Here is a 144,179-nt window from a genome sequence, read left to right as displayed (position 1 = left end):
CTTTCTTTATTTTACTTATCCCCATCAAAAGCTAAACAGAATCACTGGGTGCCCTTAACAATCATAGCATTTAATATTTGTTAGCCAATTAGAATTGTGATATATTCTATAGCTTTTTTTCTAAGCCAGGAACTGAATAATAGCATCATGCTTCACTGGTAGTGAAGTGAGCTGAGCCTTTACATTAGGAGAAAATCAGAATGGTATGACTGCAGTTCATTACTGAAATAGGTAACTGATGAACTGAAAAGACAAAGGGCATTGTTAAATGAAATGTCATTATTAGAGGTGCTCATGTTTAACAAATGTACTGTAAGTTAATTCAGTAGTGTTTTCTATATAAAGTTCTTCACTGAATGTTCGCCACTCATTTTTACTGTCTCTGCATACCTAAAGTCTCCTTAAACATGTTTTAAAGGAAACAATGTCAACTCCCAATCATGGGAACTAATTAAACCTACATCACAACCACCTTCTGAGCTCAGGTGCTTGTGTCACTGTCACTGAAGACCCCAATCAGAAACAATTGTGTTTCTGTTCCTAGATTTACAGGAGATCTGCTAGGATGTAAATAAGGCCCCCCCAAAAAGCACAGTCATTTTGGAAAAGACGAGAAACATGTTTTCAGCTTAAAGAGAAACAAAAGCAATGAAACCCCTTTGGCATCTGTGCAAAACTGTTTGCTTGGCTCTGGAGGTGATAAAAATAATTTATGAAGGTCTACATTTTTAGCAAGAGGAAATGACCTCAGCTTTTGGCCATCTGATGCAGTTAGCAAAGCCTCTCTCTACTACTTTTATGGATTTCCTTGGGCTGCATATTCTGTGACCTGTATTTCAGATTTATTGGCAGATACATAAGCCACATTAAGTGATATAAAATGCAGTGAATGCATCAAACAACTCAGCAGGGACCAACTGACAGCAGGCAAGAGGCAGCCTCTTTGAAGAAGTCACTCCGAATCGGATACCTGTTTATGCGTCTGTCCAACCAGGCTCTGAATTTTTGTTTGAAATAAAGACATTATTTCCAAACTAAAAGAGTCTCCAGCCAAACACATAATATATTGGGTGGCAGAAAGAGGGTGCATGGCCAACTTTTAAAATCTCAGCAAACTCTCAGGATTTAGAGTGTGAACACTCCAGTTATTTGCATTTGGAGGGTGAGCATGACTTCTCAGCAAGAAGCCCCCCTCACCCCCTGCCCACCATATATGGTGTTTGGTTCTGAGCCAAACAATAGAATGGCATTTTGATGCGGGAGATGTAGAATGACTGATAATGTCTTTTGGTAACTACAGACTGCCCTGATTAAGAGTAGAAATGGATCTGGAAGGAAATGGGTATCAAATAGGGCTGTACACCAAGCAGTTGAAACACAGCTGGAAGACTTTTTGTAAAACCTCTACTCCCATCTCTGATGCACTAAAAGGCAGGGGCCCAATGTGGCAAAGTGGAAAGAGGACCAGAGCGGCAGTCAGGAGGCCTGATTTGCTGGCTGGGCTCCCTGGGAATCATCTTGGGTAAACATACCCTCTCTCTGGAGCTCATGAGGGACTCCTAGCATCCCTTCTGAAGCAGCATCCCTTGATTCTTGAAACAATGCAGTCCAAATGATGAATGTAGGAGAATTGAGATCACAGGAGGTGGGGGACACCTCCACCAGCAGTGAATTACTTGGGAAAACTCAGGCCCTGGCATGTGGGAAGTTTCGTGGGAACTTCTGAGGCACCTTCTTGTGATTGTTACACTTTGCTGTTAAGCAGTCCCTCATAAAGACAGCCTTGTGGAACTCAGATAACTTCTTCTAAAACACCTCCCAGGTGAATTCACCCTATGCTGGCCCCTCCATTCTCTAAAACAGACCGCTCTTCATACCACTTAATACTGCCCATGTGAGCAAGTAAGTAGAATGATGGCAGGCTAGGATTCTCAAGTCAGATAGCCCAAGTTTAAGGCTTTGACTTTGGGCAAGTCTCCTGACCTCTCTGAGCTCCACTTTCTTCTTAAAACAGGGGTAACAATAAAACTGATTGTTTAATAAGTTCTTGTGATGATGAAATGAGGTCCAATTTGTACAACATTGAGCACAAAGCACAGCAGAGTAAAGTCCTCAATTAGTATTAGGCACTATTATTATTGACATTATTATTATTCTCTTTCATGCCTTTTCTTAACAGGAGAGCAATATCATTTGTGTTCCCTGCAGTGTTGGGTTCCCATTATGTTTTCAACAAAAAAGTATTGATGGATAGAATCCTGTTTAAAGGTGGACAAAGGACATAAAGCATAACAGCAGTAGAATAAGAAGTATCTGCATTCCTGTTGCTTGAAGAGCAGTTCTAATGATGGCCTCGATTATTAAACACTCAACTCATGCCAGATAATTTACGATATTTCCAACCACTACTCTGAGAGATGTAGTATTATCCTTGTTTCACAGAAACAAAAATTGAAGTTCAGAAAAGGTAAGCTGTATGAAGCAGGGATACATCATGGAAATGAAAGAATGGAATTCAAGCCCAGGTCAGTCAGAGGCCAATGTCCATTTCTATCATATACCCTCTTTCACCACAAAATGCTGTCCAGTCAGACACTCAACTTCTAAGGGTGCCACAGAGCTGCTGTGTGGTGTGAAGGAATTAGAGATGAGGTCACCATAGGAGCCCTCAATGCTGAGTCACAAAGCAAAACATGTGGCAGGCAGTGGTGAAAGCTAAAAGTTAAGAGTCAGCCTTCAAAATGCACAGTATGGGGGGAAAAATGCAGAGCACAGTTGTGTGGGGCTCACACCATACCAATTATCATCACCAAGGTTCTCTTTGAACCCTAACAATGATGACTTAAAGACAAAAGGGGATAAATAAGATGGCATTGAATATGGATATTAAATAATAGTAATATGATGTCTCATACTTAGAAATGGGGCTTCCCAGGTGGCTCAGTGGTAAAAAAAAAAAAAAAAAAAAAACCTGTCTGCCAATGCAGGTGGAGAAGGCAATGGCACCCCACTCCAGTACTCTTGCCTGGAAAATCCCATGGACAGAGGAGACTGGTGCGCTGCAGTCCATGGGGTCGCTAGGGGTCGGACACGACTGAACGGCTTCACTTTCGCTTTCCACTTTCATGCATTGGAGAAGGAAATGGCAACCCACTCCAGTGTTCTTGCCTGGAGAATCCCAGGGACGGGGGAGCCTGGTGGGCTGCTGTCTATGGGGTCGCACAGAGTCGGACACAACTGATGTGACTTAGCAGCGGCAGCAGCAGCCAATGCAGGAGATGTGGGTTTGATCCCTGGGTCAGGAAGATCCCCTGGAGGAAGAAATGGCAACGCACTGCAGTATTCTTGTCTGGAAAACCACATGGACAGAGGAGCCTGGCGGGTTACATTCCATGAGGCTGCAAAGAGTCAGACACAACTTGGCAACTGAGCACACACGCACATACTTGGAAATAACAGTCATGCGTTATACTCACAAAGCTCCTCTAAAGTGTTGACTGGCACTAAACTAAAGGTATTAAGGTGGGGGGATTTACATGGGCAAAGTTGGGACATGGCCTGAAGAAAAAAGAGAGGTTGGGAGAAGCAGGCAAGACCATCCATAAAATTCCAATGCAGGTGTCAGTGCAGGTTGTGGCTTGGACTGGAATCAGTGGAGAAAAATGCGATCCATGCAGGATATATTGGGGACCATATTTACAGAAAGGACGCAGTATCAGGAATATCTCTGTCTGATTGAAAGTACCTGGTCTTTCCAGGCAACTGTTTCCAGATCTGAATGTTGCCTACCCTTTAGAAATGTTTCATCCTAGACCTGAGTTATCCCCATCATTTACCCAACTGCCAAGTAGAAATGCTTGGGATGAGAAAACAGGCAGCATAGGAATCCATTTGCCTTGGGTACCCTTCCTTAAAGGGCTTTGCAACAAAGGAGTCCAGAGCTCTGCTGGCAAATTTAATGAGAGCCAAGAACCATCTTAAATAATTCAAAGCTAAAATTAGACATTCACCTGAAAAATTCAGGTAACCGAAACGAAAATAAGGGGGACTTTTGTTTATTTAAATTATGAGGATAATTGCCTCAATTCTCCAATTCCCCTCACTCGGTTAGACTTGGCTTGAGTATACCAGTATCCATGGTGACTCATCTAATAAGTAAACTGCATTAGCTCTGCTACTAGCAGAGAGGAAAGGAAAAAAGGTCTTGAAATCTATCTTTTGTGGCTTCCTTCCAGAGCAAGGGATTTCATTATATCCCGAAGACATGAGGCAGTTCAAAGAGATTTGAAATATGGAATGAGAAGAGGAGGAGGAGAAGTTTGGGCTTATACACTTGCTTTTTTAGTTTTGCTTTTATATATGAGAAGCAGACACTAGAAACAGAGACTCTAGGAGGAGGCTTTATTCTTCTGGTCCAGGATTTTATTTTTGGTTGTTCTATGGTTGGTATCTTTCCAGAGAGTTCTCACACACAAGGAAGCTTTCATGTTTACCCTTATGTACATAATTTCAAATACGGATGACAGGGATCCTTTAAAAAAATGCACATATATGATTTTATATTCTATGCCTGGCATGAAACTTGATGGAACAAACACATAACTGTACCTGTTTAATAAAGCCAGACAGTGTGGAAAGATAATAGAAATCATTCCAGAAGAGACACTGCCATATCTTTCCAACAGGAGAACAATAACTTGCTTTGCCTCCGTCTACTTTTGAAAACCATTTTATGATTACAAGCGTGTAAGCTATTCCAATAATTACTATAAATAATTAATCATTTCCTTTACAATCACTTATTAATTAGCTGTCATAACACTGTTATGAATTAGGAGGAAGACAAGGATTCAATATCTCGTTATTAACACCTAATTAAAATATGCATTGTTTTCCATATATTGTTTATAGCTTTGCTTCCTCATGCTTGATCACAGAATTTCTTCTATTTGCTTAGCGACATCGCCACCTGTTGTTGGGAAGTGGAAAATATCCTTTTCTGGTTTTTTGTTTTGTTGTTGTTCTTTTTCACAGAAACAATAGCTTAATTCTTCCTTACCTCTCTGCTTTTATTTGGAATTGAAAAAGTTTGATCCACAGTGTTCTCTTCCTGAAATATTTTTCTAGACTTTACTTGTCTTGCCACTGACTGCAGTATTCTGACTTATTTAAATAGTATCATCTCACTGGTAAAGTAAGTGAACACATTAAATTACAGTGGAATAGTCAAACTAAGCAGACACAGGTTAAGTAAAAGAGAAGGAATTAGCTAGTTAACTAATTGGCTTACATAGTCGTTATTCAAGGAAATTTATTATTGATACATCAGATCACCTACGGATTTACTCTATACTAACTCATCTTTATAACAAAAGCCCACATTCCCTGATTGCTGAGTGCCCATCACTGTTCGTTCTTGCAACAACCCAATGATAGAGACACTGTTAATGTGCTCATTTTGCAAATAAGGAAGCTGAGACACTGGGAGGTAAGAGGAATTTGCTGATGAAGTGTCAGCTACATAATTTGCAGTTCCAGTGCAAAATGAAAATATGGGGTTTCTTGCTCCAAAAGCAGGGGAAAGGTGTCACTAAAGGTACTAAATATAAAGTTTTTTCCTTTCATCCCTGTCTCTCTCTCTCTCTCAACTTATGGTCTTTGTATTTGCTGTTTAATGTCATTTTAAGCAAAGAAAAATTTAATTTTAAGTTATCAGTATGAACTTTGCCATTCATTTTCATATTGTGCAATGCCAGTTTTAAATGTAAATATTTAACTCATATGCAAAATAACAAAAATTATACAAGTCATTATTTCGCCAGCTATACCTGTAGCATGTATTCTGCTCTTAACAGAGCACTAGAAAGCCTGCACAGGACTAACTCAACTGTTTTTACTTCACTTGATATGTGCATTCTACCAGTACTCTCCACCTGTGGCTTGCTGATGCGTAAGGAAAGACCGAAAGGTAAAGGGATTATAATTCTTTTTCCCTCTATGACATTATTAGTGTAAATGGTTGGCTGCTGCTGCTGCTGCTGAGTCGCTTCAGTCGTGTCCGACTCTGTGTGACCCCATAGACAGCAGCCCACCAGGCTCCACCGTCCCTGGGATTCTCCAGGCAAGAACACTGGAGTGGGTTGCCATTTCCTTCTCCAATGCATGAAAGGGAAAAGCGAAAGTGAAGGCACTCAGTCGTGTCCAACTCTTCACGACCCCCTGGACTGCAGCCTACCAGGCCCCTCCGTCCATGGGATTTTCCAGGCGAGAGTACTGGAGTGGGGTGCCATTGCCTTCTCCAGAGAAATAAGAGAGAATGTAGTCAGGTTCCCTGTCATCCACGTTTCTTAGAATGTCACTACCTTCCTTGCATTTTCACAGCAAGTTCTGGTTCAAAGGGAAAGTCTGGCACAGACACAACACACTTCCCTTGTCACAGTCGAAGTCTCTCTGAGTTCCCACGTGTGGCGGGTCCACCAGAAGCCTGTGCTCACTAGGCACCATGAGTTTTAAAAGGGGATGAGCTGGCAGGGAACAGCAGACACCCACACGCTCTCATCTACTCTACCCACATGCACACTCCATGTCTGATCTGACTTCACTCACAACACATAAGGTCAAAGCTAAAACTATCAAGAATTCCAAGAGATTCTGACCTAAGACAAATTAAGATGCACATTTGAGAATCATCATGTAGGCATTGTCACTAAAACCATGATGAATGTGCAGGGTAAAGAGGTCTCTTGGAATTCTTGATAGTTTATCTGACAGCAGAGCCTTAAACCAAGGGTGAGGCTCCCTGTCTGTGGGGTCCTATGAGACTGCATGGGTCACACACCCACAAAGTAGTCACCGAGATGACGGACACATGAAGAATCCCGGCAATCTGAATCCAGAGTCCGTGCTCTTAATCACCATGCTCTGCTGCCCCTCAGTTGGTGCTCAGAGCACCGCCACAAGATTCTATTTTATGTCCATTATTCATAGAATTAAAATAAAAATGATGGTAGCTAGAGTGCCTTAGAGATCCAACCTCCTCGTTGTAAAGACAAGGGATAAAACCTCTAAAAAGCCAGGATAACAGCCCTGGTGTCCTGAATCCAGACCTCAAAATGAATGTAGTATCTCTTCCTCCCACCACATCACGACTTCCCCAGCCCACCCTTCCCTTGGGAACCCTTCTTCCCTAGGCCATACCCAGCCACTCAGTCTCTGTACCAGGCCCAGAGAGGGCACACAGGCAGGTCTGCAAAGCCATGTGCTTCACAAGGACCACATTCCAGCCATAGGGAAACAGACACCTGCTTTTTCCTCTAAGATTTGAGACACAAGGACCTTGAAATGATGGAGCATCCAGGTGCCAAACTGTCACTATGTAGAGAGGGACTGTGGGACTCTGAGGTGGACATGGAGGAGAGGAGAGCTGAGAGACACAGAGAGAGAGAAACCCCCGTGTAAGTACAGCCTTGAGCATCTGAGTTGTCTCCAGTTACATCCATGAGCCAATAAATTCCCCCTTTTATTCTTAAGCAAGTTTGAACCAGATTTCTGCCTCTTGCAGCAAGGAGTCCTGCCCTAAGACAAATTAAGATGCAGATTTGAGAATCATCATGTAGGCATTGTCATTGAAACCATGATGAGCGTTCAGGGTAAACAGGTCCAAAGGCAAAGCTCTAAGGAAGTTCATGTGAGGACAGAGCTTAGGAAAAGAAGCCAGTAAAGGAGACTGGAGGAGCGATCAGGGAGTTTTCAAGAGACTCATCACAGGAGAGAATGTCCACCAGACAGGAGTGAAAATCACATGTGGACAAGGCCAGGAAAGACAATTTAATCAAGATGGAGCTTGAAGAGTGTAGGGACCCAGCAATCAGGACAGTGGAGACACCCACCAGGAGTTCCTTGGATGGTAGGAAAGAAAGCCAGTGGGCTGGGGATTAAAGAGTTTATGTAAAAACTTTGTGTTGAAAACAGTAGGTTGGATCCATGTATTGCTCACGTTTTACTTCATCCTGAGACACGACTAAAATGGGAAAGGAAAAAAAAAGCTTAACCTGCAAAAACAATGAGCACAAAAGAGACCACAGTGGATGAAATTTGATGACTGCCAGTGAAAAATATGATGACATTTTGGGAAGTGGGAAAACAGACAGAGAACTGGTGTCTGGTTTCACAGAAGACAGGAAGAGAGACCCCCTCCAAGCCCACTTGGGTTAATGTTGGGAAGTGATTTACCACCAAGAACCATGAAATCTGCAAGACCTAGGCAGCTTGGAGAGCAGGAGCAAGGCTCCACGCTGACAACAGGAAGATTGTTTGAAGCCTCTATGAGAGCAATTTGACATGTCCCCAGTCTCCCCTGTCTTTTACAGTTGGGTCCCTGATCCCCTGATTCCCTGATTCCCATAAGAAACCAGAGAATTAATGTCTGGAAACACTGAAACCCTGGAACCAAGGATCATGGATGAGGTTCTGTGCCACCATCTGAGGGATTAGGGTGGCTCATGGCTCAAACCCCAGCTTGTCTCCTGTCTTTTACCAGGACACCAGTAGTTAGGGGTATATGCCCCAACCAAGACATTGAAAGAACTCTCCAGAAACAATGCAGAGTACAACACTGGTAGTTTGTACTGTGGCACTTTAGCTAAGTAGGAACAACACTCAGGAGAACCCATTGCCTGTGTGGTTCTGCATTAGGGTGACAAAAGAGGAGTCAGTGTGAAGTCTGGAAAAAAGAAAAGGGAAACAGCCCCTGTTATGCTCACCACTTTAGCCCCACACACTTTAGCCTCACCCTGCTGCTGCAGGGCAGTTCCTCCAGCCCCACGGATCTCCTCTGGCTTCTCCCAATTCAGGCTCATGCATGTACACAGCTCTGCGGTGGGAGGCTCCAACCTCTTTGACAGGTCGTATGCATCACTGACGTTGAGGTGGCCAGAGCCCCCATTGCAGCCACCCCGCCCCCTTTCCCATCTTACAGAGGAAGTTAGGGAGAGGAGGGAAGGAGTCCTTGAGTCAAAGCTGCCTGGAAGAGTCCTGAGGACCTCTCCTGCACTCAGTCACTGGAGCGGGGTAGCGTGGGCCTGAGGTCAGTGCAGTGATGGATCAGAGCCTCTGGCAAACTGCACTCACTGCAGTAGGGGATCCAGGAGGTGTGTTCTCAAGGGCGCCACAAAGGTGCCCTCAGCCAGTAGGGCAGGGGGGAGACCTATGGTTTTCCTTCTTCCCGCACTCTGTATTGGTTTTCTAGGTCTGCCATAACAAAGAATTGGGTTGGATAAAAAGTCCTTTTGGGTTTTTCCATAACACTGTATGGAAAAAAAAAAAAACAGAAGGAACATCTTGGCCAACCCAATACAACAAGCTAGGTGCCTTAAAACAACAGAAATTCATCATCTCACAGCTCTGGAGGCTCCAAGTCCAGATCAAGGTGTCAGCAGGGCCATGCTTCCTTTGAGACCTGCAGGGGAACCCGTTCTTGTCTCTTCCTGGCTTCCAGCAGCTTGCTGGCCATCTGTGCCATTTCCTGCAGTGCAGTTGCATAGCTGTATATGATTGGATTTGAGAATTTGTCTTAGCATTAGCTTCACTTCTTTACGTTCCAGGTTTTAATGCTGTATCCATAAAAGGAGAGAACTGCGTTGCCTTTTTAAAAGGATTAACACCAACAACAACAACAAAAAAACATTCCATTTTTCAGTAGAAAGTCTGGGTTCCTTCTCTTTGCCAAGCACAATCCTAAGCCCAAGGACATTCCAGGCACTTGCTCTATAGCTTCATGAAGTTTACCGTATAGAAGGGATGAGAGTCAACACTATTTTTTTTTTTCAAGATTTACTTATATATTTATTTTTGGCTGTGGTGGGGTTTTTGTGGCTGCACTCAGGCTTTCTCTGGTTGAGGCAAGCAGGGCTCCTCTTCATTGTCATGTGTGGACTTCTCATTGCAGCGGCTTTCTCTGGTTGCAGAGCACAGGCTCTACATGCTCAAGCTTTAGTAGTTGCTTTTCACAGGCTCTAGGGTGCTGGCTCAGTAGCTGGGGCCCATGGACTTAGTTGCTCCACGGCATGTGGGATCTTCCTAGACCAGGGATCAAAATGGTGTCCCTTGCATTGCAAGGTGGATTCTTAACCACTGGACCACCAGGGAAGCCCTGAGCTGCTGCTGCTGCTAAGTTCCTTCAGTTGTGTCCGACTCTGTGTGACCCCATAGACAGCAGCCCACCAGGCTCCCCCATCCCTGGGATTCTCCAGGCAAGAACACTGGGGTGGGTTGCCATTTCCTTCTCCAATGCATGAAAGTGAAAATGAAAGTGAAGTTGCTCAGTCGTGTCCAACTCTAAGCGACCCCATGGACTGCAGCCTACCAGGCTTCTCCGTCCATGGGATTTTCCAGGCGAGAGTACTGGAGTGGGGTGCCAGTGCCTTCTCCAGAAGCCCTGAGAGTCAACAATATTTAGAATAAATAAACTGTGGTTCATTCATACAGTGAAATGCTACAGCAGTAAAATAAAATGCTGTTACACACATCAATCTGGGTGCCTCTCACAGCCACAGTGGAGAGCATCTGTAAGAAGTTCAAGAATAGGAAAACTAGCCTATGATGATAAAAGCTAAAATAGAAAATCATTTATGGAAGAAGAGAGCCCTGCCTTCTGGGATATTAGAAATGTTTTGTGCTTAACCTGGGTAGTGGCACTTTGGATTTAGAGACATGCAAAGATTTTTTAAGATTGGCCACTTCACTGGGCGTATGTTATACCACAATACAATGTTAAAAAAACAACCCCATACATAGGGTGTGTGTGCCTAGTCGCTCAGTCATGTCTGACTCTTTGTGACCCCACGGACTGTAGTCCACCAGGCTCCTCTGTCCATGGGGATTCTCCAGGCAAGAATACTGGAGTAGGTTGCCATGCCCTCCTCCAGGGGATCTTCTCCACCCAGGGATCGAACCCAGGTCTCCCACATTGGATTCTATACCATCTGAGCCACCAGGGAAGCTAATCATTTGTAATAAGTTCTACCAAGAAGGGATTTCCCTGGTGGTCCAGTCGTTAAGAATCCCCTCCCAAAGCAAGGGATATGGGTGTGATCCCTGTTCGGGGAACTAAGATCATAGTTGCGGGGCAACTAAGCCTGCTAGCCTTGATTAGAGAGAAGTCTGCACACCACAACTAAAGATCTCACATGCCACAACTAAGACCCAATGCAGCCATAAATAAATAAATTTTTTTTTTTAAAGTGCTGCCAAGCCTCCAAGAGGACCTGATCTGATCTGGGGCATGACTTCCCCAAGGAAGTCAGAAATAGAAAAGACAGGTTCAAAGAGATGAGCCTGCAGGAGGTACTGAGGAGAGAAGAGCTTGACTTCTGGAAGATGGGAAAGAGCACCAGAAAGGTTGGAGCAACAAGAGGGAGCAGTGTGAGGTGAGTGTGAAGAGGCAGGCAGCCACTTTCAGTCTGTTGTTAAGGTGTTGCGCTCAGCTCTGGGACCTGTAGAAAGTGAAAGTATTTCTCAGTCATGTCCAACTCTTTGCTACCCTATAGACTGTAACCCACCAAGCTCCTCTGTCCATGAGATTCTCCAGGCAAGAATACTGGAGTGGGTTGCCATTCCCTTCTCCAGGGGATCTTCCCAACCCAGGGATCGAACCCAGGTCTCCTGCATTGCAGGCAGATTCTTTACCATCTGAGCCACTAGGGACCTGTGGAGGGGTCTTCAGAGAGCCACATTATAGATTCTTTAGAAATCAGTGGGTGTTCAATGTACTTTTCCTACAGACTGAGCTGACAACTGAGGGTTTCTGTAGCAACACTTTATTGTCCAATTTGCATTTAGGGGATCCCCTGATTTAATACAGACACTCTCATTTAATATAACTTCTCTCCCACTTTTCCTGCCCATTCTGTGCAAGACAACAGTGCTGTTGAGTCAAAGACTGACACGAGTATAGGATCGTACATGCACGCCTCTCCCAGATACAACATCTGGGACATACAAACCCAGACCAGCCTGCATGACAGCCAGCACAGTCCTCAAGTGCACCATTGCCCAGCCAGGCTTCCATGGAAACACCAGTGCTCCAAGAGGCATCAGTCAGTCTCTATAGTCTAACACACCTGTGAAACAGACAAAACACACAGTTTTTCTATTGTAGGGCTTCCCCCGGTGTTTCCTGTGTGAACATGATTTTGACTTTCTAAGGGTGGGTGGGTGAGAAACAATATGCAACATTTCTAAACTTATCTGAACCATGGAGCCCTTATGTGGAGTAAATAAGGTTGGCAAGTCAAGGTATTATTCAATGGAACACGCTCTAAGAAACGGTGATGTGAAGTCTGACAGCATAGTGTTTCAGTCCCTTTCACTAATTAAGATTCATGACATTACAGCAAGCAATAGCCTCCCCATCTCAATTTATTTTTAGAATAAATACAAATAAATGATAGAAAACTAAAGTTGTTATTTTATTTTTGTCTTTCATCAAGTTCTAATCCTTCCTTCACCATCATCTGGTCATCTTCTGTATTTGTTCACTGGATGCTCATTCATCTAATTGGCTGTAGATTATTCTCCTCCTTGGTAATTTTAAGTACCTAAAAAACTTCCACCAATTCCTCATATTGTTTGAAAGAAAGTTTGTTGATCTTTAACCCTTTTTAGAAATTATCATAAAGCTAACTGGACTCAGATCCCCATCCTCTTAATGATGAAACATAAAATAGTGTTTTTCATATCTCAAGTCCCAAATTGTGTTACCTGTTGTAGACAATTTTCATGAAACAGACTGAAAAAAAAATCTAGAAAGGTTAATTCTGCTATAGCAGACACATTCAGAATTTTTAGTATTCAGCCTAAGCTTTGCATTTTCTTTGCAATTTTCAAAATGCAGAGCCTCACGCTCTCTTTCAAAGGCTCTGGTATTATCCAGAAGCAATTACGAAGAAAAACGAAATTACCTTTCGTCATTCTATCTACTCTGGGCCTTGGAAATGCAGACTGACAATGAACTGACAATTATATGCAATCCACTTTCAGTTAATTTCACCATAAATTGAGCCTGAGGACTGCTGACAAATAAAATATATTATTCTTCTGAAAACATTCTCTTTGGGGCTCCAGATCTTCAATCTATTTCATTAGTGGTCACGATCAAACTAAGTTGAAAATTGATTTATGCAATAGTTATCCTTCTGCAATAATTAATTAGGAAAATAATACTTTGGTGGAGCTTTGAAAAGGAGCAGTTTCTAAGGCTCTTTGATAAAATAGAAAACTTTTAAAATAATTATGAGGCAATGTTCCTAAGGGAGTAGATATGCATTGCCCTTGCCTATTTCCACAAGTCACTAGACTTAAATCACAGTCAGAGATAGCTCCTTGAATTTCAATTCAGTTCATCTAACAATTTTTTGGTATGTGCTATGTGCCAGGCACTATATGCTAAGTCTTGGAGTATCACAGAAATGGAACATCCTCAATAAGTGTACATAGGCAGGTAGCCATGCATAGTATTAACTGTCATGATAAATGTTGTAATAGACATAATAGCAAAGTGTTTGGCAGTCATAGAAGCTCCAGGGATTAATTCTGCTTGAATCATTGAGGAAAGCTTCATGGGAGAAAGTGGCATTGGAACAAGTTCTAGAACAATGGGTACATTTTTTTAAGGAGTACATTTTTAATTGGCTGAGATGAAGGGCTGGAGAGAATGTGAGTAGTTCAATTTCAGGCAGAGGGAACAGTACAAACAATTGCAAAGAATGAGGATGATTCCCAGTAGGTTTTGAGAAGAGGTGAGAAATCTAGGGTGACTGTGTGTGGTAAGAGGAGGACATGCTGGGATGAGACTGTGTAGAAGAAACAAAGTCCACAGACTATTTCTAATAAATGAGCTTTTAAATGAGGCGGCCACATTGTTCAAATGATAAATCTGGTGGCTGTGTCATAGGATGAAAGAGTACTGAAAGGTAATTGTTCTACTGAGAGGTGATAAAAAAAACTGTTGAAGAAAATAAAGATGTAAGAAGGAGCAGAATTTAGGAATCATTTAATTCATCCCTTTAGAAGTCAAGGCATAGTGAGGTCTGAGGTTGGAAGGATCTTGGGGGCGTTGAAGTCATGGAGGTTGTGAGCCAAAGATGGTGAGGGAAAAGAATGAATTCAATGCTAAAGTCTTAAAGGAGGGAGGGAATATCATGGAAGATGATAGAGAAGGATGATATATCTTCACTATTTGACCCATTTATTCGTTTAAAAATCTTGCCATTGAAAACCTACTCGACTGGGCATTGGGAATACAAGCACCAACAAAACATATTAAGACAGCAGCTTTGATCAAATGGGGGACTTATTTTCTTCAGGCAGAGGAAGGTTTCAAGGTTAGTTAACAGAAATTTAACTGAGCATATTTTTGCACCCAACAGGTTCTACTAGAAAGGAATCAAGGAAAAATGGACATCACAGTTGAGTAGCAAGTACACTTTGCATGCTTATGTTTATTTTTATTGCCCTGATTGATTAACATCTTACTGGGGTACAGATTCTATTAGGTTAAAATAATTTTTCTTTAGAATTTTGAACATGTTGCTCCATTGTGATTTTAGCTTCCAGTGTTACTCTTGTGAAATCATGACATTCTAATTCTCATTTCTCTGTAATCTGGTCTTTCCTTCTGCAAAATCTTGGCATCTTTGCTTCATAGATAGTGTTCTCAAATGTCATTATACTGGGCTTTGATGTGGATCACTTTTCCATTCATTATGCCTGGCATTTGGAGGATCTTTCCAATCTTTTATTATTTCTTTGAAAATTCCATCCTCTATTGTCTTCTATTCCAATGTCTGCCCTCCTGGACATTTCCTTCTCTCTATCTTCCATCTCTTCTATTGAATTTTTTGCTGTTGTTCAGTAGTTCAATCGTGTCCGACTCTTTGTGACCCCATGGACTGCAGCACACCAGGCTTCCCTGTCCTTTACTATTTCCCAGAGCTTGCTCAAACTCATGTCCATTGAGTTGGTGATGCCATGCAACTATCTCATCCTCTGTCATCCCCATCTCCTCCTGCCTTCAATCTTTCCCAGCATCAGGGTCTTTTCAAATAAGTCAGTCCTTCCAATCAAGTGGCCAAAGGAATGGAGCTTCAGCTTCAGCATCAGTCCTTCCAATGAATATTCAGGACTGATTTCCTTTAGGATTGACTGGTTTGATCTCCTTGCAGTCCAAGGGACTCTCAAGAGTCTTCATCAATACCACAGTTCAAAAGTATCAATTCTTTGGTGCTCAGTCTTCTTTATAGTTTGACTCTCACATCCATACATGACTACCAGAAACACCATAGCTTTGACTATATGGACCTGTTAAATAAGGATAGCTCAGTGAGAAAATTTAGTGGAGAAAAGAGGCTGAATAATTCAGCCAGAAGGTGAGAGAAAGAACAACATGGGGAGACCAAGTTTTGGTGAACAAGGCCCGCACTTTATTTTCCAAAGTAGTTTTTATACCTTAAGTTATGCATAGAGGATAATGGGGGAAGGGGTAGAGTCATGCAGTAAGCCAGGCTTTCTTCCTGCAAACTTATCATATGCAAAAGTTTAGGTGATTTGCATCATCTTCTGGCCCGGAGGCCTGTTAACATTTTAAGACCCTTTCATCAGAAAACTTACTTTTTTCTAAAGGTGATTAGTCAGGTGTCACCCTCCAAAAGCATTAGGTAAAGTTGCATTCCTACAGAGCAAAGGTGTGGTGGGCTATAACAAGAAAAAGAATTAACTCAAGGATCCAAGGTTGCAAACATTAAAGCTACTACTTACACCAATTATATTAATCAATACACTGCCAGGGACACAGTAGGTAAGGAATATGGAGACTTAGCAGCAAACATTGACCCAACAAGTGAAAAACCCTTCCCCAATACAATTTCTAATGAATCTTTTAACTGCTCAAAGGAATCTGTAGTTAGACAGTTTAGAACATCTCATGCCTCTCACAGTTGGGAGGCTCTGAACAATCACATGTGGCCGGAAAAACCTATTCAGGCAGGCTAGAGGACTTCCAAAGGAGTTTGTAGGTTGAAACACTATCACACCCAGGAACTTTATTAACTGGAGCTGTAAGTTAATTCTTTTTTCAGAGAGAGGTAGTGGGGGACAGCCCCTGTAAAGTCAGAGGTGTGGGTGAGAGCACAAAGCAGAAAATAGGCAGACTCTGGTTTTGGGGGTACATGCTCGAGAATTTCCAGGGGGACTCCTGAGGCTCGATCCCGCCTTTACGTATGCTGAGCCTCCTTACTCATGACCTTTGCCACGGGCGGAGTTCCTCACGCTGGCTCCCAGTAACCAAGGAGCAAGCATCTTTTAATTTCATGGGTGTAATACTTTGGCCACCTCATGTGAAGAGTTGACTCATTGGAAAAGACTTTGATGCTGGGAGGGATTGGGGGCAGGAGGAGAAGGGGACGACAGAAGATGAGATGGCTGGATGGCATCACAGACTCGATGGACATGAGTTTGAGTGAACTCCGGGAGTTGGTGACGGACAGGGAGGCCTGGCGTGCTGTGATTCATGGGGTCGCAAAGAGTCGGACATGACTGAGCGACTGAACTGAACTGAACTGAGTCACCATCTGCAGTGATTCCAAGAAAATAAATTCTGTCACTGTTTCCATTGTTTCCCCATCTATTGCCATGAAGTGATGGGACCAGATGCCATGATCTTTATTTTTTGAATGTTGAGTTTTAAGCCAGCTTTTTCACTCTTCTCTTTCACTTCCATCAAGCTCTTTAGTTCTTCTTCATTTTCTGCCATAAGGGTGGTGTCATCTGCATATCTGAGATTATTAATGTTTTTCCTGGCAATCTTGATTCCAGCTTGTGCTTCATCCAGCCTGACATATTGCATGATGTACTGGGCACAGAAGTTAAATAAGCAGAGTGACAGTATACAGCTGTGATGTACTCCTTTCCCAATTTTGAAACAGTCCATTGTTCCATGTCTGGTTCTAACTGTTGCTTCTTGACCTGTACACAGATTTCTCAGGAGGCAGGTAAGGTGGTCTGGTAGTCCCATCTCTTTAAGAACTTTCCACAGTTTGTTGTGATCCATACAGTCAAAGGTTTTAGTGTAGTCGGTGAAGCAGTAGATGTTTTTCTGGAACTCTCTTGCTTTTTCAATGATCCAACAGATGTTGGCAATTTGATCTCTGGTTCCTCTGCTTTTTCTAAATCCATCTTGAACATCTGCAAGTTCTCAGTTCACATACTGTTGAAGCCTAGCTTGGAGAACTTTGAGCTTTATTTTGCTAGCGTGTGAGATGAGTGCAACTGGCAGTAGTTTGAACATTCTTTGGCATTGCCTTTCTTTGGAATTGAAGTGAAAACTGACCTTTTCCAGTCCTGTGGCCACTGCTGAGTTTTCCAGATTTGCTGACATATTGAATACAGTACTTTCACAGCATCATCTTTTAGGCTTTGAAATAACTCAGCTGGAATTCCATTACCTCTACTAGCTTTGTTGGTAGTGATGTTTCCTAAGGCCCACTCTGCTTTGCACTCTAGGATGTCTGGCTCTAGGTGAGTGATCACACTGTCATGGCTATCTGGGTCATTAAGATCTTTTTTGTATAGTTCTGCTGTATATTCTTGCCACCTCTTCTTAATACCTTTTGCTTCTGAATTTTTAGTCAGCTTTTTCTTAATTGCCGAGAACTTTTTCATATTTGAATTATTAATTATAATTAATAATGAACTATAATTATATAGTTACAGCATACAAGGTTGTTAAGTGAGGCTTTTAAAAATAAATTTGGAGTTGAAAACCCAGGTTTAAAACCCGGAATGTAATGTACGCCCATATTCCAAAGACAGATGCTAGACCATCATAGAAGACTCACTATGAGACAGTAAAACAAGTCTTGTTCTCTTAGTCTACCTCCCAACTCAAGTGCATATATGAAGAGAAAGTAAGAGAAAGAGGAGGGGAGGGAAGGGGAAAGGGAGGGAAGGAGAAATAGAGGTTGAGAGCATGGAAGAATGGAAAGAAGGAAGGAAGGAAGAGAGAAAGGAAGGAAAAAGGAAGGAAGAAAGGAAGGAGGGAAGGGAGAAAGGCTAAAGACTTTTCAGAGTGAGTCAAGATTTTTTTTAAAGAAATATATACATGGGAGTGGGAACGTGTGGATGGTTCTCCTCCCCCCACCCCCTCAGGCCCAGCAAGGAGACACTTCTCAACACATACTCAAGTCCCCTGGGATTGTCTGCCATGTGTGGAGACCAGCATCTTGGGCCCCAGCCAGCTTCTGCTAAGCTGCAGGCCCCTGTGGGCTTGATCTACCTATGCTGCCACTTAGGCAACTGGCAAAGTTTGGGGAGAGAGAGCTTTATGGGAGAACTAGATCCATGTCCTCTGGACTTAGGGGGTCAGCTGGGTGGGGGCAGAGAGGTTAGTGCCTTCTGGTCACATGAGACTGCCTGGTAATACTTGTGTAGGACAAATAAGAGAGTATAGTGGAAATGGTTTAAATTTTCATACAAGAGAGAAGGGAAGGAAGTGGAATGGATGAGTCCTGAGTTCCAGGAACTAAGTGGAAAACCAGGAAAGTAAGAGCTTGAAAGAACCCCACCACCACCACCACCACCTAATAGTTCTGCACAAGCAGATGGAAGAACAGGGGTAATATCATGAGACATCGGCAATATGGTGTTCCTCTCAATGAAGTGTGGGAAGAACAGAACAAGGTCAAAAGTCCCTTGAGATGGTAGGCAAAAAGTACTACCAGAAAGGATCAGCTTATGTAAATCCATGGCTGATTCATATCAATGTATGGCAAAAATCACTACAATATTGTAAAGTAATTAGCCTCCAACAAAAATAAATATATTTTATAAAATTAAAAAAAAAAGAAAACTAGTTCTATGTCAAGAAATAGTGATTGATAAAATTAAATTCTGATGCACATATTACATGTATTATGTATAAACATATGTGGTTACTAAAAATAAAGAAAAAATAATTTTATCTATGTATGGATACGTTTTGCTAAAAATGGCTAGAGAAAACCATGGATGGCATACCACATTTAAAAACATGTAACCTCAGATATGCAGATGACACCACCCTTATGGCAGAAAGTGAAGAGGAACTAAAAAGCCTCTTGGTGAAAGTGAAAGAGGAGAGTGAAAAAGTTGGCTTAAAGCCCAACATTCAGAAAACGAAGATCATGGCATCTGGTCCCGTCACTTCATGGGAAATAGATGGGGAAACAGTGGAAACAGTGTCAGACTTTACTTTGGGGGGCTCCAAAATCACTGCAGATGGTGATTGCAGCCACGAAATTAAAAGACGCTTACTCCTTGGAAGGAAAGTTATGACCAACCTAGATAGCATATTGAAAAGCAGAGACATTACTTTGTCAACAAAGGTCCGTCTAGTCAAGGCTATGGTTTTTCCTGTGGTCATGTATGGATGTGAGAGTTGGACTGTGAAGAAAGCTGAGTGCCAAAGAATTGATGCTTTTGAACTGTGGTGCTGGAGACGATTCTTGAGAGTCCCTTGGACTGCAAGGAGATCCAACCAGTCCATCCTAAAGGAGACCAGTCCTGGGTGTTTATTGGAATGACTGATGTTGAAGCTGAAACTCCAATACTTTGGCCACCTCATGCAAAGAGTTGACTCATTGGAAAAGACCCTGAAGCTGGGAGGGATTGGGGGCAGGAGGAGAAGGGGATGACAGACGATGAGATGGCTGGATGGCATCATGACTTGATGGACATGAGTCTCAGTGAACTCCGGGAGTTGGTGATGGACAGGGAGGCCTGGCGTGCTGTGATTCATGGGGTCGCAAAGAGTCAGACACAACTGAGCAACTGAACTGAACTGAACTGAAACATGCAAAATGTAGGAAGTTTGTCTAAAACATTTACCCAATAAATGCTGTATTTATCTCTGTGGAAAAAAAAAGAGAGGATCAGCTTGGGGCAACTGTCACACAAAGGCATCAGTGACAGGCAGGATCGCCCAATTAAATACAGTGTCCTTCTAATTTCGGCTTCCCTTAGGCATGACACTGGGAGGGGCAGAAGCATCAGTTAGTGGATGTGGGAATAAATAGGGTGCGAGTGATAAAAGAATAGTCCATGAACCCTCACTTTCATTTTGCAGAATTCTGGGTCAGATTCAAGCTAGGAAGGGGCAGAAGGTATGAATTGGACGAAAGACTGAAGGTGAGACTAGACTGAACTGTTTAATTACCCGAAAAGGAAATATTCTAACCTCCCAAAGTGCCCATAAGAGCGTATGCACAGATCTGATTCAGGTGCGGGGGAAAGGAACTCTAACAACAACTTAAAGAAGAGGGATAGGACGACACCCAGGTTGCTTCCTGCTTGCACCTTATTGAGTATAACTCATTTCATGACCTGGATATAATAGCATTTTTGTTTCCTCTTCCATTTTCTTCCATTCCCTTTGTCCTTGTGCAATCATACTCTTGCTATCATTTTATTTGGATTTCAGGGCAGAGAGAAGACGGGCACACATGTCTAGTCCCTTTTCCAACCACAAATCAATGCAACTGCATTTTTTTACTCCCAGAGCTTTTTCCAAGAATAAGCTAACCTATTGATATTTGAAATAAGAAATCAATAGATGATAGGATAGTCCCGAATTCCCATGTAAATATTGGTGTATTTCACTTACATAAGCTTACCTCTGAGAACAGTTTTAACTGTGGTCCACTTGAACTCTTCTGCAAGATCATTGACTGTCACATCTGCCACCTGGTGGCCATTCTGATGCACACATTATGCTAATAATACCACGCCTGGCCTACAGCTTCTCATGGTACACTTGTTCAAGGCAGGTTCGGGGTATGAAGATAAACAGAAAACACACATCCCCTGTCCTTCCTTGAGGAGCTGACAGTATAATAGGGAGACAAAAAATATGCATGCATTTTAGGGTGATTTGTAAGAGCTAAGGGACTAAGGTTCAATTCTGTATTTTTAACTTTTACTTTCTCAACTGGCTTTTCCCCTGCAATTTAATAAAAGATACTCATGTCTCTGCCATCTTTTAAAAAAATCCAAATAAACAAACTTTCCATCAATCATGTACTCCTTACCATCTTTTTTCTTTCCTTTGATTCATAAGTAAACTTCTCCAAAGAGGAGTCTATACCCTCTGTCCCCTCTTTCTTGCTGATAATTTAAAGTTTTTAATTTCATTTTCACATATATATAATATATATATTTAATTTATTTATTTTAATTGGAGGCTAATTACTTAACAATACTGTAGTGGTTTTTGCCGTACATTGACATGAATCAGTCATGGGTGTACATGTGTTCCCCATCCTGAACCCCCCCTCCCACCTCCTTCCCCATCCCATCCCACAGGGTCATCCCAGTGCACCAGCCCTGAGCACCCTGTCTCATAAATAATTAAAATATGCATAAAATAATAATAAAGTAATAATAATAAATAATAAATTTAAAAAATAATAAAGTTGCCAAGTTATCACCCATCTTTATCAAATATTGACATTATATCATACTTGTCTTAGATCTTCTTTCCCCAAGAAATAAAGCATTAGAGATTGAAAAGATGCTCTGTGGTCATGCTTCCCATTCTGTTCCTGATCCATCTCCTCCCTGCCCCCAGAGAGAATCACAATCATGAGCATAATTCCCATGCAGACTTCCATGCTTTAAGTTCATATTTATGTATCCATAAGCATTGAATGACTTCCCTGGTGGCTCAGACAGTAAAGCATCTGCTTACAAAGCTGGAGACCTGGGTTCGATCCCTGGGTTGGGAAGATCCTCTGCAGAAGGAAATGGCAACCCACTCCAGTACTCTTACCTGGAAAATCCCATGGATGGAGGAGCCTGGTAGGCTACAGTCCATGCGGTTGCAGAGTCGGACACGACTGAGTGACTTCACTTTCACTTTCAAACATTGAATAATATTATTTTGAATGGTTGTAAATTCAGAAAATCATTATGAAAGTTGCTTTCCTTAAAAATTCAACTTTGTATTTTTCATATTTATCCATAGTCAAACATATAACTCTAGTTCATTTTCACCACTGGATATTAAACCATAGCATGAAGATATCCCGAATTATATATATCCAGCCTTCATTTGATGAATATTTAGGTCACAGTCAGTATTTCTATCCCAAACAATGCTTGCCATAAACAATCACGTGTATATCTCCTTAATCACGTGTGTGGTTTTTGAAAAGAGGACCCTCTGTCCTGCCCTGTTCTGGAAAGTGAGGAAGAAACTTCCCAAGAGTTCTCTCTATTGAGGGTCTTTGCCAGCCCATCACATCCTCTGCTGGAGACAAGAAATGTCACTGCCCTAAGCAATGGATTTAGTCCTCTATCCACACAACCTGAGAATAGAAGTTACTTACCTGCCAAGTTGATGCCACTGTGTAATGAGTCTACTTCTGAGCATCCAGAACTACAATATTATTTCTTCTCTCTCTACTAATATAATTCTGATTTCTTTTTTTTCCTTACTTTTATTGCTACTAAGTAATGGTTCAAATAGGGTTTCCCTGGTGGCTCAGTTGCAAAGAATCTGCCTGCAATGCAGGAGCCACAGGAAACTCAGGTTCTATCCCTGGGTCGGGAAGATCCCCTGGAGGAAGTCATGACAACCCACTCCAGTATTCTTGCCTGGAGAATCCTGCGGCCAGAGAAGCCTGGCAGACTATGGTCCATACGGTCGCAAGAGTCAGACACAACTGAATCAACTTAGTATGTATCCATGCAATGCTTCAAATAGAAGCCTATTAGAATGACAATTTTTAGGATGGTATTTTATAATTTTAGATGATTTAAGTGCCAATCTTACAAATTAATGACTTCTATGTCATTCTGTTTGTAGGTGGAGCAGATTATTTTTGTTGTTTTAACAAATCCAACTAAACAATCCAGAAACATGGCTGCAATCTTTTGTCTTTTACAAGAAATGTAAAGGGTCTTAGGATAAAATTTCAGAAATATACAACATATTTGTGACTTTCACTTGTAAATTATTTCCATTTTATTTGATTTCAAGATAATGAAAGCATAATATATCTCTGCTACTGCTAAGTCACTTCAGTCGTGTCCGACTCTGTGCGACACCAGAGATGGTAGCCCACCAGGCTCCACAGTCCCTGGGATTCTCCAGGCAAGAGCACTGGAGTGGGTTGCCATTTCCTTCTCCAATGCATGAAAGTGAAAAGTGAAAGTGAAGTCGCTCAGTCATGTCTGACTCTTAGTGACCCCGTGGACTGCAGCCTACCAGGCTCCTCCATCCATGGGATTTTCCAGGCAAGAGTACTGCAGTAGGGTGCCATTGCCTTCTCCCAATATATCTCTGCTTATGACTATTTAAGAAGTCTCTCCTACTGACCCATAAAAACTCATTTTTTGGTCTCTCTTCTAAAGTAATTTTGGATTTTCTCTTTTAGCTTCACATGGAAACTTGACGGAACTGTCATTCCTTGGAAAATGTTATATAAATGCAGTTTATTTAGAAGTACATTTCCTGAGTCAGTTGTTTCCTCTCCTACCATTTCCAGATGGTGTAAGGGTTGGGTTTCAGCTGTTGGTGTTTACTGGAATTCCCATAACACGAATGGCTTTCCATAACATAAAATGGTAGGAGTTTTACATGAGTAATCAGAGTCCATCTCTGTAGAACAAGAGATAAAGTGACTCTACTGATAAGATGAACATGTTTATGAAATACTTTTTCTTCAAACCTTCTGATACCTGTCCTTGTGCTTAGGTGAAATCCAAACACCTTGGGCGTGGTCCACAAGGTACTGGGTAGGTGGGGAGGGGGGGCCCCTCCATCACTGCTCTCGGGGCTCCAACCCTTCAGGCTCATGCAGCTCCTCCCTTCTTTGCCCACACAGGTCCCTCAGCCCAGAGGCTTTCCCCTGCTATCCTCTTACCCCACCCAGGCTTCAGTGGATGTCACTGGAGTAATTCTCACTGACTTTCCACTTCAAACCATTCCTCCTGCTCCTCCTCTTCATTTCGCGTTTCCATCTACCATTGATGGCACTTATTTCACATACAGTCATTTTTTAAAAGACTTTATTGAATTTGTTACAATATTGTTTCTATTCTGTTTTGGGTTTCCAACTGGGAGGCATGTGGGATCTTAGCTCCATGACCGGGGATCAAACCCACACCCCCTGCATTGGAAGGCAAAGTCTTAACCACTGGACCGCCAGGGAAGTCCTATGATGAAGATCTTGTACTTTAAGTCTTAGTAGTGGAAGTATCTTGTCCAGGGATATTTTTTTCAGTTCTTGATACAGTCTGTCAAATTATTACTGATACTCTGCTTTCCAGGCCCCACACTCTAGATTCCACACTTCAGATCTTCACCTCCTAGTCAGCCACACCCCAGGCCCTGCTGATGAACCCTTACCAGCCAGCCTTGTAAGGCAGCAGGCAAGGTGAGGTGGGGTGGGGGTGGGGTGGGTAAGAGTGGGTCTGGAGGGGCAAACAGAGGTTTCCAGAACACCCTAGATGCTCCTTCTGCCTGGAATGCTCTTCCCTGAGTTCTTCCCATAGCACCTTCTTGAGACTGGAGTCTTCCCTCAAATGGCTCCCAAGAACACTATTCTGACTCCTTTATCTAGAAGATGTACATGCTGTTGGATCTAAAAGAGCCTCTGACTCCAAGGCATTATTCCCTATCACATTACACTGTTTCTTTTTCTTGAAGACCACTTACATCTATCCAATACTAACTTATTAATTTACATACTTAATTGCTGTCACTAATCATCTCATCTGGTTTGCTAACTGCAGTATATCCACCATCAGGAAATAGTCTCTGGCACAGAAAGAGTGGTTCTTGGATTGGCTGCTCACCAAAGTCACCTGTAAAGTTTTAAAAATTCACTTCCTCCTCCAAATAAGAAATGTATAATGTTAAATAATTGGAGAAGGAAATGGCAACCCACTCCAGTATTCTTGCCTGGAGAATCCTGTGGACAGAGGAGCCTGGTGGGCTGCTGTCTATGGGGTCTCACAGAGTCGGACACAATTGAAGCGACTTAGCAGCAGCAGCAGCAGCAATGTTAAATAATTTTATCAAGAAAAAGTTGGATATCATTTTCCACAGGAGATACAGAATATAACAGATGTTCTCAAGCATTTTTTCTTTGCTGTGTAGCTGGATCTTTGTCAAGTCCTTTCTAATGTTGCTAATAGAGTGTGGTTGTGAAAATGATGGAAATTGAAATTGTTGGAATTCTTTAATAAAAGTATAATGTTTGGAAAGATGCAGTAGAACTCATCCAAGTGTGTGTGTGTGTGTGTGTGTGTGTGTGTGTGTGACATGCTGGGTTGGGTCTGGAAGCAGATGGGGTTAGGTTTGCTTGTGCCTCTATTTTTGGTGCACAAAATAGAGTGCACTAATGGTGCACTGCTGGCCCCTCTATTTTTTACTATGGAAATATGACACACTTAATATAGGATGTGCGTTGTAAAATTTTACTGTGTGAGAACAGATCAGCATACAATTAAGAATTTTCAAGAAGAACTCACTTAAAGACTTTTAGCTTGCTTACGGATCTTAAATTTTATGTGCCACAGTAATCTAAAAAGAAACCTAACAATAACAATGTAGTCACTAATTACTATCATGTTGCCCAAGTACATATACCTGCATTGTTTTGTGTATAAACAATATATTCCAGGGGAAAAATTCAATACTCATGTTTCCTTCCAGATCAATTAAACCAGAATTTCTGGAGGTGGAACCCAAGGTATTGGTAACTTTTAAAACTCCCTTGGTGATTTTAAAGTGCAGCCAAGTTTGAGGGCCACCGATATAAAAGGAACTCGGAGATATTTGTTGGATTGACGGTTGGATGGATGAATGACAGAAGGATAAAAGAACACTGTGAATCAGAAATCTGAAGCTCTAGTTCCAGCACTGCCAATAACGCGCTATGTATCTTAAACTGTGTCACTCTACTTTTATAAACACCCGTAGCTGCCTTCCAAGTTCCTGCTTCAAGACTTCACAATTCCCCTTCTTGGTTACAGCAAGGGCCCTACAGTGGAAAAGCTGCAAGAAACACGAGGACAGCATGTTTGAGGCTTTATAAAAATGCACGCAGAATAAAGATGATCCTAACAGAAAGCTCTTTACCATGGCAACCTTTTACCTAGGAAAGGAAAGCATCTGCAAGGTTCTTGAGAATCTCACACTTAGAAGAACATCACACGTCTCTGTACTGGATGTGCAGAGGAGGGACAAACTGATCCCTAATCCCCAAATATCCTGGTGGGAAGTAAAATGTGTGTATGGGTACCCTAAGCCAGAAGAAGGGGAGAGATGCCTTTATCTTCCTCCCCACAAACCTCCTTCTGATATAGTCTGTTTGAGGCCTTCTCCAAGGTAAACATGAGCTACTCAAACTTTCCTGACTGCTGTCTTGGCTGACTTGCTGAATCTTTGAAAAAAGGGGTGGGGTGGGGGACACGCTGACTCTGCTACTGTTAGTCTACACAGAGGGTACAATGGTGCGGTTTCTTACTGGGAAAGATAGCTGCTAATACTTATTTACAGCATGATAAAGGCATTTACAACAGGGAACTCCTGTGTGGCCTACCTGATTCCTAGTATTCTTCAGGCCCTATTCCCCAGGCTGCTTTAAATACAGCTTTCTGCTGTGGGAGTTAGCGCTGTAAGTCCCTTGGTATCAGTACCTGCCTGGTCATTCAACAGTGGCTACAAATTATCCACCTTTAGTCCCCCTCATCCTATGCCATCTCAGGGAAGGACAGTTTTAAGACTACAAAAATAACTCACACGCTAGTAAAGTAATGCTCAAAATTCTCCAAGCCAGGCTTCAACAGTACATGAACCATGAACTTCCAGATGTTCAAGCTGGTTTTAGAAAAGGCGGAGGAACAAGAGATCAAATTGCCAACATCCGATGGATCATCGAAAAAGCAAAAGAGTTCCAGAAAAACATCTATTTCTGCTTTGTTGACTATGCCAAAGCCTTTGACTGTGGATCACAATAAACTGCGGAAAATTCTGAAAGAAATGGGAATACCAGACCACCTGACCTGCCTCTTGAGAAACCTGTACGCAGGTCAGGAAGCAACAGTTAGAACTGGACATGGAACAACAGACTGGTTCCAAATAGGAAAAGGAGTACGTCAAAGCTGTATATTGTCACCCTGCTTATTTAACTTATATACATCATGAGAAGTGCTGGGCTGGAGCAAGCACAAGCTGGAATCAAGATTGCCGGGAGAAATACCAATAACCTCAGATATGCAGATGACACTACCCTTATGACATAAAGCAAAGAACTAAACAGCTTCTTGATGAGAGTGAAAGAGGAGAGTGGAGTTGGCTTAAAGCTCAACATTCAGAAAACTAAGATCATGGCATCTGGTTCCATCACTTCATGGCAAATAGATGGGGAAACACTGGAAACACTAACAGATTTTATTTTGGGGGCTCCAAAATCACTGCAGATGGTGACTGCAGCCATGAAATTAAAAGACGCTTGCTCTTTGGAAGAAAAGTTATGACCAACCTGGACAGCATATTAAAAAGCAGAGACATTACTTTCCCAACAAATGTCCATCTAGTCAAGGCTGTGGTTTTTCCAGTGGTCATGTATGGATGTGAGAGTTGAACAATAAAGAAAGCTGAGCACCGAAGAATTGATGCTTTTGAACTGTGGTGTTGGAAAAGACTCTTGAGAGTCCCTTGGACTACAAGGAGATCCAACCTGTACATCCTAAAGCAAATGAGTCCTGTATATTCACTGGAAGGACTGATGCTGAGGCTGAAACTCCAATCTTTTGGCCACCTGATGCAAAGAACTGGCTCATTGGAAAGAAAACACCCTGATGCTGGGAAAGAGTGAAGATAGGTGGAGAAGGGGACGATAGAGGATGAGATGGTTGGATGGCACCACTGACTCAATGGACATGAGTTTGGGTAAACTCTGGGAGTTGGTGATGGGCAGGGAGGCCTGGCGTGCTGCAGTCCATGGGATCACAAGGAGTCGGACATGACTGAGCAACTGAACTGAACTTAAGAAGTTATGAAAGTGGGCACCTTAGACATTGTTTCCCTGGCTTCACAGTGGATAAGAGTAAAGTGCCACACAACACAGGCAAGACTGGTCTCATAACACCATAATTTGCATGTTCAAATTTCTCAACTTACTAAATATCGTTAGCAATATTTACTAAGTATATTTTAAAAGGAAATGATCGTTCATACGATGCTTCCAACCTCTTGGATACTCTCAGTTCAGTTCAGTCGCTCAGTCGTGTCCGACTCTTTGCGACCCCGTGAATTGCAGCACGCCAGTCCTCCCTGTCCATCACCAACTCCCGGAGTTCACTCAAACTCATGTCCATCAAGTTGGTGATGCCATCCAGCCATCTCATCCTCTGTCATCCCCTTCTCCTCCTGCCCCCAATCCCTCCCAGCATCAGAGTCTTTAACAATGAGTCAACTCTTCACATGAGGTGGCCAAAATATTGGAGTTTCAGCTTTAGCATCAGTCCTTCCAAAGAACACCCAGGGCTGATCTCCTTTAGAATGGACTGGTTGGATCTCCTTGCAGTCCAAGGGACTCTCAAGAATCTTCTCCAACACCACAGTTCAAAAGCATCAATTCTTCGGCGCTCAGCTTTCTTCACAGTTCAACTCTCACATCCATACATGACCATTGGAAAAACCATAGCCTTGACTAGAGGGACCTTTGTTGACAAAGTAATGTCTCTGCTTTTGAATATTACTCTGGTTCCGGAGAAGTCTCTCCTCTGTCAAGAAAAGGCCCAGGAGGAGTGCAAAAGGCGCAGGGAATTTCTTCAAGGCAAACATTAACTGACTACCTGCTTTTTAAGATGCTAGGGATGCAGAGAGGAACACACACGCACACACAACCTCTTTGAGTTCAAGGGACTCACAACCTCACACTCCTCACTCGGCCCCTCCCACCCAACACACTCACAGGGGAAACTTTTCTGCAGGAAAAGTTTCACACGTCACTTCTTCCTTCATTGCTTAAAGAAGAAAAAAATAATAATTTTAGAGCCAGTGCCCAAGGCTTGTGGCTAGGTACATAACTCCTTTATATAAATGCCATTCTCTGGGACCGACAAGGTGTGCTTCAGGTAAATGGTGTAATTAAAATGACATCATTACAGGAGTTGCATCCTCAGAGATGACTTTCCTCTCAGCAGAACGTGAAACGGAGGGTGGTTAGGGTGAGTGAACACGATGCACTCACTGGCTGGAAGGAAGGCAGCGAGCCTAACAATCCTTTTTTGGGGACTCGGTTCTCTGGTCTGTATATCAAGAAGTTTGCCCAAGTACGTGTAACTCAGGGGACACCCCGATTCTGAACTAGAACCAGCCCGGGTCTGAATAGCCAAGTTGATCATTGCTCAAGCCTTGATTCGGGAGCAACCGGGCTTCCTAAGTTCGGCTCACAGAGAGGACCAAACCCACTTGGGGCATCCGATGCCCGTGAGAAGCAGAGAGGGGAGGCAGGATGCAAACCTTCCCCAAGATTGAGGAATAATCCTTTTGTAAAGCACCTCGGATGAACATGCAGAGCCCCGGCGCGAAGCTACGCGGAACGTGGACCGCGTCAAGCGGCCAGGACTGCACCTCCTAGCCGGCGAGGGTAAGGGCCTCGCCCGGGGCTGCCCTCGCGCAGGCGCAGTCGGGCAGCGCTCCCGCCCCAGCGCGCATGCTCCGCCGAGCCACTGAGCTCAGGCTCCTGGCGGCGGCGGCGGCGGCGGCTGCGGAGGAAGTTTCCGCTCTGCACTCCACCCCGGTAGCAGCTTCGGAGCCGGGGACAGCTTCCTCCGGACGCTCCGCGGGCTTCGCTGCCGCCGCAGGGCGGTCCGACGGGATCATGGGGTTGTCAAAGGGGCCGGAAGGCCAGGGTCTCCCGGAGGTAAGGAACCCCTCCTCCCTCCCTGACACGTCCGGGTTTCCGAGCGAGGGCCGAGCCTGCGGGGTCGCAGGCACGGGGAGATCCAGCAGCGTTTAGGGCTCCCCGCCTCCTTTCTCAGGTATGTCCGCTTCCCCAACACCGGCCCTGTCCTCTGGGGGCCAAGCTAGTTCCCCAGTGTGGACATGGGCGGAGACTAACTTCAAACGGTGCTGGGTCTCCTGGGACGGAGGGAGCCTTCCCTGGCCAATACCTGCCCCGACGCTGCTCCAGGCGCCCAGGAGCCTGGGGTCCCACCTCTCTGGCACCCTCCGACAGTCTCTCCCCGACCCCCGGCTCCGCAAGGCTCGCCCGGAGGACCGAGGCTCCTGCGCCCAGTAGTCACGAGACGCGCGCTGGGACGCTCCGGGCTCGGGTTGTGCAAAGGGCGGTGACCTTGTGGCGCCTATCGCCGCCTCCCCGGGCCCACAGGGTCCTGGCGGCCGGCACCCGCCGCCGTAGTGTCGGGGGGGATTGCCTCCCTGCGTTTGTCCCCACGCCGGGCCAGGCTGGCTGGAGGAAGTTTGGGAGCAGGGCGCGCGCCAGGTCGTGTCCGGCCGGGTCAGCGCACCGCGGTGTCCGCGGTGGAGACGCGCTCTCCGTCCGTGCGGAGTGGCCGGGCGGAAACGTCGCTGCTTTTCCAGGAGGTAGAGAGGCTGCCTCTTCTTCCAGAGGTGTTTGTTATTAAGTACTCAGTCGATCCCGAGGGACGGGGTGATCAGCGGTTTCTGGATTTATACACATATTATCTGGGAGGAGAGGAAAAGTGCATTTCCTTTTGGCTGCAAATATTAGCTAGACGGTTTGCATCTGTGCTCTCTTCTAGTTGCTTTACTCAAAAGCTAGTCTAGTTTACTAGATTCTTGAAAGAAATGGAGTCCATGCCATGCTGCGCCTCTGTCCCCTTCCTAAGGTTCTGAAGCAGGTATTTGTCAGAAGGACTGATTCCTTGACATGGTGAGTGGTCCCTTCACACTTAACTGCCTGGGGCCAGTCTTGCTTCTTTGCCTTCCTCCCCAAATCCTTAGTTCTTAAATCCCACTAGTATCATTTATTGAGGGATCACTGTTCTGTGCATAAAAGCTGGAGATGTAGTGATTGCAGAACAGACTTAATCTGTCAGTGTTTGCTCCCAGAATGCAAATCCATTTCATCATCTTCAGAAAACCTAGCAAGGGTAATGTCAGAACCCTTCTGTTAGGTAACTCTTGACATGCGAGTTGCTTTGATGGACCAGGGTTTGTGAAGACTAGAATCTGTTCTGTGATTTGATTTTATATTTCTTTTTTGCCTTTTTAAATTCTAGGCTCTCATCAGGTTTTTTGCCTGGCACTTTGCTGTGGACTCTTTCTGATCTCCCAGGTTCTAACTTAAATCCCTTCAATTCTTTGCCCCAGTGTACCACCAGTAGGGTCTTTCTAGAAAAAAACAAACAAACAAACAACAACAACTTGCACCTCCTTTGTCCTTTGTTTAACCCTTCACTGTCAGGAGACTGTGTCTAATTTGTCGCTTTTCCAAGTTCCTGACAGTTAGGCAAACAGGATTCACTTAGTTCAAAGACTAGTATGTATGAATATGAATGGTATGTGTCATTAAGCTGTCACTAGTCTGGTTATTTCATTAAATTTAATTTTGTAAAAGCTTTTATGTATGTGAAGGAAAGAGAGATAGCTAGACATGGCCCTGCCTTCCAGCTTACATGAACTGTGGTCCAAGACAACTGACAGCTTAGTGCTCCTATTTTAAGAGCTTACAGCATTCCTTTTTATTCGAATTTTAGTTTTAAGAGTTGGATGTGTTACCCAGCCTGGTGATGTTTATGACTTCAAGCTAGAGTATTCTTTCATTCACTGCATATTAGCTAGTGACCCTTTTGCATTTTGTTTTAATGTTAACCTATGAAGTGGATTTGGTGTCTTATTAACATTCCCCATTCATTGTCTTGTGCAAGAAAATTACTTCACAAGGTACATTGCAGAAGTACACTTCTCCATTCTGGGGTGGGTGGAAGGGAAGTGTGGGCTGTACGCTCGCTAAGGTGTGGGCAGTGGGTGCCCATTAGGTACAAGGTGCGGCAGGGAGGACCCTCCCGGGTTGTCCTGATGTATTGTCCTCTTCTTAGAAGTGTCTTCATGATACGTGATTGAACAAATGAAGGATTCCTTTTTTTATATCCCAGGAGTTTTAAGAAAATACTTATATCATCCCATTTTCCTTTTCTATTCTATTTTTGTGAACCATAACTGTTCTTTATTTTCTCTTATTTGAATCTCTCGACTTGTAGATGGTTCTCAACCATCACAGACCTTTAGCAAGGAAGAGAAGGTGTGAATAATTAATATTTATTTTTGCATATCTGCTAGGAATTAGTGAATGCTAACCTTCAGAATCTTTGCTAGCCTGGACCAGCGTCATTCGAGAGGGAAGTGAAATGAGCAGTGTCACAAGGCTTTCGCCTCCATCACCGCCTGTTGCAGGAGATAAACAGTCTCTTTAATAATTCCATGTTCAACTGTGTGTTAACATGTGTGCTCCTTAGCCTGAAAGTTTATACTTTAAAATAAACTTGACTTTCCATTATCAGTGTCATGACTATGAAAACATGTTGTTAATAAATGACTGGCTTAGGTCATGGAGCTTATGTGATTGATGGTTAAGCATGTCATTCCATATTTAATAAGTGTGTTCTTGGAGCCTAATGCTGTTCAGAACAGAGAGATAAACATACGTGGCTAATAGATGGAATATATGCCACAACACCCCCCCTCCCCCACCCAACCAGCTAATAGTCTATTTGGAAAGACAGGCATGCCACTCAGATGAGGTTAGTAATTGTATGAATGACAGACTATAAATAAAATAGAAATGGAAAGGAATGACCATTTTAAGCTGCAGAGATGACATTGAATAGGACCTGGAGTTTGAAGGTGGTATCTGGGTGGTTGGAGAATATATCAGAAGAGCAGTGAAGGAATGAGAATGACCAGGGCTTGTTTAGGTTGGCCACAGCTGTGTCTGGATTGTTTTGGTGGGAGGTAAAGGATGGAGCTGAAAAGACAGTTTACAACCCAAGATCTGAATGCAAAACCAAGACATTTGGAACTTAGCTGGTAGACAATGAGTGACGCCTTAATGATGAGGGCCGGATGCTAAACCAAAGAGGGGTGATGAGAAAGCTGTGATTTAGGAAGGAATGAGCAGGATAGACTATTCGGGAAGAAAGATTGAGAGGCAGTTGCCATTGTCCTGGCATGACATGCAAATGAAAGATAGGACAAATGTGAGTTGCATAATTAAGGAAGATTTAGCAGGCACTGTTGGCTAAGGGAATAGTCAGAGGTGGATATGAGGCTATGAACCAGGGTATCTTGACATTGTTTTCTGTAGAGAGGCAGTTGTTTATTTTCTGCAATAATGGAAGACAGGAAAAGCACAGTTCGGTAAAGTGTATGGAGGCAAAAGTACTAGTCTATTTAGATGTATTGAACTTGGAGTTAACAGCCTGGAGTGAAGGTAGGATATAAATAAAGAATGTTTAAATCAAATCCCTATTTAAATGTATCAAGTAAATATTATTTTTAAGGCAGCCCTGTTACATGGTAGTAATCACCCTGTAATATGTCTGTGTTGAAAGCCTTCCTTGTATTTGCTGTAGAGATCAAAGTGCAGAGGGGGCCACATGATTGAATTCTTTGTTCTTGCCCCTCTTGTCAGTAACTTCTAGAACCAAGATGAGTGTAAAGTTCAAACAAAACAAACCACCTGTTCCATCTGAAAGGAGTTTATAATCCAGTTGAGAAGCTGCTATATAAGTCACCTGTTAGAGAACAGGGTGGTAAATGTGCCATAAGTCTTCCTTTCCCTGGATTCCTTCAGCAGCTGCTGAACAGTCGATACACCTGTGCATGTCTTCCCCCCCATCTATGATGATTAACAGCTTGTTGAGCGGGGGCCTTGTTCTGTGTGACTCGGGCAGCACTGTGTCCCCACGTTACTGCATGAACACAGTGATAATTGCCAATATCATATGCTCCCTGGCAGTGAGTCTGTGGTATCAGGGAATATACCTGGTGTTCCTTTATTCAAGGCAGCTTTTACCAGCCTTTTGCTTTCGTTTTAGGTAGAGACAAGAGAAGATGAAGAGCAGAATGTCAAGTTGACTGAAATTCTGGAGCTCTTGGTTGCAGCTGGGTATTTCAGGGCAAGAATTAAAGGCTTATCACCTTTTGACAAGGTAAGAGGAAATCTTTCTAACCATTAGGCTAGTCTTTGTCAGGATGTCATGGTTTACCGTGGCAGTAGGGTATTTTTTTGTTAGGATGGCATGGTTTACCATGGAAAGGAAGAAGAGATTGTATTTTTCTTTCTCTCTATCCATGTTGCATTTCTCCAGGATTCAGATTCATTATGGAAGTTTTTGTTTCCTATTAAAAGAAAATCATCATATATCAGTAAAATACACCTTCAAGTCATTTTGTGCACGAAGATTGAGAAATACAAATAAGCAAAATAAATAGTTTCTCCTTTCAAGGAGCTTAAAGTTTGGGTGGGAAAATAAAGCTTGTATAAAGTCATTTAAGTTAATAGGGAACTATCCCAAGTTGATAAAGCTGTTAAAGAGTCTGCCTACAATGCAGGAGACCTGGGAGATCCCTGGGTTGGAATATCCCCTGGAGAAGGGAATGGCTGCCCACTCCAGTATTCTGGCCTGGAGAATTCCATGGACTGTACAGTCCATGGGGTCACCAAGAGTTGGACACAACTGAGCAACTTTAACTTTCACTTTCATCCCAAGTTGGGATGCTCACAGATAGTTGCCAGGTATTCTCTGGGCTCTGAATGCTAGGTTTGGAGAAGGAAGAAGTTGCTATTGGATGAAGTCATTTAATTCGGCAGAACCTTGAACAGTTCTTACACATAAGGAATAGTAGTAGGGTTGAGAGCACAAGGATAAGAACAAAGACCTTGTACTCAAAGGGCCTGACTTCTGAAGAGCAGGGAAGAGAGACAGTAAACCAACGCACGTAGAATAAATGGCACAATTCATTAAGTGCCACAATGAACTAAGCACAGAAGTGAAGCATCCAGATCAACCAGGACATGCCAGGCAAGCTTCCTGGTAGAAGGAAGCATTGAGTTCCCTGGTGGGCCAAAGCCCTGTCTGCGTGTAACAGGTTCTTTTGTAATACGGATGTGTAGGTCTCAGCCTTTGAAATTCTGGTTTGTTAGGTGTGGGCTGGGGACTGGAATCTGTATTTTATTAAGCATCTTGCATGAGTCCACAGTATAGCCAGGGATAAGATTCATTGTTGATCTTTTTTAAGATCAAGCTGTGTCTATCAAGGTTTTGTTTCAAATGGATTTTTAGCTTTGGTCTCATTTGCATCTCAGAGAAGTCCCATGACAAAATAGAGTACAGATTCTCATCTTCTTTAGGTAGAAAAAAAATGGGATGTATGGAAATTAAGTAATAAGCCACAGAATGTGCCCCCTGCTACCCACATATCTGGTCCATAAAACTCGTAACACTTCTGCCGTCTTGCACTTGACTGTAACTGGATTGAGGCTTCTCTCAGCTGAGAGTTAATGTCTGTCCCCATTGGTATAAAGAGAATCTATGCATCATACATCCATTTAATCTTAGAAGGCAGCTTCTCAGTCTACTAGCCACATGTTTCAAGTGCTCAGTAACCATGTGTGGCTGGCAGCACCATACTAAACTGTGGATCCAGACTGTTCCTGTCCTGGCAGAAAGCTTTATTCAGCAGTGCTGTTTAGATGGGAGAAGGCAACGGCAACCCACTCCAGTACTCTTGCCTGGAAAATCCCATGGAAGGAGGAGCCTGGTGGGCTGCAGTCTATGGCGTCGCTAAAAGTTGGACACGACTGAGTGACTTCACTTTCACTTTTCACTTTCATGCATTGGAGAAGGAAATGGCAACTCACTCCAGTGTTCTTGCCTGGAGAGTCCCAGGGATGCGGGAGCCTGGTGGGCTGCCATCTCTGGAGTCGCACAGACTTGGACACAATTGAAGCAACTTAGCAGCAGCAGTAGCAGCAGCAGTTTAGATGAGTTGCAGTGGATGGAGCCAGGACACATATTGTCTCTCTCTGAGGATACACAATTTTGTATATAAGAACTGTTTCTATTTTATCTGCCTTACACTTCTTCCCGTCTTCCCAAACTAGGAAGAGAAAATAGGTATTTTTTTTATGTCTTACAGGTGGTGGGAGGAATGACCTGGTGCATCACCACTTGCAACTTTGATGTGGATGTTGATTTACTCTTTCAGGAGAACTCTACAATAGGTCAGAAAATGTAAGTTATTGGGCTTTCCATGGATGAGCCTGAACAGTGAGAAAGGAGCTAAATCTTGAGCATTTGCTGTGTGCCAAAGGTTGTGTCAGATACTTCACTCATGGACTAAAAGAAGCCAAGGTCACACAGCTAACACATGAGAGTCATCTAATATTATTATGATGTTAATAGGCTATTTCTGGTGTTTTTTGTTGATCAGAATTTCTGTTGATTGCTTGAATATCTCCTTCCAAAGGCATTGAATTTGGATGGAAGTTGGATAGTTGAAGGGAGGGGAATCTTTCCCGCCCTGTTGCCTCTGCATAAGGCAGAGCCTCACTTTGCCTGTGTCCTTGCCAAAGATACCCTGGAAGGGTGCCCTGGCTGATCTTCTGTAGCTTACCAGGGACTTGATGATTTCGTGAGATCATTGGGATCCCAGTTCTGCCCAGCCCTGCCAGTGGGCAGCTGTGTGACCTTGGGCAAGCCTTCCTTTATGTATAGAAAGAGGGTTTGTGATCTCAGATCTATAGGATTCTGTGATTTACTTACTCATTTTTCTGAAGCCTTGTCCTCCCCTAAATGGATTAAAGATGGTTTATGAGCATGCATGGGGGAGCAATAATAGTGGAAAAGTGAAGCAAAGCAAAATGGGTAAAAAAGGGAAGGAAAGGCAGAATTGAGGGTAAAGAACACAACTGTGAGGAGCCAGAAGGCCCTGTTTTCCTAAGGATGGGACACAGATTTGGCTGAAAAGAAGGAAAAAACATGAAAAGAAAAAAAATAAATTATCCAATTTATACCTTCCATATAGTAGAAGAAAAACTAGTCCCTGGGAATCACCAAAATCCTTAACACTAAGACCAAAAGGCATTCTTGGCTCCTTGTTAAGGAGTTCATGCTGTTTGACACAGTAATACTGCCATCAGTGCCCGGCCATGAATAGTGGGCGCTGCATCCTGACACCTGTGTGTGCGGGGTTCTGGCATCATGTCCAGCCACCCACAGAGGAAAGTTCATTTGCGGGAGTGCAGTGGAGTCCATGTGTGTGGCTCTGCTCCCGATGATCCAGTTCAACCCAGCAGGGGAGTGTATTCTTGTTCTTTTACTTTTATTAAGGTGTTACATACGTGAAGGTACAAGAAACATTCAGATACTACCAAAGGGAGCAAAACATGCAGCGGCTGTCTCTTCCCTTTCCCATTTTACACCCTAGTTTTATTCCCTGGAAAGAGTTATCTTTGACTGTCTAGGTTTTAGATTCTTCATTGTGGTCACTAATATGTCTCCACCTTTGTATACACTGTTTCAAGTCCAATGAGAGGAAGAAGTTGGCTCACCTGTACCACTCACTACATCCCCTTTGTCTTCCAACTTCCACTCTTTTAATTATTGTCTTTCTTTTCTATGATTGCTTGCATAATTTTGCTCTATTTAAGTTTCTATTTCTTGACCCATTAATATAGTTTCTCCTGTTTATAGTCTGTTCTATAGTACCAGTTAAGTTGTCCATGCTTTATCTACAGGTAAATTCTAAAAGTAAATCTATTAACAGTATTTGCAATAAGAACTAAGATTTGTGGGGTCAGAAAAAGAATGGTAATTTTCTGGACCATAATGGTGGTGTTTAAAGGAGAATATTTGAAGTATTACAGTCAAAAGCAATCTCTTTTCATTTATTCATTGACTCAGCAAATATTTATTGAACACTTACATTCATAATGTTCTGGATGCATTAATGAAAAATGTGCTATCCTCATGGAGCTTAGAGTCTATTGGAGGAGACAGACAAAAACTAATCTAATAAATAAGTACCGTGTGTGTAGACATATGTGCTATGAAAAAAACTAAACCCAGGAAAGGGTATGAGGAGAGACATAGGATGGCAGGCAGTTGTGGTTTAAGTTGGTGTAGGCTTCACTGAGAAAGTGATACTAGAGTTAAGACTTGAGGGATGAGGGTTCCAGGCAGAGGGAACTGCCAGTGTGAAGGCCCACGCAGAAGCTTGCCTAGAGTGTAGTGTGGTGGGGGTGGGGTTGTGGGGAGGGGGCAGCAGCAGACGGAAGTGCAGAGAGGTCATGGGACAGATCAGGTAGCACTTTGTAGGTCAGGTTTAGGACTTGGGGTTTACTCTGCATCAGGTGGGAAATCCATGGGGGTGGGGGCCGTTGAGCAGGGGAAGAACACAGTATGTTCTGTGTTTAAGAAGGACCCCTCATCTGAATACTGAATTAAAGGAGTGAAGGTGCAATCAGGGAGATTCTTTAGCATGTTACAGTAATCCTCCCCTGGGCAGTGGGCCGGTAGTGGTGGCATTCTGGGTCTGTTTGAAAGGTAGAACCAACAGGGTCTCGTGGCATATTTGATTTAGAGTGTGAGTAAGGGAGCGTGGAGGATGACTGTGAAGTATTTGGCCCAAGTGAGTGGAGGTGGTCGCTGCAAGTCATTGAGAATCAAGAACACTACATTTTGCTTCATGTTTACAAAGCTTTTCTTCCCCCTTGCGTTTCTGATTGCCTTTTTTTTCTTGTTGACAAAGAAGCATGTACTTTCACCTGTAGCTGAGATCAGCCATCTTCTTAATCAGTCTGTTGACTAACATGAATTCTCTGCCTTCTCGAGTACACTCTTGGTTGAAGCCTCTTTCTGTTCCAATTTGAGCTGATTGCCTCTTACACGTGTGGCACCTCTGATGTTCTGGGATTTCTTTTGCATTCTTTGTGAGCTAGGATTCTCAATCTGTATTTCTGAAATCTAAAAAACAGTAAAAATGTTGATGTTTTGTTTTTTTTCTTTGAAGTGTGGATATAAAACTTTAATTGGAAGCAAAACATGACCCGACTGACTTAAGATTATTTATGGTCTTTATTGATCCCACTTATGTGAATATTCATAAATTTTGCTACAGAAATACTCATTTCTTTGATGATAGGATTCTGCTGTGGATTTCAGTGGGTTTTACATAATACATAGTGCTGCTGCTGCTGCTGCTAAGTCGCTTCAGTCGTGTCCGACTCTGTGTGACCACATAGATGGCAGCCCACCAGGCTCCCCCGTCCCTGGGATTCTCCAGGCAAGAACACTGGAGTGGGTTGCCATTTCCTTCTCCAATAGTGAATAGTGAAAGTGAAATCGCTCAGTCGTGTCCGACTCTTCGTGACCCCATGGACGGCAGCCCACCAGGCTCCTCCGTCCATGGGATTTTCCAGGCAAGAGTACTGGAGAGGGTTGCCATTTCCTTCTCCAATGCATGAAAGTGAAAAGTGGAAGTGAAGTCGCTCAGTCGTGTCCGACTTCCAGTGACCCCATGGACTGCAGCCTACCAGGCTCCTCTGTCCGTGGGATTTTCCAGGCAAGAGTACTGGAGTGGGGTGCCATTGCCTTCTCCATATAATACATAGTATATACCCCTTAATCTACTAAGCTACAACATCTAAAGAATTGTGAGTTCTGAAGCACATCTGCCCCCACAGGGTTTGGTTAAGGAGTTGAGGGTGTATTAGTTTTCCTGATAAGTACTTGATGTGAAAGCCAAGCTGGGGACAGGGTTTACTTGTAAAGACCCAGCAGACTCCTAGCAGATTCATCAGGAAGTTGAGTCTTTATTATCTGTAGAAGTGCCATAGCCTCAGCACACTGAATTATCCAAAATCTTTTCTGTTTGGTTTTGGGATGTGTTCTGTGTTTGGGATCCTCCCACAAAGTTTCTGGTTTGGTACAGTTAGTTCAGTTCAGTCGCTCAGTCATGTCCAACTCTTTTTGACCCCATGGACTGCAGCATGCTAGGCCTCCCTGTTCATCAGCACCTCCCGGAGTTTGCTCAAACTCATGTCCATTAAGTCTGTGTTCTGTGTTTGGGGACCTCCCACAAAGTTTCTGGTTTGGTACAACTCAGACTAATATTGCCGTGTGCTTGCAGTGCCTGTGTGCATCCCAGCTGATGGGAGGGGGCAGCACCATCTCTAAAGTCCACACTTGCCTCACAGGGCATGCTTATCTTCCATTTGTGCTCCATTGGGGCACAGATGGGCCTCGTTTGTGGATGGGCCTCCACTGGGGCCTCATCCTCCTTCTTGATCCTTCTTTCATGTGGGTTCCCTGAACTTCCCCTCTGCATCCCCAGTTTGTCCTAAAATCCCATCACCACAGAGTGCTATGTTCCAAGGTCCATAAATAAGATTTTAGGCTTGTAACCGAGTTCATTTCTACAACACACATCAACACATGTTTATTATGCACCTATGTACAGAGCATGTGCACTTTATTATTTAACCTTCATAGCAACCTTTGACTAGGCAGGACAGGGATTATCCCTCATTTTATGATGGTAGTGTTGGACCAGAAGGACGACCAGGTGGCTCGCCAAAAGTACCACAGTGGGTGGTGGAGCTTGGAATTTAGACCCTGGTTTAACTCACTCTCTTTCAAACTGTTTGCAGTGGAGGAGGAAACAGTGCACTGAACACTTAGAAAACGAAAGGAACCAAACTTATCTCTGGTAATGAAAAGTGCGTGTGTTAAAAGCATAGACTGGGAAATCTGTCTGATGACCTCTGCAATTGTTATTTGCCCTGATTTTCAGAAAGTCAGAGGATCCACTTTGAGCTGCAGGGAAAAGCCAAATGGAGACTGGTAGGTTTCTGCAGGAAGTCTTCCTGACTTTTGCCCCACGCCGGCCTGTTTTCTCCCACATCCCCACCCCTTTGCATTAATAGTGCCTTCAGCTTCTTCTACACGCTGCTGACACTGCACACTTGGTAGTCATTCTGGGAGGCAGGTTTAACAGGGTTGTAAACCGCAAGATGACCCTGGGCATCCTTCCCTCAGGGCCTTTATGAACTGGGAGAGTGGGATGTTTCTGAGGTGTGGCCAGGGAGAACGTTGCCTGAAGGTGGAGGGTTGGCTGGATGGTGTTGGTGTCCCAGCCTCCGATTTTTAAGCTTCTGAATGGTATGGGCTATCAGTAACCCTCCCTGCATAGAGCCACAAATCTGTAGCCACTAGAGGGAGCTCACCTTCTGCCAAACTAAAACGTGACTTAGCTAGGTGGTCCCGGTGTGAGTGAATTCTTAGACCTGCCCAAGCAAGGACTGGAAGCCAGAGTGTGACCATCTTCACTTGCTAAGCTTGGAATCTGGGGAGCAGAGCCAATTAAGCACCCATTTCTTCCCCTCACAAATTTCAAAGAAATTAAGGAACAAGACATGGGAGTCTTATGGACATTAAATTAAAAAGTAAAACTTATCAGAGAGAGAGCTTTAGATAATGTTGCCAAATGAGTGTATCAGTCTTTTCTACCAAACTGTCCCATTCGGACCCCAGGAGGAGCTGGGCAACCACAGGCTTTCCTACTGGGACAGAGAAGATACTTGTGTCCTGAGGACAGGCTACTCAGAAAGGAGGACCCACAGGGGCTCTGGGAGTCAGATGACACTGCTTCCAGGCCTCAGACCTTTTGGATGAATCACACCCTGCTTCTGTTTGCAGTGAACATGTCCTCCCGCATCCTCCCTCCTGGAAGGTGGGTAGTCCTGCCTTCCGTGAGTGCGTGCAGTAAGGGAGCAGGCGTCTCCTCTTCACATGTTTTTCTCTTAACATATTGGACTTGATGTTATGATTATGACTGTTTCCACTCAGCAGTTTGAAGCTTGGTCCTGCCTTGTGAAGCTAAGATATAAATATGGTTGTGTGGTGTGTTCTCTGGGGAGCCTTCTCTGGGAGCCATTTGGCTTCTGTTCCAAGGTTACTTAGTTCCTGCCAAGAGCGAGGGCATGAAACTTGCTAAGGGAAACTTAAGTTAGATATTTTCTCTTATCCAGGCCTGAGTTAGGTGTTGGTCTTAATGGGTGTCTGTCTCCTGGAAAGGATTGTGGAACTGCAGAAAGACAAAAGTGTGCAAGATTTCTTTGCACAAGAGATACCTTTTCGGTAGATAGACCCAAAACTTGCTGTAATTGAAGCCTCTAGTAAGAACCTGCTGACCTTGTAACCATGGCCTTTATCTGTTAGAAAATAGTCTGATACTTGTAGATGAGGCCACTCTGGCTGAAATTTTTTAATATCTTAGATGAGGATATAACCTAAACTGTCCATGTAGGCTGAGCCAGGAGCCCCCATTTCTCCATATGGCCCCACAAGACCACAGCTTGGACTATTTCTCAGAGTTCCTAGGCTATGTACCATGGCTTTGTGGGTTAGCAAGCCCACTGAAAACCTCTGTTCTCTTTCCTCTTGAATCTGATCCGACGAAGATACAAGAAATAGAAACCAGATAATCGGAGATCAAATAGCAGCTGATCACAGATTTAAATCTGTGGTGAAACGAACTTGCACACACGTCCTTCTTTCACTCCTGCCATAAAACTGTCCCACCCGGGCCAGGGCTCAGCCAGGCATCCAGTGGGGGTGGGTACTCACCTCCTGACTGAAGTCAGATATGCTCTGGACTTCAGAGAGCCTGCCTTCTGCTCTCCTCCAGCCACTTCAGGGAGGACCAAGCAAGGTGGAGGAGAGAGATCATGTCCCTTGTGAGAAGCTGAAAACTCCTCTTCTCTGGAAAAAGAGTGGTTCCTCCAAATCTAGGATTAATTTTAGAGTATCAAAATTAAAGGCTATTGCTTATTTCAAAAATATTTCTTAACAGAATAGAAACTTCAATTTTTTTTTTCCACACAAGCCTGAGACCTCATGTTTTGTCTTAATATTCTGGGCACCTGGCACAAAGTTTGGTAATTAATTTGTTGCCTGGATGATTTTTCAACTTCCCTGGTGGCTGAGACAGTAAAGAATCCGTCTGCAATGCATGAGACCCAAATTCAGCCCCTGGGTTGGGAAGATCCCTTGGAAAAGTGAATGGCAACCCATTTATCTGGAGGATCCCATGGACAGAGGAGCCTTGTAGGCTGCAGTCCATGGGGTCACGAAAGAGTCAGACACAACTGAGCAACTAACCACACACGAATGATATTTAGAACATTTAAAAAAAAAGTTTAACCTAGTGGTTTCCAGACTTTTGGAAAAAGCAAGACAACAAAGTGAAATGTAGAACATGCAGCACTAATAATGTTTTATTTTACCGTGTAAGGATGTTTAAAAAAAATAACTACCACCATAACATCATGAAGAAACAAAATATTTTCTTATAAAAAGTAGGATGAACATGATCTTGGAATTAAGGGTGAATGCAATTTTCCTTATGTGGCCTTACATGCACACAGGTCTAAATTGTTCTTATTTTTCTGACTTTGCTGTCAGCCAGGAGACATGTGGTCCTGGTCTGGTGTTGAGAAGCCCTGGATCCCTCTGGAATGCAGCCCAGTGGGTAGCGATATCTTAAGAGCCACTTAAGGCGTTCTCACTCTTGGCTTGTTGTTTCCCTCCGAGCAGAGCTCTATCGGAAAAAATCGTCTCCGTCCTGCCAAGAATGAAATGTCCACACCAGCTGGAGCCCCACCAGATCCAGGGGATGGATTTTATTCACATATTTCCTGTTGTCCAGGTGAGAGTGGCTGAGGGGTTTCTTGTCCTCTGAACATCGGCATTCCTGTAATGGATCTGGATTTCGGGCTGTCCGGCCTAGATCCTGGATCTGATGGGCATGGCATGGATTTGGTGGCCACAGAACATGACTGCACTCCCTAATGTTGTCCTCAGAAGTTGCCAGTATTCAGTCTACCTTCATTCCACTCAGTCACCTGTTCTATCTTTGAATGTTTTCCACAAGTAGCTTTTCATTGCCCTTCTGGGAGGCCCCCATGCTCTGATTCCCTTCTGTCTCTCCAGCCTCAATTTATTCTTTGTTTTCTTTGTTCTTTATGTTCTAGCCCCCTGGCTTTCTTTCCAGTTTCCTCCCACATACTATACTTCTTTCCTGTCGTGGGCCTTTCTCTCAGCCTGGGAAGCTCTTCCCTTCTCTCCTTTCTTTCATCCTTCAGCTCTTAGTTCCAGGTCTCCTCAAGAAAGCTCCCTTGACCCCTAGATCTAGAGCAGGTTCTTTTGCTATATTCTCTTACACAGCATAGTCCCTACCTTCACAGGGATCTTCCTTACCACATTTGTGACCATGTGCATCAAAGTGTCTGGTTATTTATCTCTGTCTTTCATGGGTAGGTATCAGGGCTGTCCTGCTCAGTCCTGTGTCTCTGGCACCTCATGGAATGTCTGGCACTTTGTAGGCATTCAGTCCTTATTTGAGGACTGAATTTCTAATGAGACTTATCTCTAGCCCAGCTTTTTTCTGAGGCCCCGTAATGAAGTGGCTCATGCTGTACAGGTCCCTGTATTCTGTGATTTTTGTGCCTCAGCCTTTCCTCCGGGTACCACAGAGAGAGGAGGAGTAAAAGGACTCACTCTGTTGCCTGTTATATGGACAGCACTTAGCCTCAGGTCCTAATAGAGTTCCTTGAAGCATCTGTTGTAATCCCAGTCTTACATCTGAGAAAAGTGCGACTCATAGTGGATAATCAATTTGCTTAAGGTCAGAGAACTAGGGAGTGGAGAGGCAGATTCCTCTAAATTTTTCCTTGTTCTTAAGCCTGAACTTTTCCCCTCCACCACCGTGCAGCCACCCAGAGGAAAGCCACACCGCCCCTGCTAGAGAAGTTCACTGATTCTGTGAAGGTTATGTAGTGTAGCGGTTAAGAGCCTGGACTCTGGAGACCTTCTGGGTTCAAATCTGACTCTGCCACTTTCCAGCTGTCTGATCTTGGGCAGATGTCTTAACTTCTTACCTGTTAAGTGGAAGATAATAATAGCAGCTACCTGATAGAACAAAAGTTGAATAAGTTACTATGTGTAAAGCACATGGCTGAAGGGCTAGCGTGTTTCAGTCAGTGCTTTCTAAGTGTTACGTAGTTGTTTCTGTGGTAGTTACTGCTGCTGTGAATCTTCCCCTGAACTAGGCTTCAAATTAAAAATGAAATTTGTACATTTGAGGCTAACAGTTTAACTCAGGATTTGACGTGTATGTCCGTTAGAGGATGGTACCCCCATCCTTTTGTGAAAATAGGAAGTAGGGACCCTGTGGAAATTCTTACAGAAACCTCCAACACTATCATATTGTGAAGTTGTTGCCTTTTCCACCTCAACCTGGATCTCTTGTGACTAGACTTTACTCAGTCCTGTGCTAGAACTTGGAGGACCAAAATGATAGTCCAAATATGAGAAGAGTATGAAGGTGATTTTCTGCAGTTGGTTTGGGTATCCTGAGTCTCTGATGGTCTGTGTTCTGAATGGAATGCCTGAGGGTTTCCTGTCTGGATGTGAGAGCCTCAGCTAATGGTTACCAGCCTTCTTAATTTTGTGGACCTGCAAAATTTTAAAGCAAAAATGGAGGTTGATCTGTGGTTGCCACCTGTATTTTGGCAGGCAAGGACATTGTTAAAAGTAACAATTATTTTGCTTTTTCTATCATTTCTTGAAAGGCCATTTAACCCTCACTCTGAGAATAAAGAACAGTCTTTCCAACTGAATACATTTAGCACTGTGAGAAACTCACCACATGCCTGTGGTTTTGTTTCCTATTTTGTTGGACACAAGTGAGAGAACAATTGTAGACCAGTCGCTGGGACCCGCTGAACAGCTTTCTTGTGTGGGTCTGAGGTCCACCACCCTAGTTCTTGCCATTTAGCACAGCTATGGTGAGTTTGAATGCAGCGGGACAGTGGAAATGGCTTCCAGCTACTTAGTACCAGGTCACATATTTTTCTTCTACATGAGGCATGTGAATCCTGTGTAGATATTGTTCTTGAAGGCTAGGGCCCTGCGGCAGAGCTTGGCTATCCTAGAGGCTCCCTCCTCAGCTCTTCAGGTTGGGAACTCCGAAACAGAGCCATGGTGTTTCTAAGGGAATCCTGTGACTCAGTGGGCTTTGCCCTCCTCATCAGAGCATGTTCTCCAGGATCCAGCCAAGTAATAACTCAGTGTAGATCTAATTAACAGAGGCAGATTTGAAAAGGCAACAACTATGAAAGGCCAGAAAGTGGATCTCCAGGTGGGAAGGAAAGCAGAGTGAAATTGAGTTAAGCAGGAGTCAGCCTCCTGAGATATCCAGGGTCCATGCTGGGGTGTGGGTGAGAGGCTGGAGTAGCCCCAAATGTCATCTGATCCTCAGCCCCTGCACCCCTGGATTTTAGTCAGTGCCTGAGGTTACTGTCTGGGGTTGGGGTGGAGTGGAGTGATAGAAACAGATGGAGGATACTAGCAACAAAAGAGTACTCCTAGAGTTACTTCTGGCCACTGCTTTAAGTAGGGAAAACCACTAGACCATTCAGGTATGACCTAAATCAAATCCCTTATGATTATACAGTGGAAGTGACAAATAGATTTAAGGGAATTAGATCTGATAGATAGATTGCCTGATGAACTATGGACAGAGGTTCGTGACATTGTACAGAAGACAGGGATCAAGACCATCCGCATGGAAAAGAAATGCAAAAAAGCAAAATGGCTGTCTGGGGAGGCCTTACAAATAGCTGTGAAAAGAAGAGACGTGAAAAGCAAAGGAGAAAAGGAAAGATATAAGCATCTGAATGCAGAGTTGCAAAGAATAGCAAGAAGAGATAAGAAAGCCTTCCTCGGCGATCAGTGCAAAGAAATAGAGAAAAACAACAGAATGGGAAAGACTAGAGATCTCTTCAAGAAAATTAGAGATACCAAGGGAACATTTCATGCAAAGATGGGCTCGATAAAGACAGAAATCGTATGGACCTAACAGAAGCAGAAGTTATTAAGAAGAGGTGGCAAGAATACACAGAAGAACTGTACAAAAAAGATCTTCACGACCCAGATAATCATGATGGTGTGATCACTCACCTAGAGCCAGACATCCTGGAATGTGAAGTCAAGTGGGCCTTAGAAAGCATCACTACGAACAAAGCTAGTGGAGGTGATGGAATTCCAGTTGAGCTCTTTCAAATCCTGAAAGATGATGCTGTAAAAGTGCTGCACTCAATATGCCAGCAAATTTGGAAAACTCAGCAGTGGCCACAGGACTGGAAAAGGTCAGTTTTCATTTCAATCCCAAAGAAAGGCAATGCCAAAGAATGCTCAAACTACTGCACAGTTGCACTCATCTCACATGCTAGTAAAGTAATGCTCAAAATTCTCCAAGCCAGGCTTCAGCAATACGTGAACTGTGAACTTCCAGATGTTTAAGCTGGTTTTAGAAAAGGCAGAGGAACCAGAGATCAAATTGCCAACATCTGCTGGATCATGGAAAAAGCAAGAGTTCTAGAAAAACATCTGTTTCTGCTTTATTGACTATGCCAAAGCCTTTGACTGTGGATCACAATAAACTGTGGACAGTTCTGAAAGAGATGGGAATACCAGACCACCTGACCTGCCTCTTGAGAAACCTATATGCAGGTCAGGAAGCAACAGTTAGAACTGGACATGGAACAACAGACTGGTTCCAAATAGGAAAAGGAGTACTTCAAGGCTGTATATTGTCACCCTGCTTATTTAACTTATATGCAGAGTACATCATGAGAAACGCTGGACTGGAAGAAACACAAGCTGGAATCAAGATTGCTGGGAGAAATATCAATAACCTCAGATATGCAGATGACGCCATCCTTATGGCAGAAAGTGAAGAGGAACTAAAAAGCCTCTTGATGAAAGTGAAAGAGGAGAGTGAAAAAGTTGGCCTAAAGCTCAACATTCAGAAAACTAAGATCATGGCATCTGGTCTCATCACTTCATGGCAGATAGATGGGGAAACAGTAGAAACAGTGTCAGACTTTATTTCCTGGGGCTCCAAAATCACTGCACATGGTGATTGCAGCCATGAAATTAAAGATGCTTACTCCTTGGAAGGAAAGTTATGACCAACCTAGATAGCATATTGAAAAGCAGAGACATTACTTTGCCAACAAAGGTCTGTCTAAGGCTGTGGTTTTTCCAGTGCTCATGTATGGATGTGAGAGTTGGACTGTGAAGAAAGCTGAGGGCTGAAGAATTGATGCTTTTGAAGTGTGGTGTTGGAGAAGACTCTTGAGAGTCCCTTGGACTGCAAGGAGATCCAACCGGTCCATTCTAAAGGAGATCAGCCCTGGGTGTTCTTTGGAAGGACTGACGCTAAAGCTGAAACTCCAATACTTTGGCTACCTCATGTGAAGAGCTGACTCATTGGAAAAGACTTTGATGCTGGGCGGGATTGAGGGCAGGAGGAGAAGGGGACGACAGAGGATGAGGTGTCTGGATGGCATCACCGACTTGATGGACATGAGTTTGACTGAACTCCAGGAGTTGGTGATGGACAGAGAGGTCTGGTGTGCTGCAGTTCATGGGGTTGCCAAGTCAGACATGACTGAGTGACTGAACTGAACTGCTTTTGTGGGCAACTGCTTCCTGACATGTCCTCTACTTGAGTTGCCCGCCGTTCCTGAGCAGGAGCCCTATGCTGTGTGCAGCTGTGCCCTCTGAGGCAGCACAACAGCTGTATAGAAACTTCCCCTGAGATGTAGCTCCCTGAAGAGAGCATGGCATACCTCCAGAAAGGTCTTCAGTAATAATGGGAATGAGTGCAGAGTCAGGAGGAAAAGTAAAGGTTGTCTTTATACTTTGCATTCTCACGCTCAGAGTCCCTGGGCCTTCCCCAGGTTGTGGAGTGTGGGTGTGTGCAGGTAAATGTTTCAGCTCCCTGGAGCTATAAGTCAGCAGACATGAGGAGTGGCTCCTTACATATGTCAGCTCCGTAGATCTGGGAAACATTGCATGAAGCCCAGACGTGCTATGTCCTGGTGGTGGACCCTCTGGGTTGTGGCCAGCAACTGCTGGCTATGGATCATTGGACAGATTTATGTCGTCTCTCTGAGCTTCTAGTTCTGTAAAACGCGGTCAGTGCCCATTACCTTACAGTGTTGTATGAATGCTGTGAGTGCTAAGCTACATCTGAGGTCTGAGGCTTGTCCTTGGTACACGTGGTCTCAAATCTGAATATCCAAGGCATTTTTTCACCTATCAGACAAGGGTTATGCTAGGTATTTTCACTGGTTCTCTTTCCTTTCTCTGGTCTGTGGCACAAGCAGCACAAGACGGAGAGAGTCCTTTAAGGTCTGCCATTAGACACAGGAAGCTTTGGGGAGCAGCTGTGTTTGCGTTGGCTCCAGTATTTACAGAGCCATCTAGTACTTGTGTCTCATTTGCTCCCGCAGTCGCTCTGTGAGGTGAAAGGAAATGATACTCTGCCCTCCACTTCAGCAGAGAAGGAAACTGAGGCCTGGGCACCTGGAGCAAGGCTCAAAGGTTCCTCTGAGGCTGTCAGCTCCAGTCCCCCTGATCTCAGCATCCAGATACCTGGCGGCTGTTTTCCCTGCAAGGCAGTGCGTATTGATGGTTGCTTGCCACCTGGTTAGTTCATGTTCTGTGATTCAGGTTCAGGACCTGTGCCATCTCTGAGTTGGTCTTTACTTCACCTTGTTTCATCCCCATCAGCTCACATTTCTGCACTTTCTTCCCCAGTGGCTGGTGAAGCGAGCTATAGAAACAAAAGAAGAGATGGGTGACTACATCCGCTCCTACTCCATATCCCAGTTCCAGAAAACCTACAGTCTGCCTGAGGTCGGTGTTCTGCTCTTTTCTTGTCCAGCTGAGAACCTGAATGCACAGTTAGGGACCTCCTGGAAGAAGCAGAGTAAGCTCAGGCTCCCCTGTGCTCCTGCCCAACTGTATGGCATCTCTGTGCCCACCTGGTCAGCACTAAAACTGGACCTCCTGGTTCATTTGAATTGCCCTCTTTGAATGGGCACTGAGTGCCAAGCTCTATAATTCTGTCCTTTTCTCTCAATTTTGGTACTTGATCCAGACCTTTTTTTAAATTACAAGAACATGAGCATATTTCTGTATAATTGTATGAAGCGTTTCAAGAGACTATCTGCTTAGGATGACACACCTGTAGTAGCAGTTGAGTAATAATCACAGCAACAATAACTGCTGATTTCTGTCAGATACCTGCTACATTCCAGTCCCAGCGCACTACATGCCTTCTGCTTCTTCATCCTTATGGTCCCTCCTGCCCCTGGAAAAGCTGAGGCTTAGAGGTGAGGTAACTTGCTGAGGTCTCAGAACTCAGAGGATTTGAACTGAGAACACTTGTCTTCGCCTCGACACTCTGTGGTTCCCTTTTCTCTTACCAGCTGTAGGGATCTGTTTTGGAGCCCTTGACAGAGGCCCTCACTTTTTTCATGCTCAGTGTATTCCAGTTTGTTAGAAAATTGAGACTTTTTCAGACAAAGTTGTGATGAGAAGTCAGTTTATAAGACAGATTGCTGAGCAGTCTAATTGAGTCTCAGTCTTTACACAGGATCTGTTTCATCCCTGTGTATTCTTGTCTTGCAGGATGACGACTTCATGAAGAGGAAAGAAAAGGCCATCAGGACAGTTGTTGACCTCTCTGTGAGTTCCCTGCCCAAGTTCTCCTGTCAGGGAAAATGATAGGGCCATAGCTTCCAAGTAGCCCTTTGATTTAAAGCGCAGAAGCCTCTGCCCCACCCCCCACCCCCAACCCCCACCACTCCCTGAGGTTTCTGTCTGTGGTGATTGCCCAGCAGCTGACCTCAAGTGCGTGTGTGAGGGAGGCCCTGCCTGCTGTGCGTTCCCAGTATCTAATACCAGTGTTCAGGGTAGAACGTGCCACAACCACTGCCCTGTTTTCCTTACTTCCGATTTTCCAGACTCTGAGCCCTTCCTCATTTGTGCCAGTGGTGACTATAAACTTCAAACTTCACAGAGCTCCAGAGAACAGATGATGAACTAAAAGTGATACAGAGGTTATCACTGCCTTGGTGGCTTTGGAAAGGCAGCTTCTGAGCTTTGTGTGGGAAACTCCGAGATGACCTTTGTCCCAAGTGCAGTGAGCCTCAACCACAGGGTCTGTATCCACATGCGCAGTTACCCAGCGCGAGGGCCAGAGGAGAGCTTTGGGCCTTCTCTAAACACTCAGGGCCAGAGCCCAGCAGAACCTAGTCAGCGCCACCCACTCCTCACCCCCCAACCTTCCTACATGTAAATGAAGCCTCAATGCCTAGGTGTAAGTTCTCTTTCTTTAGAAAATAATTTATTGAGTTACTTTGCCTTTTTTTTTCTTTAAGAATAAATGTGCGATCTCCCCAGGCAATTACTCTGAAAAGAGTAACAATAGCTTGATGATGAAAGACAGGAAATGCTCATTTAAAAGTCTTGTCAGCTTATGGTTATAATTTGTATCTTCCCACAATTCCATTTGGGAAATGTGAGGTATGGAAAACCTTTAAGTTATATTCTGAAGCTGGACGGGGTTTTCAGATTTGGTGGCAGTATTAAGTGTTAAGAATATATGATAGAACAGTAATTTTTTTTTTCCTGGTTGTGAAATAGATGTTCAGTTTAGAACATCTTTAAAGTTTTCTTTGAAAAAGTTGATCAATCAGAGGAAAAAAGGTCAACCTTAATCTAACAATACAGAAACAGCCACTTTTGGACATACTTCTTCTGTGTTTTTAATGTATATGTTTGTAGTGAATTAGAATTATGCTTTGAATATAAATTTATAGTTTTTTCCCTTCTCACCAGTAGAGCATTATATTCTGTTAAAGATTTCTCCTGGTCGCATTTTCATGACAAATAATAACCAGTTGGTTGGGTCTGCTATTGCTTTCCCTTGTTTTAAGTGATGCCTCATTTCTGGAAAGAACTGAGAATGAGGTGACAGTGTTACCTCAAATACAGGAAGCTGGGGAGCCAGGAGCAGGAGAGGAAGGGAAATTCTCTTTTCCCCATAAACTCTGTCCTATTTGAATTTTATACTAAATCTCTTATCACCTTCTCAAAAACAGTAAAGTGAAAAATTTGTTGTTTAGTTGCTAAGTTGTGTCTGACTCTTTGCAACCCCATGGATTGTAGCCCACCAGGCTCCTCTGTCCATCAAATTTTCCAGACAAGAATACTGGCATGGGTTGCCGTTTCTTTCTCCAGGGGATCTTCCTGACTCAGGGATCAAATCCACATCTCCTGCATTTGCAAGCAGATTCTTTGCCACTGAGCCATCAGGGAAACCCAAAAGTTAAAAAAACAAAATAGTTACTGTTTATTGAATATCTTCACATGTAAATCTCACTTGGAGCCCTGAAGAGAGAGTGAGAAACATTACATTTTCTGACTGTGTCACCAAGAATAAAAAGGCCAGTGTAGCTATTGATTATCCAATCAATGAAACTGGGCCTAATGTCCCTTTACCTATTAAATATTTCAGTCCTCTAGAGACATATTATTTCCTCTTTTCATTTCTAATGGAGTTTTTAAAGAAAATTGTCTTCTGCTTAGCAACGTGACTTAAATTCTTAAAGGAATTTGAGATAATGACAAATATGTCATGTCCAAACGTTGTTCTGAGCATTTGTATGTAACTTATCTAGTCCTCACAACAACCCTATGAAGTAACTGTATTTGTTTTTGACAGTTGAGGAAACTCAGGCACAGATTGGTTATGTAGGTTGCCCAAGGTCACATTGGTGATGACGGAGCCAGGATGCAATAAAATGCTAGATAAAATGCTGTCTGCAGCTCTTTAGAAAATAATATCAAGATACTTGCCTGAAAAATCCCATGGACAGAGGAGCCTGGTAGGCTGTAGTCCATGGGGTCGCGAAGAGTCGGACACGACTGAGCGACTTCACTTTCACTTTTCACTTTCATGCATTGGAGAAGGAAATGGCAACCCACTCCAGTGTTCTTGCCTGGAGAATCCCAGGGACGGCGGAGCCTGGTGGGCTGCCGTCTATGGGGTCGCACAGAGTCGGACATGACTGAAGCGACTTAGCAGCAGCAGCACAGGAAAATGGAGAAAAAATTGGAGGTCTTCTTTGATTAATAGTTCAAATTGCTTAGTTTATTGCCTTTTTTAAATGTGTGAACTTACCCCTCAGTTGACTGCCAGTACGTTTACTGTTGTTCAGTTCAGTTCAGTCTCTCAGTCATGTCCAACTCTTTGCGACTCCGTGGACTGCAGCATGCCAGGCTTCTCTGTCCATCACCAACTCCTGGAGCTTACTCAAACTCATGTCCATTGAGTCAGTGATGCCATGCAACCATCTCATCCTCTGTCATCCCCTTCTCCTCCTGCCTTCAGTCTTTCCCACCATCAGGGTCTTTTCAAATGAGTCCTTCACATCAGGTGGCCAAAGTATTGGAGCTTCAGCATCAGTTCTTCAAAGAATATTCAGGAGTGATTTCCTTTAGGATGGACTGGTTGGATCTCCTTGCTGTCCAAGGGACTCTCAAGAGTCTTCTCCAGCACCACAGTTCAGAAGCACCAATTCTTAGGTGCTCAACTCTCACATCTGTACATGACTTGGAAAAACCATAGCTTTGACTAGGTGGACCTTTGTTTGCAAGGTAATGTCTCTGCTTTTTAATATGCTGTCTAGGTTGGTCATAGCTTTTCTTCCAAGGAGCAAGTGTCTTTTAATTTCATGGCTGCAGTCACCATCTGCAATGATTTTGGAGCCCCCCAAAATAAAGTCTGTCACTGTTTCTACTGTTTTCCCGTCTATTTCCCATGAAGTGATGGGACCAGATGTCATGATCTTAGTTTTCTGAATGTTGAGTTTTAAGCCAACTTTTTCACTCACCTCTTTCACTTTCATCAAGAGGCTCTTTAGTTCTTCTCTTTCTGCCATAAGGTTGGTGTCATCTGCATATCTGAGGTTATGGATATTTCTCTCGGCAATCTTGATTCCAGCTTGTGCTTCATCCAGTTCAGCATTTCTCGTGATGTACTCTGCATATAAGTTAAATAAGCAGAGTGATAATATACAGCCTTGACATACTCCTTTCCCGATTTGGAACCAGTCAGTTATTCATTGTCCAGTTCTACCTGTTGCTTCTTCACCTGCATACAGATTTCTCAGGAGGCAGGTAAGGTGGTCTGGTATTCCCATCTCTTTCAGAATTTTCCACAGTTTGTTGTGATCCACACAGTCAAAGACTTTGGTGTAGTCAATAAAGCAGAAGTAGATGTTTTTCTGGAACTCTCTTGCTTTTTCAATGATCCAACAGATGTTGGCAATTTGATCTCAGGATCCTCTGCCTTTTCTAAATCCAGCTTGAACATTTTCAAGTTCTCGATTCATGTACTATTGAAGCCTAGCTTGGAGAATTTTGAGCATTACTTTGCTAGTGTGTGAGATGAGTGCAATTATGCAGTAGTTTGAGCATTCTTTGGCATTGCCTTTCTTTGGGATTGGAATGAAAACTGACCGGTTCCTGTCCTGTGGCCACTGCTGTTTTCCAAATTTGCTGGCATATTGAGTGCAGCACCTTAACAGCATCATCTTTTAGGATTTGAAATAGCTCAACTGGAATTCTGTCACCTCCACTAGCTTTGTTCATAGTGATGCTTCCTAAGACCCACTTGACTTCACATTCCAAGATATCTGGCTGTAGGTGAGTGATCACACCATCATGGTTATCTGGGTCGTGAAGATCTTTTTTGTGTAGTTCTTCTGTGTATTCTTGCCACCTCTTCTTAATATCTTTAGCTTCTGTTAGGTCCATACCATTTCTGTCCTTTATTGTGCCCAGCTTTTCATGAGATGGTCCCCTGGTATCTGTAATTTTCTTGAAGAGATCTCCAGTCGTTCCCATTAACTTCGGAAGGCTTTCTTATCTTTCCTTGCTATTCTTTGGAACTCTTCATTCAAATGCATTTATCTTTCCTTTTCTCCTTTGCTTTTCGCTTCTCTTCTTTTCAAAGCTATTTGCAAGGCCTCCTCAGAGAACCATTTTGTTTTTTTGAGTTTCTTTTTCTTGATCCCGGCCTCCTGTACAATGTCATGAACCTCTGTCCATAGTTCTTCAGGCACTCTGTCTATCAGATCTAATCCCTTGAATTTATTTGTCACGTCCAGTGTATAATCGTAAGGGATTTGGTTTAGGTCATACCTGAATGGTCTAGTGGTTTTCCTTACTTCAATTTAAGTCTGAATTTGGCAATAAGGAGTTCATGATCTGAGCCTCAGTCAGCTCCTGAGCTTGTTTTTGCTGACTGTATAGAGCTTCTCCATCTTTGACTGCAAGGAATATAATCAGTCTGCTTTCTGTATTGACCATCTGGTGTTACATTACTGTTGTAATGATAAAGAATTTTTATAGATGGCCAGAGGTGGCCTTTGGGTTTTGTTTATTTATATTCTTCTTTATCTACTGAAAGTACTTCTTATTTCCAGATGCTGCCTTCTTAGGTTTCTTAGCTGAACCCTGTTGCCATTAATTTCCTTCCTGCTCACCCACAGCTCTGCACACTCTTCCTTGCAGCCTTGGAGTGAGAGTCCCAGGAACTTGTCAGAGAGTCAAGTGTGCATCCCTGTTGTCTTCTTGTGATCCCTATAAGACATAGAACAGCTTGCTGGGTTTTGTTTCTAGTCACTCTCCTCACAGAGAATCCCTCCCCTTGTAAAAGAAATGAGTGTGAAGTGTGAAAGTTGCTCAGTCGTGTCCACCTCTTTGCAATCCCATGGACTGTAGCCTGCCAGGCTCCTCTGTCCATGGGATTCTCCAGAAAAGAATATTAGAGTGGGTTGCCATGCCTTTCTCCAGGGGAATCTTCCCAACCCAGGGATGGAACTAGGTGTCCCGCATTACAGGCAGATTCTTCATTGTCTGAGCCACCAGGGCAGCAAGGAAAAGGAATGAAGTCTTTCCTACATTACCAGGGTGTGGTTCTTGGAAGTGTCAGGTTCTAAAGGATGTTTTCTTCTCCTCCCCAGTTCTGCCCTCCACAGGGCTCATCACTGTTTCTTACCTGCCCCTTACAGGCCAGTCTATTCCGTAGAGTCCCAAATTTAAATTAAGGATTAAAATTCAGTTTAACATATGGTGGCAGGTTTCTAGACCCAGCCTTTTATAAAATACAAATGCAGCTACCATGTACTGATTGAATGCCTCCTGTGTGCTTGGCATGTAATTAGGTTTACAAGCATTATTTCATTTAGTTCTTATCAACACTAAAGGACTTATGTGTTATTTTTCCATTTTATAAGAAGTTGAAACTGAGAAAAGCTAGTAAAATCCCTGCACAGTTGCAGAGCTGAGAAGAGGCAGCCAGGTTTTGATTTTCCATCTGACTCCTCAGACACAACAGGTGCTGGTGCTTCTCTAGTTTTCTCACTCTTCACCTGGTGTCTTATTTCTCACATATCCCTGACACTAACTCTGCAGTAATGTTCCTGACTGATTTCAGGACCTTGGGATAGTATCATCAGGGTCCCAGAGAGTCAAATGCATGCAGAGTGGTTGGGTGCACTGCCCTTAAGAGGGCATCTACTGTGCCTGCCCCACTGAAGACCGTTTGTCTAGCTGGAGAATGGATGCCAAGTGGAGACTGTTGGTTGTGTTGTCTTTTTTCCCATCTATTAACATGTTTCATTGTGCCTCAACAAGCAGACTTTACTCTTGCTTAGATATAATATCCTTTTGAAAATAAATATTAAATGTTTTAATTTTTTCAAAAATTTTTAGCTTATTCTTGTCTTTATCCATCTTTGTAGGACTGTTCCAATTTTCTGCCTTTGCCCTTGGTTGTGTGGCTCATCTGTATTTTTTGGTGCATGGTTTTTAATTTTACAAAAGGTTGTTTTTCTTATATACTAGTGCAATAGTAATAATAAGGAAAAATTAGGAAATGGAGAAAGAGTACAAAGACTAAATCACCCGTGATACCACCAGCCACAGGTAACCACTGATATTCAAAGTAGGAAATACAAGAGTTACGGATATTAATATAGAGAATTAGAGATTACAAAAAAAAATAGCATGATACTGTATGTTCTGTTTTATTGTGTGCTTGTTTTGCTCAAGAATGTAGTCAAGGTTATATTTCCATACCAGTAAATAAGCCCCCACAGCATTTTTAGTGGTTGAACATTACACATTGTATGGTACTAGTTTAACTAGCTTAGTTTGTTTTTTTGGGTTTTGTTCTTTAGTTTGGGGGTTGTTTTTTTTTTTTGGCTATTATGTAGGACATCCCCATAGCTAACTTTTTTTCTTTTATCTTTAATTATTTACTTGGGTTACATTTCCTTGAAGTGAAATTGGTTCAGAGGTTATGCCCCAGTCTGTAGGACCTCTTGCCAGATTGCCTGGCAGAAAGGCTGTTGTGTGAACTTTTAACTTCTGAGCTCTTTTTGTCTTGGCCTCATTTTTCTTCCTCCTGGGGATTATTCGCAGTACTTCTGCTTCGCCTTTGAAATGTATTCTTTTCTTGACTTGGCCATATCCCCGTTTTATAGAATAACTGACTGGTTTGTAGAAGGCCTGCTTGATGGGAGGTGGTATTTTCAAAGGATGTAAAAAAATGAAACTGTTGCCACCCAGGACAGTCCTCCTCTTACCCCTTCCACTTCAGCATCATAATTGCTCATGTGTCTCACCTTATATGCTATTTTACAGCTTACTTCCTCCTTTTCTGAGCTGTCAGCCTTCCATATTCATGAAGTATCTGGGACCTGTGCAGTGAGATCTTTTACTCCCTCTCAACCTTGAGTAAAGAGCAGCTATGAAATTTTATCCAGAGCCCCCAAAATATGTTTATTTACTGTTGAGCATTTTTGGTAATGTTTAGAATTTTATATGAGACCAGAGGGGAGAGAATTTTTTTAAAAAAGAAGACTTTTTATTGGTCCCCTAAAAGACTATGTCATTTAAAACTCCACTGTGCTCTTCCATAGGAAACACCATGAGGCCGGCCTTTCCGCCCAGGACATAAAATGTACATATGGCAACATAAGGAAAAATACGTATTAGTACATTTTATTAATAATAGCAAAAACACATTTGTATGTATATCTTAACCCTTAATGTGTGTCAGATATGTTAAACAGATAGATTGACTAATTCTTATGTCTCTCTCCATATACCTGTTTCACAGGTGGAAAATGTCAGGGGTTAAAGTAATTTGCCCCAAACTGGAGAGATAGCAAAGGGGCAAGGATTAAACCCTGTCTGTCTGACTCCATATGTTCATTCAGTAATAGTATTAATAACTAGGCATTCACTGTGTGCCCAGCTGCATTCTAGAGTGTGGGGTGAAGGTAGGGACACTGCAGCTGTAAGGGATGCAGGGGACTTTGGGGCTCATCAAGGGGAAGGATGTCAGTAGCACCACAAGCTCTATTTAGGCAGTGCTTTAACAGGTTTGCCTGCAGGGTGGGGAGGCCCTCACAGTGTGCAGCCATCCTGAGGCCTGGGCACAGGGGCCACAGTCCAGAAGGGGAGGAAAGAAAACAAGGGAACCTGGGGCAGGGGTGGGGGCAGGAAGCCCCTGGTGGGTTAGAGATATTTGAAGGGCAGCTGCAGTCTGGGGTTTTTATAGTCTCGGGCTTCTCCTATCTGTGGTTCAGAAGTGATGGGGCAGTTTTGCAGAGCATGCAGTGTGGACAGACTGTAAACGGCCAAAACTCTGCTTAGTGGGGCATCTTGTGAATAATTGGGTGTGTAAAGAGGTGGAGGGTTTTGAGCAGTGGGTCTCAGTATGCTGTGAAGAAATAAACCTAGAAGTCAATATACAGAAGCCATCTTGGCTCATGTATACAAAACAGCAGCCTCTTTCTTACCTACCGAGTTAAGCTGTGTGGTACAGTTTGAAGGGGGTCTGAAGTGGAACTTTCGCTAGACCTCACAGAGCAGAACGCAGACCTGCATAGTGGAGCTCTTGTAAGAGAGAATAGGGAACGAACAAGATTTAAAGGATGTCTGGAGAAAACCTTCCTCCCCAGCTGACTTTCCTACCCATCGACATGGCTACCATCCATCTATCTCATCATTCCGTCCACTCAGTTCCCAGGGGCTTCATTTTTGTGGTGGTGGTAGTGGTGGTTTTATTAATGCAAAAATGAAGACAAACCTGTTTGTCTCAGAATAGTTTTTTCTTAGAGGATGTTTTAGGGCCCTGTGCTTGCTGATGGGGACATCAGTGGAGCCCCTTTAGGTGGAAGGCAGTGTTTGTTCAGCGACCGGTGGGTGGAGGTGTCTGTTAGAGTCAGGTTTGGGCTGCCAGTTGAGCTCTGGGAAAATGAGATGTGCTTCCTGCAGAGTATGGTGTGGTCCGGCCCCCTGGAGCTCTGGAGGGCAGTGGCTGTCGGTGGCTGTCTTGCTGCCCACTGGTTATTTCATGAAGGGGTTGCCTGCCATAGCTGAGGGGCAGTGACTGGAGCGTTGTTGTGGACACAGCTGTGGAGCTGAACTCTTCCCACCCCTTCCCTGCCATTTGGAATGTGACCCAGACGAATGGCTCTGATGGGTGAACCTGACTTGTAGCCAGTCCTGAGAAGTGGAGAGCTGGGCCGCTCACTGTACACAAGTCTCTGCTTTACAGAGGGGTCACCTTAACTTTTTAACCCCAACCACACTCATGTTTCCTTTGCCATATGCTGAGCAGATGATCAGGGCCCAGCATGAAGGCTGATCACAGTTGAGGTAGGGCACATCATGCAGGTGCTTGAGAGTCTCAGTTCTGAAGTCTTCTCTTTCATTTATTACATTTGTAACCATGGGCAAGCTGTTTAACCTCTGTGCCTGTTCCATCATCTGTTTACATAAAACAAAATAACTGCCCTCATGGGTGTGAAGGTCAAGTGGGTAGCACATACAGAGCAGTATATGCCTGACACATACCACACATTCAGTAAGTGATAACAAGTACTATTACTGCCACTGTTAATGGCCAAAGATAAATTGATGTCATGTTTTTTAGAAAGCATCAGATCAGATCAGATCAGATCAGTCGCTCAGTCATGTCCGACTCTTTGTGAACCCATGAATCGCAGCACGCCAGACCTCCCTGTCCATCACCAATTCCCGGAGTTCACTCAGACTCACGTCCATCGAGTCCATGATGCCATCCAGCCATCTCATCCTCTGTCGTCCCCTTCTCCTCCTGCCTCCAATCCCTCCCAGCATCAGACTCTTTTCCAATGAGTCAACTCTTCGCATGAGGTGGCCAAAGTACTGGAGTTTCAGCTTTAGCATCATTCCTTCCAAAGAAATCCCAGGGCTGATCTCCTTTAGAATGGACTGGTTGGATCTCCTTGCAGTCCAAGGGACTCTCAAGAGTCTTCTCCAACACCACAGTTCAAAAGCATCAATTCTTCGGCGCTCAACCTTCTTCACAGTCCAATTCTCACATCCATACATGACCACAGGAAAAACCATAGCCTTGATTAGACGGACCTTTGTTGGCAAAGTAATGTCTCTGCTTTTGAATATGCTATCTAGGTTGGTCATAACTTTCCTTCCAAGGAGTAAGCGTCTTTTAATTTCGTGGCTGCAGTCACCATCTGTAGTGATTTTGGAGCCCAGAAAAATAAAGTCTGACACTGTTTGCACTGTTTCCCCATCTATTTCCCATGAAGTGAAGGGACCAGATGCCATGATCTTCGTTTTCTGAATGTGGAGCTTTAAGCCAACTTTTTCACTCTCCACTTTCACCTTCATCAAGAGGCTTTTTAGTTCCTCTTCACTTTCTGCCATAAGGGTGGTGTCATCTGCATATCTGAGGTTATTGATATTTCTCCCGGCAATCTTGATTCTAGCTTGTGCTTCTTCCAGCCCAGCGTTTCTCATGATGTACTCTGCATATAAGTTAAATAAGCAGGGTGACAATATACAGCCTTGACGTAGAAAGCATAGTTAAAAAATAACCTCTGACTTTAAATTACTGATGGAATTATGCTACCAACTCATTATCTTTTCAGGGTTAAGAACACAAAGAATGAGAGACTAGGAGTCTCCTTCAAAATCTGTTAGTCCAGCCATCATTGTGCAGATATGGAAAACAGTCCACTGAGGGAAACTGCCTTTCCCAGGGTCATACAGCTTGTTAATGGCAGAGACAGGACTAGACATCAATGTTCCAGACTCATTTCTTAAAAGGGTGACTTAGTAATAGTTGTTTATACTTGGCCTGGGAACATTTAGGTCCTTTACTTAAGCAAAGCTTTGTAATGATCCATGTGGCCACTTCACATTGTATAGTCTCATGAAAGGGCTCAGCTGGAGTGACTAGTGGCTGAGGCAAGTTAGTATAGTAGGAAACCTTGGGACTAGCAACCTGGGTACCTATTCTAGCAATCCTGAACAAATTATTTGTTCTCTGCTTGTTTAATAGCAAGGTGGAGGTAATAGCATCTGCCCTGCTTTTGCCCACAGTGTAGTTATAAAATGCAAAAAGTAAGATGTGTATGAGGTGCTTTAAAGTATAAGGAATAATTGCACAAAGGCCAAAATTGTCATTGTTTGGCTGAATAAAAGGTCCTTGTCCTGTTGGTTTCAAGTATGCTATTGTTTTGAAGTCATTCCTTTTTTAGAAGAACCCAACTTCCTGTCTGGGTCATTGATTCTATGAATGGTAACTAAAGAAGGTAGCAGTTAAGCTCAATTATATAGAGCTGCTGTAATAGTAGAGCTCCATGGAAATTAAATCATACACAGTAACTGATGTCATACCAGTTTATTATGGTTTTCATTTCCCCATAAATCTGATTTGTTATTTATAGCTTCCTATTCATGTAGGCACCAGCAGCAAACAGGAATACTTGTGGCAGCGAGTTATAACAACCCTCCAGGATCATCCCAGAACCCTGTTTCATTTCTTTTTCACAAAATAGGTGAAATTATAGATGTTACAGAAAGGATGTTTTTCTGTATGCTTGAAACTTTTCTTAATAAAAAGTGAGATGATAATAAAGTTAACCAGAATTATCAAGAGGGGAACAATTTTGATTAGCCTAAAAATAGCACGGTCTGGAGAAGCCAGATAGTAGTGCTTGTCCTGGTGATGTCCAAGTGGAGATTTTACGTATGTGTATGTGCTGAGTCGCTTCAGTCGTGTCCAACTCTTTGTGACCCCGTGGACTGTAGCCCACCAGGCTCCTCTGTCCATGGGATTTCCCAGACTAGAATACTGAAGTGGGTTGCCATTACCTTCCCCAGGGGATCTTCCCGACCCAGGGATCAAACCCGGGTCTCCCACATTGCAGGCAGAGTCTTTACCATCTGAGCCACCAAGCAAACTCTGCCAGTGGGAAAGAAAAGATCCAGGGGCAAACTGAAATACCTTGCACAAACAACTGCCTACTTGTACCTAGAGCCCTGAACAAATATTATTAAGGTATTATTTGCTGCCAGTTGGCAGTCACGAAGGACATGTGTTTGGGGTAGAATGGTAAACCAGGTCATCTCAGGGTGACGACCTACATTAATTGAGCACCTACTACGTGCCATATACTTTGTTTAGGAAATATGTATATGCAGTTTTAGTATGTGTCCTACACAAGATGGATCTATATTTATTTCTATATTTATAACTAAATAATACTCTAATAATTTAAAAGTCATTGGAAGCTTATAATGCATTTTGTGTTTTATAAGTTTTTTTTGAGGATAAACCTCAAACACTTCTGTAAAAATATATATATCTCTGAAGGGTTTATATCAACTTTCCTTTTTTGGTATTAGAATTTAAGAATTTGAGATTTCTTTTGCCATGAAAGAATTTTTTTTTTTTTTTTTTTAAGTATACTAGGTTAACATCTATATTGGTGATTGTTGCAGTTTATGTCTTTGGGTGGTAGAAAGGTCTGGATATGTAGTGTGTGTGAAAAATTTGTATTTCTTTCTGGAAAATTTTATTAAGGGATGAAACAGATTTGAATAGAAATAAATCTTGCTTTTCAAGGCAAGATTCAGTATTATAGAGATGTCAGATCTTCCCACAGTAATCTATAAATTTGGTGTGATTCTAATCCAAGCTCAACAGTTTTTCATAATGAACTTGACAGGCTGATACTGCAATTCATTTGGAAGAGAAAATGTGTAAGAATGTCCAAGAAATTTGAAAAGAACAATGGATACAGGATACTCATTAAACAAGAATTGCAGAGGATAATATTGGTACATGTTTTATGTGTGTGTATGTTTGCTGTTTTAAATCAAGGAAAGGATAGACTTAAATTTATGATGTTGGGATTCTTAATTTTCCATTCAGAGAAAAATATATCTATATATACCAACTTTTCACTATACCAGAAGAAATTCTAAATAGATTAAAAGGTTAAATATAATCTATATAATTAACATATAAAACAGTCCCCGAGTTAGGAAAAAAGATGATTGATGAATTTGACGGCATGAAATATTAAAGCGTCATAGGATAGAAAAAGCCCCAGCCAAGATAAAACAAAGTTGACAACAATGGCTTGGGTGGAAGTATTTGCTACAACATAAAAAAAAGGGCAGACTCCTTGAAGGCAGCCACCCCAGCCAGCTGTTTACCCGCAGGGAGCTGTACACCCACCACCACGGGGAGGAAGGCCCGCCCCTGACAGGCCAGACGCCTCTTCACCCTCGGTAATTCTCCACCTCATCCACTTCTTAGGATGCTTACAAACCTCGTCGGAAATACAAACGCCAGCAGGGAGCAGAGGAGCTGCTAGATGAAGAGTCTCGGATCCATGCCACGCTTTTGGAATATGGCCGGTAATGAAGGGGACCCTGTTTATAAGTATCTATTTGATAAAACCATTGAAAAGAAAAGCTGATTTAAATCACTTCATTGGGATGAACTTGGTTAGTTCTCACCCGGTCAAGTTTACAATTTTGGGCCTGAGATTTCTGACACCGAGTACTTTTCCCTCCGGTGTTGAATGAGTCCAGTTTCTGTGGGTAGCTTCCCTGATGGTAGCAGAGGCCTGATCTCTGAAGTTCCTCCCCCGCCCCAGCTCTGCCCTCCCTGGGGAGTCAGGGCATGTGGGGGTGTTCATGGAAGCTTGGGTGGGCTACCCTCCTTGCCCCTGCCATTTGTAAACATGTTCAGGGAAACCGCAGTTAAAGCAGCTTTACTTTGTGTTAGATACTAGTTTTGGTTTCCTGTGAAGAATTGTCCTGACCAGAAAAATGAAGAATTTAGAAGTTGTTTTGTCACTTCTTAAAAATATCTCTAATTTTAAAAAAATTCTTCTGGCATCGGTTTTCACTTAAACACACAGAAATGCCTCTCCTCGTTGAATTTTTTTGCTTGACTCTGGGTATTAACCTTCCTTTTATGTCCTGAATTTTCTACTTAGGGTCACTGATTCCTTGATGTGAGTATGTCTCCTGGTGCTTTCCTCCTCTCTCATCTGAGTGGTTGCTGTGTGTTGCTCTGCTCATAACCCAGCCCTCACTGCGGGGCTGGAGCTAACGGCACTGCCACTAGCCTCTCTGAGTGAGCATCTGTGGCTTCTCCCTCTAGGATGCTGGAGAGAACCAGCAGGAAATTAAGGTTTAATTGCCTTACTAATTCCATCTCTCAAATGGAATTGCAGTTGCCACTTTTTGTTTGTTTTTGAGAGAGTAATGCCGGCTCTTAAGAATGAAAGCTAGTCCGTTTCATTAAAAGGAAGTTGTTAGTTCTGGCCCTAATCTAGCTGTGAGGGCTGCCCTATGCTCACCATTTGCTGCTGTGAATTGAACTCCTCTTCTGAATCAGGCACCTCCAGACCAGCTCCTAATTTGCAGGGGCCAATATAAAATGAAAATGCAGGATCCCATGTTAAGAGTTATGAGTAATGATTAATCATTAAGAATTTCATGACAGCAACAACAACCCAAGTGTGGGGTCCTTTGGGGTGTGGGACCTTGTGCAACTGGACACTGTGATGGGGGCTTTCTAGCCGCCCCTCAGCTGCAAGAGGGCAGACAAGGCTGTGCTGGTCCACATGAGCCACAGCTGGAGAGACAGCCTCTGTGAGTCTCACATGTCCTAGAGCCAAAAAGAACTCAGGGAAATGTGTTTTTTGTTAGTTTGTATGGTTCATACCTTCATTTTTTCCAATATCCAATATGTGTCTCGGTACTCACCTTAGTTCTTGTTGGTGGGGTCATACTGGCTCCTGATTTCTAAGCCTGGGGTAGCTGCTTAGTGAAGGCTTTTTTTGTTGTTTTTTTAGGAGATGGGGTTATTTTGCCTTTTTTTTTTTTTTTTTTTTTTTTTAGCTTTTCTGATAAGGAGAGGGTGAATTTGTGAAGGTGGGGAACTCTGATGGTTTATTCAGTTCATTCCCCTTTTTGAGAATGATGAAGGCAGCTTTCACAGAGGTTAAAAAGTAACCTGCCCAAGGTCAACTGTTAACTAGTAAGAGCCTCAAACTGGGACTTGAGCTCAGGTCTGATGGACTGCAAAAGCATGTCATCATCATTATATAAAATGTGTTTGAGCCTCGGGTGATAATTTGGTTCTTGGTCATAGAAAGACAGGCCCAGTCTTTTTTGTTTGCTCTGAGACTGAACAACTAAAGAGTTAATACAACTGACAGAGCAAATTGGATGAAACTTACAGCCCAGAGAAGTCATTCATTTATTCCCTTTCCTTGGGAAGGCCCCTATCCTCCTATCTGGCTGTTAGACTCTTCTCTCAGGGTTCTAGTCAGTGCTGTCCACTGCATGGAGATCTTTCCCATTAGGTGAGGGTCATATAACAGTGTCTTTTTGAGGGATTTTGATAGTCTGTTCCATGTAGAAAACAGTAAATGTCAACTATTAGATGCTGTCACCACCACCACCACATCATCATCACCACCACCACATCATCATCACCACCACATCATCATCACCACCATCATCTTTATTATCCTTAGCAGCAGCAGTTTTTGGTTCTCAGATGCTCATAAATATGACTTTTGGATTCAAATGAGAATCCTATGCTGAGCCTCTCTTTTTAGTTTTCCTTGTCCCTGTGTTCTCATCCCCCCCAGTTCTAGTTCTCCCTCCAGCTCATTTAAGACAAGCCTTACCCTCTTTGCTTCCCTTCCTCATCAAGCAAGGCTGGCCCCCTGCTGGTTCTGGGTCTCACTCTGCTCCTTCCAGCCTCTCCCTCACCATTGTGGCATCCCTTAGTTGCTCCTCCCCACCTAGGAATCTAAACCCCTGATTTGTTGTCAGTGCTTGTTTTCCTCTTCATTTCTCCTCTTGATGAAAGGGAAAATATTTTGACTGCTACGTAAGAAGGTCTGAAAACAGTGTATCCTCTTTGCAGTTAAAGGTCACTCAGCCTAGGTCCATAGAGCGTCTGACTTTGAGGCCAGCATCCCAGTTTCTCCTCCCCTTTTTGACTTTCAGTTGCTCAAGGGTATATTTTGAGCCTGGACAACTATGCTGAGGGCCTTAAGGACTGTTCAGTTCAGTTCAGTTGTTCAGTCGTGTCCGACTCTTTTCGACCCCATGAATTGCAGCACGCCAGGCCTCCTTGTCTATCACCAACTCCCGGAGTTCACTCAAACTCACGTCCATCGAGTTGGTGATGCCATCCAGCCATCTCATCCTCTGTTGTCCCCTTTTCCTCCTGCCTCCAATCCCTCCCAGCATCAGTCTTTTCCAATGAGTCAACTCTTCGCATGAGGTAGCCAAAGTACTGGAGTTTCAGCTTTAGCATCATTCCTTCCAAAGAACACCCAGGGCTGATCTCCTTTAGAATGGACTGGCTGGATCTCCTTGCAGTCCAAGGGACTCTCAAGAGTCTTCTCCAACACCACACTTCAAAAGCATCAATTCTTTGGCACTCAATTTTCTTCAGAGTCCAACTCTCACATCCATACATGACCACTGGAAAAACCATAGCCTGGACTAGATGGACCTTTGTTGGCAAAGTAATGTCTCTGCTTTTCAATATGCTATCTAGGTTGGTATGTCTTGTTAAAAACATGTTTAGGTATATTTCTTTAAATACTATGTTGTTGGAAAAACAAGACTCATAGTTTTGATTTTAGACTGAAACACAATGGTATCTTTATAATATTTCAATTATATTATGGGTTCAGTATATATATATATATGGGTTCAGTAAACTTTTAGGAGATAACTTGCACACCTAACCACACTATGAAACTGCCAGTGTGAGGAAGTGCATTTTAAGTGCATGTAACATATCTCTTCTAACCTATGTCCCTTCTGAAGGCCCATGATATGTTCACGGAAGGTATTTAGTAAATGTTCATTGAATGAACAAAGAACAGAATCCATTGTCCTTAGTATTTAGGGCTTTTTATGTCCCTGATTTGTTCTGGGTTCCAGATAATTTGATATCTGTCTTAATGTGCCCCAGGGAAGAAGACGAGAATGTTTGTTTTCTAGAATGATGATGTCCAATGTAGTGGTCACTAGCCACCTGTGACTGTTGAACACTTACAGTGTGACTAGTGTGGCTTAGAAACAGAATCTTAATAATGAAGTTAAATTTTTAAATACATGCTTTAGTTATTTGAGTATATTTAAATATGTTCAGAATAACTTGGGTAGGTGAATACTAAAGTTATATGTGTGGCACAGCAGTGGTTACACAAAGTAGTGAATACACTAAAAACTGCTGAAATATGCATTTTAAAATGAATTTTATGTTGTATGAATTAAACCTCAACTTTAAAAGTGTAGAGAAAAAAGGTGAGTGGAGAAGATTTCCTCCCCTCCAGGGCTCAACAGACAGAGTGCATATAATACAGAATAATTGTACCCTGTGGGGTGACTGCGAATGCTTTTTTGGTGTCAATACAGAAGCACATGTCCACCCAGTCCTGTACAAGTCTTTACTTAGTCAACATCCAGCATCTTTCTATCCTGTGCAGGCCAGAAAACAAGCAACTCTATTTTCCATATTCCTTTGCACCTAGAGTTGTTAATACTATTTAGGTTCTGCCCTTGAGATGCATTTTCTGGAGTTTTGAAAGTGCAACAGTTAGAGGAGGAGACAGTGAGAGCATAAGGGTGGACAGGCACAGAAGCCTAGTTTGGGGTGGTCAGAAAAGTCTTTCTGAGCTTCTGTCTTTAAGGAGAAGTAGCTTGGACCTGGGAATTGAATTTACTCATATTTAGTTGTTTACTTCTTTATTTGGAAAATCCATAAAGTTCCCGGATCTTTGATAAGACCTGCCTGTCTGAGGGTATGTCTTCTGCCCTTAAAGGTCTCCAGAGACTGAAGGCTTGGGAAACAAAAGAATACCCGGGGTGCAAGGACACTTCAAGGAGTGGGAAACTTTGGAGAGACCCTCTGTTGGTCAGCTGGTTTGAGAACCCACCCACTAGTTCCAGCAGAAGGGATTGATTACGAGGGTGGATGGGAAGAGTTAAGGCATGTGATCTCGACTGAGCAGGGTTACTGCCCAAGCATCACAGTAGATCTGGGCTGCCGAGGCTGCTGCCGCCGCCTCTGTGGTCAAGAAGCTGGCAGATAGCCTGTGGTGCTGGGAAGCTGGTACCACAGCTGCTGGCAAAAGAGCCACCGCTTTTTCCAAGATCAGAAAACCACTGTCACAGCTTCTGGCCCAGAATCAGGTTACTTCTACTGTGATCCCCATGAGCACAGTGAACCCCTTATGCTCTCACTGTTTCCTGCTCTAACTGTTAACACATTCAAAACTCCAGCAAATACATCTCATTGATGGAACTTAAATAGTATTCAGAACTCTGGGTACAAGGGAATGTGGAAAATAGAGCTGTTTGTTTTCTGGCCTGTACAGTATAGAAAGATGACTAAGCCAGTTCACAGAATCTGCTGTAAGGTCTTGTACAGGATTTGGGTGGACACTAAGAATTGAACTTTGATCTCCTGCACTATGGGCCTGTCGATCTGTGGATGGGCACAGTGTACCCAGCAATGACTTCTGGTCTCTCCAGTTATAAGATAGCCTATTGCAAGGACAGGTGATACATTTGGCTTCTTGATTTCTGCATTTTCTTGGAGAAGGATGCAGACATGCAAACAGTCAGCTGGACATGATTGCTGATCAGAAAGTAGGGGGAACACGTACGGGCACAGGGATAGATCAGCCAGGGCAGAGTGCTGCTGTAGTTTAAAGTGTCCAACCCAAACTACACAGCCTGTAGTTTATGTCTCCTTCTAACTCTCCCATACCATCAGTGGTAATTTATAGAAATCATATGGAAGCTGTTTAAACAGGGCTGGAGATCATGTCTATAATCCCATATCAGTGGTACAGATAAGCTCAGAGAAGTGAAGCAGTTTCCCCCATGTCACAGAGCTGGCTGTCATCAGGGTGAAGAATCTAAACCCAGTGTCCTGACCTACTACTACCCAACCTACGCTGTACACTAGACTCAACTATAAACTAAGCCTGTGATTTGTCAGCCCAGTCCTGAGAAATCCTGTGCCCAAGTGTGTGTTTCCCTTCACACTCATCACATGTCTGGCAAAGCACTGGTCCTAGATTGAGATTTTCAGATTGAGTGGAACTGACTTTTGGAAATGACCAAAAGCATCCAAAGTGAAGTCTGGGAATGCTTCAGAGGAAGAGGTGGCTTTAGAGCTGAGATGTGAGGAGTGAGTAGAAAGGTAGGAGGAGATAGGAGTACAGCACAGTATATGCAGAACTCTGCTCAGGGCGCCGATGCCCAGGAGCAGGGGAGGTGAGCTGCTGGGGTGAGGCTCAGCGGTTGTTAGCTGGGTCCATGGAAAGGAGGCCCTAGTGACAGTGCCCACCAGGAGGGCTTCTGTTCCCTGCCTTTTCCAGATGCGTATAAGGCCAGTAGGAGGTTGAATAAGGGATTGGGAGGGATAGTGGAAGTAGAGGCTTGAGACAAGGGCAGAAGCCAGCACACGACCCAGCAAATGGGGTGAGCTGTGAGTGAAGGCAGAGCAGGGTCCCCTAATTTGTTTTTCTTAAATGGTTGTGTGTAATTTTATTTCCTTATAAACCATTTAAAGGTAAGTGAGTTTGGGTGTTTTGCATTATGGTTTTTGTTTTAGGTCGAATGGTTTTTGTATTGCTTTAAAAAAAAGATATTAATTAGAACCTGAAAATAAACTAGTTTAAACTAAAGTGCATTTGTGAGTGTCTTTGAATTTAAACTTGCGTGAAGTGAGCACACAACATTTTTGGCATTGTGCTTGGGTTGTGTTTGAGAATAAAAAATGGGCTGGATGTGAGGTTATAAAAGTAGTCATTAGAGAGCATGTTAAGCTTGAGCAAACACATTCACATATACAGATATTTTTAAGGCTTCTAGCTTAAACTATGGATCGGTATAGTTCCAGATTCAAACAGTAGTAATCACACTTTAAGAGAATGGTGTGCTTTGCATGGAGAGTTCCCATTTATATTGATAGTATTTATGTGGCAAATTGAATGCTGGGCCCTTTATTCAAAAACAGTGGAATATGTTTGTGGTTTTGGCACTTGAAACATGTTCTCCAGTCACCAAATAGCCAAAATTCTCTTTGGTGCTTTTCATATAAAAGTGCAACTAAAATTCATTTGATCAACTTTTTTTGTTGTTTTGGAGTAATAATTGAGCTCCTCTCTTCTGTGGCTTGCAGGAGATATGGATTTAGCCGCGAGAGCAAAACAGAAAAGGTAAGAAATGCTTGGCTAATGGGAGAGCACATTTGAGATATGGAAGTATCCCTCTACTTTGCCTCTGTCTGACACTGACAGGCTCCCAAAAGGGATGGGAGAACAAGGCTCTGGTCCTTGAGCAACCCCAGTCAGCAGGGGTGTACCAGCTGCTTTTGATCCCTGCATCTCCCTCCTGGTGTTCCCAATCTGCTGCCTCTGCAGGTTGGGGAACTGCGACAACTCCTCATCATGGGACTGGAAGTGAAGGGTGATTGAAAATCATGGCCCCAGGGTCAAACATGTGGGCTTTAATAACTCTGAAACGGGGGCCTGAGCATCTTCATCTGATGAGAGACACCCTAGATGGGTGTGAACAGCCTGCTGGCAGTGAGAGAGAGCACAGTGTACATTACAGGCTGCCTATGTACTAAGCCTGGAGTGGAGAAAACAGGAAGTCAAGATGGGGTTTTAAAACTTCATAAAGGAGTCTCGAAGTTTTCTCTCCATTCATATTTTTTTTTGTGTATATGTGTTTATTCATGATTCTTAACTGCCAGCAGCAGGGCAGGCATATAAATCTTATAGTGCTACCCTTTCCTGTGTCCAGGCCCTTTGGTCAGGCTAAACAACTCTGTGAGGAAGATACTCATTCCTGTTTTTCAGATCAAAAAGCTGAGGTTCAGAGAGGCTCAGTGATTTGTCCAAGATCACACAGCTCCTAAAGTGCCATAAAAAGAATCTGAACCCAGGTCTGTGTGACATCAAAGCCTGTGCTCTTACCTACCGCCTTTTCAGTAATAACGTGCTAGCCAAAGCGGCTGGTGACCTCTTAAAGAGTCCACAGCTGAGATTCAGTGAACCTGTTTTCTCACTCCCTACCCAACCCCTGGATTTTCTTGAGTGAGACACAGCTCCTCTCACCACTCTCCTGCCGCCCCTCCGCTGTCTAGACCTCATTCCCAGTGCTTCCCGCGAGCCTTCCCTGACCCCAGCCTCCCTTTGCTTCCTGTGGTCATTGTCTCAGTCCTCAGAGGACACTGAGGTGCATATATTCTAAAGCCAGACTGGCTGGTTTCAAATGCTAGTTCCTCCCTTTCACTGCATAATTTCCGTCAGTACACTTAATTGTTGTGCCTCAGTTTATGGCATTTGTAAAATGGGGGCAGAAGTTGTACCATCTCACAACACTGTTGTGAAGATTAAAATGTAAAAGATGTAGAATAATCCAACTCAGAGTGCACATTTACTAAGTGTGAACTATCATCATCATTATTACCATTAATAATCATTTATACATTCATTATGACATCTTTCTTGGTTTTCTCATTTCCGCATTTGTGTTTTCGCTCAACCAAACAGCCATTTCCTCCAAAGCAAGGCTTTTCTGGATTAGAGTGTCATGGGGTAACTGTATTGTATATAAGAATTTGATATGTATGTATAATATATAATTTTAGGTCTGAAAACAATGTCTGTGTATATGACTATATTCTGAAATAAGGCAATTTGATTATGGTTGGAAAAATTATGAGATGTCCATGAAATATTATTCACATTGGCCTTGCCTTATCATTCTCATGTCAGATGGTACATTTGAACTGGAAGTCTTATCCCCTTCAGATATACACAAGTGCTCAGGCCAGCCCCTGGAGCCACTCATATGCTTAAGCACATCCCAGAATTGGAATGGTCTCAGAGGGATATCTGAGGCCAATCCTCTCATTCAACCCCAAGAGATCCTAATATCCAGAGAAGGTAAATCTGAGATCAATAGCTTGTGAATGGCAAAGATGGAGCTAAAACCAAGAACTCTAGACTCACAGTGCAGGCTTGGGGAGCAGCCATGATTCCAGCTGTCCTGAGTGTGGTACATTTTGAGCCTGAGCTGGGTTTATAGCATGGAGCTTGAGCATCAGGACAAGCAGCTTAGAGTCTTATCCTTTAAACCTTTAAACTAGCGATTTTCAAACTTTGTTGACAGCTCTTGGTAGTAGGAGTTATTTTCATCATGGTTTAGTAGACACACCCCCCCCCAAAAGCACTCTGATATGTTCTGTTATTTGTATTTAGATGCCAGTCATACCTGCTAATGGAGAAGGCAATGGCACCCCACTCCAGTACTCTTGCCTGGAAAATCCCATGGATGGAGGAGCCTGGTGGGCTGCAGTCCATGGAGTCGTGAAGAGTCGGACACGACTGAGCGACTTCACTTTCACTTTTCACTTTCCTGCATTGGAGAAGGAAATGGCAGCCGACTCCAGTGTTCTTGCCTAGAGAATCCCAGGGATGGGGGAGCCTGGTGGGCTGCCATCTGTGGGGTCGCATAGAGTCGGACACGACTGAAGCGACTTAGCAGCAGCAGCAGCATACCTGCTAAATTGCTTTCATATCCACTAATGCACCTCAGCTGAAAAAAAGGCAGTGATCTAGTCTTAAAGAAATTAAAGTAGGGGAAGACCCAATCACAGTGCATGGATAAGTCTGGCAAAGGTGTATGACCTGATAGGAATTTAATCAGCGAGTAGTTCAGAGATGGAGGCAGGCATTGAGCAAGGCCCAAGACTCCACCTGTTTGGCATGTGGTTGGAGTGGAGGCTGAGGTCTCTGGATTTTGCATCCTTTCTCAGGGGCTGGGTCATTTGTCCAGATCTGTGTGTTTTCTTTCACTGACTTATGGCTCTTTGCAGTGTTACCCTTTCTCTACTGTCTCCACCGATAGTGCTCAGCCACAGTTTTTACATCTTCCCTTCCAGGCTGAGGACAAGAAAATGGCACTTCCGACGGGGCTGTTGACTGCAGAAAAAGCTGATGCCCACGAGGAGGATGAGCTTCAAACTGCTGAAGAAGTGAGTGATCCTTGTGGCCCTCTAGGGTTTCTGCATAAATCTTTTGGAGAGAAATGTCACTTTCATCTCCAGTTTTGCGGAATGGCCAGCTACCGTTGGCTGTTTTTTCATGCTCTTTTCAGTTTCCTTCCATCACTTCTCATGAGACTCACCATAAAATGAGACTGGGTAAAACAGCCCTTGGATTCCACTGAAAAGCCCTGTTTAGATACCCAGCTTAAGCCTTTTGTGGGCAGACCTGCTCACTACTACTTCTCCCCATTCCTCTTTTAGCAGCGTATTCAGTCCTTGATGACCAAGATGACCGCCATGGCACATGAGGAGGTGAGGCGGGTGTGGCCACAAGGGTGGGCGCGGTGTGGAGAGGGAGACTTGGAACCAACCTGCTCTGTGGTGGAGGGCCCTCTCTTTTTAGCACTCTGCTTATTGTTTCCTGGGATCTTTATTTGGGGGAACTTTTTATACATGCACGGTGTTGCCATTCACGGGAACCTCTCGGAGGGAGACCTGAGGACCTTTGTGAAGACAGGATGTCCCAGCTGGATGGCATCACAGGATCCATCTGGGAGAGCTGTGGTTCAGCCCTGCTTGTCCACAACCACATGTGGCATTCAGGACAGGAGCCCCTGTCTCCTGTTTCTCTCCTATACCATCTGGGTAGATGGTAGGGCACCGAATTTATATTCCCTTTTCTCAGAGCTTACGACCTGTCCCGAAGGTTTATCCAGGTGCTTTGAAAGAGAATCCTTCTTTATGGCAGGAAAGACCTGTGACAGTCAGGAGGTAGTTCAGGAATTCTGAAATCCCTTTTCCTCTCCCATTTCCACTTTCTTCCTCTGAGTCCTATGCCTGCCAAGTTCCCTTTAGGCTCTTTTTAGTGATCCTCAGCGACAAAAACCATGGGATGGGGTGTAAGTGGTAAAGAATGATTTTCTAGAGATACCCAGGGTCCGAGGAGAATCTTAACAGGGTTTGCTGAGTGATTCAGGAGGGAGTGAGGTGAGGTAACCTTTGTCCTGAGGCTTGTTTTCTCCCTTCCTTGTTGATGAACATGTGAGGAAAAGCCAAATTACTTTTCCCCCAGGAATGTTATCTGTTTTGCTGTAGTCATGCTCAGGGTTTCCAGTGTGTGAAAGCCAGTACATGTCCTTGAGAGCACACCCTCCCTTGTGATTGCAGAGCCGGCCGACCGCAAGCTCCGTGGGCCAGATCGTGGGCCTGTGCTCTGCCGAGATCAAGCAGATCGTGTCTGAGTATGCAGAAAAGGTAGGTGGGGACCCAGCTGAAGCCATTGCCTCAATAATGCCCAAGAATTTGTCCTTCTGCTTCCCTACCCCTCCCAGCACTGATGGAGGCAGGTTGTAATTCATCCGCCACATTTGTCAGAATATCCGCCATGCAGCACCATCCACATTTGCCCATTAGCTAAATTCATTTTCTTCTACAGTGACTATTTTTCTATAAATATAAAGAGAAAACCTGTCTTTTGGAGCAATTATTGCATCTGATAGATGGATGCCTTAGGGACAGCACCCACATTTTTCCTTCTCTAGCAGGCTTCCTATAACTTGGGTACAGTTTGGTGGATGAGGCTGAGGGATGAAGCTTTGCCACTTAGGAGATAAACCCCATAACTCAGCCAAGCCCAAGGCAAAATTTTGTGTCCTGCTTTATTAAAAGGGTATAGAATGAACAAAAGCCTGAAAGTCATATTTCAGCATTAGATTTTTTTCCATCCTAAGAATAGGCAGCAGGACCTTGAATATTTCAGGGAGACAGTGATTAATCATTTTGCACATAACTGATTCTGGTCTGGCCGGGATGTAGTATCAGTAAAATCAGATTTACAGGGCCTTGTTTCACATCCTCCTTTCCCCAACCCTGCTCCCTCTGCCCCCCTAAAACATTGATGTCTGTTCAAGCATCCACTTCCACTTTCCCTGTCTCAAAAGCCTTGACAACAAATGAGCTCTGCCCTGACCCTCTGTGCAATGGTCTTCTGAAGAGATTGCACAGATGATGTAGTTGGACAGTGGATGTCACCTGTAATCTGGGAGTTATAATCAGCTCTAAGCACAATAGTGGTCATCTCACACAAAGTGAGAGGCTTTCTGAGCAAGAATGAGTAAAATGGTACAGAGTAGTGTTTAGCAGAGGGGCAGGGGGCAGGGGGAGGGTGAAATGGGTAAAGGGGGTCAGTAGTATGGTGAAGGATGGTAACCAAACTTTTGTTGGTGAGCACACTTCCAGAAGTAGAAATAAAGTTGAAATAAAAATAAAAACTCATGTTACAAGTCAACTTAAGAAAAAACAGCATAGACTGTCTAGGGATGGGGTTCTCTTGTTTTCCCCACCCCCAAAGTCTGTGTGTTTCTTAACATAGGTTTTCTGATCCAACTTTCACATTAGAATCCAAAGTGAAAGAAAGTGAAAATCGCTCAGTTGTGTCCAACTCTTTGTGACCCCATGGACTATACAGTCCATGGAATTCTCTAGGCCAGAATACTGGAGGGAGTAGCCTTTCTTTTCTCCAGGGGATCTTCCCAACCCAGGGATCGAACCCGGATCTCCTGCATTGCTGGTGGATTCTTTACCAGCTGAGCCACAAGGGAAGCCCAAGAATACTGGAGTGAGTAACCTATCCCTTCTCCAGGGGATCTTCCCGACCCAGGAATCGAACCGGGGTCTGCTTCATTGCAGGCAGATTCTTGACCAACTAAGCTATCAGGGAAGCCTAATAGAATCCAAAGCATCCTCTATTTTAATTTACCACCTAGAAAAGGTGACAGTGGTTAGAGTGTCATCTGACATTTGACCAAGGATTTAGGTCATCCTGAAAGTACCAGTAGAATCAAGACTTGAAGACATAGTTGTGGAAAAGAGTGATTAATTCACTGCCCTGAGAAGAAGTGTCTTGCTTTGCTGTCAGCACACACAGACCTGGATGGCAAGGGGGTGAGCCTGTACCTGCCCTTAGGTTGCCACATAGCATCACTGATTCAGTTTTTACAGAAAGACAAACATACGGGTTACTCACTGCTCTTCCTCTGGGGACTCTGACTTTTATCTTTATACCTGCCCACTGTAAGTAGATAGGAGCTTAGATTATTATAAGAGAGGAAGCAAATAGGTCTCCTTCGTACACATGTCCTTGCCTGGTAGTCTTGAAGCTAACTTGTCTTCCCCATCAGCTCTGCAATTCCATGTTTCCTGCTGTATCCCTGGGCTCCCTGGGCTTCCCGTCCCTCACCCTTGTGCAGTGATCTGATGGCTGTATTCTGTGTTCTGTCCCTCTTTTCTGCTCTGCCAGGAAAGAATGAAATTAGAAGTAGTTTTGGACAGGTCTTTTTCCAAGGATGTGTATAATTAAAATACTTTCCTGGTGGCTCAATGGTAAAGAATCCACCTGCCAATGCAGGAAACACAGGTATGATCCCCGGATCAGGAAGATCCCCTAGAGTAGGAAATGGCAACCCACTCCAGTATTCTTGCCTGGGAAATTCCATGGACAGAGAAGACTGTCAGGCTACAATCCATGGGATTGCAAAGAGTCAAATATGATAGAGCACACACGCATACATATAATTAAAACTTCTCAGGGAGTTGGAGTTCACCAGTTCATTGCTTGATTATGTTGTTTGTATTGGGTAGATCATATATCATTAAACATGAGGGTTTTTGTAATTGAATTGACTTTAATCCTATTCCCATATCACAGTTACTTCACGTTTGCGTATTTAATCCAGTATTTGTCCCAGATATCCATGGTGGCGCCTAGTTGCAGCCATCACGTGTGTGTAAAAGAGGAAAAACAGCACAGTTACAAATACAGCATTGGAGTCCTGTCTTGGTTCACGTCTGTCTCCTCAACTTCCCAGCTCTGTGACCTTGGCCACTTTATTTAATCGCTTTGCCCTAGTATCTTCATCTATAAAATGAGAATAATATAACTCTCCTGGCAGGATGGCAGGGTGTTGTGAAGATTAAGTGAAATGTGACAAAAATGCCCAAAACAGTGCCTGGGGCACATTATAGCCATGCAGCTAATGGTAACCTTTATTTATACTTTTATAAACTGCATTTTTTTGGTCACATTAAGTCCTAAATATTTTCCATGTTTCTAGTCTTCATAATTATATGAATACTAGATAATCCAGCACAATTCATTAAACATTTCCCTGTTGTTAGACTTTTGTTTACCATTGTAGATAATCCTCTTGTAAAATCTGAACAAATGGTTTCTTTGGAAAGATTTTGTAGGAGTCTAAAGATTGGATTCTGACTCCTCTGTGTTGCTTTATAAATAAGTTGTAGCAATATAAAATACTGCCTCCATGAAGGGGCTTCCAGGATGGTCCAAGCGTCTCCCCTTCTGTTCATTTGTCTAACTTGCTACCTTAGTGGCTATAAAATAGTACCTCTTTGGACCACTGAGTGGCTTGAACATGATTGCATGTTTTTGTTTGCTGTGTTTTCTGCTTATTTGACTGATCTATTGAAGCCTTTACTCACTTATACTTTGGGTATCTGATGTTTTCCTTGTAAATTTGATTAAAGTCTCTATTGTAGATTTAAATATTTTGTCACGGTGATGCACATATTTCTCAGGCTGTTCTTTGATTTGTGTATTGCTTTTCTTTTCATGCAAGGCGTTGGTACCCAAATTGATCAGTCTTTTTGTTTCAAAATAGCAGTGTTCTTTTTACATTGATCTGATAAGTAATTCATTACATTTCAGCTCATAATTTTTTATTAATGTTTAATCCTTTATGCTACATAGAGTTCATTCTTGTTTAGTCCACAATCTGGATCCATCCTAGTTTTCCTGCTCCTATCTACTTACCTTAATACTGTTTATCAAATAATTTCTTTATACTCATTTGGAGATTGTTATTTTTTTTTGTATTTTAGATCTAATTTAAGCTCTGTATTTTCTTGCTTTCTTGGTTTATGCTTCTGTTTTTATGCACGTAACATGATAAAATCATGTTTGCTTTTTGTTTTTCTTAATTTGCTTTGTTTGCTGTTGTCAATGTCCTCCAGTCAAAGACCTCTGGGAACACACCCATAGTTAGACAAGTTGGGTTTATTGCTGGTTGAAGGAGACCACACAGCAGTGGGGAATCATACAGCATCTCAATAAAGAGGCCTTAGAAAAGACTTATGGGATTCAGACTTCTTTTAGGTGATTTAGGGGAAGATTAGAGAAAGTAGAGCTTTGCTCTGAGTTAGATGCATTAAGGAGGGATAATTTGATGAATGAATGTCTAAAGAAATCTTCTCTGTGGGCCAAGGGAAAAGAATCACAGTTAAAGCTCTGTGTTCATATTAGCCAGTATAGGAGGATGTTTGATCATTTAGGGGATTTGAATAGTGTTCATGTTTTTGCCCATATACAAACATTACAGAGTGGTCATGTTTTTTTCCTTGAAGCTTGTGACCCTGTCTGATGTTGATGTCCTCTGGAGTTATTTATATTTAACACAAAAGCCTCGTGTGAATGCAGCCCAGCTCCCAGCAACGCCAGGGCCTTGCTGAGAGTGCCAGATTGGCTCTCAGATGTCAGGGGTTGCTTTTCTCTTTTTCTGTGAATTTAGTATGTGTTGCTACATAGCAGTATTACACAAATACAGTGGCCTGAAAAAACATCGTGTATTATCTCACGGTTTCTGTGTTTGGCACAGTATAGCAGGGTCCTTTGTTTCAGACTCTTACAAAGTTAGTGAAGGTGCTGGCCTGGGCAGTAGTCTCATCTGAGGCTCGACTGGGGAAGGATCTACTTCCAAGTTCACATGGTTCTTGGCAGCCTTCAGTCCTTTGACATCTGTTGGCTGACGTCTGGCTGTCAGCTAGAGGCTACCCTCAGTCCCTTGCCAGCTGTGCCTCTCCAACGTCACCACTTGTTTCAGCAAGTGAAGCCCCTCCACACATTACAGTTTTATGTGACATATTGATGTGCATGCAATCACATTCATCCCACCACGTTTGGAGAGACTGGGGCTCTGTCAGAGTTGTCCACCATGGTGTGTTTGTTTTTCTCTTTAATCTTACTGCCATAAATTGGACTGAAATAAGGCAATTCATCTAAAAATCCATGCCCCTACCTTCAGGGCCTCAGTAATGAAATGCTTGAAAGTAAAGATGGAATTGAAGAATGCCCAGGTGGAAAGCCTTTTGGTGGAACTTGAAAGAAACCCAAATTGGGCTGAGATCAGGATGAATTTTTGCTTAGTGAAAAAAAGGTACAATAATTTTGGGAAGATGAAAGTGTGAAAATGATTTTGTGCCTCAGAAATGAATCAAACAGCCTGCTTGGTGCAAGTCATTAGACGGTCAGCAGGCACTGAAAAATAAAAATGAAGTGAAAAACATAAGCAGGCTTCTCTTTCACTGGTAAAGTTCAGTAGTTCTTATAACAGTATAACATGGTACCTAATTCATGTGTTTCAAAGCAAGTCCCTGAGATGTGTAACTCAATTTAATATGGTTCCTGTAAAGCAACAGGGAAGAAGAACACAAAGAAGCTTCCATGTACATAATTCATGAGTATTGACAGAGTCCAGCCAGGGAGCTCCATCTCTGATTGTTTCCAGAAGGAGCACCCTTCCCAGAATGTGCTTGCTGAGTGATCACTGTGCCTTGTGGTACTGTTGTCTAACATGCTCCCTGCATCTTATCATTCACTGTTACAGGCAAGAGGAATATAGTGCTGTGATTTGCAGAAAACTAAGAGTTTGGCTGTCCCCAAAGTACTTCCACTCTACTATACCAGAAGGAAGGGGAAGGAAACAGAGCCAGGCAAGGGCAGGAAGGGACTTTTACTCAATGCCACATGTTAACCAGCTGGATACCATTTTGACTCATGTGCAACTAAGTCTTTCCTGGTCAGCATCTCCCTGAGACAGGATATGAAAACATTTTGTAGGTCACAGGTCTGTTGGAGAATCAGAAGAATCTACCCTGCTTTTTTTCTGTGCTGTTATCGCTCTCGCAAACATGGTGAACATTCCAAAAACCCACCGGACTTTCTGTAAGAAGTGTGGGAAGCACCAGCCCCACAAAGTGACACAGTACAAGCAGGGCAAGGATTCTCTATATGCCCGGGGAAACTGGCGTTATGACAGGAAGCAGAGTGGCTATGGTGGGCAGGCTACGCCAATTTTCCGGAAAAAGGCTAAAACTGCAAAGAAGATTGTACTGAGTCTTGAATGTGTGAGCCCAACTGCAGATCAAAGAGCGTGCTGGCTATTAAGAGATGCAAGCATTTTGAGATGGGAGGTGATAAAAAGAGAAAGGGCCAAGTGATCTAGTTTTGAGCTTCATATTTTGTTTTATTATGAAGACAATAAAAATTTGAGATCGTTTACTTCTTTTAGTTTCAGTTGGTTTTTTTTGGAAGGGAAATAAAAGTGCCATCAAAAAAAAAAAAAAAAAAAGAATCCACCCTAAGTGCCATCTCATTGCCAGGTACTTTAAAAACACTTTATTAAATATAGTTGATTTATAATATTATATTACTTTCAGGTATACAGTATAGTGATTCAATATTTTTATAGACTGCTCTCCTTTTAAAATTATTACAAAATAATGGCTATAATGTATCCTTGATATACAAGGTACCCTTGTTGCTTATTTATTTTGTAAATAGTATTAATAGTTTTGCCAAGAGAATGCACTGGTCATAGCAAACACTCTCTTGCAACAACACAAGAGAACTCTACACATGGACATCACCAGATGGTCAACACCGAAATCAGATTGATTATATTCTTTGCAGCCAAAGATGGAGAAGCTCTATAGAGACAGCAAAAACAAGACCGGGAGCTGACTGTGGCTCAGATCATGAACTCCTTATTTCCACATTCAGACTTACATTGAAGAAAGTAGGGGAAAACACTAGACCATTCAGGTTTGACCTAAATCAAATCCCTTATGATTATACAGTGGAAGTGAGAAATAGATTTAAGGGACTAGATCTGATAGACTGAGTGCCTGATCAACTATGGACGGAGGTTCGTGACATTGTACAGGAGACAGTGATCAAGATCATCCCCGAGAAAAAGAAATGCAAAAAAGCAAATGGCTGTCTGAGGAGGCCTTACAAATAGCTGTGAAGAGAAGAGAAGCAGAAAGCAAAGGAGAAAAGGAAAAAAAAAAAAAAAAAGGGAAAGATATTCCCATTTGAATGCAGAGTTCCAAAGTATAGCAAGGAGAGATAAGAAAGCCTTCCTCAGGGGTCAATGCAAAGGAATAGAGGAAAACAATAGAATAGGAAAGACTAGAGATCTTTTCAAGAAAATTAGAGATAAGGGAATATCTCATGCAAAGTTGGGCTTGATAAAGGACAGAAATGGTATGGACCTAATAGAAGCAGAAGATATTAAGAGGTGGCAAGAATACACAGAAGAACTACACAAAAAAGATCTTCACAACCCAGATAATCACGATGATGTGATCACTCACCTAGAGCCAGACATCCTGGAATGTGAAGTCAAGTGGGCCTTAGAAAGCATCACTACGAACAAAGCTAGTGGAGGTGATGGAAGTCCAGTTGAGCTATTCCAAATCCTGAAAGATGATGCTGTGAAAGTGCTGCACTCAGTATGCCAGCAAATTTGGAAAACTCAGCAATGGCCACAGGACTGGAAAAGGTCAGTTTTCATTCCAATCCCAAAGAAAGGCAATGTCAAAGCATGCTCAAACTACTGCACAATTGCACTCATCTCACACACTAGTAAAGTGATACTCTAAATTCTCCAAGCCAGGCTTCAACAGTATGTGAACCGTGAACTTGCAGATGTTCAAGCTGGTTTTAGAAAAGGCAGAGGAACCAGAGATCAAATTGCCAACATTTGCTGGATCATCGAAAAAGCAAGAGTTCCAGAAAAACATCTATTTCTGCTTTATTGACTATGCCAAAGCCTTTGATTGTGTGGATCACAATAAACTGTGGACAATTCTGAAAGAGATGGGAATACCAGACCACCTGACCAGCCTCTTGGAAATCTGTTTGCAGGTCAGGAAGCAACAATTAGAACTGGACATGGAACAATGGACTGGTTCCAAATAGGAAAAGGAATACATCAAGGCTGTATACTGTCACCCTGCTTATTTAACTTATATGCAGAGTACATCATGAGAAACGCTGGGCTGGATGAAGCACAAGCTAGAATCAAGATTGCCAGGAGAAATATAAATCACCTCAGATATGCAGATGACACCACCCTTATGGTGTAAAGGGAAGAAATAAAGAGCCTCTTGATGAAAGTGATAGAGGAGAGTGAAAAAGTTGGCTTAACGCTGAACATTCAGAAATCTAAGATCATGTCATCCTGTCCCATCACTTCATGGGAAATAGATGGGGAAGCGGTGGAAACAGTGGCTGACTTTATTTTTTTGGGCTGCAAAATCACTGCAGATGGTGATTGCAGCCATGAAATTAAAAGACACTTACTCCTTGGAAGGAAAGTTATGACCAACCTAGGCACCATATTAAAAAGCAGAGACATTACTTTGCCAACAAAGGTCCGTCTAGTCAAAGCTGTGGTTTTTCCAGTAGTCATGTATGGATGTGAGAGTTGGACTATAAAGAAAGTTGAGCACCGAAGAATTGATGCTTTTGAACTGTGGTGTTGGAGAAGACTCTTGAGAGTCCCTTGGACTGCAAGGAGATCCAACCAGTCCATCGTAAAGGAGATCAGTCCTGGGTGTTCATTGGAAGGACTGATGTTGAAGCTGAAACTCCAATACTTTGGCCACCTTATGCAAAGAGCTGACTCATTTGAAAAGACCCTGATGTGGGGAAAGATTGAGGGCAGGAGGAGAAGGGGACGACAGAGGATGAGATGGTTGGATGGCATCACCGACTCAATGGACATGAGTTTGGGTAAACTCCGGTAGTTTGTGATTGACAGGGAGGCCTGGGGTGCTGCGATTCATGGGGTCACAAAGAGTCGGACTCATCTGAGGGACTGGACTGAACTGAACTGAGTATTAATACTTCGTATCTCTTAATCCCATACCCCTATCTTGTTCCTCCCCCGACTCCTTTCTCTACTGGTAACCACTAGTTTGTTTACTATATGTGAGTTTGTTTTCTATATGTGAGTTTGTTTTATTTTTTAGATTCTACATATAAATGATGACATAAAATATTTGTCTTTCTGGCTTTTTTCACTAAGCATAATACTCTCTATGTCCCTCCATGTTGTTGCAAATGGCAAATTTTCATTTTTTATGGCTGAGTAACACTCCTTTGTGTACACGTGTATATACAGTGACATCATTTTCATTCATCTGTTGATGGACACTCAGGTTGCTTCCACATCTTGACTGTTTTAAGTAATGCTGCTGTAAACACTGAGGTGCATGTACCATTTTTGAATTAACATTTATGGTTTTTTGGGATATATACCCACAAGTGGAATTACTGGATTATACAGTAGTTCTATTCTTAGGCTTTTGGGGAACCTCCATACTGTTTGTTTTCCATAGGTGCTGCACCAGTCCACATTCCCGTCAGTAGTGTACAAGGGCTCCCATTTCTGTACATCCTCCTGATATGTGTTATTTATAGGCTTTTTGATGATAGCCATTCTGATAGATGTGAGGTGATAGCTTTTTATGGTTTTGATTTACATTTCTCTAATAATGATGTTGAACATCTTTTCATGGGCCTGTTAGCCATCTGTGTATCTTTTTTGGGAAAATGTGTGTTCAGATCTTCTGCCCATTTTTTAATTGGGTTTTTTTTTTTTAATATTGAGTTGTATGAGCTGTCTGTGTATTATGAACACTAATCCCTTATTGATCATATCACTGGCAAATATTTTCTCCCATTCTGACAGTTGTCTTTTCATTTTGTCAGTGGTTTCCTTTGCTTTGCAAAAGCTTTTAAGTGTAATTAGGTCCTTGGAAGGAAAGTTATGACCAACTTAGATAGCATATTAAAAAGCAGAGATACTACTTTGCCAACAAAAGTCTGTCTAGTCAAGGCTATGGTTTTTCAGTGGTCATGTATGGATGTGAGAGCTGGACTGTAAAGAAAGCTGAGCACCAGAGAATTGATGCTTTGAACTGTGGTGTTGGAGAAGACTCTTGAGAGTCCCTTGGACTGCAAGGAGATCCAACCAGTCCATCCTAAAGGAGATCAGTCCTGAGTGTTCATTGGAAGGACTGAGGCTGAAGCTGAAACTCCAGTACCTTGGCCACCTCATGCGAAGAGTTGACTCATTGGAAAAGACTCTGATGCTGGGAGGGATTGGAGGCAGGAGGAGAAGGGGACGACAGAGGATGAGATGGCTGGATGGCATCACCGACTTGATGGACGTGAGCTTGAGTGAACTCCGGGAGTTAGTGATGGACAGGGAGGCCTGGCGTGCTGTGATTCATGGGGTCGCAAAGAGTCGGACACAACTGAGCAACTGAATAGAACTGAGGTCCCATTTGTTTATTTTTACTTTTATTTATTTATTTTGCCTTAGGAGACAGATCCAAAAGAATATTGCTACGATTTAAATTAAAGAATGTTCTGCCAATGTTCTTTTCTAGGAGTTCTATGGTTTCAGATCTTACATTTAGGTCTTTAATACATTTTGAGTTTATTTTTGCATGCGGTGTTAAGAGATGTTTTAATCTCATTTTTTTACATGTGTCTATCCAGTTTTCCCAGAACTACTTGTAAAGGGTCTTTTAAAAGCCATTGTATAGTCTTGCCTCCTTTGTTGTAGATTAATTGATCATAGGTGTGTGGACTTATTTCTGGGCTTTCTGTTCTGTTGCATTTATCTATGTGTCTGTTTTTGTACCAGTAGCATGCTGTTTTAATTTCTGTAACTTAGTAGCATAATTTGAAGTTGGGGAGCATGATACCTCTAGCTTTGTTCATTTTTCTCAAGATTGTTTTGGGAATTTGGGGTATTTTCTGGTTCCATATAAAATTTGGAATTATTCATTCTAGTTCTGTGGAAGTATCAGGGGTATTTTGAAAGGGATTATATTAAATCTGTAGATTGCTTTGGGTAATATGGTCATTTTAATAATATTAATTCTTCCAATCCAAGAGCACAGGATATCTTTCCATTTAAATCATCTTCACTTTCCCTTTTCAGTGTTTTATAGTTTTCAGCATTCAGGTCTTTTACCTCCTTGGTTAAGTTTATTCCTTGGTAATTATTTTGGATGCAGTTTTAAATGGGATTTTTTAAACTTTCTGATAATTCATATTAGCATATAGAAATGCAACAGATTTCTGTATATTGATCTTGTATTCTGAAACCTTACAGAATTCACTTACTAGTTCTAATAGTTTTTTGGTGGAGACTAGGATTTTCTATATGTAGTACCATGTCATCTGAAAATAATAACAATTTTACATCTTCCCTTCCAGTGTGATGCCCTTTCTTTCTTTCCTTCTCTGTCTTGTGTCTCCCTCTCCATCCCTTCCTCCCCCTCCCCCTTTCTTTCTCTCTCTCTCTTTCTTGTCTGATTGCTGTGGTTAGGATTTCAATACAGTGTTAAATAGAAGTAGTAAGAGTGGACATTCTTGTCGTCTTCCTGATTTTAGGGGAAAGGCTTTCAGCTTTTTCCCATTATGTATGATGTTAGCTGTGGGTTTGTTATAACTGGCCTTTATTGTGTTGATATATGTTCCCTTTGTACCCATTTTGAGAGTTGTTATCATGAATGAATGTTAAATTTTGTCAAGTGCTTTTTCTGTGTCTATTATCCTGTGATTTTCATCTTTCCTTTTGTTAATGTGGTTTATAGCATTGATTGATTTGCAAATGTTGGATCATACTTGAAATCTTGGAGTAAATCCCACTTGATCACGGTGTATGGTTCTTTGTATATATTGTTGAATTCAGTTTACTGATGTTTCATTGAGGATTTTTGCATCTACATTCATTAAAGATGGGGCTTGCCTGGTGGCTCAGAGGTTAAAGCGTCTGTCATAATGATGGTTTAATTGAATGAATTTGTGAGTGTTATATCCTTGAATTTTTTTTTTTTTTTTGGAATATTCAGAAAGGATAGGTATAAGTTCTTTGTATGTTTGGTAGAATTCTCCAGTGAAGCCACCTGGTCCTGACCTTTGTTTTCAGAGGTGTTCCCCTCCCCCTCCATTTCATGTCTAGTAGTCTGTCAAATTATTTATTCTTGACTTAGTTTTGGCAGACTGTATGTTAGTAGAAACTTGTCTGTTCTAAGTTGTCCAATTTGTTTGTATATAACTGATTATACCATTCTCTTTTGAGTTTTATATATCTATGGCATCATTTGTTATTTCTTCTCTTTAATTTCTTATTTTGTTTATTTGAGTCCTCTTTCTTTTTTCTTCCTTATGAGCCTGGCTAAATGTATTGAGTTGAGATTATCTTTTAAAGAAAAAAAGATTGCTCTTAGTTTCATTGAGTACCCCCTGCCCCTGCTATTGTTCTTTTGATCTCTGTGTTGTTTATTTCCTCTCTGATCTTTATAATTTCCTTCATTCTGCTGACTTTGGACTTTGTTCTTTTTCTCATTCCTTTACATGCTAGGTTGTTTATTTGAGACTTTTTTTGTTTCTTGGAGAAGACCTGTTTTTCTTGTTTCTTGTAAACTTCCCTCTTAGAACTGCTTTTGCTGCAGTAAAAGTTGTATTTCCTTTTTCTTTTGTCTGTAGGTATTTTCTGATTTTCCCTTTGAGTTTATCATTAACTCATTGGTTTTTTTAGTAGCATGTTGCTTAGTCTTCACATGTTTGTGCTGTTCTTATTTTTCTTTCTATAGTTGATTTCTGGTTTTATATCATTGTGGTGGGGGAAAAAAATGCTTGTACAATTTCTGTCCTCTTAGGGTTGTTGAGACTTACCTGTGGCCTAGCATGTGATCTGTCTTGGAGAGTGTTACATGTATGCTTGAAAAGAATGTGTATTCTGCTGCTTTGGGATGGAGTGTCTTGTAGATACCTATTACATCCAATTGGTTGATTATATCATTTAAGACCACTGTTACCGTAATGATTTTCTCTCTGGGTGATCCGTCCATTGATATAAGTGGGGTGCCAAAGCCTACTACTATTGTATTATTGTTAGTTTCTTCATTTATGTCTGTTAATATTTGCCTCATATATTTGGGTGCTCTTATATAGGATGTGTATCTGTTAACATATATCCTCTCCTTGTATTGACCCCGTTATCATTATACAGTGCCCTTCTTCATCTTTTGTCAGAGACTTTGTTTCAAAGTCTGTTTTGTCTGGTAGGAGCATTGTTACACCTACTTTCTTGTCATTTCTGTTTGCATGAAATGTCTTTTTCTCCCCTCACTTTTATAGTCTGTATGTCTCCAGCTGTAAAGTGAGTCTCTTGTAAACAGTACATAGATGAGTCTTGTTTTGGGTTTTTTTTTAATCCAATCATCTACCCTATGTCTTGTGATTGGTACATTTAGTCCATGGATGCGTGCATGCATGCTGTCACTTTAGTCCTGTCCAACTCTGTGTGACCCTGTGGATTGTAGTCTGCCAGGCTCCTCTGTCCACAGGATTCTCCAGGCAAGAATACTGGAGCGGGTTGCCAGTTCCTCCTCCTGGGATTCTTCCCAACCCAGGGATTGAACCAGTGCCTCGTATATCTCCTGCATTGGCAGGTGGGTTCTTTGCCATTAACACCACCTTGAAAGCCCCAGGCTATGAATATTCAAAGTAATTATTGATAAGTATGTGCTTATACATATCTACTTTATACATACATAGCTATTTTATAACTTGTTTTCTTATTGTCTTTATAGTTCTTCTCTGTTCTTTTTTTATTTCTTCCTTTGTTGTTCTTTAGTGGTATGCTTGTGTTTCCTTCTAGTTTTTGTGTATCTATTGCAAGCTTTTGATTTGTGGTTACCGTGAGGTTCATATACCTTGGCTTCCAACTGTATCTACTTGTCTTAAACTTACAGTCATATAAGTTCAGACACATTCTAAAGAATCTACATTGTTTTACTCCCCTCCCCAACGTTTTGTGGTTTTGATGTCACATTTTACATCTTCAGTTCTGTCCCTTCACTACTGATTGTAGTCATAGTTGCTTTTACAGTTTTTTGTCTTTAATCTTCATCCTAGCTTATTTAAGTGAATGATCCTCAGCCCTCACTATATATTTGCCTTTCCTAGTGGGATTTTTCCTTTTCTATGGATTGTTACTTTTTGTTATAGCCTTTTGTTTTCCATCTAGAGAAGGCGCTTTAACATTTTAGGATAGGTTTGGTATTGGTGAACTCTTCATTTTTGCCTGTCTGAGAAGTTCTTTATCTCTCTTTCAACTTCAATTCTAAATTATAAACTTGCTGGGTAGCATATCCTAGGTTGTAGGATTTTCTCTTTCAGCATTTTGAGTATATCATACCACTCCCTCTATCCTGCAAAGTTTCTGCAGAAAAATCAGCAGATAGCCTTATGGAGGTTCCCTTATATATGACTCTCTTTTTCTCTTGCTGCCTTTAAAACTCTCTGTTTAGTTTTAACTGTTGCAGTTTTAATTATGCTATGTCTTGGCTGGGTCTGATTGAGGTCATCTTGTTTAGGACCCTCTGTGCTTCCTGTACCTTGATATCTTTCCTTCTTCAGGTTTGGGAATGTTTAGCTATAATTTAATCAATATATTTTTAGCTCCCTTTTCTACTGAGGTCCCTATAATGTCAATGTTGATAACCCCTGATGTTATCTCAGAGATCTTTTAAACTGCTCTCATTTTTTCATATTTGGTTTTTTCTTTTTGCTGTTCTAACTGGATGATTTCCATAATTCTATCTTCCAGATCACGTCTATGTTCTTCCTTATCACTTAGTCTGCTTTCATTCTTTCTGGTGTGTTTTTCATTTGTTATTGTATTTTTCATTTCTGATTCATTCTTCTTTATATTTTCTAGTTCCTGGTTAAAATTTTCACTGTATTAATCTATTCTTTTCCATAATTCAGTCAGCATTTTTATTACTAATGCTTTGAGTTCTCTATCTGGTAATTTGTTTATTTGTATTTCTTTTTTCCCCAGGGATTTCTTTTGCTCTCTCTCAATTGAGACCAGCTCCGCCTTCTTGTTTTACTTAAGTTTCTCTTTTTCTATGAATTTACATGAAACAGTTACCTATTGCAGTCGTGAAGGGTGGCTTTATGTGTGTGTCCTTATACAGACTGCATGTGCTTACTGCCTTTGGTGGGAGAGCTGGATTTGACATCAGAGCAAGTCACATCTTTCCTCAGAGGTACACTGGCAGCTCTCACCTTGGCAGAAGGCGGGGCTGTAGATGGAGGGGCTTGAGTTGGAGCCACTTGTAAGCTAAAGCTTCCCGTCTGCTCAGTGCCCATTACTGTTGTGTCAGGAACAGGGATAGATCCCCAGTTGCTGAAACAGAAGCCCTGAGGGCTGACTCCAAGCTAACTGTTCCCTTTAAGTGTGTGCTTTCCCCTTTCTTGGTGCTGAGAGCCATGCTTCTGACAGGGGAGCAGTGCTGGAGCAAGAGGAGCCTCTGTGGGCTCTCAGCTCAAGATAGGTTGCAGGCTGTGGTGGGCCAGCCACAGACAGAGGCCAGGGCTGCCTCCCAAGTGCCACCTGTGCAAGCACCACCCAAGGCTGCCCCCACCCTATTCAGACAGCTTTGGGTCCAAGTCTTCTGTTGTCCCTCATAGCCAATCACTGCCCCCAGCCTCTGCCTTCTCTGCCATGTTATAGAGCCATGTCACAGGACAGATGGGGACCTGCATGGGTTCTCGGTCTTGATCAGACTGCAGGCTGTGGGGCCTGGGTGCCATCAGGGATTGGGGCGCTTCTGATGCACTGCCTGAGTGAGTGCCAGCAGTGGCTGGGCTCTCACTCAGTCGTGACAGCCCTCAGCCTCTTATGGAGCCGTAATATGAAATGAGTGAGGCTGGGGCATATGCCAGGGCGGTTGTAGGAAACCAGGCTGCCACTGGAGCAGTCCTCAGTCCACCCTCCACTCTGCCCTGAGAGCAAGCAGATGTGCTTCTCACAAGCACAGTCTAGGCTTGCCACGGCCCTCCTGTTAGTTCCACCGGCCCTCCAGGCAGCTCAGGGGGCTCATCTTCCCTCTGCTGGACCCCAGACCATGGGGAGCCCAACATGAGCTTGAAGTGCTCACTCCCTGGGACGGATCTTCACCTGTGTGATCTCCCTTTTCCTCTACATTCCCTTCTAGGGGACCTGACCTGATCACTTTTCTTCCCTTCCTACCTGATTTGTGGTTGTTGTTTAGTCACTAAGTTGTATCCAACTCTTTTGTGACCCCATGGACTGTAACCTGCCAGGCTCCTCTGTCCATGGGATTCTCTAGGCAAAAATACTGGAGTGTGTTGCCATTTCCTTCTCCAGAGGATTTTCCTGACTCGGGGATAAAATCTACATCTCCTGCATCAGCAGGCGGATTCTTTACCCCTGAGCCACCAAGGAACCCCTCCTACCTGATTACATGTGGATTTTTCTTACTGACCTTGATTGTATAGGAGTCTTTCTTCCACTTCCTAGTTTCAGTAGGAACTGTTCCATATATAAGTGTATTTTTGATGATTCATGGAGGAGGTAAATTCCATGTCTTCCTGCTCCACTATCTTTATCAATTTCCATTCCAGATACTTTTTATACTATTTTCTTATTTAATTTTCAAAAGAGCATGTTGCCTCCTTGCTTATAATCCTCTGCCTCCTTCCGTCATTAAACTTACTCAGTATGCAATTGAAGTTAACCTATTTACGTGTACATTGATGTGGTTGTTTAGAGTCATGTCTCACTCTTTGCAACCCCATGGCCTGCAGCACACCAGGCTCCTCTGTCCTCCCCATCTCCTGGAGTTTGCTCGAACTCATGTCCATTGAGTCAGTGATACTATCACTGACTCATCCTCTGTCACCCCCTTCTCCTCCTCGCTGGTGGCTCAGATGGTAAGGAATCCGCCTGCAATGCAGGAGACCAAGGTCGATCCCTGTGTCGGGAAGATCCCCTGAAGAAGAGAATGACAACCCACTCCAGTATGCTTGCCTGGGAAATCCCGTGGACAGAGGAGCTTGCCGGGCTAATGACTGAATAAATAACACGTTCACTTTTACCTATGTGGATTGGACCACATTTTACCGTTCTCTATAATGTTGGAGCCTCACCAAGCACCTGGCAGTGTTGGTACTCAGTACATAAGCCTGTGACAATGTATCTATTTAGGAAATGGAACTAAGATTAGTGGAAATTTGTCCAGTGCCATGTAGCTGTATATTGTCACCCTGCTTATTTAACTTATATGCAGAGTACATCATGAGAAACGCTGGGCTGAAAGAAGCACAAGCTGGAATCAAGATTGCCAGGAGAAATATCAAGAACCTCAGATATGCAGATGACACCACCCTTATGGCAGAAAGTGAAGAGGAACTAAAAAGCCTCTTGATGAGAGTGAAAGAGGAGAGTGAAAAAGTTGGCTTACAGCTCAACATTCAGAAAACTAAGATCATGGCATCTGGTCCCATCACTTCATGGGAAACAGACGGGGAAACAGTGGCTGACTTTATTTTTGGGGGCTCCAAAATCACTGCAGATGGTGACTGCAGTCATAAAATTAAAAGACACTTACTCCTTGGAAAAAAATTATGACCAACCTAGATAGCATATGAAAAGCAGAGATTACTTTGCCAAACAAAGGTCCGTCTAGTCAAGGCTGTGGTTTTTCCAGTGGTCATGTATGGATGTGAGAGTTGGACTGTGAAGAAATCTGAGCACCGAAGAATTGATGCTTTTGAACTGTGGTGTTGGAGAAGACTCTTGAGAGTCCCTTGGACTGCAAGGAGATCCAAGAAGTCCATTCCGAAGGAGATCAGCCCTGGGTGTTCTTTGGAAGGAATGATGCTAAAGCTGAAACTCCAGTACTTTAGCCACCTCATGTGAAGAGTTGACTCATTGTTAAAGACTCTGATGCTGGGAGGGATTGGGGGCAGGAGGAGAAGGGGACGACAGAGGATGAGACGGCTGAATGGCATCACTGACTCGATGGACATGAGTCTGAGTGAACTCTGGGAGTTGGTGATAGACAGGGAGGCCTGGCATGCTGTGATTCATGGAGTCGCAAAGACTCGGACGAGACTGAACTGAACTGATGTAGCTAATAATAAGTACCAGGTTTGCATACATGCCTGTCTGACTTTGAAACCAATCTCTGTGGCAGGGTAGTGTCCTCAGAGGGCAATGTGACAGCCTCCTTGGCCATCCTTAGTGTCTGCCTCCCAGGCTTTTTTCAGTGACAGAGCATCTTTAGACTCTCCCAATGTCTAACTGCCCACCTTGGGCTGAGTGGAGTGAAGAGGCCAGATCGTGTTGGAAACTAACCACAGAAACAAGTAAAAAGGAAAATGATGCAGCCCAAGCATTCACACACAGTCACACCTAAGCTATTGAAAACTGTGGAATTTTCTATTTGGAGTATGTGAGTGGTTTTTCATATCACTGGAAAATGCCACATTGAAATGTTCTCATCCAGCTCTCCAGAGTGTAATATCCTAGCCAGAAGACTGTCAACATCTCAATCTTATTTTAAGATGAGGCATTTTGGGTCATCAGGAGACTTATTTTTAGAAGGAATTCTTTTTCTCGGTAGGTTTTGAAATTTTTTCCTGTCCAGCAATTAAGAAATTGTGACACAAATTACTTCTGACCTTTTGATTCTGAGAGCTGTTCTCTGGAAGTTCATCGGAAGCCTGTATTCTGTCTTGAAATTTTATTTTTCAAGAGCATTTGGGGCATCTCATTAGGTGATTAGGACCTGGGTGTAACCACAAAGAGGTAATGGCCATGGTCTGGTCAGGGATGCACATATAAAAACCCAACGGAAGGAAAGTCTCCTCTAAAGAAAGCAGACAGCCACGTTGGTAGGTGTGGTCTGCATTAAAGTAGGTTTTGTCCCCTCTCAACCATGGTCAGGTTCGCTCTACATGATACAACCAGCCGAGAAAATTGCCGCAAGTTTTGTTACTCATTCACCTCAAGAGTAGCCTTCTAGGAGCCTTTTGGTTGCAAGTGATAGAAACTCTGCCTGGAATGGTGGTATAAGCAAAAAAGAGCCTTTTTCAGCTCTCATAACAGGAGGTGGGGGTGTCCATGAAGGTAGGGGTCCCAGGAATTCACCTGCCTTGTCATCTCTCTCTGCCCTTGAAAACTTGCTTCACTCTGCCTCCCTATCACCTGGGGGACCTCACCACAGGCTGCTTCGGTCTCCAGCACCCTCCCACATCTGTGTGTAAAGTCCTAAGAAAGGGTTCTCCTTTGTTGGTTACAGGCTTCCCTTGCAGCTGAGCTGGTAAAGAATCCGCCTGCAATGCAGGAGACCTGAGTTCGATCTCTGGGTTGGGAATATCCCCTGGAGAAGGGAAAGGCTCCCCACTCCAGTATTCTGGCCTGGAGAATTCCATGGACTGTATAGTCCATGGGGTTGCAAAGAGTCAGACATGACTGAGGGACTTTCACTTTCACTTGTTGGTTACAGGTCAGGTCACATACTCCTCCTCAGCCAGTTGCTCTGGCCAGGAGGTGGGCTTGTTGATCGGCAGCCCCTCTGGAACAAGAGAGAGAGTGGGAAACAGTGATTCCCCAAAGGTAGGGCGTCGCTGTTACTAAACCAGAGGGTGCTGGGTATTCGTGATGGCTGTACTGCCATGAGCCTGTGTTCATAGAAGGTCCTTAGGGATTCTGTCTAACTACACTGGATGGCATTGACCCGCAAGAATCAATGGCTAATATGTGATCTGCCCTCCTCATGCTGTTATTTCTCTGCTCTGATGTTGTATTTCCAATTAATTTTACAAAGTCTTCTTAAAGAAAATAGCTATAATTTATAGGTATTTTAAGTCTTCAGCATGGTTTCTTTTCTGCCAGACAGCTGACAGAAATAACCCCCTAGATGGAATGATCTTTTTCTTCAGCAACCATCTACTGAGCAGTACTACGTCCCAGGCAGTGTCAGGTATAAGGACAGGGATAGAGTTATAAATTCTCACTGAGGCATGGTGCTCCCCTGAGGAGCCCCTGGGTAGGAGTCAATCAGCCTGTAAAAAGAAGAATTGCGGAATAATGTAATTCATATGTTTTCAAATGGATGCCATTTGCTACTTGATTGGTGTTGCCACTCGAAATGTCAGTATCTGCCCAAAGAGAAGTGACAGTTGGGTATTTTTTATACTGAACTTTTCTCCTGTTAATAGGCAGAATGGATGACTTTAAAATTATACCCAACTGAGGTGAAATGGAAAGTAGTTGTTCAAGAGGTCTGGGGACTGGGTGAAGATACCAGTCCCCAGGACCTTGCCTGAGTCAGAAGGTCATGGGATGCTAAGCAACCAGGAGTCCCTGACTCCTCTGGAGAATCTGTCCTGAGCTAGAGCCAGTGTGATTTCTGATAAGCTTAGAGGTGAATGTTTCTAATCTCATCACCTATCCCCACCCAAAAAGAAAAACCATTTTTCTAGCAACATTGGCATGCAGGATACAGGAGAGGAGCTGCCCTCTTGGGGCCCTACTACTGCGACACAGGTAGAAAAACCAGGTTGGGATCAGGGTGATAAGGGCTGGGGAGGGAGGGATTTTTTAACCCCCTTCCTCCTAGACTCCATTTCTTCACATAAGGTCACAGGTAATAGACAGGTCATATTCTAAATCTGTAAACTTCTGGAAGGCCAAGATTTCATCTTCCATCTCTGTGTTTCTGTTGCCTAACACATCATGTGTGTATGCTGTGCTCAGTCACATCCAACTCTTTGTGACTCCGTAAACCATAGCCTATGAGGCTCCTCTGTCCATGGAATTTTCCAGCCAAGAATACTGGAGTAGGTTGCCATTTCCTTCTCTAGGGGATGTTCCTAACCCAGGGATCAAGTCCACATCTCCTGCCTTACAGGCTGATTCTTAACCACTGTGCCACTTGGCAGATCATAACACTCAGCAGAAGCCTCTTCCAGTCATCCATCAGCCTCAGTGGAGACTCACCCATAGCCATTACGGGTAACTCTCCCTCCTGTGGATCCTCTGATGCGTGGATCAGCTCCTGTTGTCTTCTTCGTAGCACTGCTCACAAGGCACTATTTCATTTGTCTCTGCCTCTTTCCCAGGACTAGAATGTATACTGTCAGCCAGAGCTGGGAGCATTGTATATCACCTTTGCCATAATGGGGTTTTCATAAACATTTGTAGGAGGAAAGAAGGAAGGAAGGAAGGAAGAAGAAACCAGAAGACCATGCAAAACTCTCTCTTTCTCTGAAACAGTGAAGGCTTGGGGAGAAGGTGGCATGTACAACACCTTTATTTATGAATGAGCAGGTATTAACTGACTAGACCATGAGGGTCCAGAGGTGAGGTTTGTGTCTTTTTCCATGTTCCCAATGCCTAACACTTTGTCCTACATGTAATAGGATCTGAGTAAAGGTTAGTTGATGAAACAAAGGAAAGTGGTAAGAGAGATTTAAACCAATCCGAATTTAGAGATGAAGAAATTTCCCAGGTGGTTCAGTGGTTAACACTCCACCTGCCAATGCAGAAGATCCCTGGGTTGAGAAGATCTCCTGGAGAAGGAAAAGGTAACCCACTCTAGTATTCTTGCCTGGGAAATCGCATGGACAGGTCCATGGGGTTGCAAAAGAGTCAGATACAACTTAGCAACTTAACAACGATCAAAAAAACCCTGTAAATCTGGAAAGAATGATGTTAATAATATGTTTGTGTGTCAGAACTGCTCCAGGATTTCCTAAATTCTAAGTTATGCAATATGTAAAAACTAACAATGCAGGGAATGGTATTGTGGTATTAGCTAATGAATTGGCCTGGTGGGATTGTCCCAAGCCACACAGCCTATATAGCTTATACCCTTTCAGGTGCTTTAGCAATTTGGATGAAGACATAGGAATTAGCTTCATCCGATTTAAGTGTCATTTAAAGCTAGAAAAGAAAAGGTGGCTAATACATTAGAGAGTAGAATCAACATTCAAAAATAGATTGAAAATTTAAGCCCAAACTATTTTCTTTTTTTAAGTAAGCATGAACTCTTTTATTTCAGAAAAATAAGTTATGCCAATTCAGGATTTGATGAGCATGCCATCTGACCTGACATTAGCTTGTGTGGGTAAAAGTGGGATGTTTGGGGTTTTTTACATGCCTCTGCGCATGGAGCCCAGACTTATGCTTCAAAAACTCAGCAAGGCTGCATGAATATGGGTCTTTGAAATTCATGGGATTTCATTAGTGGGAGTCAAGAATATTGAAAAGCACATTTATGTATGCTGTTTCATTAATGGCAGTAGAGTGTAGATAAGGGAAAGTGGGTGGTCCCATCCCAGTCTGCTGTGCTCAGATTCCATCAGGAATGCTTGAAAAGGATTATGAGCTAGGGTATGTCCAGGGGAGAGCAGCCAAGATGGTGAAAGGAGCTGACATCTTCTTGTAAAGCTTGGAATGCTTCTGTATTAGAAAACTTGAACTGTTATATGAGAGTGATTATACTTTATCTCTGTGGCTTCAGGGAGAAATGAGCATTTATGTTTGAGTTTGCATGCTGTTTCTGCTCTTCATTTCTGCTGACTTTTACTCATGAAATTGTGTATGCTTTTGATTTTTGACTGTAAGTTCATTCTGCTTGGAAATTTCTCTGTCGAGACCTGGAATTGGAGCTCTTTTCTTCCAGAGAGGATTTTCTTTTGCTCTTACGTGCACCTGGGCATACCCAGCTCAGGCCCATTGTGCATGTAGTAGGTTTTTGATATCATTCAGGTAGTGTGTGTGTTTAGATTATAGAACTTCACAAGGGCAAATCCGTTCTAACAAAATCTCATTGCAGACTTTTTTCCTTCCTACACCTGTGCCAAGGATTACACAAAGCAATTGTTGAATTCTAAAAATCAAAGCTTGAGATCAATTGATTTTGGCAGATACTCTGAAGAAAAAGGGCTTCCCTGGTGGCTCAGATGGTTAAGTATCTGCCTGAAATGTGGGAGACCTGGGTTCGATCCCTGGGTCAGGAAGGTCCTCTGGAGAAGGAAATGACAGCCAACTCCAGTACTCTTGCCTGGAAAAGTCCATGGATGGAGGAGCCTGGTAGGCTACAGTCCATGGGATCGCAAAGAGTTGGACACGACTGAGCAACTTCACTCACACATTCAAGAAAAAAGCCAGCCTCCATGGGTACACCTACCTCCTGGATTCTCACTTTCACTTTTTGGCTTTCTAGGATTTCTTACATTTTCTAGCTCATAGATTTTTTTAAGATTAAAAAATAAATATTTTATATTGCCTGTTTACTTGTTTTCAGTGGGAGGGTAATTTTTTCTTTTTTTAGGGATCCCTTATTATTGACAGCTTTAGTGGCCATATTTTAATGGGGGGACATAGGAGAGATTCCTATATCAGGAAGATTCTGTTCAGTTCGGTTGTTGAGTCGTGTCCGACTCTTTGAGACCCCATGGACTGTAGCACGTCAGCCCTCCCTGTCCATCGCCAACTCCTGGAGTTTACTTAGGAAGGTAGATGTATAGATATGACCCTTTGGGTGTCTTCCATTATGAAAGTATATAGTTTTAGCTAAAGTAATCATTTTTTGTTTCTCTTAGGAATTTACTATGTTGAACTGGACTAATATTATTGAATGACATTTATATCTGGTTCCCCTTAGAACAGAAGCTGCAAACATCTGTCAGTTATTAGAAAACATTGAATCTGCACTAGATGCCATCTTAATCCACCCTGTCGTTTTGAAAGCACGTTCTTAATCTGAAATTGTTGAACAAAATTAGATTGGCATTTTAGCCCTTGCTGTAATGTAAACACAAATGGAATATTTATAGGGGGTTGGCATTCTTTGAGAGACATTGGGCTTTTCAAGTAGAAATCAGTTAACTTACCCCAAGGACTTAATTTTTTTCTGTCAAGGATTTACTATAAAGCCCCTTCTATTCTCCATCTGTCCAATGTAGTCTCATCCTTTAAGATCCAACTTGGTCAGTTCCAGTTTTCTTGTGAGAAGACTCAGTGAACAGAATGTCAAATGAGCCATACTGTTTCAGAGACCTTGGTCTAGTTCTTTTGGCTTTGAGGAGAGTATTTGAAAGAAATGAAATTTTTCAGTTACTTAACACAGAAAGTGTGTTTCAAATAGAGGACAGTCAGCTTTCTGTTGACTAGATTAAGAATTCTCTTCAGTTCAGCTCTAGAATAAATGATTTTTTTTTCTGTTCTAAAACTAACTTCCCATTAAACAAAGAAGTTTGCATAGCACCATCTCTAGACTTAGGCAAATGGAGGAATTCACAAATTTATATGTACTGTGAGCTTTTTCATGTGCCTATTGTTCATTTTAATTGCACTGGAGAAATGTCAGATGTGGAAATGGCACTTAATATCCTGACATGAATGCTTTGCAGATGCGAATTTAAGGGACTACACAGAGCAATAAGAATTGCTACCTAGCAACAAGAGAAAGGATTTTGAAAGCCCATGTTTGCTTGGAACATATACTGTCGTAAGAGTTGTTTAATAGTAAGTTTATATGGAGACTTGAGCATCCTTTCTGTGAACTACAAATATTTTCTCTCTGATTGGTTTGAAGCAGTTGTCTAGTAAAAGTGGAATCAGAAAACTATCCCCTCTTGGTGTTACGGATGGGCCCACTGCACTGGTAGAGCTGTGTTAGTGAGGCTGTCCCAGTCGGTGAGTTAGCTAGGCCCCATGAAGTAACAGGGCTCAAAATTTTTAGTTTCAAGAGCCTGTACAAACTCTTAAAAACTACTGCATGGTCATTCATTCAGTCGTGTCTGACTCTTTGTGACCCTATGGACTGTGACCCACCAGGCTTCTCTGTCCATGGGATTTTCCAGGCAAGAATACTGGAGTGGGTTGCCATTTCCTACTCCAAGGAGTCTTTCCGACCCAGGGATCAAACCTGCATCTCCTTAGTCTCCTGCATTAGTAGGCAGATTCTTTCCCACTGAGCCACCTGGGAAACTAAAAATTACTGAGGAGGTCCTAAAAGCTTACATATTAATTCACTTGCAAATAATAATGATAAATGTTTTACACATTAGCATCAGAGCAGTGATACCATCACATGTCATATAGCAGCTGGAAAATTTCATTGTATGAGCATGAGAGAATGAGAGAAAAAAAATCGTATCTTAGTATCATTGTGAAAAGGATTTTGACCTCAAAGAACCCTGAAAGGATCTTAAAGAACCATGTGACTAAAAATTTAAAGTGAGAGAGAGCAGGAGAGCCAGTGAGCCTGGAAGTCCTCTTTCCAGATAGCAGGATAGCTACTGATGTTCCTGTAAGAAAGTTTCTTAAAAGTGTCAAAGGCACAGTTTCCAACAAGGCTGTGTTTGTTGCCAGGTACACTGATAAGAGGGTGTGAAAGCTAGGTGGAAAATGTAGTCGGGACCCTGGCCATAAAAGCAGTTTACCAGCAGGAAGGCATGCTGAGAGTGGGAGACATCATCCAACTCATGCCGGGTACAGAATAGCACTGAATGTGTACATCCCTACCCCCTCACCCGTGCAGCCTGGAGAAAGCCTTGCTGGGAGGTGACTGAGATGGGGATACCCTGCAGCCCACTTGCTCATAGCTTGGCCTGATCCAGAGGCAAAAGGACAGTCGGAGGAGGTCAGGGCAGTCAAGACATCCTGACGTCAAACCTAGAGACACACCATGGGGGTAGTCCCTGTGTTGGGGAGCTAATTCCATTTCAGATATCAATTAACCATGAGATAGAAGGTTTGTGTAAATCTGCTAGTAAAGTACTGAATAAAATGCTCCGAGGATATGCCAGTGACATTTTGGAAATCGGTATCAAGGAATCGAAGATGAAGGTTAAAACCCAAATCTGAAATTAACTATAAGAAGAAAGCTACTAAATATGTAACAAGCTAAGTGGACAGATTAATAACTTAGTTCAGGATGATGCAGTCAAAGTGGAGGAGATATAACTGGTGAGATTGTATGTGTACATGCTCAGTTGCTCAGTCACGTCCGACTCTTTGTGACTCTATGGACTGTAGCCCTTCAGGCTTTTCCATCCGTGGAATTTTCCAGGCAGGAACACTGGAATGGGTTGCCAGTTCCTTCTCCAGGGAATCCCTGACCCAGGAATTGAACCCCTGATTCCTGCGTCTCCTGCTTTATCAGGTGGATTCTTTGCCACTGAGCCGCCTGCAAAGCCCAAGATATAATTAATTATAATTATGTTTCTGACAAGTGGCTTGAAAATCAAGGAGTGCTCTTTCCTTCCACCCTCCCCCTTTTTTATACTCTCAAATAATTTTCAGAAATAGTTCTTCTTCCCTAGACTACAGGTGGTAAATATCTTGATGTGCCCAGTGTTACATTTTTAAAAGTTAACTCCAATATGAAGAAACTCAGATAAGCTGGAGTATGTTAGTTAACATTTTCCAAAAATTTCAGGTGTCAGGGCTAGCTGTGTTGTAATACCAAATGCTTATTTTTCCTGTTTCCTTTACGGCCTCCCAGCTCACAAGATGGAAAATGATGTTTCTTGCCATTTTAGGCAGCCACATCCTGCTGGTTGTCTCCCACCTCCAGAGTTGTTAAGCAGCAAAAACACTCATCGTCTGTTAATGGTGCCTCTGAATTATTCAGGGAAATTCTTAACCAAAATAAATGGTGACTATACCGTCCAGTTCCTCCTTTTCACATTTTTGTCTCTTCCCCATAACTTTCAAACTTATGATCACTGTTAAAACATGCACAGAGGATCAAATATTCAAATAGTTTTGTTGCACTTGAGCTTCAGACCAGTGATTAGCTTGGAATTGGGATGTTTCCAGTAAAGAAGGCAGTGCGGCTATAATGGGTGTTCATTGGCAGGTGAATGAAGCTGTCTATTCTGTGATCACCCGAGACAAGTTTTAAGGACTCCTCTTGGAATAGGGTCGTCTTTCTTGATTCTTCTTCCTGGGGCTTCCCTCTGGTGTCTTGAGGCAAGTGTTGTTTTCATCATCTGCACCAAGCTGCCTCCAAGTGGCCATCTGCCTCCTTGTTTGCATGGTTTCTTGGTATTGTTGCTACATTCATCTCATCACCCCAACCAAAACTCTCTCCCTTCCTCCCCTCCAGTCCTGACAGTCTCTATGTCCTGTCCAGCCCTTCTTCTCCATCCCCTCATCTTTTTACACAGTTTCAGGACCTTTATCCTGGTCTCTTTCAAATCCATCCTCTGTGCACACCAGAAGAATAGAAATAATACATTGTCCCATGGATGGGGGAATACTTTGAAAGGCTGTTTCTTTTCATTATAAGTGCTACTGAATGGTTAAACTCTTTAACCATATACTTACAATACTTTGATGAAAGTGAATCAGTTCATGATTTTTGATAGTTCCAGAATAATCTCAAGTAGATATTAAGATGACTATGTTTTTCTTCATATTTGAGACCCTATTACTTATGTGATTATCAGCCTAACCCATTATATATCCCTGTGCTTCTGCACATGCTGTTTGCTTTGCCAGAAATGTAGATTCTCTGGGTATGGCCTTTGGCCATTGTGTCACAGTCTCCTCTGGAGTGAGTTTTACACAGGACCCTGGGGCCCCATGGGCTTGGTTGTGGCCACCTGCCCAGCAGTGTTCCTCCCAGATGAGGCAGGTTGATTAGCCCACTAAGGTGAGCTAATTAAATCCTTTGGTTCTTCTGTTTGTTTCCCACAGCAATCTGAACTGTCAGCTGAAGAAAATCCAGAAAAGTTAGGAATCTCCCAACTACATCGGCGAAAAGTCATTTCCTTGAACAAGCAGATTCTGCAGAAGACCAAACAACTGGAAGAGGTTGGTGTTTTCTTTTCATAATTTCATTCTAGTAAAATAAAGCCATTTTTCAAGAAGGGAGAAACTAGCAAGGAGTCAAGATCGCTGTGTCAGAAAGATCAAAGGAGGCTGTAGAACAGGGGATCGATGTAATCTGGCCCTTGGGCAATCCAGCCTCCACCTGTTTTTGTAATGCATGCATACATGCCAATCACTCAGTCACATCCAGTTCTTTGCGACCCTGTGAATGGTAGTCTGCCAGTCTCCTCTGTCCGTGGAATTTTCCAGGTAAGAATACTGGAATGGGTTGTTGCCATTTCCTACATCAGGGATCTTCCAAACTCAGGGATTGAACCTGTGTCTCCTGCATTGGCAGGCAAATTCTTTACCACTGAGCCACCTGGGAAGCCTGTTTTTGTAAATATTAATAGTTGTATTGAAATATATGCATATGCATTTGTTTACATATTTTCTGTGGCTACTTTTCAAGCTTCAGTGGGAGAATTGAGACCTACAAAACCTAAAATATTTTTCTACCTGGTCTTTACAGAGAACATTTCCCAACCTCTACTCTAAAAGAAGATCACAGGGCAAGAAAAGCATTAATTAATTCACACAGATTAGCTGAGCACCACTGTGCTGAGCACTGAAATAGGCCATGGTGGTGAAAGAAAAACAAGTTACGATCTCTGCTCTCAGGGTCTGGAGGTAGTGATGGGAAGACATATGCCATCACTTTTTTCTGTCTTTATCAATTTAAATGCTTCAGCTGCCTTTTTTTAGATTATAGGGATAATCCAAGTTCCCTGTAAATAAACCAGCTACTATGGAACTGTATGAAGATAAAAATGAGACTCCTGGTACTCGTCCAGTCCCGCTCCTTAAAGCAACCCACTTTTCTAGGCTTTGCAAGCTCTTAAATCTGCTCATTCAGCTGGGAAAGGCAGGTTGTTTGGTTATCAAAACTGAGTTTGGTTTTCACTTATTTTATCACATATATCTCTCAGTAATAGTAATGGCAGCTGCTGCTGCTGCTAAGTCACTTCAGTCGTGTCTGACTCTGTGTGACCCCAGAGACAGCAGCCCACCAGGCTCCCCCGTCCCTGGGACTCTCCAGGCAAGAACACTGGAGTGGGTTGCCATTTCCTTCTCCAAGGCATGAAAGTGAAAAGTGAAAGTGAAGTCGCTCAGTCGTGTCCGACTCTTAGCGACCCCATGGACTGCAGCCTACCAGGCTCCTCTGCCCGTGTGATTTTCCAGGCAAGAGTACTGGAGTGGGGTGCCATTGCCTTCTCCGATAGTAATGGCTAAAAAGGACTTTTTTTTTTTTTAGAGTAATTACAAAGTACTTTTCATAATTAACTCATTCAGTTCGTGTAACATCCTTATGAAGGAGGTACTATTATTATTCTTATTTACAAAGAACCTGAGACACAGAAGTGAAGTAGTCTTGCCTGTGGTCACACAGCTTGTTAGCGGTAGAGCCAAGACTGGAACATATAGATCTACCTCGTTCTTTCTGATGCTGCCTAGTGTGACCTAGTATATATGTTCTGTGGCTTATTTAACCTGTTCCTCTATTCATGAGGGTTTTTTTCCAGGATTTTTTCCCCAGTTGTAAGTTTATGCCATGATGAACATCTTTGTACAGTCATCTTTGTACAAATATATAAATATTTCTGTAAAATGGATTTTAGGAAGTGGAACTGCTGGATCAAAAAATATATGCATTTTCAGTTTTTCTAGAAACTGTCAAATTATTCACCAATTATTTTACTAGTTTACCCTTCTTCACATAATAGTATGTGAGAAAATCCAGACTCTTTAAATCCAAGATAATCTCCTGTAAGGTCATGTAGATCAGAGGCAACTGGGATACCTGCAGCCTTAGTGATGGGAGCCACAGAGTAAGTCTTAGGCCACAGAGAAATGGGAGGAGGAGTACAATAAGGGAAGGAATGAAGAACATCTCATGGTCCAACAGGGGATATACTGTAAAGGCAGAGAACAGGAAGGCAGCTAGTAGCTAACTGACAAGAAACCTGAGATTGAGGAAAGAGGACCCAAAGAAGGTGTTAACCAGTGGGCTAAGTGTTGGGGGGTCAGTATAGGGGTTCATGATGAATAAGAGGATGGAGGTGGGAGAATCATGGAAGACTCTAGCAAGACAAAAACTTAGCTAAGCTACTGGGACAGTTCCTGTTAGAGAAAAGATGAAGGAAGCTCTTATTAGTTTAGTTAATTAAAGAGAAGAGAAGAATCTTCCCTTCCTTAGCAAGTTCCTACTTCCCTGCCAGGATCCAGCCCTCATGGGTCTTTGTTGGTGAAGCCTTCTTTGATGAGCAAGCTGACTCTTTCCTTGGCTTCCCCAGGCCTGTCTCTGGCCAAGCTCTTCTCATACTTTAATCCTCAGCTTACTGGTTTAGCAACTTGAGGGGCAAGGTTTGTGCTGTGTTCTTTGTCTTCATACATCTCATTTGAGCAGAACCTTGGGTAAATGTCAGATGGGTGGGTGGGTACAGGGTTGGGGGGTGGTGCAGGAAGGTGGGTGAAACAGGTGGGAAATGGCAGGATCTCTTCCTGGAGCTTCAAGAGTTAAACCATTAGGATTTCAAGAGAAAAACAAACTTCCTCCAGAAATACTCTCATCCACCAGTGATACAGATAGTTTAGTAGGAGTCCTTATTGCATAGATGGCTCCCTTTGCAAAGGGAGAGGCCAAAGCTCCCAGCTTCCCCTGCCTTTCTCTCTCCTGTCCTCTGCTTGTGATGGCTTCCTGAGAGGCCTGGCTGGAAACGCATCAGTCATGAAGATGGGTAACTCGAAGCACGATTTAGGAGTAATGATGGTGTAGGTGGTTTAATTCTAACTACATCTGTAGATGATGTAATTCTAATAGGTCACTTACAGGCTCAAACATGGGCCGAGTTGAAAGTTCCCTGAAAATCCTGTGAGTAGGACTCCTTGCTGTATCTTCTGGGGCCTGGGTTCAATCTCGGGTTGGGGAACTAATAGTCTCACAGGCGGCATGGCGTGGCCAGTAAATAAATGAATATATATTTTTAATGGGCTGAGTTATTTTGAAATAATTGTTGAGACATAAGATATAATTTCTCATTGTTAATTTGTATGCAGGTAACAACTGAAGTGTTTGATGAGTCTAACTGGTTTTCTACCACATCCCCTCTTCAAAAGTAGAAATGTACAAACCCTTTCAGCTTTGAATAGAATGTTTTCAGATATCTGTAAAAGTTCATAGACAGCATGGGATACACCTTTTTTGGTAAAGAAAAGGGAAATGACATTTTTGAGATATAAGTTTATGATCTTGTGATTTTGAACAGTAAATGTAATTCACCTTCTTTCTCTTCATTGAAGTCCTGACTCCTTTCTCCAATCTGACATTATTTGCCTTCCTGTCAGATTTTATGCTAGGGCTTCCCAGGTGGCACAGTGGTAAAAATCCCCCTGCCAATGCAGGATACGTGAGAGAGGCGGATTCAATCTCTGGGTTGAGAAAATCCCCTGAAGTATGAAATGGTAACTCACTCCAATATTCTTGCCTGGGATATCCCACGGACGGAGGAATCTGGTGGGCTACAGTTCATGGGGTTGCAAAGAGTCGCACACTGAGCAACTGAGCATGCACACACAAATTCTATGTTAGATTCTTGAGTGCAATTTGTATCCTATGAACCAGCATGTTGATTAACTGAATTGATTGTAGCCATATAGTAAACTCAGACCTGAATTTGAATCTAAGCTTTATCAGTTATCAACTGAAATTTTAATGATTTACCCCTTCTGAATCTTTACTTTCTCATTTGTTAAATAAGAATAATGTCTTCTTCCATTGAATGTAAGAATTCATTGTTAGGATTCATGCAGAATACCTAGTACATCACCTGACACATGGTTGGTGCTAATTGAATCTAAAATGTCCACATTTGCTCAGCTTAAATCTTTCTGAGCTCCCATTTTCTCATCTGTAAAACATGGATACTACCGGTATCTGTGCTGTTGTGAGGATCAAATGAGAGCAGATGTCTTTTATCTTTCATTTACAGCTTCAGGCAAGTCATACTGACCTACAAGCCAAATACGAAGGAAAAAAGAAAACCCTGACAGAGGTGAGCAGATTTCCTTCCTCCATGGGTCTTGTTGGGAATTGTTTGACCTGCACTACTAACGGGACACTCACATCATCAGTCCATGTGGAGGGGTCACTGTCTCTTTCTCAGGGCTCAGGTCCATCTGGACAAAGGGCAGTCACACAGTAGCATGTCTCGAGCCATGTTTATCCATGTTACCATGTTCTAAACCATCAGTGTCTTGGGTGGAGGGGAAGATTGCCATGAGCTGCAGGAAAGCTTCCTGAGGACAGAGGGCCTAACAAGCAGGGTGGCCATGTGAAAGAACACAGAAGATCATTCATAGTAAATGACTCCTGCTCCCCAAGCCACAGGCTGGAGAAAGTACCAGAACACTGGATTCCTTGAGAGTGAGAAGGTCTCTCTTTGTAAAATGACACAACTACAGAGGGTATAATTTGTTGTTCAGAATTGGCAGTGATGTCCTGGTAGAATGGGGGAAGGAGTCTGTGGAGGAAAATGGGGTGTATGTCTGTTTTGACCCCATGATCCATTTCCTAACCCAGATTGCAATGGTACTGTCCTCCATCAGCATCACAGCATAGCTTACCCACCACTTCCAATTACCTAGGAAACCAGGTGAGAAAAGCAAATACACAAGATGCCAGCTCTGGCATGAGGGGAGTTTAGGTCTTTCTATTTCTGTCCCTGTTTCTATAGAAAGCTAGTCCTCATCCAGGTCTGAAAAGCTCTCCTCCCTGTGACTTTGGTGCTCAGTGTGAGGTCCCCACCTAGTACTTTCTGGACCATGTGGAAACGAGACTGATCTTCAGAGACATTTCTGAAGCCAAGACAGTCCCTATTTTTGTATTTTTTTAATTTCACATGAATTTGTACTTTTAAAATGGTAGTTTCTCTAGCAGTATGCAGCACTTAGTTCCCTGAGTTGTTATAAACCTGACAAAGCTTTGTGATTCTGACCTGGACTGGCCTCTTCAGTTATTGTCAGAATGTTTGAGAAGGCAGGCATGAGGATAACAAATTAGAGGAATTTTTAAAAATTCTTTCTAAAGATGCCCGTGTTGCATTTGGACATATCCGCTTTCTTTACACTGTTCTGTGATTCCATTCCTTTCGGATTAGATAGGAAGCTCCTTGGTGGAACCCCTGCTGCTGTCTTCCTGTGCACACTCCACAGTCCTGGCTTAAAGGATGCCAAGTCGTGGACCCGTCTTTGTATAACAGTCTGGAAAACATTCAAGGCAGAACATCTTGATAAAGTCCTAAGTGGCTGTCAAGTCACTTTTGGTACTAAAGACTGAATCAAATATTTTTTGAGCTTTAGTTTCCAAGCTCTTCCAAGACTCCAAGGTCTCAGTATTTCTGTTTACCTTCTAAGGTCTCATGGGTCAGTCTGGGGGCAGGGCGATGGTTTCTGCTGAGTCAGAGATCTCCATTGTGTTCCTGTGCACTGGCTTTTGGAACTCAAGTAAAGGCCCTTTCATTTTGGGCGAAATTCCTCTTGGTAGATTGGATCTAGGCTGGTCTCTGGAGAGAGATCAAGCCCTGAGCCTTTGGAGTGGGTGCGCTGACTCCAAGACCCTAGACAACCAGAGAACTAACCCTAGGGAGTATCAGATAATGAGAACTCACACAAAGGAAACTGCCTGAATACAAGACCCAGCATTACCCAACCACCAGTAGCACCATGTGCAGGATGCCTCATCTAAACAACAAACAAAACAAAAATACAAACCCAATCATCAGCAGACAGGATTACTACCTCACTCAGCCTTGCCCATCAGAGGAAAAACAAACAAAAACTCAGCATAAATCACACCTATACAAAGCTTACACAAACCACTGGACCAACCTTAGGAGGGCAGAAACCAAAAGGAAGAAAGAATTCAAGCCTGGGAAAAGAAGACCTCAAAGATGGAATGGGGAGGGAGGAGGGAGGAGGGTTCAGGATGGGGAACACATGTATACCTGTGGCGGATTCATTTTGATATTTGGCAAAACTAATACAGTTATGTAAAGTTTAAAAATAAAACAAAATTAAAAAAAAAAAGAATGAAAAGGCAGAGAAATACTACACAAATGAAGGAACAAACTAGAAACACAGAAGTCCAAATAAATTAAGAGGAAATAGGCAAACTACCTGAAAAAGAATTCAGAATAATGATAGTAAAGATGATCCAAAACCTTGAAAACAAAATGGGGAAAATTCAAGAATCAATTAACAAAGACCAAGAAGAATTAAAGAATAAACATGCAGAGACAAACAACATAATTACTGAAATTAAAAATACTCTAGAAGGAATCAATAACAGAATAACTGAAGCAGAAAAACAAATCATTGAGCTGGAAGATAAAATGGTGGAAATAACTTCTGAAGAGCAGAATAAAATAAAAAGAATGAAAAGAACTGAGGATAGTCTCAGAGACCTCTGGGACAATATCAAACGCACCAACATTCGAATTATAGGGGTCCCAGAAGAAGAGGAGAAAAAGAAAGGGTATGAGAAAGTTTTTGAAGAGATTATAGTTGAAAATTTCCCTAACATGGAAAAGGAAATAGTCAGTCAAGTCCAAGAGGCACAAAGAGTCCCATACAGGATAAACCCAAGGAGAAACACACCAAGACACATACTAATCAAACTAACAAAGACTAAACACAAAGAAAAAAATACAAGGGAAACCCCATACACTTAATAGCTGATCTTTCAGCAGAAACTCTGCAGGCCAGAAGGGAATGGCAGGATATATTTAAAGTATTGAAAGGGAAACATCTACAGTCAAGCTGACAGTACCCAGCAAGGATATCGTTCAAACAAAATTGATAGAGAAATAAAAAGCTTTTCAGATGAGCAAAAGTTAAGATAATTCAGTACCACCAAACCAGCTTTACAACAAATGTTAAATGGACTTATATAGTTAAAAAATACAAGGGAAGAAAAAAGATCTACACCATGATCAAGTTGGGTTTACTCCAGGAATGCAAGGATTCTTCAGTATATGCAAATCAGTCAATGTGATGTGTGTGTGTGTGTGTGTGTGTTAGTTGCATAGTCGTGTCTGACTCTTTGCAACCCCATAGACCATAGCCCACCAGGCCCCTCTGTCCATGGGATTGTCCAGGCAAGAACACTGGAGTGAGTTGCCATTTCCTTCCCAAAAGGAACTATAGAAAGAAAGAAAGTGAAGTCGCTCAGTCGTGTCCAGCTCTTTGCGACCCCACGGACTGTAGCCTACCAGGCTCCTCCAACCATGGAATTTTCCAGGCAGGAGTACTGGAGTGGGTTGCCATTTCCTTTTCCACAATCAATGTGATACACTATATTAACAGTTTGAAAGATAGAAACCATATGATAATATCAATAGAGGCAGAAAAACCCTTTGACAAAATTCAGCACCCATTTATGATTAAAACTCTTTAAAAAATGGGCATAGAAGGAACCTACCTCAACATAGTAAAGGCCATATATGATAAGCCTACAGAAAACATTATTCTCAATGGTGAAAAACTGAAAGCATTTCCCCTAAGATCAGGAACAAGACAAGGGTGTCCACTTTCACCACTATTATGCAACATAGTTCTGGAAGTCCTAGCAGCAGTAATCAGAGAGGAAAAAGAAATAAAAGGAATCCAGATTGGAAAAGAAGTAAACCTCTCATTGTTTGCAGATGACATGATACTATATATAGAAAACCCTAAAGATAGTATCAGAAAATTACTAGAGCTAATCAGTGAGTTTAGCAAAGTTGCAGGATACAAAATCAATGCACAGAAATCACTTCCATTTCTATATACTAGCAATGAAAAATCAGAAATTAAGGAGTCCATCCCATTCACCATTGCAACAAAAAGAATAAAGTATCTGGGAATAAACTTATCTAAGGAGACAAAAGAACTGTACACAGAAAATTATAAGACATTAATGAAAAAAATTAAAAATGACATAAATAGATGAAGAGATATTCCATGTTTCTAGGTAGGAAGAATCAATATTGTGAAAATAACATATTACCAAATGCAATCTACAGATTCAGTGCTACCACTATCAAATTACCAAAGGCATTTTTCACAGAACTAGAACAAAAAATTTCACAATTTGTATGGAAACACAAAATATCCCAAATAGCCAAAGCAGTCTTGAGAAAGAAGAATGGAGCTGGAGGAATCAACCTTCCTGAATTCAGATTATACTACAAAGCTACAGTCATCAAGACAGTATGATACTGGCACAGAACAAAAATACAGACCAATGGAACAAGATAGAAAACCCAGAAATAAACCCATGCACCTATGGGTACCTCATTTTTTACAAAGTTGCTCAAGCGTGTCCGACTCATTGTGACCCCATGAACTGCAGCACGCCAGGCCTCCCTGTCCATCACCAACTCCTGGAGTTTACCCAAACTCATGTCCATTGAGTCATTGATTCCATCTAAAGGGAATGGCAAACCACTTAAGTATTCTTGCCTTGAGAACCCTATGAACAGTATGAAAAGGCAAAATGATAGGTTACTGAAAGGAAAAGACTCTGATGCTGGGAGGGATTGGGGGCAGGAGGAGAAGGGGACGGCAGAGGATGAGATGGCTGGATGGCATCACTGACTTGATGGATGTGAGTCTGAGTGAACTTCAGGAGTTGGTGATGGATGGGGAGGCCTGGCGTGCTGCGATTCATGGGGTCGCAAAGAATCGGACACTACGGACACTACTGAGCAACTGAACTGAACTGAACTGAACCATCTCATCCTCTGTTGTCCCCTTCTCCTCCCGCCTTCAATCTTTCCCAACATCAGGGTCTTTTCAAATGAATCAGCTCTTCACATCAGGTGGCCAAAGTTTCAGTTTCAACATCAGTCCTTCCAATGAACACCCAGGACTGATCTCCTTTAGGATGGACTGGTTGGATCTCCTTGTAGTCCAAGGGACTCTCAAGAGTCTTCTACAACACCACAGTTCAAAAGCATCAATTCTTCAGTGCTCAGCTTTCTTTATAGTCCAACTCTTACATCCATACATGACTAATGGAAAAACCATAGCCTTGACTAGATGGCTCTTTGGTGACAAAGTACTGTCTCTGTTTTTAATATGCTGTTTAGGTTGGTCATAACTTTCCTTCCAAGGAGCAAGCATCTTTTAATGTCATGGCCACAATCACCATCTGCAGTGATTTTGGAGTCCCCAAAAATAAAGTCAGGACTTCCTGGTGGCTTAGAGGTTAAAGCATCTGCCTGGAATGCGGGAGACCTGGGTTCAGTCCCTGGGTTGGGAAGATCCCCTGGAGAAGGAAATGGCAACCCACACCAGTACTCTTGCCTGGAGAATCCCATGGAGGGAGGAGCCTGGTAGGCTACAGTCCATGGGGTCGCAAAGAGTCGGACTCAACTGAGCAACTTCACTCAAAAATAAAGTCAGCCACTCTTTCCACTATTTCCTCATCTATTTCCCATGAAGTGATGGGACCAGATGCCATGATCTTAGTTTACTGAATGCTGAGCTTTAGGCCAACTTTTTCACTCTCCTCTTTCACTTTCATCAAGAGGCTCTTTAGTTCTTCGCTTTCTGTCATAAGGGTGGTGTCATCTGCATATCTAAGGTTATCGATATTTCTCCCTGCAATCTTGATTCCATCTTGTGCTTCCTCCAGCCCAGCATTTCTCATGATGTACTTGCATATAAGTTAAATAAGCAGGGTAAGAATATACAGTCTTGATGTACTCCTTTTCCTGTTTGGAACCAGTCTGTTGTTTCATGTCCAGTTCTAACTGTTGCTTCCTGACCTGCGTATAGGTTTCTCAAGAGGCAGGTCAGATGGTCTGGTATTCCCATCTCTTTCAGAATTTTCCACAGTTTATTGTGATCCACACAGTCAAAGGCTTTGGCATAGTCAATAAAGCAGAAATAGATGTTTTTCTGGAACTCTCTTGTGAAACTAGGCCATGCCGTGTGCGGCCACCCAAGACAGACAGGCCATGGTGGAGAGTTCTGACAAAATGTGGTCCACTGGAGAAGGGAATCACAAATCACTTCAGTATTCTTGCCTTGAGAACCCCATGAACAGTATGAAAACCACCATATGACCCTCAATCCCGCTCGTAGGCATATACCCTAAGGAAACCAAAATTGATAAAGACACATGTATTCCATTGTTCACTGCAGCACTGTTTACAATAGCTGGAACATGGAATCCACCTAGATGCCCATCAACAGATGAACGGATAAAGAAGTTGTGGTACATATACACAATGGAATATTACTCATCCACAGAAAGGAACGCATTTGAGTCAGTTCTGATGAAGTGAATGAACCTAGAACCTATTATACAGAGTGAAGTGAGTCAGAAAGAGAAATACTGTATTCTAAAGCATATATACAAATCTAGAATAATGGTACTGAAGAATTTATTCTCAGGGCAGCAGTGGAGAAACAGACATAGAGAATAGACTTATGGACATGGGGAGAGGGAGGAGAGGGTGAGATGTGTGGAAAGAGTAACATGGAAACTTACATTACCATATGTAATATAGATAGCCAATAGGAATCTCCTATATGGCTCAGGAAACTCAAACAGGGGCTCTGTGTCAGTCTAGATAGATGGCATGGGGCAGGAGATGGGAGGGAGGTTCAAAATGGAGGGGATATAGGTATACCTATGGCTCATTCATGTTGAGGTTTGACAGAAAACAGAATTCTGTAAAGCAATTATCCTTCAATAAAAAAATATTTTTTGAATCCTTGCATGTGCTAGAAAGGTGGAAGTTTCAAATTAATAGGAGATACTCTCCCTATCCTCACATGGTAATTGCAGCCAGCATTGCGATGTGCTGGCTGTGCTGTGGGCACATCATTTGTGTTCTCATTGAATCGTCCTGTCAACCCTGGCAGCACACTGTTAATATCCCTGCTGTGCTGCTGGAGAAACGGAGGCAGAAAGGCCGTGCAGATTCCAGTGCTGGAGACCTGGCACCATGACCTCTCAGGGAGCTTACCATCTAGTCAGGCAGTCAAACTAATTCTTATCTAGGAAAATGGGAGGCTGTGCTGAACAATGTAGGAAGAAGCCTGATTTAGTCAAAAAACTGAAGACCAGGACCCTGAATCAGTAATGAGCTCTGCCTTTGGGCCTCAGTTTCCTTATCTGTTCAAGGCAAGGACTGGGCACATGAGCACTCTGAGCCCTTTCCTGCCAGTGCGCCAGGTTTTACCTCTTCAGCAAAACCTAGCGGCACTGGAAAACAGGAAAGACCTGCCTTCTCTGGAATATAGGAAAATAAAGCAGGGTGTAGAAGGTAGAGGATGGATGGCAGCCCTGACGTGTGGGGGAGGCGCTGCAGGCCCCTGCATCAGTGGAGGGCCCCTTCTAGCCAGTGTACTTTCTAATTTCAGCAGTCACAACTTTAATTCCTTATGTGGAGGTTGATTCTTTTTTTATATATGGAGGATCCTCTCTAGCCTAAAGGCATTGACTGTGTCTGAAGTTTTCCTTGATCTACAAACTGTCCCTTCAGATCAGAATTCATTTGTTGAGTTGATACCTTTTTTACAGTTTTATCTTTCTTAAAATACATGATAATTGTTAATGGTGTGCTTATTTGTGATTCTGAAATTTTCTGTTATCAGCTGTGTGGATTCTGTATTCATTTTATGCAGCATGCTCCACATAACTATTTTGGAAGGGGGGCCCTACTGTTTGGTGGGATCAGCCAGTGTAACTGATATTTGGGGTCAGGACACTGTCCCTCCTCCTGAGTCTTGCCAGCTCTCTGGGAGCCGCCTGCCTCTGGGACCCCTGCGCCAGCTCTTGGGTTAAGGGAAGCAGGCTTCACTGCACAGCCCCTGGCTGCTCCTGACGCAGACCCCAGTCCTGCCGCCCAGTTCTTCCCACGCCTGCCAGATCCACACGGTGGTCCTCCACTGGCTGGTCTTACCTGCTACCATCTTTCTTGTCCCCAAGGTGCCCGCTCCTGTCATCAAACAGAATCACCTGAACTTCCCAGGACTTGAAAAAGAAGGACTTGCTGCCACTTGTTCTCAGCTAGAACTCTTGGAAGTTCTTTAACTTTTTTTTTTTTTTTAATAGGTAGCACATTCACATAGTTCAAAATTCAAAAAGTACAAAGGGTGTCCCCCTGTAACCCAAGCAGCTACTCTATCTAGAGGGTAACCAATCACTTGTGAATCTTTTCAGAAAATTTTTGTGCATATACAAATAACGTGTGGGTTCTTTAATGCATGTGTATACAAGATGTATACATGAATACCTTCCTTGATGCACATTGGAGTAATGGTTTTATGTGTTGTCTTCAACTTACAGTAAATGTTAGAGATCATCATAAAAGAACTGTTTATTCTTTTTTAATAGCAGCTTAATAGTCTATTGTATGGTAGATCTACACAGCTTAAAAATTAAAATCTGAGTTTCCTTAAAGTTTGCTTTTTAAAGTCTCCACTGACTTAGAGAAAGAAAATGGAGTTTTTCAAGATAGGAGATTTAACCCTGCCCCTGTGGGTAGCCCCAATAGTGGTATCCTGAGATTGAAACCCAGGTCTGTCTCTCATAGCTGCTGCTTTTATTTACTTCTTCCCGCTGAGAGGCACCTGCTGTCAGCATTTCTTTGGCTTTCCACCCACTTGCTGCTGTGATTTAAAGGTATTGCCAAGGTTTCTTTTACTCACAACCTGTGTCAGGAAGGCTGTGGTTTTGATGTTTCTGTGCTGTCCCTCCAGCCCCATCCTGTTCCCCTTGTCCACCTGTTTTCTCAATGTATGGCCATGTCCAGTGGGCTGGGCCACCTGTCCAGAGAGGGTGCAGGTGTGGGCCAGGAAGGAGAATGGAAGCCCTCGCCTCCAGTCCTGGCAAGTCTCCAGCAACGTGCCTCCTTCTCTCCCATAGCTCAAGGGTCACAGTGAGAAACTGGACAAAGAGCAGACAGCTCTCGAGAAGATAGAGGCCAAAGCTGATCCGAGGTAGGAGATCTCAACACGTGGTATTTATTTTCTCTGTGAGTGTGGCTGGTGGTTGGAGAACGGGGCTGAGGAGCCCAGGTCATGGCTGCTGGCACTGTTCTGCCGGTTACTTCACCGCTGATCCTGATCCGGGGCTGCCTTCTTCCTCTTCCTCCCACTTCCCCCTGGGTCAGGAGCAGCTATGTTTTGTATTTTGTTTTGTCTGTTTTCTCGTTTTTAGAAAGTAAGTAATACGTGCAAGGTTCAAAAAGACATACACTGAAAAGTCTTCTCCCGCCCCTGCCCCCAGCTACCCAGTCCTCCTCCCTTGGAGTCAACCATGGTTACCAGGTTTTAACAGCACTGATCTTACCCTGTCCTTCAAGAATGAAAATGTTCTTTTTTTGCCAAGATGCTGGGTTTGGGGTTTTTTTTTTTTTGATTAATTGTCTTTAGACAATTTAAATTAAATAAAAGCATTTACATTTAAAATTTTAAATGGGAATTAAAATTACGATTCTATCTGTGCTCTGAGTCTTAAGTAGTTGGTATCATTAAAAATATACAGTAATCTCAAAACACATTGATGTTTCTGCAGTTGATATTTTAATTCTATATTCTGTAACATTTGTTTGAATGTGACCCGATGGACTCAGCTTATAGATGAATAATAATGTCTGTTAAATGGTGGTCATTATCATTGGTGGGCAGCCTATTAGACACTCTTGGGAGAGACAAAGGAAATTAAGAAAAAAGTTCCTTTTTTTCTGGGGTCTTGGTTTTAACTGTGATTCATAAAATCATAGTGGTTTGTTGAAAGTCAGTTGTTTTTTGGTCTTTTCAGCATCCTGCAGAACTTGAGAGCCCTTGTAGCCATGAATGAAAATCTGAAAAGTCAGGAACAGGAGTTTAAAGCACATTGTCGAGTAAGTGTTGCTTGGTGTCATCAGATGTTAACAAAGATTCTCATACAATCTCCTGCTTTCCCTCCCCTTGTGCTGCTGTGGGTCCTATCCAGGTGTGATAGGAAGAGGAGGTTCACCAGGCAGGTATGTGGTAGTGTGCAGGAGGAGTAAAGTGCTATGATGTGATCAGAGAACACCAGAAATGACTTGGATGAGTAACTCTGTATGCCAGACCCCAAACTGAGAGCACAGTCTAACAAACAGTGTTTTCTAATTTACAAATGTATTTAAAAGAAAAGTTCTACAAAAGGAGTAGTATCTTATGAAACTAGGGCTGCCCTAAAATCCTAACATGTCTCTGTCACATGGTCCAATAGTGGGAGTGATATGTGCACAGGTGACCATGTGGGAGACAGGAAAAGAGGGCTGAGTTCTGTGAGTCTAGGGGAAGAGAGGCCACTATGGTGTAGGAGCCCTCTAGAAGCTATATCTGACTTAAGCAGATGAGGGTGACAAGTGGAGAAGGGCTGGATGAAGCAGGGCTCCAGGCTGGAAGGTCCCAGGAAAGGTGGAGAAGAGCTGAAAAGGAGAAGGAGGCTTGGGACTGACTCTAAGCCACTCATTCATCCCATGTCCCAGTGATTACTGCGAGTCTCACCTGCCCTTAGGGAAGAAAGACCCCTTCTGACTGAGATACTGCTGCCTCTGCCCTCCTAAGAAGACGTTCCCAGGCTGAAAATCAGAGGCCTGGGGGCCTAGTTCTTTATGGATTTCTTGTCCCCACATAAACTCACAAATGTGAAAATAAGACTCTGCTGCTGCTGCTTCTGCTAAGTCGCCTCAGTCGTGTCCGACTCTGTGCGACCCCATAGACAGCAGCCCAACAGGCTCCCCCGTCCCTGGGATTCTCCAGGCAAGAACACTGGAATGGGTTGCCATTTCCTTCTCCAATGCATGAAAGTGAAAACTGAAAGTGAAGTCGCTCAGTGGTGTCTGACTCTTTGCAACCTCATGGACTGCAGCCTACCAGGCTCCTCCGTCCATGGGATTTTCCAGGCAAGAGTACTGAAGTGGGGTGCCATCACCTTCTCCAAAATAAGACTCTAGATCAAGGTAAATCATTACATCCAGTCATTAGCCTGTCCAGATCTTGTAAATGTTCATATTACTTTTAAAGGAGGAGATGGCACGGCTGCAGCAGGAAATCGAAATCCTGAAGGCTGAGAGGGCGCCAGGCAGAGATGAAAAGGTACGGGCTGTGGAGGGGTGTTCCAGACTGCTGGGGGCTTTGTGACGCCCACCATGAAAGGGTTTCTAGAGGACTCCCCAACAGAGTCTGGCGATGAAAGGGACCAGACTTTTCCTCAGCCTTGTCCTCTGAACACTCATTTCTCAAGTGGTTTTTGTCAATATGTGTCCCTGAACTTTGTCTTCTTTTTGTGGGTTAAAGCAGCTCTGAGTGTGGACAGCAGCAACCCCGGGGCACACGTTAACCGGTTTACAAGCCCGGCTGCCCCTCCCTTAGGGATGGTGGTTTCTAGGAACTCCCTGAGCTCTGGTCCCATTTGTCCCATTTACCTCTCAATTGTGTGCCAGTTTGCTGATTTCATCCTTCACTCCTGCCCCGGGACATGGATGCTGCAGAGAGAAGCTCACTCGAGATGTGAGGTCGGGGCTCTGGTCACCTGTGAGCATACCTGGCTCAGAACACATCCCACTGGCTCTCTGAACAGAGGCCTTGATCTTCCAAGGAACTGGTGTGGACAAGGATGGAAAATAAAGTCTGTTTCTCTCACCAAATGAGACTGTAGGGATCACTGGTTTGTTTTCCCTTCTCATACTCCATTCAAAGCTTCTTTGCTGAGGCTCTCTGTGCTTAGGTCAGGGTATGGCCTCAGACCTCATTGACTGTACCCCCTTGCTTGGGGAAATGGGGAACTTGGGGCTCAGGGAAGGGAGGGGACTGGTCCAAGCAGCCAGGGCCTCCTGCCAGGGCTGGGCGTGGACCTGTATGGACACTGCCCCGCTCATCAGGGAGACAGGCCACAGAGGTGCTGCCTCCCTATCGTGACAGGTTCTGTCACTTCAGCCACAGCCATGAGGACTGGTGCAGCAACAGCAGAGTATGGCTGGGCAGTGGGTGGTGAATTGGGACCACCCCATAGTGGGACCACCCCAACTTTCCAGTTGTTTCCAAGACTGAAACTTTGAGTTCAGCTCAGCCAGCCTCTGGGTTTGTATAGAATTCAGACTTTAAGGGCGGCATTTCTCTCCTTAGCCATCACACCTTGCTAGAGGGATTGACTCGCATTCAGAAACAGAGTTTAGCTTGTTAATGTGACTTATGGACATTGCAGAACAGTTTAAAATCTAGGGCTCATGTACGGGCTGTTCCCTGTTCAGACATGATCAGCAAACTGGCGGCCCACCCTTTCCTACTTCTGGACCCTCAGCTTCTTTCCTCAGAGGTGATGTTTTCTTTTTTTTTTCACTTTTCCTCATTGTAGACCCTCTCTGGGGGAGAGTCACATGGTGCCTTAACCTCTGCGATGACGCACAATGTAAGTACCTGCCCATTCTCAGGACCAGTACTGTCCCCTGTGGGCATGGTGACCAGCTTTGTGTCTTCAATAGCTTCTCACACCGCTTTCCATCATCTTTGTGGCCACCTCCTCGTCTGCGGGCTCTCAGGGCCTGGCTCCATTTTGCACACCTGCCCCTCAGGTGGACCACAGCTTCCCTGTGGACAGCCCTGAGGCCCTGCACCTGGCTCAGGCATTCCATCTCCACCCTGGCCTCTGAGCTGGGAAGGGGAAAGCCCTGTAAGGGCCACACCTGCCAGGCTATTTGAGGGGCGGGCAGTGCGCAGGGAGAGAGCTCTGTCTATGGGCCTGCGTTCCGAGGTCAGGGTGTGTTAAAGGGCCAGCTAGTGAATATTGTCAACCTTTTGGGCCAGCTCCACTCTGGTCCTCAGAGTCAATGTATAAGTGAAAGGACATAGCTATGTTCCAATAAAACTTTATTTATAGAACTAGGCACAGAGGGAGGTTCAGGGGGGAGGGGATATGTGTATACTTGTGGCTGATTCATGTTGAGGTTTGACGGAAAACAAAATTCTGTGGAGCAGTTGTCCTTCAATGAAAAAATTAATAAATTTAAAAAAAACTAGGCACAGGCAAATTTGGCTCAAGGGCTGTTGGATTTAGCTGTTGGGCTGTGGTTTGCCAACCCCTGTTCTGAGTTAAAGGAGTGCTTCCAGGAGAAAGGAACAGAAAAGGAAGAGGAGGAGGAAGGGAAACACAGGAAAGCCTCTACCATTCACCTCCTTTAGGTTCCTCTTCCCTTCGTGCCCTCAGAAGCTCCCAGAGAGGGAACTTCGGGACTCCCACAGTGAAGGCTGTTGGGGTTTGCCTACAGCTGAGCCCTATGGAGGAGCTGATGGGGGTGTGTGTGTGTAAAAACACGGGGAGAGGGGCACCTCTGACGCCTTCGTAGCTTCCTCTAGCACAGTGAGCCATCCAGCCACGTCTCTTACCTCACTGGGTTCAGTGAGGGGCTGGTTTCTGTCTTTTGATACTGTCCAAAAGGCCTTTCTGCAGTGGTGGAAGTGTTCTCGATCTGTGCTCTATCCAATATGGTGGCCACTAGCTGTGTATGGTTGCTGAGCATCTGAAGGTTGGCTAGGACAATTGAGAAATTGAATATTTTTCAATTTTAGATAATATGAATTTAAATAGCCACATGTGCCTGGTGGCATCACATTGGACATTGCAGCTCTAAACAGAAACATAAGCAAGCCAGCATCATCTAACACAGCAACATAGAACTGCAGGCCCTTTAAATATCAGCTATCTCCTCCTCATGGTTTTTTTGTTAAGGGAAGGAAGGGCACATGGATTTGGGGGATCCTTCACTTAACCCTGGATTCAGCCTGGGTCCCAGAAGAAGAAAGAGTTGTTACAGAGTGATGTGAAAGAGTGTCAAGGGTCTCACGGGATGAGGACTCAACCCTGAACTCAGCCATTTCAAAAAAGAAATTTGGAGCCTCACGGTGAAGGAGATATATAAAAACTGTTCAACTTCAAAAGATTTCATCAAAAAAATAAAAATTTGAAGATAATTGTGGGGGTTTTTTTCCAATTTCAGGAAGACCTAGACAGACGGTATAACATGGAGAAAGAGAAACTTTACAAGATCCGTCTACTACAGGTGAGTAAAAGCAAGCTGATAAATCCATCTGACTAGCTTTGCATCTCCTATAGCAGAACAAGAGCATCTCAGTATCTAAGAGCCAGAGAGACTCAGTTATAAGGCTGCTATTTGCTCTTCTGTCTGGAGTGTAACTCTGGATTGAGGTGTTGGTTATAACACCTCACATTGGTCTGTTACTTCACCAGCATCTCACTTGACTTGATCATCACCTTTGCTGGAGAATAGCTGTCAGCCTCATTTTCTGTATGAAGAAATTGACTCAAATCTGTTAAGTATAAGCCACTAGAAAGTGCCAGAGGCAGGATTCAAGGTTCTTGTCAAGTACTTTTCTTCAAAAATTAAGTGCCCATTTTATTTTTTTTTTCTCTTAATTTAATTTAATTTAATTTTTAAATTTTACAATATTGTATTAGTTTAAGTGCCCATTTTAGCTGTTAGTTGATAACCTGGGGTGGTCGGGGGGTATGTTGGGGCGGGGGGGTGAGAAGGCTATCAGATATGGGAAAGTAGGCTTCAGAGTTGGCTTTAAATTCATGTAGAGTCAAAACTGCATTGTAAAATCTCTTCTGTTGCCAGATTCTGGCTCATGGACACTTAAAAGCCAAGAGTTAACTTGTGTTGCACTTTGACCTGGAACTTCTCTCTGCTCTCTGGGAAAGGAATGCCAGGTTCTGGTGGGACTAGCCAAGGGGCTCCAGGCGTCAGTGCTGAAGCCTAGGCCAGGGCTGGCTCAATGAGGGTAAATGGAAGTAAATTGACGGCCGAGAGGCTGAGCAGCTGTATCAATGGAACTTGGGATGGGTTAGAGAAAAAAGCAGAGTCAAAGATGGTGGAGAATTTCCGACTTGGGCATTAGCATGGATCCTTGTGTTATTCATTGAGAAAAAGCCTCAAGGAGAAAGGATAGGGCTGAAGGGAATGGGATGGTGAAGGGAAATGTTCATGAAATCTCTGTGGGGCTTTTAAAGGTTAGGGTACTCCACCAAGTAGGAATAATCTGGGCTGGAGGTCTGGGGGTCAGCGCTGTGTACGTGGTAATCGAGGCTGTGAAGAGGGGAAGAAGGACTCCACCAGTGAGGCTTGAGACCAAGCAGGCAGCTCAAGGCCCAGGGAAAACAGGAGTCTGAGGTCTCCTGGCAGCTGAGCAGAGGGCTCAGTGGAAAGAAGGTTCAGTGTTGCCAGAATTCAAGAGAGCTGGAGGCTGAGAATTGCCACAGGTGCACAGAGAAGGTCTGTGTGACCTTGGCGAGAGTATTTCCAGTGGATGTTTGGAGCAGCCAGCGGCAGTGGGTTGAAGGGGAGGGGAGTCAAGACGTCAGAGCCACTTGAGTACTCGGTTTTGCGGTTTCCTTTTTTCTTTCTTTGTTTTCTGGCTGTCCTGGGTCTTCATGGTGGTGCACGGGCTCTAGTTGCAGTTCAAGGGCTTGGTTGCCCCATGGCTTGCGGGTCTTAGTTCCCCAACCAGGAATCAAAGCCACATCCCTTGTATTGGAAGGTGGATTCTTAAGGACTGGGCCACAGAGAAGTCCCTAATCAGGGTTTAAGGAAGGGCCTTAAAGGGATGAGGGACTTCAGCATATTTAAAATGCCAGTAAAAAGAAACCAGTAGAAAAGGAGAGGTTAAAGATGCAGTGAAAAGAATGAATGATTTTATCTATAGATTCCTGGAGTGGGGGTGGGCAGGGAAGCATAGGCGTCAGAGCCCAAGCACCTATGGGGAATATAGCCTTGGCCAAAAGGAGAAATAGATCTGTCCCTCTACTCTAGCTCAAGCCACAGACCTGATTTTGGTTTGGTCACCAGAGCTGATAGTGGGTTTTACACTGGGAAGGGTTTTGCATGCAAATGAGTTAGAGGTCCCCATCTGCCAATGTGATGAAGTAGCTGGGAGAGGGAGGGACAGGGAGGCTCAGGAGAGGGCAACATTGAGACTGTGAATGTGTCGGGGAGCTGGACAGCCTTCTCCAGTGCTTCCCACAGGAAACTCCCTGCCTCGGAGCCCGAGGTCTCCCCTGCACCCTCACGGCTCTGCCTCCCAGATGCAATCAGGAGAAGTTTGACTAATAGAGCCCAGTTCATTTCATGGGAGGGGGCAAATGCCAGAAAGATGCTTTAGGAGCTTTTCAGGCAGGCTCAGGGATTTGGAAGTTGTATGGAGCAGCAGGGTGGCATCAGTCTCTCGTCATCTGGGAAGCGCTTCTGGTCCCCACCTGGCTCTGGGGAATCAGCTGCTCCAGAGTCCTTGGGGGTCTGGTGGGCTGGCCGGGGGTACCGTCCCATTCAGAATCTTCCTTCTGGACCTGTTAATTTGATGCCTCCTGTGGCTCCAGTTTAGGGGCTTCTCAGGTGATGCTAGTGGTAAAGAACCCGTCTGCCAGTGCAGGAGACTCAGAGATGCGGGTTCGATTCCTGGCTTGGGAAGATCCCCTAGAGGAGGGCATGGCAACCCACTCCAGTAGGCTTGCCTGGAGAATCCCAAGGATAGAGGAGTCTGGGGGGATACAGTCCACAGGGCTGCGAAGAGTGAGACACGCCTGAAGCAGCTTACACGCACGTACACTGATGGCTCCAGTTCACAGCCACGCCTTCTCTCCGTGCTGCCGGGTGGGAGTCAGAGTCGGAGCCAGCTGTGGTGTGTGCCTGCGTTCCAGGGCTGGTTTGCAGGCACAGGGTGAGTGGGGGCAATGTTTTGTGGGAACAGATAAGGCCTTTCATCAAATAGTGTTGTCTCCCCATCTCTTTTGCATCTAGGCTCGAAGAAATCGAGAAATAGCAATTTTGCATCGCAAGATTGATGAAGTGCCCAGCCGAGCCGAGCTAATACAGTATCAGAAGAGATTTATTGAACTCTACCGCCAGAGTAGGTGCATCGACCACGTACTCTCCTGAGGCTGGCCCTGGGAGGGGCAGGGGACGAGGGGCTCTGACCCACTGTCGCGTGGTGTTTCTGTCCATGGAAGCCAGCCCTGAAAAGGGCTTTAGCTCATCATCAGGCCCACTCATTCCACGTAGCCCAGAATCCCAGGCACAACACTGTGGAGCCCTGACTCCCTCTCCCTGGATAGATGGCTTAAGCTGATTGAGCTCTTGGAGTAATGCTTTCAGCCCACCCTCATCCGCATCAGCCATCAGGCTCCACTTTCCAACTTCACATGGAACCTTGTGACCCCAGCATCTCTAGATCAGTCCTCACTCATTGTCCTTCTTCTCTGTGAACCTTCTTCTCATGTGATCCTTGCCTTTAACAGCATCGTGTTCATTCAAGACTGGGTATCCCTCAACCTAAATCAGGGATCACGTCTCATCAGGCTCAGAGTGACCCTCAAAGCTGTCACTACCATTTTCTTCGCAGTGCTTCTGCCATATGTCTTCTTCCTTGTATCATAACCCAGTAACCATTCACTGGTCTGCAGCTGCTTCTCTGAATCCCTCTTATCCACCCATCCAGTTGTATCACTTCTCTCCTGTGACAAACCCTCACAAGCTCCCTAGACTGGAGGAAAGCTCTCTCATTCTATCCAGGATCCTCCCAAGTCTAGGTGGCCTGCCAGGGGGCCTCTTTCCTGCTCTCAGCCCTCTTCCTCCCCAGTCCACACACTGCTGTTCAGCACACCATGAACTTTGCCATCCTAGGCCTTGACTCCTCCTTTTACCTGCACCTGGGACCCTTTCTCCATTCTGTTGGACAAAACCCTTCAAGGACTTCCTCACTTACCCTCATTAAACAGGACCTAGACCATCACCCCTTCCTTAGGCTCCACGCTTGCTTGTCTCCTGGGTACCTCAGACTCGGCAGATACAAGACTTTGCCTCCCTCCCATCTTTCTCCTCACTCACTGTGAGTGCTCTCGAGCCCAGCTAGACCCCCATCTTCTCTGACTCATGCTGCTCTGCCAATTCTGTTTCTGAATAGTATCATGTCTGTTTCTTCTGGAGTCCTGCTGTAGCTGCCTTCTCCTCACTCCTGCCTGAGAGCTCTTTCTCACATAAATTTCATCATTTTACACTCTTGCTTTAAAAGCCTTAATATTTCATAGCTCCCCATAACTGGATGGACAGTCTTCAGAATCCTGATCAGAGTCCTGCCTCGTCTGGGCCAGCTGGGCCTCTGCAGTCCCTGTGTCCCTCACCCCTGTGAGCTGGTCTGCAGGTCTAGGAGGCCAGGGCCCTCAGTTCCCACTTGGGAAACTCCCAGTCTTCTCTAAAGTACACCCAGTTTTCCCTTGAGATGTTGACCTCTCAGCCATCCTTCCTAGTTCTAGCTGGAGCACGGTCCCTACTCAGAGCATATGTGCTTCCTTTTATGTTTTACCCCCCACCCAGATGTTTTAGTCCTCACATTTAATTCAGATGATCAGGGTAGGTGTCAACAATGGCAGTTTCTCAGCAGAAAATAGTTTCTTCCCTAAGTTAAATCTTTCCCCTTAAGCACAGGGTTTATAAAAGTGAGCCGACTGTGGCTCCTGCTCATGAGGAGCCTGGAAAGGGAGGGAGCCACACAGACAGGGAGAGCTGGCGTGGGGCTGCTTCATCCCTGCCCCCTTTCTCCTGGGACCCTCACTTGGAGGAATTCAGAGAAATGCCCCATCCTGCACGCTGGCAGGGCGCTTCCTCTAGCTCCTGTCCTGGCAGGGCTGTCACGGCTGCCACGTGCTGCCAGCCTGCAGCAGCCCCACACACACGGCCTCTGTGCACCATGGATGGGGCTTCCGCGCAAATGAGAGTGAACGCCAGCCCGGCAGGTCCCAGTCCTGCAGCGTCTCAGCAGGGAGAGGGCACTTGGGATCATTGACACATTTTCTCACCCATGTGCTTGCTGATTTCTCTGCATTTACAGTTTCGGCAGTGCACAAAGAAACCAAGCAGTTCTTCACTTTATATAATACCCTGGATGACAAAAAGGTTTATTTGGAAAAAGAGGTAAGAGCCTTTATAGAAAGAAGATAACATAGACGAGTGTGTGTCATGTGCCCAGTGCTGGGTACAAGGTCAGAAAGTGCACGATTCCTCGGGGCTGTCACCGTGTAGAGTAGGCAGCGGTTGTATGGTGCCCTGCAAGAGGCACCATCCTGAAAAGAAACATCCTGGAAGCACAAGAGGTGCATATGGAGAAGGGCCTGGAGTTGGTGAAACTTGAGTTTGAGCTTTAAATGAAGGAAAGAACCAACTAAAGGAAATGGGGAAGGTGGGCCGTCAGAGTTGACCTGGGGAAATGGCTGTTGAGTCGTCAGCGTCAGACAGAGGCATGAACTGAAAGAACTGCTTTCAACTGTACAATCGAGAGCAGGAGTGGCAGGGGTGACCTCAGTGAGCAGCTGCTCCATATTGCTCCAACTCTCACTCAGGTCAGATCTGCTGGTGATTCGGAGCTCCCTCCGTGGAAAGCAGTGGCTCGGGGCGGGTGTGCAGCTGTATTTAGAAACGAGCCGTGGCGTCTTCACAGCTGCAGCATGCAGCACAGTGTGGTGGCAGGGTGGGCGCTCTGGAGTCATTGGGTTTGGGTTTTAGTCTGACCTCCTCACCCTCACCACATATCCTACAGTGATAAGAGAATGAATGAGACAGTGTCTGTGAGGTTCCTAGCACACAGTGATATGTATTAGTTCCTGCCTACCCCTCACCTTGAGGGTGACAGAATCTTTTTTTATTTCGTTATCATCCTACAGCCTGCACTAATTACCACTTTAATAAGAATTCTATTACAGGTGTATCTTTTACCTGGACCCAAATGGAAGCCTCTGTGGCTATTGTTATCTTGACTACCTATTTTTTATTTTTGGGTTTTTTTTTTTAATTGAAGGATAATTACTTTACAATATTGTGTTGGTTTCTGCCATACATCAGCATAGTCAGCCATAGGTGGACATGTGTCCCCTCCTTCTTGACCCTCCCTCCCACCCCCCCCCCACCCCTCTAGGTTGTTCCATAGCCCCAGTTTGAGTTCGCTGTTGACTACCTATTTTTGTCAGTCAAACCAGATCAATCTCTGTCCTCCAAGAGGCACTCCTTGAGGAGGGGTTGGGTTCTGTTTTATCTGTATCCATGGCCTTGCACAGTGATAGACACATAACAAACATTTGATCAGTGTTTGAACAGATGAGTCCATTGGGGGGATTTTCATCAGACTTGGGGGATCGCTCTGCTGCACACCCTGACTTGGGGGTCTTCCCACCTGGTAAGGGGAAGACTTGTCCCCTAACTCAGGGACAGGCCAGCTCCTTGTGAGAAAACCTTAAACCCCATTGACTTCCCTTCATCAGCAGTGTTTAAGGTTATTGCATTCCTTTAGGAGTATGCAGGGTGGTGGCGGCTTTTTAATTCCAAGCCATATTAATGCAGTTAGAACTTTTCATTTGGGTAATTTGTACATTTTATTCCAAATCTATTTATACTTGTGATATTTTAGCTTTCAACATGCCTGTGGAGTCAAGGACAAGAATATCGTCTCCATGTTTCAGAGTGTGAACCTGAGTCCAAGTATAGTAAATGCTTAGTTTTGGGCTCACAAGCAAGGTCAGTGACAGAGCTGGAAAGACAGCCTAGGTTTCTAGACTCCAGACTCAGAGCCCTGCCCTGGACTGTCATCAGGGCAGATAAAGGGTCTTGTGTGCGGGCCATGGCATTTCCATGGGGGAGGGACCTTGAATGGGGCACGTACCCGTGGAGGCTCTCAGAGCTGCCTGGCAGCAGACACATTGGCAGAAACTCTGTGGGAAGGAGTAGGGTGGGCACAGTGTTCTCACCTTCCCTCCCCCACTGCCTCTCCGCTGGGCTGATGGCCCTGAAAATGAAGTTCAGTGTTTGATGAGATCAAAAGGACAGTGGTGCAGCTTCCCCAAGGAGCCCTAATGTTGGCCTAGATGTGTCTCAGCTGGGGTTTAGGTCCCATCACGGAGCCCTCCTCCTATGCTACCAAGGTCATGCTTGTTACAGCTGGAGGCTCTGGGGAAACTGTGAGGCTGAGAACACATTGCTCTTGTCTTTGTGTTACTTTTCACCTGCATGAACAAGGTGTGTTCCTTTCAGAAGCAGTATCCAGAGACAGGCACCAGGCTTTCAGTGGCTGGGGTAGCACGGGCATCTTTCAGCCTTTGTTTATTGTTCTTGTTCTTCCTTCCTCCCCAGATCAGCCTGCTGAACTCCATTCATGAGAACTTCTCACAGTAAGTGCTGTCCATTCTCTTCCAGTCAGTATCCATGTGCCCTACACAGTGTCGGCTCACCTCTGTTTTGCAGCAAGGCTCAGTGCCCAGGCTGGGATTCTTACACTTCCACCCCTGTTGCTGTGTGCAGATGTATCTTGGTTTATGCAGACCTTGAGTTCTTACAAAAACATAATGATGTTACAGAAAATTTTTAAAACACCAAGGAATAGCTTAGGGGGAGAGTTAGCTTTCAAATAATTTGACTATGCCTACCTACTATAATTTCGTTCTAGGTTACTTTTGTCCTACTAAGATTAGATTAATAACATTTGTTTTTGCACACATAGAGATGCTTTAAAATTTAGATAATGAGGGAATTCCCTGGCCTTCCAGTTGTTAGGACTCTGCTCTTTCACCATGGAGGGCCTGGATTCAATCCTTGGTTAGGGAAAAAAGTAAATAAAAAAATAAAATATAGGTAATAACCTATATTTTTTTAAATAGTTTTCAAATTTGGTGGTAGATTTTAAGTCATGTGCATACTCTAAATTACTGTGTTCAAATATAAATATTTTCTTTAAAAACTGAAGAGCAAAGCCCACCTCTACTCAAATCATACCAGCCCTCAAAGATGACCATTCCCTTGTCTGCCATCCAGGCAGCCCCAGGCTAGTTGTCTGTCCAGAAGACTTCCTCTCTTACCAGCATGGACTCGGCTATGACCAGCAGCTAAGATCTTAATGGATTACAAGCTCTGGACTTCAAGTTTCACTTCTAATTGAAAACAAATAGCTCCATTTAATATTCAGATTCAGTTAGGGACTTACAGCCTTGTGACATTTCTAAAAACGATGCCTTCATCTGTATCCCCTGATCATTGAGAGAAGCTGAGGTTGGAGTGTTTTTGTGGAAGTCCTGCTGTCTCTTGGCCCATCCTTTGAAAGATTTCTTCTCATACTTGCATCGTGTGCTCTGATCCTTCTCGTGTCAGTCCCTCTGCGGGACTGGAGGTGAACAGGCATGTTTTAGGTCATCACTTGTTTAGCTGCTGCTCCTGGAAACAGGACTAGGTTTACCAGCCTGGTTTTAGGAAAATCCCAGAAAGTGTCTCCCAATCTTTTTTTTTTAAGCCTTTATTGAATTTGTTATGATATTGCTTCTGTTATTGATGTTCTAGTTTTTTGGCATGGGGGATCTTAGCTCCCCCACCAGGGATCAAACTCAACTCACTGCACTGGAAGGTGAAGTCTTAACCACTGGACAGCCAGTGCCTTGATCGGTGCCTCTAAATCTTCAGATTTTTAAAGACTAAGTGAAATTTATTCCTTAAGCAGTACCTGTCACCATTCAAAAGTTTTTTTAAATTGTTAAGTTCAGTCACATTTTATTTATGAAAGTGCCTATTAGTAAGAAAATTATAGAGAGGATTGGGGGAAAAACAGATTAATATTCATTTATCAGACCAAGCTAATTTTCATGCCTTGCTCACTGTTTAAAATCTCTGGCTGCCTGGGATCATAGGGGCCCCATGGGTCCTTCCTGCCTTGCAGAGGCCTGTCTGCCTCCTGGGGCATTATCTGGACTTAACTCCTCGATTCCTCCCCTTTTCTTGAATCCTGTTTGCTGGTCATACCTCTGCTGGTCTTTCTTTCAGAGCCATGGCCTCCCCTGCTTCCCGGGACCAGTTTTTACGTCAGATGGAACAGATCGTAGAAGGAATTAAGCAAAGTCGAATGAAGGTCAGATTGCCTTTTTTCTATAACCTGACCAGAGTTTTACACTGGTGATGGGAGAAGGCCCTGGGGAAAGCAGGTCTCTTCCAGTTGTCCTGGGGATGTGCTCTCAATTCTGAAGACACATCTTCAGTGTCTCTACAAGGGGTCCCACTAAGGTCTCTGACCCTACAATGGGCAGGCCAGATCCATAGGCTGCCTGCATCAGTTGTTCAGACTCTTAGCAACAGCTCTGTGGATGTAATACCTACTGAGTGTCAAGCACTGTGCTCATCCTCCCAGAAGCCCTCTTAAGTGAGTGTGTTCCCCCCATTTCACAGATGAGGAAGCTGGCTTTCACCAGCAGGCCTTCTCTCTTGCCCAGAATCAAGTCCTCACTGGCTCTCTGGTTCTTGACATTCTGCCATCAGGGATCCATTCCTTACACCTCAAGAGCATTTTAGTCTCTAGGAGTTCCCTATAAAAATGCATGTAATTGTTGAATTCTGCCAAAGTGAGAGGATACTGGGCCTCAGAAGAGAAAATAGGAACTGAAAGGGATGTGGGGGCTCCAGAGATCGCTTTGCAGAGAATCATCCAGGCTAGGGGCAGCGTGAGCATATCTGCACTCTGTGGCTCCTCGCGTGCACACTTTGTCAGGAGAAAAGAAGACTTGCTGATGGTCTGGAAGCCAGACTTGCAGCCATGGGCTCCCACTACCGCAGCAGACAAGTCCTAACTAACACTTCCAATGCCTCTTGCTTTTGGTCCTACTTTAGAAATGTGTCACACACCGGGTCCTCGGGCATGGCAGTGAAACCTTCTGGGGACAAAGGGCATCTCCTTTCACAGTCCTGGGATGGAGTAGTCCAGGGAGCATGGCCAGAATGTAAACACATGAAAGAATTGCTTTAGGACCTGTCCTAAAAATCCACCCCTTCAAACTGCCTGTAATCCCATCTTAGCAGAGAGGAACTGCAGACAAAAGCTTGCCATGTCCCTTTCCCTCTAGCAAAATATTCATCTCCTTATTAAGGATGTCAACAAAATCATGTCAGAAGAGAAAAAAAAAGTGTCACTGGTGACAAGACTATTTTCAGCCACAAAAATGAGGGCAAAGTGAGACAGCAGCTGTCCATGTGTGGGGCCACTTACCCAGGGCAGGGAGACTGTCTTGCGGGAGAGAGTGGAGTCCCTTCTTGATGATCTGGGGTTAGAGGGAGGTGGGGAGCAGAGAACCTGGCCAACCACAGGCCTGTAACAACCCAGCCTCAGTGCAGGGACTTTCCACTCAATATGCTCATCCTCGGGGAGGTAGTCTTGCTCATAGTAAAGAACAAGAGGAAGTTATTCGGCTTTTTTCCCCTCTTTGGCTTCCCTTTCTGTTACTATCTGGAGCATTCCCTGGGAAGGAAATGGGCCTGACACCTTCATTCCCTCCATTCTGCCCTAAGCTTCATGATGAAGGCACCTTGGTTCTTGCCAGTAGAGGAGGCTGCTGCTGTGTCTGTACCCCCACGAGGTGGCTGGGCACCAGGAGGGTGCTCAGGTCCCTGAATGGGGAGGGCTGTCTCCTCTCATGTCTGTGTTGCTGGTGGCTGGCACAGCACCTGACCTGTGGTTGGCACCAAAGAACTCTTTGTTGAATGAGTGAATTCATTGAGTCCAAAAATAGTTCTCATTGAGGGTTCCAGGTAGACTTTGAGTGTTGATTGGCACTGAAATAGATTAAGTCTGTCTGCTCTGCAGAATAGCACTTATTTGAATGGATGTCTTTCGTTGTGTTTGTTTAAAAGAAACAAAAACACAGCCCCCTGTATCTGGGTACCATGATGGGTTCTGCGTAGATAGAGGTGGCAGGGGAGTGTCTGTGCCCCAGAGCACAGGTTCCCCCAGAACCAGCAGGTACAGGGTGTACACAGACCAGACCAGCAGGGAGTGCAAGTGATAGAATAGGTGTCTGTGGCCTGTGGAAAGGTTCCTGAGTAAAGAGGAAACTGCCTACCTGTTTCTTGTGAAATTGTACTCACACAAACACACACACACAAAGAGTTAAATGAAGCAGTTAACGCCCAATGATAGGAGAATTGCTGAACAGATTATAGTTCCTATGCCGTATCATGCAGATAAATAAAAACAACCTCAGAAATGATGCATAGAAGGAAACTACTGGAAGGAAATCCATGAGAAGTTAACAATAGTTTCCTTCTGGACATTGTCAGCTACCCTTGGTCAGAACATGGCTTTTCATCACTGTTTCCCAAAATGTTTCAACAGATGGAGAAGAAGAAACAAGAAAACAAGATGAGAAGAGACCAGCTGAACGACCAGTACTTGGAATTGTTAGAAAAACAGAGGCTGTACTTTAAGACCGTGAAAGAGTTCAAGGAGGTAAGAGGGGGATGGGGCCCTTGAGGCTGGGCAAGATTCTTGTTCAGCACCACGCCCCCAGATGAACCTCTGCAAACCAGAGCGTTTCTTTGGTTTTCCACCGGTCTGAAATGGAAATAGCAAGTGGTCAGTTGACCTGACAGTAAAGTGTGCATCTAAGTAGTTCACGATTGTGTTGTTTTGTGGCCCATCTTGAAGCTCTAACTGAACTTCAGTTCTAAGAAACATCACTTCATTTTCTTGACACTCTGTAGCCACATTAAACTCACAAGTAAAATGGTATTGCAGGGCCACCTGGAAACAGTGTTTGGTATAGATTCAGGTCTAGCATTTCCCTTCCTCCCAATCTTAAGCTGCGAGGAACCTTGAGAAGCCATGTGTGAGGGGAGTGAACTGTGAATGTGACAGGCTTGGGTTCACATCCTGCCACTGGCCTACCATGCACATGGGTAGGGACCAGCTGTGCACGTGTCTGGCACCTGTCACACCCACCCTTTGCCAAATGTTGTTGACCCCTGTCTTTTCTCTTGCACTTGGGCAGGATTACTGTCCATCATTCCAGAAAGGAAAGTGCCCTTTTCTTAAGAGATTTTCCAGAAAGCTGACTTCATTTTGTCACTTGCCAAGATTTCATCAGCTTTATTTTCAGGGCTTCTTTCACCTTTTCTAATATAAATCTGTGTGGTTTTTTCTAATATAAATCTGTGTGGTTTTAGTGAATTTAGAGATTTCTGAAGATACAGGGAAGCTAAAGGTAGTTGTATCCTGGCATGTGGTCAATGGAATAAAAAATCGTCTTTCCATACCAACGTTTTCGCTCTTACATGTTTTCTGTGGCTCTTCGCTCTTCCTTCCTGCCTTCCCCCGTTTTCCTCCTCTGCTGCTTCTTCCTATTATTGTAGAGCCACAACTGTAGGCATTTCAGAATGTCTCATCCTTTCAATAAACGAGTAATAACAAATCAGAAGTAATTCCACCCTTTGCCTTGAGGGGACTGATGTAGCGGGTGTGGTCAGGGAAGGCCCCTCCCCAGTGAGAACTTGGTCTTGGGCAAAGTGACCAGGTGAACTGCTCCGCGTCTGGAAGCCTCTGGTCAGCAGGGGTTGGAGCCAAAGGGCCAGCAAGAGAGCTACAGGTAGTAAACGGGGACCCACCGCTCCCCACCTGAGATCTTTTTCCCAAATAACACACAAAGAGAAAAGGCCCAGAGGAGAAGAATTACACTTAAACGTTGCTTGGACACACCAACACTGCCATTTTGACAGCAGAAACAAAGAGCAAATGAATTGGGAGGGTAAGTATAAGCTGTCAAAGTCAAAGCAAATAAAAGTGAGATGGAAAAGCTCGTTACTACACTGCAGGCTCTTGGAGTGAAGGCTGGGGGTCATCTCTGAAGGAAGCAGTTCCCTCAGATATGTTAAGGTCAAGATTTCCATGTTCCCGCCTCTTTGGCACAGTTACTGTCACTCAGAGACCGAAGGTGGGTCCCTCAGAACCCATAAAGACCCCAGAGCAGACCAGGTGTGCTGGCTTCTGTGTCCTGCAATCCAAAGCAAGATGGAAGAAGGGGAAGGGGAATGGAATATTTGCTGCAGATGGCTACATGTATTTCACTTAAAGGACTCACCTTTTTTAAAAAAAATACGTCTTATTTTTTGATACTACAATTGCCTCTCTTATAAAATGATGGTGACAGTGTGTACTCCCTTTTTTTTTTTAATCATCTTACTTGGTAAAAATTTAAAACCATGAGTTAGCATTCTAAAATCTTAGAAATTTTTTTCAAGCTCCTCTGAGGTAAGTTGGGGCCACCGCAGGTGTTAAGGCTTCCTTGCTGCTCCCTAGCTCCCACTGCATCCTTCCAGTTAGAGTAATTCTGCCATTTTACATGTTGCAGATTCGTGTAAGATCTCATTTGTGGGAGAAAAGCAGTTTGAAAAATCAGATTTTCATCCCAGGATGGAATCTTCTCCCAGAACCTCTGCTCTGCCTCCTCTGCTTGTTTTTCCCGACCTGCTTGTTTTCTTCTCCCCAGTTCTGAATTCTTACCGAATCCTGGTCCCAGCACCATGCTGGGCAGTAAGTATTCTTCATGCAGAGCAGCGTCATCCAGAACATGGTCTTTGGCCACCACTTGGCATGCGTATGTGCTCAGTCAGGTCTGACTCTCTGCAACCCTATGACTGTTGGCTGCCAGGCTCTTGTCCATGGGATTCTCCAGGCAAGAATACTGGAGTGGGTTGCCATTTCCTTCTCCAGGGGATTGTCCCGACCAGGAATCAAACCCGAGTCTCCAGCATATCCTGCATTTCCAGGCAAATTCCTTACCACTGAGCCTCCACAGCTTTCCCTTGACCACCCCAATCATCCCTTTATGGGGTACAGTTGACTCCACATTAATTGAGCTCCTGTGACCCCGTGGGCTCCATGCAGGCACTAGGTCATGCCCTCATCCTGACTCCAACCTCCTCTGGGATCAAGACCCTTTTGAGTAGAGACATTGAGTTATCTCTAAAATTCCATTGACTCGCTTGCCCTGGGAGGGTTTGTTAATAACAAGTCTGCCAGGGAAAAAACATATACTCTGAAAACACCTTAATGGCAGTATTACACCAACTAATCATGTTTCTCAAAGCACAGTTTCTCACAAGTTGCCCAAACTAAGATTTAGGTTCTTGCCTGGCCCTGACAAAGCCAGCCATACATTTTTATGATGCTGAGTTTGGGCACATAATCTCGAGTGAGTGGAGCTCGCAGTGTCTGGCACATAACAGGCCCCATACTTTCTTCTGCAGACGAGAAGCAGATGCGAGGAGAAAGACCTAAAGGACTTTCTCTGTATTTGCTTTGAACTGGCAGACAATATCATTCTGTCATCTCCCGAAAGGCTTCCAGGAGATTGCATGAATTAAGTAGTGCTCACACACCAGGCATGACGGCCTGAAATGTCTTTACCAAAAACTTGAAGCCTCGTCTCAGTGTGGTGTGATGAGAAGAAGGACCCCTGCTGGGGATTTTGCCATAGCAGCAGTTTTGATGCTTCCGAGGTTTTTTGTTTTGGGGTTATTTTTTGATTTTCTTCCTTCATAAGGTTATGTGAATAGCAATTAAAACTTATTTATTCCTTGTTATATTGTTTATCTTTTTCTTATGGAAATTTTCAAAAACACAGAATTAGAGAAAGCAGTCTACCAGTGTAATAGTATGCCTCTCTGCCTGTTGTATTCGTCTTTACTGCTCCCCACTTACGTTTTTTGTTTTTTTTTGGTACTGGAGGCTTTTCCCCCAAGCAGATCTCAATAACTCATTTTAAATAAGAAAACTTCCTTCTCAACTTCTCTAACACAACAAATGTTACTCATCTTCACCTTCTTTCTCTTCCCACCCCCTAGAAGTTATCTCCCCCTCCAAAAACATGTGCTTAAAAAATGTCAGAGTATCTTGCTTCTGGCAGAACAACTCAGCTTCACACCCACCCAGCCCTCCCTAGTTCTGAATGGAAGGCATACAGAAACCCTGAAGATGAACCAGGGTCGCTGCAGCCGAGAGCAAAGGGCCTCCAGAGAAGTGGGAGCATCTGGCCAGGCCCAGGGAGGTGGAAACATCTTTGGGGACTTTGGGGGTCTTGGATGCAGAAAGGGCCAAGGGTGACCAAGTTTTTCTTCCACACTAAGTGGCAGCGTCGTGACTGAAGGTCAACCCCTCGAGGTCCTTCCCCTTCCATGCTCACCTCTCACTGTAAACTGGGCTCCTTGCGGTCCAGGGAGGAAGTGGACATGATGTGCTAGCAGACGAAAGTATCCTGAGCTATCAAGGCCACTGCAAGCGGGGAGGAGGACGCACAGTGAGATGCTGTGGAAGAAGGGGATTCAAAACAACACAGCCATGGCCTGGTACCCTGGATGCCAGACTCTGCACACAGGGGATGAGGCCAGTGACCTCGTCCACATCCTGCAGCACCCTCAGTGATGGGTTTCCTACAGCTCACTTTATGGGAAAGGTGTCCCTCGATATGTTTCTCTCCCTCTCTGCTGTGGGTTTTTCTGTTAAAGCTGAGGGTATTCTTAACCTTCGCTCTTGTGGAGTAAGAGCTCTTCTACATGCTCCATCTGCTGTCTCTTAGGACTCCTTGGGCCGTGGTGTCCAAGACTTTCCCCTTCCTTACTGGAGGCATCCAAGATCAGAGAAGTGTCTGCTTTCTGCTTCTGCCCCTTGGGGATTGAAGTCTTTAGGGATGACAGTGCCTAATCCTCCCCTGTCCTCAGTCTGACAGTCAGTCTTTGTGACTGTCGGGGCCTTGAAGGTCAGCGTGTGTCCAGGAACCTCCCCTACGCTGGTGGCAATGGAAAAGGAGGCCTGTCCACTGATCCACAGGCCTCTCCAGGGACAGGGAAGGATGCAGAGGTGGGCGATAACACGGTCCCCACCTCTCTGCTCTCTCTTCCTGTTTCCCCTGCAGGAAGGCCGCAAGAACGAGATGTTGCTGTCCAAAGTGAAAGCCAAGGCCTCTTGAACATTCCCAGACATCATTGCACGTCACTGATGTCTTCGTCTACACGCCATGTATCAGCTCCGAGATGGTGAAATGGTTCTCGACACTGCAGCAGAGATGTAGGTGTGATGATCTCAACACGGGATATTTCCTTCCTCCTGTTTGCTCACATTTCATCTCCATGGTGGCTGTTGTCCATGGGATCGGACGGTGCAGACGTTGTGGCTTGGATAACACCCATCCTCCAGTGAAGAAATGTGGGCAGTGTTTGTTCTCTGTGTCGATTCTACTTTTATTTCTCCAGTAACATTGCACATATGAAGGTACCTGTATTTGAATGGACTCTGAATAAAGAGGAATTCATTTGTTCAGTAATGGTAATTGAGCAGCTGCTGAGGAGGAAGCACTGGGCAGGGGACACAGACCCTGCACCCAGGCTTCCAGCACGTGGCCCCGGAGCTTGACCACAGGTCCTTTTCTTTTCTTAGTAAACAAGGCTTTTAGCTGAATGACCAGCCCATGTGAATATTGGTCACTTGGGCCTCTCACTTGCTGTGATGCCTTTTGTTCCTGGTCCCTCGGGGGCCGGTCAGCAACCTTAATGGTGTAGCAACTAGAATGAAAACTCAGTGTCTGCCCTTGGCTTCATCACACTCACCCAAGTTCATCTCACCAAAAAAAAAAAGACCTCAGCTTGGCACAAAAGAATGACACCTCACCGCTCCCTGCTCTCCTGTGAGTCTCAGCCAGTCTGTGGGTGGTCTTGTGCATCCTCACTAGGAGTACATCACATGCTCCCTGCTGTGCATAGCTCAGGGCTGGACCCAGAGGCGGGCTCGCCCACAGTCACCCCCGTCCAGGCCAGTGTGTAAATCCTGGAGGGACCGGCCTTAAGCAGGTGCTGAGGGTGTCCAAGCAGGAAGAGCAGCCAGGTGTGCAGAGATCCAGGAGTTTTCACGGAGCCAGCTGGGTTGGGCTGGAGCCGAAGGAGGAATCACAGTTGAATAGAGATTAGTGGGAAAGCCATTTTAGATAAAGTACGGGTGTGATTAAAACTCAAAGAGTGCAGGGAAAGTATAAGGCATGCTTGTTGGGAGAGGGGTGGGTGGCCAGTCTCTGCAGGGGACTTTAGAGACCAGTCCGGAAAGGTGGGCAGAGACTCACCCTTTGCAGAGCCTTGAAGGAAAGACAGAGGGCTTTACGTTTTCTCCCGGAAGGAGTCCATCCAAACTGAGCCCCTTCTGCCCCGGCCCTCAGCAATTGTTCAGGGTCAGTGAACCCAGCATGAGCAAGCCTTGCACATCATTCCACACAAGCCTTGCAGGTACCAGTCAGCAGGTTTGGGCTATGAAACATAAAAGCTTAAACGTGCAGTGAGTATGCTGCGTGCAGCTGCAGGGACATTGTGCTCGTTTTTAGTTCCCTAATGTGTGGACTAAGCGGGGCTGGTGTGTACAGACTTAAAGAATCTCATGCTGGATCAATGACCCTTGGCTACTGTGCTGGTCCAGCAAGGTCCGCCAGTGAGGAGGCTGCTCCCAGTGCCCCCACGTGCTGATGGCACTGTTCCTGATCATGTACTTCTCCGCCTGGGTGGGTGCTGGTAGCCTGTGGATTTTGAAAGGACTCAGTGAGGCTGAAGCCAGTGGTTTCCAGAGTGCAGGTAGAGCTCCAGGGGCAAGGGAAGGTGGGGACGGTAAAACTGTAAACTATCTCAGGTTCAGGAAAACACCTTGGTGATCTTGCTGAGAAGCTCACAGGCCTAACAACTTGTGAGCAGGTAGACTATTTGTGTGTTGTCCCCTGGTGGTGGGAGGAGAAATGGGTTATCCTGGGGATCATGGTGGCCCCCCTCTCTGGATGACTGAAGAAAGTTGGGCATGGCTAATCCAGAGGAACTGATGCATCTTCTGGAAGTGGGGGTGTTGACTTTGGGCTGTGTTTCCAGAGTTTCATTCGGTTTTGGTATAGGGAGGTATCGGGAGATGTTGTTTCCATTTTTCAGTCCCTTAGGACCAAGGGATAAGGCCTGAAAAAGATAATAAATGAGTTTCTGTTCCTTGAACACATCTTGACTTAAACTGCAGAAGCCAGTCTTGAGAATTCTGTTTGCTACAGATAACCCACAGCACGGATGGTGCCTTTGTGAGTAAAGAGGACGTTAAATGTGCTTTATATAGTCAGGCCTCAGAGGTCAGGGGGCCTCCCAGGACCCGTTCTGTATGCCCAGAGGATGGCTGGCTGCTCTGCTGAGCCCACAGGCTTTTCTGGAGATGAAAAATATATCACAGTTGTAAAACATGTGCTACCAGGAGAAGGAGATTTCCCCAGGAGCAGTCTGTCCTCCCTGTTCAGTCAGGGCAGTGAGCTTGCTGGCGGCTGGTGCCTGGGATTCTCAGGAAGCCCCTGGGCTGGGCCCCCATCCCATGTGCACCTTAGGGAGTCAGAGCCGCTGTGAGCAGGACAGACTGACGACCTCCAGGCACCTGAGAAGACACTCGGGTTGCGTTTGTTACTGTCCTTGGCCTGGATTCAGGCTCCTAGGTCCCTGCTCAGCTAATTGCACCAAGGGAGGTGCCAAGGTTACTTGTCAGGGGCCTGAGTGGGCACAGCCCAGGTGCGTCAGGCCTAAGCTCTCATTAGAGGCTGCAGGATGTGGTTTTAACTGGGTTCATTGCCCGTGTTCTGTGGAGAGCTGGGTGTCCTGCCAGCAAAACCAGAAGGCAGAGGGGCTGGTAGACAGGAGACCTTTCCCAGGCTGAGGATTCACTCCCTGACAATCCCTGCAGCTCCCGGGCCTCCTGAAACCAGGCGGAGACAGGGGGGACCTCGGGCTGTCACATTGACCAGAGCAGTCTTGCCTGAGGGCACTTTGGGCCCATGGCCTGCAAACGTATGCCACCTGATCCCTGTCACCTCAGCACGGCCTCGTGTTGCCCTCTCTGCAGGTGATCAGGGAAGTGGCCTTTTAGCAACAAGTTACCATGGCTGAGCCTGAGATGCAGTTAATTGACCTGAATGAAACTGAGGAAGGAAGTGCTCTGAGTCATTCATGGCCATTGGTGGCCTTAAGCATGACTCGCTGCACAGCTGGACAGTGAAGAGCCCCCATAGGGCGAGGGCCCAACATCTGTCCAAGTGGCTGGCACTGGCCAAGAGAAGGGCCTTGTGTGATGTGTCCTCAGAGTCCCCAGGCCTTCTCTTGGTCCTTTGCCCCAGCCATGACAGTTCTGTCTCATAGCACACGGTGATAGGCTAAAAATGCTATATAAAAAAATAATGTTATGGTCTCCCTGTCCTCACAGTAAATGTGTAGAAACGTTAGGGGGGATTTAGCAGCTGGTCTGCGGCCTCTTTGAGGACATGGGGAATACGATGGACTCTCCACGTCAGCCTTTCATCAGTTCCTCAGACATGCCAGGCTCACACTGCTTTGCCTCTGCCTGGACCGCTCTCCCTCCAAGATTGTGGACAAGGGCTTTCCCAGACACCTGATGCTCACACAGATGCCTCGGTGTCAGCCTGCATCCCTGACCACACACTGCCCTCTCCCCTGCTTTCCATCTTGACAGCACACGTCACTGTTTGACGGCACACTCCCTTAGTCCTGTGCGACACCTGTTAGCTGCCCTCCACTCTGGGGTGTAAGCGGCAAAAGCAAGGACGTCACCTGTATTGTTCTCTGCAGTCTCCCTGGCATCTGACTAAAGTGGATGATCAGGAAACTCTAGCTGGATAAAATAGCTTCTCCAAACTGCAGCTATGTATCCTTGTATTAGCAGAGTTTAGATTGAACCTTTCATCTGCTTTGTGCTTAGCTTGAGAATGAGGGGGTGATTTTATTCAGCCACTTTAGAGAGTCTCAGAGTGTTTGTTACACTGTAACCTTGATGGCTGAGATGAGAAGGGTGTTCGAGGTTTCAGACCTTTCAAAGGCATTACTTTTTGCAGATGGTTTATCCCCCCCCATGCGGATGGGGGGAGTGGGGGGAAAAGGGAACATACTATTGTCAGAGATTAGGTCAGGAGTATGTCTTGGCTCAAAGTAAACCATGCATAAAGGTAGCCTGGCTGGTTGAAATGACTGAGCCACATGAAACCAAGCAGTGGGAAGCACCCTGGGATACTGTGTTGGTGGAAGTATGCACGGTACAACCGCATGGAGGTCAGTCAGACAGTGTCTATCAAAAGTGCAAATGCACAAACCTTTCAGGTCAGCAATGCTACGTCTAAGGATTTTTCCTATACACAAGGATTTGCATTTCAGCATTATTTGTAATAGCAAGAAGATGGAAACTGCCACCAACATAGGGCAGTGGTTAAATAAATTGTGGCAAATCCATACAATGGTATATTAAGCTATTCTCTACTACCATGGAATGATCCCTAAGATGCATGGTTAAGTGGAGATAAAGACTTGGCTTACTAGTGTTTATTTCTGAAAATAAAAGGAAGAGGGTGGGGAAAATGTGGCTGTATATATACTTCTGTGTGTGTGCGCATAGTTAGAGAATCTCGAGGGGGATCCACAGGAACCTGACAGCTTCGGCTGCCTCTGGGATGAGGGGTGGGGGTTACTTTTCACAGTTTATGTTTTGTATCTTTTGAATTTTGTACCATGTACATGTAATATCTATTAAAAAAATAAAGTTTTTAAATTTTCACTTTGTTTACATTTTTAAAAAACAAGATGTCAGATTTTTGGTCAGTAAATCCGCTTTCCTTAGAAATTTAAAGTCCTTGAGCCCAAAGTAGTTGATCTCATTTTCTCAGGTCTTAGGGAAAACAGGGAAGTGAAGAGGGGGCCTCCTCTTCTGGAAGAACTCTGGGGAGACGAAGCAGTGGGGGGTGCTCTGCTCTTATTGTGTGGGTTGAGTGGCAGTGCGGGGGATGGGGGGGATGGACAGTGAAGTGGCCGCATCCTGGGACAGACCATGGCTGCTGCACGGTCACCTCCGTTTCTTGAGGATCACAGCACAACCCCTGCTCCCCCGGCTTTGGGCTTTAATAACTGAAGATGGCACCTCTGAGCCATGGTCCAAGGGGAGCCCCACCTGTCTCGCATGGAAACCTGCTGTGGGCGATCCTTTCCCATCCCTTTGTTTTCCAAATGGTTTTTACAGTACCAATTTTGTTCAGCTCTAGGTGGCAATGTGTGCAGCCCCAGGAGAGGAATCATGACAGCCATTTGAAAACAGTCATGAATCCTATTTGCCAAGAATTGGTTTACAGATGGGTGTCTAACCCAGTCATGGCCAGTACAGAGGAGACCTTCCCACTGATAATCAACTCGAGATGGCAGAGAAGAGCTTCTGTTCTGGCAGCTTGTTGGGGAAGGGCAAGGGGTTTGGAGCAGGCTTCACCATCTCGAGAGCATCAGAAAGGACCTCCCAGCACCCTGAGCTCAGCGGACTGAAAGTCTTTGCCTGGCTCCCTGAAGGCATGATACACTTCCAAACCAACCTGGGGACCACTTGTCTCCATATTTCTTGTTCTATGAGAAAAATCCCTGTTCACTCCTTCATTCAACCAACAAACATTTGAGGTTCTGCTCTGGGTCAGGCCCTGGGAATAGATCCAAGCAGGCAAAGGAACTTGTTTTCCTAGGGCTATACTCCTGTGGGGAAATACACACAAACAGGTAACACACACATTGTGTCACATGCTGCTTCAATGTGCTGACTCAGCAAAGATGCAGCTCGAGACTATCCAGTATGGCGGTGATGGCTGCAATTTTATAATGAGTAGTCAGAGAATACAACTTTACATTCTTAACTGAAAACTGTGTCGGTTTATGTTCTGAAGTTTTTACCAGAGGGCCAGGTGATTTGCTGCCTATTAGAGACACTACACTTTTATCTGTCCCATCAGTGATTCTCAGTGTTCACAGTCTCCTGTTTTCATCTAGGCTAGCAGTAGGCATTGCTGTAGCATTCTGCTTTGCAAAGTGTCTCCTGTCCCTAACTGCCTTTCTTTGACTTTGTAGACACACTGATTGTCTCTGAATTCTATAAACTGTTTACTTTTACTTGCTTTCATTTTATTTTTGTCACATATAAGCCAGATACGTTTTTTATGGTTTAATGCTACCAGTACTATTTTTTGCATGATTTAAAATTACTCTCAAAGTTGATTTCTAGGTGTTGTCAGGTTAATTCAGGGCTTCCCTGGTGGCTCTGTTGGTAAAGAATCAGCCTGCAGTGCAGGAGACCCAGGTTCAATCCTTGGGTCAAGAAGATCCCCTGTAGAAGGGAATGGCTGCCCACTCCAGTATTCTTGACTGCAGAATTCCATGGACAGATGAGCCTGGTGAGCTGTACAGTCAATGGGGTCTCAAAGAGTCAGACATGACTGAGCAACTAACACTTTCACTTTCACTTCAGGTTAATTCAGGTAAGAGAGAGAAAGTATTTTGCATTTTTCTAGATTTGTGTGCTTTTCTGTTTTAGAAGTTTGACTCATGAGTGTTTTCATTATGAATATCCTATTTAGAAAAAATTGCTGTTTCTTAATTGTCTGCCCCTTCTTTAGGATATCTATGTTCTTAGCACTAAATAAATATTAATAAGCAAAACCTCACTACGAGTGAAGGAATGAATCACATAGGTAGATACCCATGTGAGGGGAGTTCCAGGCATAGAGAGGAGCAGGTATCAAGGTGTAGGTAGGAACACGCACAGCAGGTGAGTCTGGGGAGCAGGAAGGGGACCTGTGTGGGGAACCATGGGAGGGTTTTGACAAGATTTCAGCAAAGACACCTCTGGTGGTATGCTGACTACAGACTGCAGGGGAGGCAGGGGCAGAAGCAGGGAGCCCAGCTAAGCAATGACTGATAATCTACATGAAACACACCTGAGACAAAAGTTTTAAGAGACAATGCATACCCTTTCCATACTAGTCTAATGTTTTTCCTGTTCTACTTAATTTTTGAAAAATGCTAACTACTGTATTGGATTCCATTCTTCACTCCCCAGAGCAGACACCCTTGTCACGGCACCCTGGCAGCTGGAATGTGCTTCCTCACCCCTTGAGTTTGGGTTCGGCCTAGTCTTGGGTTTTTAGCAGCCTTGACAGGAGCAAAGGTTTGAGAACATGCTGTGTATTGGACTTGCCCTCTTGTAGCCTCTCTGGAGAAGAACTTACCCTGCTGGCCAGAGGAGGTTCAGATACACATGGAGCAGACAGAGACCAACCTGCAGCCTGAAGCTGAGCCCAGAAGAGCCCAGTTTGAACCAGTGAAATCCCAGTGACTCACAGACACCTCAGCAGAGGAGGCTTGTTGCTATACACCACTCAGATTCTGCAGTGATTGTGTGCAGATGTTGAGAACATAACTGACTGAGATGATCACCAACTGATTTCATGGCAACTTGACCTGGAGTTTAAAAGACACTCCTCTGTACCATCCAGCTTCAGTGCAGAGGGAGCAGGTCAGGGGCCAAAGAGAAGGCTTCTAGGGTGGTACCCCCAGATGGAAGAGATGTTCACAGAGGACAGCAGTTGTGAACAGAATCCAGATTTCCCTCAGACATGCCTGAAGAAACATGGAGGCCATGATAAATGGGAGAAAAATGGCATGCTTTATGCAGGACAAAATTGAAAATAAAACTGCTAGGTTAGCCACATCCACCCTACAGGCCTGGAACTTTATGGAACTGGATTTGGACATGAAGACCCTTCAGTGATAACTTAATCAGCAAATAAATCCTGACAAGATTAATTCCAGTTACAGCCTCCTGGCTTTGTCTCCCATGTCCTACAGGCAGAGAGATTTGAGGCAGAATAGAGACTAGACTTAAGGAAGTTCCTGCAATATTTACTGTAAATCTGATATTTTGTCAGTAGATTTCTATTTCTGATATTCTGTATTAAAAGAAATTACATATGGATACATGGATATGTATGGCTGAGTCCCTTTGCTGTTTCAGTTCAGTTCAGTTCAGTT

The 144,179-nt window shown here is 43.8% G+C and overlaps 1 protein-coding gene and 1 pseudogene across 2 annotated transcripts; both read left to right on the top strand.

The window, feature by feature from the left end:
• The first annotated feature begins 29,744 nt into the window (after window positions 1-29,744).
• CCDC93 (coiled-coil domain containing 93) lies at window positions 29,745-136,605 on the top strand. Of its 2 annotated transcripts, XM_006066638.4 has the most exons (25): window positions 29,745-29,972; window positions 34,132-34,245; window positions 36,236-36,330; window positions 43,696-43,807; window positions 49,771-49,869; window positions 50,647-50,703; window positions 63,719-63,819; window positions 64,407-64,424; window positions 70,646-70,682; window positions 73,418-73,510; window positions 73,784-73,834; window positions 74,690-74,776; window positions 102,229-102,345; window positions 106,392-106,454; window positions 115,325-115,398; window positions 116,222-116,303; window positions 117,460-117,531; window positions 118,790-118,843; window positions 120,429-120,491; window positions 123,246-123,354; window positions 125,332-125,414; window positions 127,620-127,657; window positions 129,294-129,378; window positions 131,629-131,742; window positions 136,202-136,605. In XM_006066638.4, exons 1-25 carry the CDS (start codon window positions 29,763-29,765, stop codon window positions 136,253-136,255), a joined length of 2,082 nt encoding a protein of 693 aa, XP_006066700.4. In that variant the 5' UTR covers window positions 29,745-29,762; the 3' UTR covers window positions 136,256-136,605. The 2 variants fall into 2 exon arrangements, with proteins under 2 accessions (XP_006066700.4, XP_006066701.4); XM_006066639.4 differs by lacking the exon at window positions 64,407-64,424 and having other exon boundaries at window positions 29,747-29,972.
• Window positions 80,223-81,220, top strand: LOC112582351 (annotated as a pseudogene).
• Window positions 136,606-144,179: the final 7,574 nt, after the last annotated feature.

The sequence above is a fragment of the Bubalus bubalis genome, chromosome 2 (assembly GCF_019923935.1).
Source record: "Bubalus bubalis isolate 160015118507 breed Murrah chromosome 2, NDDB_SH_1, whole genome shotgun sequence".
Taxonomy (NCBI): Eukaryota; Metazoa; Chordata; class Mammalia; order Artiodactyla; family Bovidae; genus Bubalus; species Bubalus bubalis.
Note: the sequence above shows the minus strand (reverse complement) of the source record. Positions and strands in the feature narration are given on the sequence as shown.

Excerpts from the sequence above, each read along its gene's own strand:
- CCDC93 (XM_006066638.4), top strand. The coding sequence starts at position 29,763 with ATGCTCCGCCGAGCCACTGAGCTCAGGCTCCTGGCGGCGGCGGCGGCG. Across the intron at positions 36,331-43,695 it reads TCTACAATAGGTCAGAAAAT|AGCTCTATCGGAAAAAATCG; the intron begins GTAAGTTATTGG and ends CCCTCCGAGCAG. Across the intron at positions 102,346-106,391 it reads AGACCAAACAACTGGAAGAG|CTTCAGGCAAGTCATACTGA; the intron begins GTTGGTGTTTTC and ends TTTCATTTACAG.